Source organism: Microcaecilia unicolor, chromosome 4 (genome assembly GCF_901765095.1).
Source record: "Microcaecilia unicolor chromosome 4, aMicUni1.1, whole genome shotgun sequence".
Classification (NCBI taxonomy): domain Eukaryota; kingdom Metazoa; phylum Chordata; class Amphibia; order Gymnophiona; family Siphonopidae; genus Microcaecilia; species Microcaecilia unicolor.
Genome location: NC_044034.1, coordinates 46,358,002 through 46,502,180, shown reverse-complemented (window position 1 = coordinate 46,502,180; position 144,179 = coordinate 46,358,002). Strand labels below are relative to the sequence as shown.

The window sequence follows — 144,179 nt, the reverse complement described above, 5'->3', positions numbered from 1 at the left end:
GAGTCCCAAAAATGGCAAGATTCCATGTGGCTTAAACCCAAGCAGACATCTGGTGGTATTGTGGAACTAAAACCCTGTATCCCACTTTACCCTCTAACTGGTATGGACAGTGTGCTTTGGTTCAGCTAGTAGTCCCACTCACCATAGCATCTCGACATATTGATAAACCAGTCCCCTCTAGAAGGAAAAGGGATCTTAAAGGCTCCTTTGATGATAGGATTTACATAGATTCTATAGGTGTTCCTAGGGGGGTGCCAGATGAATTTAAAGCTCGCAGTCAAATTGCTGCAGGTTTTGAATCTTCATTATTCTGGTGGTCTACTATTAACAAGAACGTTGACTGGATTAACTATATTTATTATAACCAACATTGTTTCATTAATTATACTCAAGATGCAGTTAAAGGCATTGCTGCCCAATTGGATGGCTTGGGAAAACCGCTTAGTCCTTGATATGATATTGGCAAAAGAAAGAGGAGTTTGTATCATGCTAGGAGGACAATGTTGTACCTGTATTCCTAGAATAGATCGCTGGGTGTCCCCAAGTAGTATAACTAGACAAGCAGCTGTGAGAACTGTATGATTCATAGAAGGAAAAACGGCCTCAAAGAGCTCATGGATATAAATTATCTGCAGAGCTAAACCGGATCAAGTAGATCCTCTCCATCATCGGCACGTTAAAAAAACCTTCAAAGATGGAGTCTAAACCACGAAACTCTACATGTGGTTACAATATCAATTGCTGGTGCAGATTACATTAACTCAATCTGTAACTACGTTCTGAGCTACAAGCTAGATAGTACGTTGAATGTGCTACAGTACACAAAAAGCACTTATCTGTATGACTTGTGCCTACAGGCTACTCCTGTGCCTGTGTCCACTGCACGTATCTGTGTGCAACGAGTGCACTGTCTGCTGCTGCGGCAGTTCAACTGATCACGCCCCAAGCCTAGCCTTTTTCCTGTCCCACACAGACTGCTTGACTACTTTCGATATTTCTGGATCTAGACCAATTCTGTTATATACCTTAATGCAGTTGATACTTATAAACATCATGTAGTAAGTAAACCAATATTTGTGTAGCCTTTAGTTTGCTTTATGCGAGGCTTGCTTTGACTGAAGCCTCCCAACAATCCACCTGCAATGTTGAGGGACCTCAGTGATGGTGTTACTCAGTTGATGAAAGCTCCATTTTTTCATCTGAAATACTTCACTTTGAAAGTTTGAGGTTTTTTTTGTGGCAGTTACTTCAGCTCGAAGGGTAAGTGAGTTCCAGGCTGTAGTAACTGATCCACCTTAGTGGTTCTTTGCATCCATCCAAAGTTCTTTCCCAAGAGAATTTTGGAATTGTATCTTAACTAGTTAGTAGTCTTGCTAATATTTTTCCAGATCTCATGCCCACAAAGGTTGAAAGCAGAGTGCTAGTTTCTTATCCTTCTGTCTGGAGTGGACTAAAGCCTATATAAGTACATAAGTATTACCATTCTGGGACAGACCAAAGGTCCATCAAGCCCAGCATCCTGTTTCCAACAGTGGCCAATCCAGGTCACAAACACCCGGCAAGATCCCAAAAACGTACAAAACATTTTATACTGCTTATCCCAGAAATAGTGGATTTTCCCCAAGTCCATTTAATAATGGTCTATGGACTTTTCCTTTAGGAAGCCATCCAAACCTTTTATTAAACTCCGCTAAGCTAACCGCCTTTACCACATTATCAGGCAACAAATTCCATAGTTTAATTACATGTTGTATAAAGTCCACTCAGCTTTTTGTTGGCTTTGACCCTAACAATAAGGGGGTCAAATGCGCTCATTTTAATTAGCTAGCAGACTGCTTTTCTTTCACTTATGCCCAGGAAGGCCTATCCTTAAAGGGTCCTGCCACAGATTATATAATGTCAGAGCCATGTCAGTGTCAGTAACCCACCTGAGATTGCCCTCAAGAAGAGTTGTTTTTTTTTAAAGCTGCAACATTGGCATCTTATCCATGCATTCACATTGGAGTCTTGTTCTAGACAACACTGCAGTATGTTTGGCCAGACAGTCCTCCATAATCTATTTGGGGGTTAAAATCCAACTCCATCCCCCTGGGCCCATTTTGTTTAATCTCATGGTGTCTTTCGAAAAAAGGACACGGGTTTTTAGCCACCGAAAATCTTGGTGCCTGCCTGCACTGCCACTTGTTATGTTCTCTTTTTTTTTTCAGCTGAAGACGGCATATAGCTAGGGAGTTCCTTGTCATGAAGGTACCCTGCTTTGCCTTATTCTCTGAGAAAATAGTTACTTACCTACTTCAGGGGTTCTCCAAGCATAGCTGGACATACCGTATTTTTCGGACTATAAGACGCACCGGACCATAAGACGCACCTAGGTTTAGAGGAGGGAAATAGGAAAAAAAAAAATCCGGACTATGACGCACTTTTTCCCTCCTCTAAAACCTAGGTGCTCCGGTGCGTCTTGTCCGAATCCCTCCCTCCAAGTTTGGGATCGCCCTCCCTAGGGTTACCGCCCCTCCCCCCGGCCCTGTCACCACCTCTCCCCTTACTCACGCGATCTTCTCTGGTGGTCTAGTGACATTGGGGCAGGAAAGAGCCCCCTCTTTCCTGCCCAGCGTGCTGCTCTGCATCCTCCTGTATGCTGCCTGTGACGGTCTTGGCGAGATTCAAAATGGCCTCCGAGAATTGAAGTGGCCTCGCAAGACTTCAATTCTCGGCGACCATTTTGAATCTCGCCGAGACCGTCACAGGCAGCATACAGGAGGATGCAGAGCAGCGCGCTGGGCAGGAAAGAGGGGGCTCTTTTTCCTGCCCCGACGTCACTAGACCACCAGGGAAGATCGCGTGAGTAAGGGGAGAGGTGGTGACAGGGCAGGGGGGAGGGGAGGTAACCCTAGGGAGGGCGATCCCGAAAGCGGAGGACAGGCGGCCTGCTAAATCTCTACCAATGGACTATAAGACGCACCCCCCATTTTCCTCCCAACTTTTGGGGGGAAAAAGTGCGTCTTATAGTCCGAAAAATACGGTACATCCTCATTACCCACCCACCCCCCCTGGAATTGTACTTTTAAGCTAGTAAACGGATAGGTATGGTCCTGTACAACAGTGGTAGACAGGAAATGGAGCACATTAGCCCCATCCTTGGCCCATCCTTTAAATCTAGACTGAAAGCCCACCTCTTTAACATTGCTTTTGACTGGTAACCACTTGTAACCACTCGCCTCCACCTACCCTCCTCTCCTCCTCCTTCCTGTACACATTATTTGATTTGATTTGCTTACTTTATTTTTTGTCTATTAGATTGTAAGCTCTTTGAGCAGGGACTGTCTTTCTTCTATGTTTGTGCAGCGCTGCGTACGCCTTGTAGCACTATAGAAATGCTAAATAGTAGTAGTAGTAGTAGCAGTTGAACTGACTCAAAAGTTCTGAAAGTCAGCTCTGATGTAGAGTTCCTGCGCCAGGCTCAATTGGTTGATGTTGCCTGAGTTGTGAGGATTTGTATCCTGTTGTCCTTAGAGAACAGCTGCTGCAGGTAAGTAACTTTATATTCCTATGAAAATGTGTTATGGAGCAATGGATTACATATTTGAATTGGTTAACTTGGTACTGACGACAGAGAATGTTTCAGGAATTTGTGTGTGTATATGTATATAAATTTTGGATGGCCTCTTTCATTAGAGCTCAGAGTTCTTGTTTGCTTTTTTTAATTTAGTAACTCAATGAATCAGTCGGCAGATACCGGTGGAACTGATAATTTTGTCCTCATAAGCCAATTGAAAGAAGAAGTTATGTCACTGAAGCGTCTCTTGCAGCAAAGAGATCAAACCATCTTGGAAAAAGACAAAAAGGTAAGACACTGCAAACTGTATAAAATAAAAAAAAATCTTTAACATTTCTGGATTGTGTTCCTTAATCCATTGAAGCAGAGGATGTGCTGTACTTTTATTGATTTATTCAAACTCAATACAAACACATAGTGCAGATAATTCTATAACTGTGCTTATAAATAAGTGCCCAGAGCATGCTTCATAGGAGACTATTCTATAAAGGAGCATAGGTGCCTGCTTTCCTTTAATGGTATACTAACGTAACAGCAAAAATATGTGCCTCTAATTATTATTTTGTCTTTTTCCTTAAAAAAAAATGCTTTGTTATTATTATTATCACTCATTTAATAAAATTTTAAAAATGCTTTGTAGTTACTATTATCACTCATTTAATACAATTTTAGAAATGTAACACTTACCTTTACTATGAACCACTAACAGGACCCTAGCCAGAATGGGCCATTTTTTGCCAGTGCTGCATCAGGACTCAGTCCTAGCATTCTCTGTAGCTTATTCACTCCATATGGATCAAGCCCTATTTACAGAATTGTGTTTAGGTAGGATTTCGGCATTTTTTTGTTTGTACCCACATACACAAACAAACAAATGCCATTATTCTAATGATTTGCACAGATAGGATGTAGATGATGGCCCTAATTTTACAGAGTTATCCCGATATGACACAGCCACAAAACCAAAACTTTAGCACTGGGCAGTGCTTGATTCCTCATTTACTGGTCAGACAAATACCAGCATGTAGAGCTCACTAAAGTAATAAGAAGAACATGTTTAAAATGCAAGAGAAACAAACAAATGATGGTGTGGAACGAGTACTCAGACGTTTGTGTATTCTTTGTGATCAAAATAGTATACATTTGTGCTCTGTCCTTCATTTCTGTCTCTGATTTTTATGTTCTGTTGATATGCTTGTACACAGATGATTGAACCTGCAAGCGTCTGTCCATCTATGTTGTCCTGTGCTGCTGACAGTTTTAAATGCAAATGGTTACCACTTGTACCCTTACCAGATGAATATAGCGTTCCTTTAGTGCATTCTTTATCTTGTGTACAACACTTAATGGTTATGACTTCTGGTTTGGTACATGGCAGTTTATACATTAATATATATTAATGTTTTAAAACTGTTTTCCATGTACCATACTTTACATTCAATTTTTTTTTTCTTTATCCTTCTAGGGAAATAAAAGCTATTATGATAGTGCAGTGTGAAGAGATTAGTACTCAAATTTTGTAAATGTTCTCACTGTACCCACCATTATTCTCCTTAGTTAGGGACCTGGCCTGTGGAAGCAAGTGGCCCAGGGTGCCTACTGGAAGCTTAGACAGTGGATTCTAATCTTTATGGATGAGATCTGGAAGGAGGAGGATGCGGGCTCTCTGTGGGAAAGTACGCCTCAGCCAGGGGTGAGCTTTCTCAGAATGAAGATAATTTTACTAGTGGTGAGGCTGTTTAGGGAGGAAGAGTTGCTGTTTCTCGTTGATTAGGTCACCTTGGCTCTTCGCATTTCAACCATGGTCCAGGTGGAAGCCTTGGATGAGTATATATTAGAAGGACTGCAAGGAAACTCCATAAGTTTTTTAGATATTTCTGTACTGTTTGGAGGTGACAAACTCCTTCTAAATGTCCAGTTGGCTCTTTTGTTTCGTGGGCCATGTAAGGGGGGGCGGGGGTGCTTCTAAATTCTCTCTAACGAGCTGAACTAAAGTTGTGATAGAGACATCAACTTGAGGGTAGTTCATTAGGACTGTGATCATTCAACAAGAGTGCAGGCAACTCACTTGGTGCATCAATGTCAGGAGCAGAGGTAATAGCTGCTGAGAGACCAAATCACGCTGGGAGCAGTGAGGCGTCGAGTGGGTCTCCACCTGCCTCGAGGCCTCCTGTTATGCAGGCCCCCCGGGACCAACCGTCGGACCCGGCCCTGAGGAGACGTGAGGATTCCACGTCCTCATTGGTACCGAGGAGTCTCGATGGGCGTTGAGCAAAGGCAAAGAAGCACTGTCATCGTTCTCCCTCGACACATGGTGCCGGGAGCTCCGGGGCATCAAGGCAATCGGCACCCAAGAAGCGTCGGCGCCGAGAGGATCGCTTCCCCTCTATTCAGGAGGTGCTGATGCATCGGTATTCTGGCAGCCCGGTACCTGCTCCCGAGCCTCGACAGATTCTGCCATCGGCTCCTTTACTGACCCCGCAGCCTTCTCCGATGGCGGCTCTCGACGAGCGCATCAGGGCCCTGCTTCCAGAACTTCTGGAAGGATTGCTGCGCCAGTCTGCTTCGGTGTTGGGAGTGCTTGGACCTTCCATATCATCTGCTGCAGCAGCATCTGGTCCTTCGCCTGCGGCGTAGGTGGAGGAAGCTTCGCCGGAGTCCAGGCGAGCGTCGACTTCTCAGCACCGCCCTCGAGGACGTTGTTCCTCGGCGTCGAGTCAGGCTCTGTTTCGGACTGCTCTGAGGAATGTCTTGTCTGATACTGAAGATGAGCGTTCGTGGGAGGAAGAGGGGGATCCCAGGTACTTTTCTTCTGATGAGTCCTATGGGATTCCCTCTGAACTTCCCCTCCACTAGAAAGGAGACTTTCTCCACCGGAGAGTCTATCCTTTACCTCCTTTATCCAGGAAATGGCTGCGGCTATTCCCTTCCCTATGGAGGTTGAGGATGAGCCCAGGGCTGAGATGCTTGAGGTCATGAATTATCCTTCTCCGCCTAGAGAGGCTGCAATGGCTCCTTTGCATAATGTACTGAAGAAAGTCCTTATGCAAAACTGGTCGTTCCCTCTGTCTAATCCCGTGATCCTGAAAAAAAACAATCCCAATATCGGATCCACGGTGATCCTGGATTGATGAGGTCTCAGCTTCCTCACAATTCCATGGTGGTGGACTCCGCTCTCAAAAGAGCCAAGAGCACTAGGGGACTATGCCTTGGCTCCCCCAGGCAGAGAATCTAGGACCTTGGACTCTTTTGAGAGAAAGGCGTATCAGGCCGCTATGCTCGCTGCCAAAATCTAGACATAACCAGCTCTTCACGAGCATCCATTTGTGGAACTCGGTGAAGCAACTGTCTAGCTTGGTTGATGCACTCCCTCCAGAGCAGGCTGAACCTTTTCGCCAGGTGGTCAGGCAGCAGAAAGCGTGTCAAATTCCTGGCCAGGGGTACGTTCGACACTTTTTTGATGTAGCATCTAGGATCGCTACCCAAGGTATAGTGATGCGCAGACTCTCGTGGCTGCGTGTCTCTGACTTGGATCATTCTGTCCAGCAGTGGATGGCGGATGTTCCTTGCGGTGGGGATAACCTTTTTGGTGAGAAAGTAGAGGATCTAGTTGACCAGCTCAAGAAGCACAATGATGCTATGGATTCTCTCTCCTGCCGGGTGTCTTCTGCTACTACCTCCTCATCTAGGTTTTTTTGGAGGGAAGAGGAGTGCTCTCTATTCCTATGCTAGGCAAAGGTGCACTCCTGCTTCTCGGCAGCCTGCCCAGACTCAGTCCCAGCGCGCTCGTTCTTGTCAACAGCGTCCGCCTAAGGTCACTGCGACTCCCCAGCAAAAGCAAGGGACAGGCCTTTGACTGGCTGCAGTTCAGCATAGCCTCAGTAAACGTGTCCGTACCGGACAACTTCCTGGTTGGGGGGAGGTTAATGTTTTTTCATCAAAGGTGGCCTCTTATAACCTCCGACTGGTGGGTTCTTCAAATTGTCCGGTTAGGATACACTCTCAATCTGGACTCCAAGCCTCCAAATTGCCCACCGGGAGCTCAGTCCTACAGCTCCCAGCAGAAGCAGGTACTTGCAGAGGAACTCTCCGCCCTTCTACAGGCCCAAGCGGTCAAACCCGTTCCACCAGGGGAAGAAGGGCTAGGATTCTATTCCAGGTACTTCCTTGTGCAAAAGAAAACAGGGGGGATGCGTCCCATCCTAGACCTAAGGGCCCTGAACAGATTTCTTGTCCGACAAAAGTTCAGGATGGTTTCCCTAGGCACCCTTCTTCCCATGATTCAGGAAAACGATTGGCTATGCTCTCTGCACTCTGTTAGTTGTTTATGGTTTCAGGTTAATCTATGTTATGTCCTCGCCGTTGCGAGGCCCAATTGACCAATGTTCATTGTTTTGAGTGAGCCTGGTTGCTAGGGATACCCCACATATGAGAACAAGCAGCCTGCTTGTCCTTGGAGAAAATGAAAAGACATACCTGTAGCAGGTATTCTCCGAGGACAGCAGGCTGATTGTTCTCACAAACCCGCCCACCTCCCCTTTGGAGTTGATTTGTTTCTTTTTATGCTTTTGATTTAACTGAGGAACATGTTTGCGCAACGGGTGGGAAATCGGTCCGCGCATGCACGCGCTGGCAAAACTTTTTTATATTTTGCTTGCAAAATGCCGATTCCTGGGCTGACATGGACGTCGACCCACATGTGAGAACAATGAGCCTGCTGTCCTCGGAGAATACCTGCTATAGGTATGTATCTTCACTTTACTGAATCTTGGGGAAAAATCATAGAAAACTTCTTTAGACCAGTGGTTCTCAACCTAGTCGTTGGAATGCACTCAGCTAGTCAGATTTTCAGGAGAAATATAATGAACATGCATGAGATAAATTTGCATGCACCAATATCTTCATTGTATGCATGAGATAGATGTTCATACATTGTAGCTATTCTGAAAACTTGATTGGCTGACTGTGTCCCAAGGACTTGGTTGGGAACTCTTGCCTTAGACAATAAAGGTGGAAAATCTGGGTTGGCCTTGGTGCCTTACTTTTGCACAGTATGTTGTTATAGTGCTTTAGGAGAAATACACATACCTTTCTCTTGCCCCATCTCCTATATCCTTGGACTTTGAGGAAATGCTAATTTAATCAGTGGGCAATAAGTGTAGGGATGGGATGGAGTGGTAAAATAAAAGTAATAGGGCCTGGATGTTAGACTAGGTATAGAAAGTATGCTGTCTTTGTGTTGCCTTCTTTTTCTTTTCTTTATTTTTCCCCAACATGCTAATTTACCCAGAGCAGTAGAGAACCAAAGAGAGATCTTCAGGCAGTCAAACTTCAACAGCTGATGGATCTCATTAACTATGCCGTATAGTCCTTTTTTGTATAATGTGCATGGTTCAGCATAGTCCTGCAATCAGCCTGACCGTTTTTATTTTACCTAGTGCTTTGTAGCACCAAAGGATACTTTGGTTTTATAGGCAACAAAGAGTTTACTGGGCAAGGATAAGAGGCTGTGTTTACCTTGCCCTCCTGCAACATAGGTTTATTTATTTTATTTATTAGTTACATTTGTATCCCACATTTTCCCCCTATTTGCCCGCCTATTTGCATGCTCAATATGGCTTTCATAGTACCGTAAAGTTGTTCGCCAATTCCGGTATGAACAAATACAGTAATGTTGTGGTAGAATAAGGTTCGTGTGTACAGACATATTAGGGAATTGTAGAGAGGAAGAGTTGTTATATGTCCATTACGAGCTTTGGTTTTGTTGTGTTGCAGGGTACAAGCATTTAAGTTCGGTTGGTAGGTTATGCCTTTTTGAACAGGTTAGTTTTTAATGATTTCCTGAAGTTTAGGTGATCATAAGTTGTTTTCACGGCTTTTGGTAATGCGTTCCATACTTGTGTGCTTATGTAGGAAAAGCTGGATGCATAGGTTGATTTGTATTTGAGTCCTTTGCAGCTTGGGTAGTGGAGATTTAGATATGTTCGTGTTGATCCTGTTTTGTTTCTGGTTGGTAGGTCTGTCATGTATCCCGGGGCTTCGCCGTAGATAATTTTATGAACCAGGGTGCAGATTTTGAGAGCAATACATTCTTTGATTGGGAGCCAGTGCAGTTTTTCTTGGAGGGGTTTTGCGCTTTTGAATCGCATTTTTCCAAATATAAGCCTGGTTTTGAGCAGTCTGAAGTTTCTTTATAATTCTTTGCATCCCGCATAAATTCCGTTGCAGTAGTCTGCATGGCTTAGTACCATTGATTGTATCAAGTTTCAAAATGTTTCCCTCGAGAAGAATGGTTTCACGCGTGAGTTTCCACATTGAGTGGAACATTTTCTTTGTTGTAGATTTCACTTGGTTCTCTATTGTGAGGTTACAGTCGATTGTAACACCGAGAATTTTCAGGCTGTCTGAGATAGGTAGGGTATGATCTGGGGTGTTTGTTTGTGGGTTTGTTCGTATTGTATTGGGATGAGAGGATGAGACAGTGTACATAAGTAATGCCACACTGGGAAAAGACCAAGGGTCATCCTGTCCACGACAGCAGCCAATCCAGGCCAAGGGCACCTGGCAAGCTTCCCAAACGTACAAATATTCTATACATGTTATTCCTGTGTGTTTTTTCTGTGTTGAGTTTGTTTAAAAAAACCTACTTTTGTGTGTTTATGGTTCTGATTTTTATATACTCTGCTCAGTCTGTGTTGATGCTCCAGTCCTTCGTTTTATTTCATGTTTATTTCATTTGTCTTGTTTGGAAATAGACAACCTTGTCTTCCTTGCACATTACAAGCAGCTTCTCATTCTTCTCTTGTGATCTGAGCTGGGTCTGTGTCTAGCCGTTTTCCTGGATGGTCCAGTTGATACAGATCACTGGAGGCTTTTTCTGGACAACAAAAGAAAAATCCTCCTGTGATGTGCATCAACTGAACCATCTAGGAACATCAGACCAAGAAACTTAAAAGTGGAAACAGTAACTACAATCTGTAAGTTGATATTTTTATCTTTAACTACTTAGCAAGGGAGGACTTTAAGATTCTGATATACTTCTGAGATTAGGGTTCCTCAACCTCTGCTATATTATATCTTCGAGAGGAAAGTCACACATGAATAGTTATTTTGTTTATGATAAAGAAAATCTTTGATCTTGCAAAGCCTGGTTTAATTTAAAACACTTACTGAAAGGCTGTTGACCTACAGAGACTTTTAGTCCTACAGTGCCACCTGGTGAAATGTACTTAAGTAGCACCCACCACTACTGAAAAACAGTTTGCCTACAGAGAAACTTAGTCTTGCTGGACTTATTGAAAGTTGCCTAATAATATCTGAAACAAAATCAGGAAATTCTTTTTTGTGCAGAGGGTGGTCGATGCCTGTATTGTCCTCCTCTGGGAGATGGTAGAGACAAAAACAGTGATGGAATTAAAAAAGGCATGGGATGAACACAGAGGATCTCTAATTAGAAAATGGATGGTATTAAAAAAAACAAAACTTGAATGGGCTACATGTGTGTGGATGTGTCGAGTGTCACTTAGAAGTCGACTCAAACTGTGAAGAACTAAGCCCTGACCCAGGCACACTTATATAGTTTGTGTCCCATTTATGGCAATCCAGTTTAGGATGGGCTGGAGAGGGTTTAGGCAGCAATTTCCGTAGTTGGAATGTGAGGACTGTGCCAGGCAGGCTTTTTATGGTCTATGTCCTGCAAATGTCAAGACGGATTCAGGTAGACTGGCGTGGGCTTTGACGGCTACTCCAGTAGTTGAAATGTAAGGACAGTGCCAGGCGGACTTCTGTGGTCTACATCCCAGAAATGCAAAAGAGAGACCATAATCAAGTATTTTATATTGCATTCATTGTTGGTTTAATCATGAATTGATAGTGTGTGTGTTGGGCAGACTGGATGGACCGTCAGATCTTTATCGGCTATCATTTACTATGTTACTAGATAACTTCCATTGCTTTGTCAATTGATTTTCTCGAGGACAAGCAGGCCTATGATTCTCATTTGTGGGTAACACAATCCACGTTGCCCAGTCTAGAGCTTCTAACAACCTTTTACAGATCTCTTTGGAGCGCAAGTCGCACTGTACATGCGCAGGTGCCTTCCTACCAGCTGCGAGAGAGTAGGAATATCAATTCTGTTTATTTCCGGAGTAAGGAGTGGATGCGTTTTGCTGTTCTCTCCTCACAGCTGCAGGTTCAGTTTTCTAACAAGAGCCGCTTTTTGTGCCTTGTTTCTCTTTTAGTTTTATTTTGTACCTTGTTCTGGGTTGTCTTCCTCCTTTCCCTTACATTTTTAGTTTATTTTCCCCTTTTTTTTAAGGTTTCCTTTATTTTACCGTACTCAGTAGGGCCGCATTTAGGCCTGAGCTTTGGTCAAGTTCTTCCCTTCATTTTTCTCTGGTGCTTTGCCCCTTTTTTGGCACCATCAAATCTTTTGATTTAGCCATGGCTGTTTTTCCTTCCATATCATTGAAGGTTCCCAATGGCTTTAAGCGGTGCAATAGGACAATCTGTGGCAGAGACATCCTTTCTTAGTGTTTCCAGTGTGAGGCCTGAGCACTACCCATTCTGTCTTTTTTTGTCTTTGTATGAAGAAAAGACCACAGTTAGCCAGAGAGGCTCAAAGAGAAACTTTTTGGAGCCAGGTCTGAAACCTCAACGTCTGTATTTGTATCAGCATCAAGTGTGTCCGTATAACTACAAGACCCTTAGATACTGGAAGTGACTGCATGGAGTGAGCCTCTACCTGCTTTGACACCAGTCTCTATGCAGGCCTTCCGGGACCAATCAGCATTGGACCCGACCCCAAGATGACGCGAGGACTTGACATTGGCACTGAGGAGCGGCTGATGCCAAGCATCGCCACTGATCACCATCGACGCATGGTACTGGGAGCTCCAAGGCACCGAGGGATTACATAAGTAATGCCACACTGGGAAAAGACCAAGGGTCCATCGAGCCCAGCATCCTATCCACGACAGCGGCCAATCCAGGCCAAGGGATTCCCCAGCATCTGTCAAGCATCTGCACTGGTAAGACTGCTCCCACTCCATACAGGAGGTGCCAATGCATGGGTCTCCAGGCAGTCAGGACCAGACACCCACTTCAACCCCACAAGTTCAGCAGCCTGCTTCTACACCGACACCCTAGCTTTTCTCAATGTCTGCCCTCAATGAGTGCCTCAGGGCCTTTTCTCCTTAGCTTTTGGCGGGATTTATACAACAGAGTGCGTCGGTGTCTGGGGTGCTTGCGCTTGCCACGCCTTTTACAGCTGTTCCGCATGGCCGTCAGCCTGCGGTGAGGTCTATGCCAGCACTACTTGTGGCCTTGGCATCAACTGCCCCCTGTGTTAGCACCCCCTCATTGTCAGTGGAGGAAGCTTCGCAGGAGTTGAGGCTGGAGCTGACACCTCAGCATCCTTCTCAGGGACATAAGAACATAAGAGTATCCATACTGGGTCAGACCAGTGATCCATCTAGCCCAGTATCCTGTTTTCCAAACAGTGGCCAAGCCAGGTCTCAAGTACCTGGCTTAAACCCAAATTGTGGCAACACTCCATACTATAAATCCCAGGGCAAGCAGTTGCTTCCCATGTCTGTCTCAATAGCAGATTAGGGACTTTTCCTCCAGGAATTTGTCTAAACCTTTTTAAACCCAGATACACTAACCGTTGTTACCACATCCTCTGGCAAAGAGTTCCAGAGCTTAACTATTTGTTGAGTAAAAAAATATTTCCTCCTATTTGTTTTAAAAATATTTCCATGTAACTTCCTTGAGTGTCCCCTAGTCTTTGTATTTTGGAACGAGTAAAAAAAATCAATTTACTTCTTCTCGTTCTACACCACTCAGGATTTTGTAGACCTCAATCATATCTCCCCTCATCTGTCTCTTTTCCAAGCTGAAGAGCCCTAACCTCTTTAGCCTTTCCTCATATGAGAGGAGTTTCATCCCCTTTATCATTTTGGTCACTCTTTGAACCTTTTCTAATTCCGCTATATCTTTTTTGAGATATGACGACCAGAACTGAATGCAGTACCCAAGGTGCGGACACACCATGGAGTGATTAACAGCCATTATAGTATTTTCGGTCTTATTCACCATCCGTTTCCTAATAATTCCTATCATCCTGATTGCTTTTTTGGCCGCTGCTGCACACTGAGCAGAACATTTCAGCATATTATCTACGACACCCAGATCTTTTTCTTGAGTGCTGATGCCCAAGGTGGACCGTAGCATCGGGTAACTATAATTTGGATTATTCTTTCCAATTTGTATCAACTTGCATTTGTCCACATTTAAATTTCACCTGTCATTGGATGCCCAGCCTTCCAATTTCTTAAGGTCTTCTTTAAGTATTTCACAGTCCGCACATGTTTTAACAACCGTAATTAGTTTTGTATCACCTGCAAATTTGATCACCTCACTCATCGTCCCGATTTCCATATCCTTTATAAGTATGTTAAATAGTACCAATCCCAGTACAGATCCCTGCGGCACTTGACTGTTTACCCTCCTCCATTGAGAGAAATGACCATTTAACCCTACCGTCTGTTTTATGTCCAATAACCAATTCCTAATCCACACCAGAACCTTGCCTCCTATCCCATGACTCTTAAATTTTCTCATGAGTCTCTCATGAGGAACTTTCAAAAGCTTTCTAAAAATCTGGATACACTACAACAACCGGCTCACCTTTATCCACATGTTTATTCGTACCTTCAAAGAAATGAAGCAAATTGGTGAGGCAAGACTTCCCATGCTGACTCTGTCCCATTTAAATCATGTTTGTTTACGTGTTCTGTAATGTTATTCTTTATAATAGTTTCCACTATTTTGCCCAGCACCAACATTGGGCTTACCGATCTATAATTTTTGGCTCACCTTTAAGAACCCTTTTTAAAAATCAACGTCACATTGCCCACCCTCTAATCTTCAAGTACTATGGATGATTTTAACGACAGGTTACATATTACTAACAGCAGATCAGCAATTTCATGCTTGAGTTCTTTGAGTACCCTTGGATGTATGCCATCCGGTCCAGGCAATTTACTACTCTTTAATTTGTCAATTTGGCTCAGTACATCTTCAGGTTCACCGAGATTCCTTCTTTCAGTTCCTCTGCATCATCACCCTTGAAAACCATTTCCGGTTCAGGGAGATCTTACATCTTCTTCTGTAAAGACAGAAGTAGAGAATTCATTCAGTGTTTTTTTCATCAAGGCGGGCTCGGTCTCAGCCCTCCCAGGAGGAGTTCCTGGTTGACTCCAATGAGGAGCGCTCATGGCATCCTCTCTGATCCCTCCACAGGAAAGGAGAAAGTTTCCACCTGAGAACCTTTCCTCCCCATCTTTTGTTAAGGCAATGGTGAATGCCGTTCCAATTCTTTTGGAAGTGGAGGACAAGTTCAGGATGGTTTTCCTGGGCACCCTTCTCCCCATGATTCAGGAAAATGATTGGCTATGCTTTCTGGACTTAAAGATGTGTACACTTGCATCTAAGTACTTCTAGCTCACAGGAGGTATCTTCAATTCTGGTTGAGGACACATCACTTCCCAAACCGCATGTTGCCTCTTGGCTTCACATTGGCATCCCTGGTTTTCACCAAGTATCTTGCTGTAGTTGTAGTGTCGCTTCACAGACTGGGAGTCTGTGTTACCCTATCTCGACGATTGACTGGTGAAGAGCAAATGGAAGGACAGTGCTCGGGATTCCACGCATATGACTATTCAGGTGTTATATCTACTAGGGTTCATCTTAAACTACCCCAAGTCCCATCTGCTCCCTCTCCAGCAGTTGGAGTTCATAGGAGCACTGCTTAGACACTCAGCAGTCTCGGGCTTTCATCCATGTGGCATGGTCAGATGCTCTTGTCACCCTTGCCGCTCAAGTCTGAGCAGCTCAGCAGGTCACAGCTTGGCAGATGTTGAGGTTGTTGGGCCACATGGCCTTCATGGTTCATGTGTCACCCATGGCACGTCTTCACATGAGAACTGTCCAGTGGGCCCTAGCTTCCCAGTGGTGTCAGGCCATGGGGATTGTGGAAGATGTCAGCCGGGTTTCACCAGAGCTGGTTTAGTCTCTGCTTTGGTGGACAATTAAATCCAGTTTGACTCTGGACTCCCATTCCAAATTCCATAGCCCATGAAGGAGCTAAAAATAGATTCATCCCGTCTGGGGTGAGAAGTTCATGTAGATGGGCTTCACACTCAAGGTGCTTGGTCAGCCCAGGAGTCAGATCTTCACATCAATATTTAGCCTTTCAGAGATCAGCTGATCAACCATATTCTCATTCAAACTGACAATCAAGTTGCCATGTATTACATTAACAAGCAGGGGGGCACTGGATCATGCCTGTTGTCAGGAGGCCGTTGGGATGTGCCACTGGGCAGTCCAGCAGGGAATGCTCCTCAAGGCCACTTAACTGGCAGGCAAATTCAACAACCTAGCGAACAGACTGAGCAGGTTCTTGCAACCACCCAAGTGGTTACTCAACATGGGCGTTGCCTGTGAGGTCTTTTGAGTGTGGGGCACCCCCTTGGTGGATCTCTTTGCTGCTCAATCTAATCACAAAGACCCTCAGTTCTGTTCTAGGCTCAGAGCCCACTACACACTAGCGTCGGATGCCTTCCTCTTTATTGGGGGGTTAGGTCTTCTCTATGCGTATCCTCCCATACCTCTTGTAGGGAAGACTTGGCTGAAACTGAAGCAGGACCGTGGGACCATGATTTAGATCGCTTCTTATTGACCCTGATAGATCTGGTTTCCACTTCTTCTGGAGTTATCCTCCGAAGAACCATGGAGATTGGAGTATTTTCCAACCCTCATCACTGTTGTAATTGTTGCCTATGTTCATGTTATGCTATTTCAAAAGGTCTAATGGTTCCTAACTAGTACTTAAAATAAATTTTGAAATGTCTTTTGAAGTATGTTCTGCAAGTACTAGTTGGTTGCATTATTTATTTAGCACTTTTCCTCACCATATGACTGACTTCATATTTCTTTGCATAGTTCAGCTATTGTAAATAATATTACTTTCAGAAATTATAGTACTTACTCAGTACTTGTCTTTTTGCAGTTGACAGAATTGAAGGCAGACTTCCAGTACCAGGAATCTAATCTGAGAACAAAGATGAATGGGATGGAAAGAGGACACAAGGAAGTTGTTGAACAACTGCAGGTAAAATAATAATAATAATACTTTTCAAGTACACCTAATTATTTAATGGAATTTTCATCTAGAATTACAAGCAAAAAGGGCAGCATGTATAAAATAGTTATTTAAGGTATGGTTATACATATAATTTAATGGTGTGTGAGAGCTATTTTCTGAGGACAAGCAGGCTTTTATCTTACAGATGGGTGACGCCGATCTGAGTCGCCCGGTCTGGCATTTTGCCAAAGCTAAAAAGAGAGCTTTGTGGAGTGCGAGCCACCCTCCACCAGGCATGCCCGAATGCCTTCCTGCCCATTGCGCGAACACGGTCTCCTCAGTTCTCTCTTTTCCGTGTGAGGAGAAGGTGCTGGTTTTTTTGCCCTCTCCTCATTTGTCCAGTCTGAGAGCTTTTTTTTGTTTGTTTGTTTCTTCCGGCGGTATTTTTTCTTGTTTTTCTTTCTGGTTCCTCTTATAAGACCTCTTTTTTACATTCCTTTAGTTTCTTAAATTCATTTTGCCCAGTTTTAAGTTTACTTTTTTTTTCCTGCGTCATCAGGCCGTTTTTAGGCCCTGACTTCGGGTCTTTTTCTCTCCATGCCTTGCTCCTTTTTTCAGGCACCATTGAGTTGTTTGATTTAGCCGTCGAAGTTTCCCCGTCCATGTCCATGAAGACTCCCAGTGGTTTCAAGCTTTGTACCCTGTGCAGTCGGACTATCTCGGGAAAGGACACCCATTCTTGGTGTCTTGGGCCCGACCATAACCCTGCTAACTGTGTTCTCTGTCTTTGCATGAAGAAGAGGACCCAGGTTTTCTTGTTGGGGGAAGGCTAAAATTGTTTTCAGCAAAGGTGGCCTCTTATAACCTCAGACTGGTGGGTTCTTCAAATAGTCTGTCTCGTATGCGCCCTCAATTGGCATCAAAAACCTCTACATTGCCCACAGAGAGCTCGTTCATTCAGCTCTCAGCACAGGCAGGTACTGGCAGAGGAACTCTCCGCCCTTCTAAAGGACCATGCGTATGCCTTGTAGCGCTATAGAAATGCTAAATAGTAGTAGTAGTAGTAGTAGTAGCAGCAGTCAAACCCGTTCCACCAGGGGAAGAAGGGCAGGGATTCTATTCCAGGTACTTCCTTGTGAAGAAGGCGGGGGGATGTGTCCCATCCTAGACCTAAGGACCCTGAACAAATTTTTAGTCTAAGAAAAGTTCAGGATTGTTTCCACGGGCATTCTTCTCCCAATGATTCAGAAAAAATGATTGGCTATGCTCTCTGGACTTACAGGATGCATAGTCTCGCGTCCCGGTACTTCCAGCCCATCGAAAGTATCTTCAGTTTCGGCTGGGAACACATCACTTTCAGTATCATGTGTTGCCTTTTGGTCTCGCATCAGCTCCCAGGGTCTTCAAGTGTCTAGCAGTAATCTCGGCATCACTATGCAGACTTGGAGTCCATGTGTTCCCGTATCTCTACGATTGGCTGGTGAAGAGCACCTCAGAGGATGGTGCTCGAAGTCCATGTGGATGACTATTCGGATGCTAGAACTACTAGGGTTCATTTTAAACTACCCCAAATCCCATCTACATCCTGACCAGCGATGAGTTCATAGGAGCCCTGCTCGACACACAGAGGGTTGAAGCCTACCAACCGAGACGAGAGTGGACAATTTTGTCTCGCTGGCATCCAAGGTTCGTGCCTTTCAGCAGTTCACAACTCGGCAGGTGCTGAGATTGCTGGGCCACATGGCTTCCACAGTGTATGTTACACCCATGACTTCACATGAGCTCAGCTTAGTGGGATCCTGGCTTCTCAGTGGTGTCAAACCATGAGAAGTCTAAGATGTCATTCAAATGTCCCCAGAGCTGATATGCTGTCTTCAGTGGTGGACAATTTGATCCAATTTGACTCTGGGACTTCCATTCCAAATTCCTCAGCCACAAAAAGTGCTGACAACGGATGCATCTCTTCTGAGATGGGGAGCTGATGTAGATGGGCTTCCCACTCAAGGTGCTTGGTCCTCCCAGGAAACAAATCTTCAGATCAACTTCCTGGAGCTTTGGGCGATCTGGAATGCTCTAAAGGCTTTCAGAGATCGGCTATTGTACTGCTATGGATTTACAGCCTGCTTCACTGACACAGACTACTTAGTAATTACTGTGGATTCTTTTGGATTCGTATTAGGTAAATGAGACCTTTATTAGAGGTTCTAAAATCTACAATGATTAAGATATATACAATGATTAGCTACAGTGGTGGAAATAAGTATTTGATCCCTTGCTGATTTTGTAAGTTTGCCCACTGACAAAGACATGAGCAGCCCATAATTGAAGGGTAGGTTATTGGTAACAGTGAGAGATAGCACATCACAAATTAAATCCGGAAAATCACATTGTGGAAAGTATATGAATTTATTTGCATTCTGCAGAGGGAAATAAGTATTTGATCCCCCACCAACCAGTAAGAGATCTGGCCCCTACAGACCAGGTAGATGCTCCAAATCAACTCGTTACCTGCATGACAGACAGCTGTCGGCAATGGTCACCTGTATGAAAGACACCTGTCCACAGACTCAGTGAATCAGTCAGACTCTAACCTCTACAAAATGGCCAAGAGCAAGGAGCTGTCTAAGGATGTCAGGGACAAGATCATACACCTGCACAAGGCTGGAATGGGCTACAAAACCATCAGTAAGACGCTGGGCGAGAAGGAGACAACTGTTGGTGCCATAGTAAGAAAATGGAAGAAGTACAAAATGACTGTCAATCGACAAAGATCTGGGGCTCCACGCAAAATCTCACCTCGTGGGGTATCCTTGATCATGAGGAAGGTTAGAAATCAGCCTACAACTACAAGGGGGGAACTTGTCAATGATCTCAAGGCAGCTGGGACCACTGTCACCACGAAAACCATTGGTAACACATTACGACATAACGGATTGCAATCCTGCAGTGCCCGCAAGGTCCCCCTGCTCCGGAAGGCACATGTGACGGCCCGTCTGAAGTTTGCCAGTGAACACCTGGATGATGCCGAGAGTGATTGGGAGAAGGTGCTGTGGTCAGATGAGACAAAAATTGAGCTCTTTGGCATGAACTCAACTCGCCGTGTTTGGAGGAAGAGAAATGCTGCCTATGACCCAAAGAACACCGTCCCCACTGTCAAGCATGGAGGTGGAAATGTTATGTTTTGGGGGTGTTTCTCTGCTAAGGGCACAGGACTACTTCACCGCATCAATGGGAGAATGGATGGGGCCATGTACCGTACAATTCTGAGTGACAACCTCCTTCCCTCCGCCAGGGCCTTAAAAATGGGTCGTGGCTGGGTCTTCCAGCACGACAATGACCCAAAACATACAGCCAAGGCAACAAAGGAGTGGCTCAGGAAGAAGCACATTAGGGTCATGGAGTGGCCTAGCCAGTCACCAGACCTTAATCCCATTGAAAACTTATGGAGGGAGCTGAAGCTGCGAGTTGCCAAGCGACAGCCCAGAACTCTTAATGATTTAGAGATGATCTGCAAAGAGGAGTGGACCAAAATTCCTCCTGACATGTGTGCAAACCTCATCATCAACTACAGAAGACGTCTGACCGCTGTGCTTGCCAACAAGGGTTTTGCCACCAAGTATTAGGTCTTGTTTGCCAGAGGGATTAAATACTTATTTCCCTCTGCAGAATGCAAATAAATTCATATACTTTCCACAATGTGATTTTCCGGATTTAATTTGTGATGTGCTATCTCTCACTGTTACTAATAACCTACCCTTCAATTATGGGCTGCTCATGTCTTTGTCAGTGGGCAAACTTACAAAATCAGCAAGGGATCAAATACTTATTTCCACCACTGTATATAACTGAAAAGAAACAATACCTGTAATCATTCTATCTATAATTAAACAAAACTCTATAAACAATCATTACATCACTGGTCCCTACATCTAAACAATGCTAAGAGTTCCTAGACCAGGAAAAGAAGCATAATGGAGTGGAGGAGTGGCCTAGTGGTTAGGGTTAGGGTGGTGGACTTCGGTCCTGGGGAACTGAGGAACTGAGTTCGATCAACTCCCACTTCAGGCACAGGCAGCTCCTTGTGACTTTGGGCAAGTCACTTAACCCTCCATTGCCCCAAGTACAAATAAGTACCTGTATACAATATGTAAGCCGCATTGAGCCTGCCATGAGTGGGAAAGCATGGGGTACAAATGTGACAAAAAATAAAAAAAATAATGATCATCCCTGGTCCTTACATCATCTAGGCTCTTATCAGCTGGGGGTTCCTCTTCACAGCGAAAGCCAGGAGCTTTTTTGACCAGGAGTTTTGGTTCTACGCGGTGCGTCCACCCATAGTGAACTTCACTGCCAGAGGCCCCCCTTTTTTATTAGGTTTAGAACTCATATTCAGAGCTAAGGAAAATTTACAAAATGCTTGAGAGTTTCTCTGTTTAGCTAAACAAGCCATACTATGGGAATGTGGTCACATGTTTCATAGTCCATGTGTCCAGTCTGAACTCGAAAACAGGCTCCACCTTTCCTTTCCCTTCACATAACAAATTAATTAGAGCTGTGTCTTATCTTCTACATTCCAACTTATTTTCACACAATCAAAGGTAAACAATCATTTTTAAACAGAATTACTTCTAATCACAAATACAGACCCTGTGCACTTGTTGGTCAAGGCAGATAGAGTTGAAAAGCAGTCTCTAAAATACTTTTTATTACAGTTATCTCATCAAATTGTTCTCATTCAAACAGACAATCAGGTTGCAATATATTACACCAACAAGCAGGGGGGCCACCTGATCACGCCCTTTGTGTCAGGAGGCCATCTGGCAGTGGGCTCGCCAACATGGTATGTTCCTTCGAGCCACTTATCTGGTGGGCACAAACAAGCCACATTGAGCCTACAAATAGGTGGGAAAATGTGGGATACAAATGTAATAAATAAATGCCCTGGCCGACAGGCTGAGCAGGAAAATGCAACTGCATAAGTGGTCTCTCAATATGGGCATAACCCACAAGATCTTCCAAGTGTGGGGCACCCCCTCGGTGGATCTTTTTGCCACTCAGATAAACCACAAGGTCCCTCAGTTCTGTGCTAGGCTTGGATGCCTTCCTCCTCAGTTGGGGGACAGGTCTTCTGTATGTATATCCTCCGATACCTCTAGTGGGAAAATCTTTGAAACTCAAGCGAGACTGCTGAACCATGATTTTAATCGCTCCATACAGGCCGTGGCAGATATGGTTTCCTTTTGGAATTATCCTTAGAAGAACCGTGGAGATTGGAGTGTTTTCCGACCCTCATCACGCAGATCGAGGGGTCACTTTTTCATTCCAACCTCCAGTCTCTGGCTGTCATAGCTTGGATGTTGAGAGCCTAGAATTCGCTTCCTTGGGTCTTTTGGAGGGTGTCTCCCGAGTCTTGCTGGCTTCCAGGAGATTCCACTAAAAGGTGTTACTCTTCTAAATGGAGGAGGTTTGCCGTCTGGTGTGAGAGCAAGACCTTAGATCCCTTTACTTGCCCTACACAAACCCTGCTTGAATACCTTCTATACTTATCAGAATCTGGTCTAAAGACCAACTCCGTAAGGGTTGAATACCTTCTATACTTATCAGAATCTGGTCTAAAGACCAACTCCGTAAGGGTTCACCTTAGTGCAGTTAGTGTTTATCGTAACCATGTAGAATGTAAGCCCATCTCTCGACAGTCTCTAGTTCGATTTCATAAGAGGCTTGCTTCTGTCAAACCTCCAACAGTGTCATGAGATCTCAACGTTGTTCTCATCCAGCTGATGAAAACTCCTTTTGAGCCACTCAGTTTGTAGGGTCAGTGAGCTTCAGGCCTTAGTAGCGGATGCACATTATGTTAAGTTTCATCACAACAGAGTAGTACTCCGCACGCACCCTAAGTTCCTGCCGAAGGTGGTGTCTGTCAGTTGTCTTGCCAACATTCTTTCCCCGACTTCATGCCCATCCTGGTGAAAGCAGCTTGCACACCTTGGATAGCAAGGGAACACTGGCGTACTACATGGAGCGGACAAGGCCCTTCAGACAGTCTGCCCAGCTTTTTGTTTCTTTTGATCCCAATAGGATGGGGGTCGCCATTGGGAAACGCACCATTTCAATTTGGCTTGTAGATTGCATTTCCTTCACTTATGCCCAGGCTGGGCTGGCCTTAGAGGGTCATGTCACAGCTCATAATGTCGGAGCCACGGCTGCATTGGTATCTCACTTGAGGTCAGCCTCCATTGAAGAAATTTGCAAGACTGTGACGTGGTCTTCAGTCCACATATTCACATCACATGCCTTGAGCAGGATACCTGATGAAGACAGTTGGTTCAGGCAGACAGTGTTGCAGAATCTATTTAGGTAGGATCTAGGAACCAACTCTACCGTCCTAGGCCCGTTTATTCTATTCCAGGCTGCACTGTCATTCTGATTGTATATAGTTTCAGGTTAATCTGTGTTAAGTCCTTGCTGTTGTGATGCCCAATTGACCATGTTTCTTGTTTTGGGTGAGTCTGGATGCTAGGGATTCCCCACTTGTGAGAAGGTAGAAGCCTGCTTGTCCTCGAAGAAAGCGAAGATACTTACTTGTAGCAGGTATTCTCTGAAGACAGCAGGCTTCATAGTCTACAATCCCTCCCACCTCTCCTTGGAGTTGTCTCCTTGGTTATTTTTACTTTATATTTTGCTTTATTATTAAACTGAGGAGACCACGTTCGTGCATGCACGGTTAAGTTCAGCTCGTGATCCACAAAGCTCTCTTTTTAGCTTTGGCAAAATGCCAGACCAGGGAACGCAGATCGGTGTCACCTCCTTGTGAGAACATGAAGCCTGCTGTCCTCGGAGCATACCTGCTCTACAGGTAAGTATCTTCGCTATATTGTGTACTGCCATGTGGAAGGTCCCTCCAGTCATAAGAATATAAGCTAGCATTTTTCAACCAGTATGCCTCTGCAGGTCTGCCACTAGCGTTTAGGCAGCAATTTCATACAGCTTGCTAGTGCCATCCCCTGAGTCCTCTCTCTGACGTAATCTCCTGCTTTTCGCATAGGCGAAAAGCAAGAAGGCTTGGTTTGGTGTGAGCAGGCTGTCTGAACGCTGCCTCCTGCCACCAACCGCTGCAGAAGAAAACTGAAAATGCTGGGTTACTGGCTGGAGAGTGTGTAGCTTTGTTAGGTAATCGGCTCTTGCATGAGGGCTCTTTGTGTTGCAATACATTTAAGAAAATACAGGATTTGTGCTCTAAACAGCTTTAAACTCCCTGAATAACCAGGCAATGTAGTAAGGAAGGTATGTTAGTGTGTGTACTTATGTGTGATCAGTACACTGTATATACACATTTTTCTTTTTTTTCCATCTTCCTCTCCTCCTGGATAGGATTTTTGGTAGTAGTAATACTTTTGCTGTGTTATTCCTGTTAGTCACACCAAATGAGAAGATCTTGTCTCTGTCAACTCATAGTAACAGCTTCCATCATTTCTAATAAAGCCATGTTGCCTAGTAGTGAAGTCCACTTGGATTGGTTGAAAATAAAGGCCGACAAATATGTGGGTAATGGCAGCTAAAGTTAGTCCAATAAAAATTTACAAGTAGACTTTGATGCAAGGGGTCGACAGAACCAAGCTGAACACAGTATATATGGGCCCGGGCTGCTTTCTAAGGGAAAAGACACAGTGACAACATCCTTAACTTATTTTTAGGAAAGTGTGTGCTGGGGAGCTGGAGGAAGTGTCAGGAGTTACAGGTTCCTGCTAGCTTGGAAAAATGTGTGTGAGCAGAGGGGGCAAATGGAATATGGCACCCTGAAGTGTTGGGAGCAGTGTAGGGGGTTTTCTGTTGTTGTAATGGACAGGTGGGTGTGTTTGGAGCAGGGCTTCCTGTAGTATTGGGAAGAGGGATAAAATCAGAGAGAAGATGCTTTATCATTTATATTGGCTTCAGTGCAGTAGCAATTGTGTTTAAAATGCTTTCTGAGAGCTGGAGCATTTTAGGAAATACTTGTTTGATAAAATATATCTGTAAAAAAAACTGATGGTGTGCTTTGATAATTTTTGAGCCATGACAAAGGTTAAAAATCACCGACATAAGCTTTGCCCTACTGGGACACACCAAAGGTCCATCAAGCCCAGTATCCTGTTTCCAAAACAGATTTTATGCTGCTTATTCTAGAAATAAGTAGCAGATTATCTTAATAATGGTTTATGGACTTTAACATGGAGTGGAGGAGTGGCCTAGTGGTTAGGGTGGTGGACTTTGGTCCTGGGGAACTGAGGAAGTGAGTTCGATTCCCAGCACAGGCAGCTCCTTGTGACTCTGGGAAAGTCACTTAACCCTCCATTGCCTGCCGCATTGAGCCTGCCATGAGTGGGAAAGTGCGGGGTACAAATGTAACAAAAATTAAAATAAACAAAATTATCCAAACCTTTTTTTTAAACACTTCTAAGCTAACTGCTTTTACCACATTCTTTGGCAATGAATTCCAGAGCTTAATTACACATAGAGTGAAGAAATATTTTCTCTGGTTTGTTTTAAATGTACTACTTAATAGCCTCATTGCATGTCCCCTATTCCTTGTATTTTTGGAAAGAGTAAACAAGCGATTGATGTCTACCTGTTTCACTCCATTCAGTATTTTATGTTTAAATCATCTCGAGTCCTGCAGCATACAAAACTATAACAGCTCTCTTCAAGAAAACTTTGGAAACTCAGAAAACATTGTTCAGAACCCCCCTTTCTCCCCTTCCTTAACTGTATGCCACCCACGACCCACTTTCCCTGGCCGAATAAGCATTAATATTCAACAAAAAAAGCCTGCAGTTGGTCTCCAGTAAGGAAAAGAGACAACTCCACAGTTGATTGGCACACTAATTTGCTATAATCCACATCGGAAGTAATGCCCAACAACTGCCTATCTGTTCCACTCCATTCAGTATTTTATGTTTAAATCATCTTTATTTGAATCTCGCAGCTTACAAAACTATAACATCTCTCTCCAAGAAAACTTAGGAAACTCATCAAACATTGTTCAGAACACCCCTCCCCCTTTTTCCCCTTTTTGCTCTTCCCTTTGTCCCCTTCCTTAACTGTATACCACCCACGACCCACTTTCCCTGGCCGAATAAGCATTAATAGTCAACATAAAAGCCTGCAGTTGGTCTCTGGTAAGGAAAAGAGATCCACAGTTGATTGGCTATAATCCATATCGGAAGTAGTGCCCAACAACTTCCGGTGGTGAAATCGTAATGGGACTAAGAGTTGGGAGCCTAGTGTAAAGGTTTCTGGTAATATGTCTTGTACATACTCTGTGAGATCTATTCGGGTCACGGAGTGAACATAATGTTGTACTTGCAAATAGGCAAAAAGATCAGTGGCAAAAAGTCCAAATTCCTGTTGAAGCGTTGTGAAGGACTTCCAAGTAGCCCTCAAGATCAATGAGTTGTAGCAAATAATAAATGCTCCACTGTTTCCAGCACTCAAAAAGACTGCGTCCCTGCCCCGGTGGAAAGTCTGGGTTGTTGCAAATTGTCAAGTAAGGAGTGTAGTTTGTAGAAAACGCAGGGTGCCAGCAGATCCACTTCTAGACTTCTCTAGCAGATTTTAAAATATGATGCTGTTTGAAAATGCCCTTGGGCAAGGTAGGTAACCTGTTCAGAATACTACTGACGTGCACCCCTGGGATCAAATGGGTTTCCAGCTGCATAAAGGAAAAAAAGTTAGTACCTCTATACCAGTCGTTAATGTGGCACATGCCACTAGCCACAGCAAGGTATTTGACACTGAGAAGGCCCATCCTCCCGTGGCAACCGAGGCCTTTTCTCTTCCCATAGGTAATGTTGCAGAATCATATTTATCACTCGTTCATCACAACCCTTTAAAAATAATGGTAGCATTTGAAAGGTGTAGAGCCATTTAGGTTCTAAAATCATGTTGAACAGACAAATACGGCCACAGAGGGACAAAAGGGTAAGCGCCAAATAAATGCAGCCTCGATCTAGTGTCCTGTAGCAATGGCTGAACGTTGTGGACATACAGGGTGGAAAGGTCTGTCGGCAAGGAGAAACAGAGGTATCTAAGGGCTGTATCCTCCCATGTGAGAGGGAAAAAAAACCCTCCTAGTGAGCCTTTCCAGCTGGCAAGACCAGCAGGGCCTTGGATTTGTGGAGATCAAGAAAAAAACAGACAGCTCACCGTATCTATCAGTCAGATGAAGGAGAGTGGGCAGTGACCTCTGTGGGTCAGTCAACACGACTAGTAAGTCATCTGCAAACGCTAGCCCCTTCATCTGAGTATCTAACAGATGTACTCCTGGTATCTACGGATCCTGATTTTGGACACAGCAGAGGGTTCGAAAGATAATAATGGTGAAAGGGGGCACCACTGCCTCTTGCCCCTACAAATGGGAAAGAGAATAGAGCATCTCCCATTCACTAGGAGCTGCGTTTGTGGACCAGAATAAAGAGTGTGAATAGTCTGCATGATCCAACCATTAAAACCAAACGAAACCTATGAAGGGCATCAATAAGATATAGCCAGTGAACTTTATCAAACACCTTGGCGTCAAGACTGACAACCAGAGCTGGGGGTCTCAGTCAGACGACAATGAGTCATTGCCAGTAAGATCTTGCATACATTAAATGTTAAATAGTAGTAGTAATGAAGAACTGATTGCCGAGCTTTAACAAACCACACTTGGTTCTCTATCACTAAGGTAGGTAAAATCTTCCCCAGGCAAGTAGCCAAAATTTTTGAAGAGTTTTAAGTTGACTTTTAAAAGGGAGATGGGGGGGGGGGGTCACGTGATGACGTAGAGCTGAATGGACGTCCCTGAAACCGGCTCCGGCTCAACAGGCAAAAATCAGCAAAATAAACAGCGATTAACCTCGAGAGGCGATACCAAACCGGGCCCCTGCGCAAGGGGAAAGCAGGAGCAGTAGAACGAGCGTTCGCGGAACCGTTCCAGCTGAGTACCCGAAGGGTATGCCCGCAAAGACCTCGTGGGGGAAGAAAAATACTTGCATAGTGCGGTCCAAGATGGTGGAGGTGGCTCCGGAGACCCCGATGATCGGACCATTGCCGTCGGAGCTGGTGAGGGAACTAGCGCAACAAATCTCCACGATGCTGGAGGAAAAACTATCAAAACTCCAGTCGTCGGTGGATCAAATTCATGAAACGCTAGAGCGTCAGAGTGCCCGCTTGCAGCACATGGAAGAACGAGTGTCACAGTGCGAGGACGCGGCAGTAGGCACGAACGATCGGATTGTGACGCTTGAACGGAAATGTGAACAGTTAGTACAGAAAGCAGATGATCTTGAAAATCGCAGTCGGCGCAGCAATCTCCGGATTGTGGGAGTTCCAGAGACAGTAAAGGCAGCAGACCTCCGAAAGCTCGTGGAACAGTGGTTCCCCCAGGAGTTAGGCCTAGATCTTGGCGGGAAAGCCCTGCAGATCGAGAGAGTGCATAGAGTGGGAGCAATGCGGGCCAATGAAAACAGGCCGAGACAAGTGCTGGCAAAGGTGTTGAACCTACTCTGACAAAGAAGTAGTTTTGCAGGCGTACAGAGGTAAACAGTCTTACTTATGAAGGAGGGAAAATACTTCTTTTTCAAGATTACTCTACTATTGTGTCAGACCAGAGGAAGGTAATGGGTCGCCATTGTAAAAGACTATATGACAAGGGGATCCGATTCGCTCTGGTCTACCCAGCGAAAGTAAGAGTACTACATGAGAACAAGACCATATACTTCACTGAGGCGGCAGAGCTGGAAGCATTTGCAAATGGATTACAGTGATGCAGAAGTAAGGTACTGGAGCAATAAGGCTGGCAGCAACTGGTTTACCCAAGTGACTGGATATTAGAGTGGCGGAGCACCTGACCATTTGAGAGTCTCAGAGGAAGGCGAACATTATCTGCAATTGCTCCGAACACCTGAGGACTCTAAAGATTGGACGGCAAACAGTGAGAATGTTTAAATTGCTGAGGAGTTTGAGTCATGGAAAAGGTGTGATACCCTGATCAGCTTCGAGGTAACCAGCCAGCTATTGCAAGAGAACAGCCTCAAGTTGGAGAAAAGTTGGGGGCCCAGGTTATCAGACAGCAGGGTGCTCCTTGCGGGACTGGAAACCCAACCAGTTTTTTTCAGAAGTTTCAAAATGTTCTGTTATATTATGGTTCAAGGTGTTAGAAGCGGGGCCCGAGAGGGATTTGCTGAAGGGGAAGGAAAGGATAGTGTTCTAAGAGGGGAGACCGGGGGAGTTGGTGGTGCGTAAGGGAAGTATGAGTGTTGAGAACTGGCACGACCGGAGGGTGTGTGTGGAACGGGAAGAGGGGAGGGGGAGAGAGGGAGGAGATCACAAAGGTTGTGATTGCTTTTCATGAAGGTATGGGACCAGAGGGATAAAAGAGAGAAGCAGGACCCTAGGTGGCCACACAGACAAGGGAATAGGGACAGATCCTGGGTGCCCAGCTGGGAGGCACTCAGGATACATTATAAAAAAATTTTCGCTTAAATAACTGTTTGATATAATGCATGGCTAATCTCAAAATAGTGACATTAAACGTTGACGGAGTGCACTCCCCGGTGAAACGGGCGAAAATATTGCAAGCACTCAAACGCCAGAAAGCTGTTGTAGCTCTGATACAGGAGACCCACCTAAGCAGATTAGAACACCTCAAATTAAAAAGAGACTGGGTTGGAGAAATATTTTTTGCCTCCTATAATGGGAGGCAGCGAGGAGTAGCTATCTTGATAAGAAAAACATTAGCTTTTGACATGCACAAGCTATACCAAGACCCAGAAGGGAGATATCTAATAGTGGCGGGGACGTTGCAGGGTAAAAAGGTGGGGTTTTGCAATGTCTATGCGCCTAACATTTACTCCCATAAATTTTTTACAACATTAATAGCTAAATTGGTCACATTTGATAGCTATCAACTAATTGTTGGAGGGATTTTAATATCAGCAATCCCTCCATTGATTGCAAACCCCCCAGAAGAGCAGGAAAAGATCATGACGACAAGGGGGTGAACCTAATGATGAGGGAATTAGAGTTGATAGACATCTAGCGGCATCAGCACTTAGAAGAAACTGATTACACTTTCTTTTCGCATCCCCACGGAACTCATTCGCGACTTGATTACTTGCTGGTCTTCCACTCGATGAGCTCAGTGGCAATACAAACGGGAATCGGAGAGCCGGATGTGTCTGATCATGCCCCAGTGTGGGTTGAGTTGGGGGAGCAGAGAGGGATCGAAACGCTGGCTGATGAACCAGGCGTTATATCAGAGTAGGGAATTCCAAACTTACCTGAGAAAGAGTTGGACAGACTATATAATGGATAATGACGCACAGTCAGTGAGCCCAAGAATATTCTGGGAGGCCGCTAAGGCAGTATTAAGAGGAAAAATCATAGCACATGTCGCCTCCCAAAACAAGAGCCGAGGACAAAAGATAGACGCCTTTACAGTAAAATTAAGGGAGGCTCGCAGAGCCCTTATTGGGCACCCTTCTGAGTCCAACAAAAAAGCATATGCGCAGTGTAGAAAAGATACAGGGAATCTTGGATGAGAGTGCGATTTACAACATAAAGCTTTATAAATACAAGTTATATCAGTGGGGTAATAAAACTGGCAAGCTGCTGGCAACACTAGTAAGACAAAAGACAACACGAAAATGTATCAGTAAAATCAGAGCAAAGAATGGGAGAACCAGCACAACACTAAGAGATGTTCAGAGAGAGTTCGTGAATTATTATTCGTCATTGTACAGGGAGGGCCCATTCTCAGAGGAACAGTGTGCAGACTTCCTAGCAGGGGTGGAGCTCCCGTCCCTAACGGAGGAGCAGCAGCAAATGCTAAATATGCCAATACAGGGGAAGGAGGTCCAACAGGTCATTAAGAGATTGAAGCTGGCAAAGACACCAGGCCCTGATGGGTTGGGAGTGGAATATTATAAAATACTCCAGGATGTCATTGTATCGCCTTTTATTTCTGTGTGAGGACGTAAGAGAGACAGGGGCTTTGGGAACAGTGGCCTAGTGGTTAGGGTGGTGGACTTTGGTCCTGAGGAACTGGAGAACTGAGTTTGATTCCCGGCACAGGCAGCTCCTTGTGACTCTGGGCAAGTCACTTAACCCTCCATTGCCCCATGTAAGCCGCATTGAGCCTGCCATGAGTTGGAAAGCGCGGGGTACAAATGTAATAAAAATAAAAAAAAAATAATGATTCCCAAACCAGGAAAGGACGAAGAACTGGTAGGGTCCTACAGACCTATTTCCCTGCTAAACCAGGATGTAAAGATCCTGGCAGCAGTTCTGGCAGACCGCTTGGGGAAGGTAGTCCCCTGCCTGGTGCACCCTGACCAGGTAGGATTTGTTCAGGGGCGCTTCGCATCAGCTAACATCCTCAAAGTAAGCCGCATTTTGATGGAGAGAAGAGGGATAAAGGGAGATTCTATAGTGGCTAGCCTGGATGCCGAAAAAGCTTTTGATAAGGTGGTGTGGAAGTACATGTTTTGGATAATGAAACGGTTCGGCATCCGGGGGGAATTCTTGGAATGGGTTCAGGCGTTATACAGTGGACCAACGGCCCAAATTATAATTAACGACTCCTTGACTGAAGGATTCTCTCTGGGAGGAGGAACAAGGCAGGGATGTCCATTATCGCCCCTATTTATTTTGACGCTGGAGCCGCTAGCGGCAAGGATACGACAGGATACAAGGCTGAAAGGAATTAAAGTGAGAGAAGAGGAGTAAAGAATTAATTTATTCGCAGATGATATGCTGCTGCTGATGGATGAGGCATCCCGCACATTGCCGGTGGTGATGGATATCATCCAATCGTTTGGGGAGTTTGCGGGCCTGAGCATCAATTTTGAAAAGTCAGAGGCCCTTCCAGTTAGTAGCCCATGTAAGATTAAAGAATCGCAGAACTTTCCTCTGAGGTGGGCCCAGAATGGCATTAAGTATTTGGGGGTTTATCTTGGTGCAGAACAACTATGGATGTATAAAAAAAATGTGAAAGACAGAGTGGAAGAGGTAAAACGATTATGTCAACGGTGGAAAGACCTGCCATTAAATTTTTGGGGTAGAATAGCTCTAGTTAAGATGGTGATGCTACCCAAGTTAATATACCCATTGCAGATGCTCCCGCTATGGGTGAGAACCGTGGAGGATAAGCTGTATAGAAGTGTTATAGGCACGTTCATTTGGAACGCGAAGCGCCCCAGAATATCGTTTGCAAAACTGACCCGGGGTAAAGGGCAAGGGGGCCTTAGATTACCAGACTTGAGAGGGTATAATGTAGCAGCTTCATTACGCTGGATCCATGAGTTGATCTCGGGACAAGGGTTCTATGCCCCCCCCCCCCTGGATTTTGGGAGAGCTGGTGTGGTTTGAATGACCCTTTTACAGTACTGGAATCACGGGAAGTGCAGGGAGCAAAAAAAATAGTGGAAAACCCGTACGTGGCAGCCTTACAACTGGCTTGGAGATGGTGGAGAGAGAAAGGAGGAGCAGTGAAGGGAACCAGCCCCTTCTTGCCGCTGGTAGGGAATATGGCCTTCCCTGCAGAAATGGGAAGGTCACTGTTCCAGGGTTGGCGGGAGAAGGGTTGCAGATTTATAGGGCAGTTCAGGAAAGACGGAGAGGATGCCTTCCCCACTTTTGACATGGTCAGGCACGAACTGCAGATCCCTGGTTCCCAATTTTTTGCATATTTACAAGTGCGAGACTACATCCTGAGCATGGAGCGAAAGAGTAAAAGCCTTACCCGCTTTACACAACTAGACCACATATTCCTACAGATGACGCCACTTAGTAACAAAATGGCAGAGTGGTACCAGGTGATGAGGGAACACCAGAGAGCACCCCATTTAGTACAACTAGCGGAGGCGTGGAGTAGGGACATAGTAGAAGAAGTTACAGTGGAGCGATTGGGTGCTGTATATCGCAACCTGGGAAAAATCACCCCAAACGCAGCCTTACAAGATATACAATACCGGATTATAAACAGAGTACATATCACTAAGGTAAAGGGGAAGCAGCTGGGTACGTAGGAGGATGACCGGTGCAACAAATGCAAGAGCAGGGTAGGAACATTTTTGCACTCGTTTATGGAATGCCCATCACTACATGCATTATGGGTTGGAGCATTAGGGTTGGTGGAAAACATTTTACAACGCCAAGTGGAGTGGAAGTACTTGATCACTCTGCTAGGGTGTGGAGACTCACTTAGAGAGCAGAAGCTGGGAGTAGCCCAAGGTAAATTTGTGTTGTTAGCGATGATGTTGCTTAAGAAATGTGTGTTAAAAACATGGGTGGATGCTGAACCTCCACACCTAGATATGTGGAAAAACTGTATGGTTGAGATGGCCAATTGGGTGCGTCTTACCTTCAGATTTGCTGTTTCATGGAGGAACCGCCAGTACAGAGATATTTGGGGGAGAGCACTAGATTTGCTTTCGCCGAAGGGCCCAGTAAATGGTGATCAAACAGGAAACAGCATGGAATAGTGCAATAGCAGCCTTTGGGGGAGGGGGGAAGGGAGGTGGGGGGAGAGGGATTAAATGATAGAAAGCTATGAAGATTAGAATGAAAGAGAAATGGATATCTGTTCCTGTTTTTTTTTTTTTCATTACCCTTTTGTAAAGATGTTACCGCATTGAAATTGTAATGATCTGATCTTGTAATTACTATCTGTTACTGATTTCATTCAACAATAAAAATTATTTCAAAAAAATAAATAAAAATAAAAGGGAGATGGGCCTCTAAGAGGAGTTCTGGTGGTTTTGGAATAAGTGTAATCAATACCATGTTAGCGTGTAATTGAAGGTACCAGCCTCCACCACCATGGTAAAATATAACAAGGGCCTGATGAGATGAGTTGCAGTTGGAGAGTCTTGCAAAATTCACCCGAGAAGTGCCTGCAGGGCCTCCTCAGTCAAGGAGGGGAGAGAAACCTCCGTCAGAAAGTGTAAGAGGCATGTTCCCCCTCCCTGTACAAATATAAAAATGATCAGAGAATTATCTGAACAATGTGCTTCCAAGGACAGTAATCCCATGCACCCCCCCCCCCCCCCCTTCCCCAAAGTTTTTACCATGAGCTACCAGAAGTTGCCTGATTTATCATATTTGTAAAACTGAAACGTGTGATATGCTCCTCTGAGTGTTTTAAGCTCTGTTGGTTAAAGAGATTGTGCCTCTGGTGGTGGAAGTGGGAGCTTGAATGAGCTCCTTTTTAGCTTATGATAACTGGCGTTCCAACTGTATTATACTAGTGGCTAAATTAAAATTAAAGCTTCATTTTGATCAGCAAGATCATAATAGTGCACAGGAAGAAGCCCAAACATTCATGGCAACTCCATCGTTTACCATCTATATGGATGCCTCCGGGACCACCGGATGTTATGCTTGAGGCTTTCCAGCGGCTTGTCCTTCGGGATTTGGATACCTTGGAACAACAGTTACATTATACACCATCTAATTTGACAAGACCCCAGCTGGAAGCGATGCAAAGTTTAAAATCTGATGACAGAATCATTGTATTGCGAGCAAATAAAGGGGGTGCAGTGGTGGTCCTCAATAAGGAGGATTACCGCTCAGAGGCATTTCGACAACTGTCAGAAAATTTTATTTACCATTAGATCGAGATCCAGGACCTGATTGCCAACAGGAGGTTAACAACATTTTATTAACGGCTGCTCAAACAAGTGTTATCATTAATAGGGAATTTCGATACCTATTTAAGCAATACCGTCGTACACCTCACATATACTTTTTACCTAAAATACACAAAGGTTTAAGGCAACCCCCAGGACGACCTATAGTTTCCGGGAGTGGATCTCTCAATGAACCACTTTCCCAATATCTGGACTACCATTTGCAATCTAGGGTCTTTCAGACACCATCTTACCTGAGAGATTCAGCACATCTCATACAGATTTTGGAGAATATTGTGATACATGAAAATTCTGTACAATTGTTATCCTTGGATGTAGTATCATTATACACTAGCATTCCACATGATAATGTCTGTAATTTAGTGGATGACCATCTTCAACAGTTAGAGATATCAGAAAAAGTGGAACTTTTGAATTTAACGGGAATTGTAATCCGTAAAAACCATATCCGATTTGAAGAAAAACATTTTCTGCAGACTCATGGCATAGCAATGGGTGCCACAGTTGCACCTACCACTGCATGCCTATATATGGCAGACTTTGAGGAGAAATTCCTCTCTTCATCAAGATTCTTTGCATATGTCATCCTATGGAAATGTTTCATTGATGATGTGATCTTCATAAGGAAGGGTAATGATGAGCAGCTTCAACAGTTCTTCAATATCTAAATTCTATTGACAGACACATTAAATTTGAGTCTTTGGTGGGGGGGTCAATCCCTGAATTATTTGGATATCTCCATTTATTTACATGAGGGGGAATTTAACACAAAAATACATAGAAAATCTACAGACTCTAATACACTACTTCACTACCACAGTTTTCATCCGATGGCAGCCAAAACTGGCTTTCCAGTAGGTCAATTCTTACGACTCAAAAAATTGTCTGCCTCTGAGAGAGACTTCAAAGCATCGGCGGTAGACCTGTACAATAGGTTTAAATCTCGGCCATACCCCAATAAAGTCATCACTCAATAGAAACCGGAATTTGCTGTAAACCCAGGATATTTAAAGCTTATTAAATTTTAACTGCCAGACCCTTGATGTTCCTCTAACTTTTGGAGATACCTTCTCATCATTTCTACTCCCTCCAGGGTATCCACTCTTATTGGCTATCTTCTTGTCATTTGCAAAAAGGCAAACCTTTCCTCCCAACCCTTCAGCAATATCTCTCACAAATATATTAAACAAAATGGGCCCCAGCACCGACCCCTGTGTAACCCCACTTCTCACCATCCTTTCCTCCGAGCGGATTCCATTTACCACCACCCTCTGCCACCTGTTGGTCAACCAGTTTTCTATCCAGTTCACCACCTTTGGTCCTAGGACACAGGTTACCTCAGTTACCAATCAAACCAATTCTGAAAATGCCCAGCGTAGCTCACAACTCACAAGGTAAAAAGTTCTGTGTTTTTTTTTTCTCTAACCATACAGCTTTATACAAAATTGCCCCTCCTCCCAAGGTATGAGTCACTAGGTGCTATGTAACCAAATAGATTGAATTAGGTCTCTGGCACTGAAGATTCAAAACCCAATTCTAATAAACACAACTTGTAAGATAGACACCAGAACCAGAGTCACCAAACTTTGTGTAACCAAGTTGATTGGATTAAGTCACTTGGCACAGGTTCAAAACACAGTTCTAGAGAGCACATTTAAGACAATTGCAGCATAAAAAAAAATCACTGGCACACAAGTTCAAGCTACTTATAAATAGCTTATTGGATCAAGGTGGCTATTGAGGCAGCCTACATTTGTCATGGTAAGCAAGTCCCAGGGAACCTTGAGGGCCCATTATACCCAGGCACAGTTAACTCCCTGGGTAGAGGCTCATGTGATTTTGCAGGGCACGCTCCCTAGACTCCTATGGTGCGAGTCAGTGTAGGAGAATGACAGGGAGCAGGCAGAGCTGACACTCTGTTCCACTGTTAAGGGGCAGGGCTTTGAGAACGGGGATTACAGTGTGGTGTGAAGCATACAGGAATAAGAGGGTATTGATCCCACCCCTGCCCTATAGAGGGGGTCCAGGGCAACATCTGGTTTGGGCTGGTGGACCTTTTAACTTTTTCAGAGCACTGTAGTTATTTTCAGCACAACTGAGCACATTAAACTTTTTTCATGCAGTTGTATACTTTGCGGAAAAGTGCACTTCACAGTAGTAAACTTTCAGTAAAAAAATACCTGGAAATCTGCTAAAAAGTGTTACATCTGCCTTATAAAGAATTGCAGTGCTGGTGGCTGTGAAATCCCAGAACACTGTGAATGTTGCCTCAACCGTTAGTTATGTGGCCCAGTAAATGCCTTGATGTGATGTTAAGCCCGAGTTGAGCTTAGTTATAATCTCCAAAGTGTGATCTGAGAAGGGCTTCAAAATTTTTGGACTGAGAGCCAAAGGCAGGCAGCAAATGCTGAGCCTTAAGTGAATGTGCAATCTTTGCATGCCTCGGAGAACCTGGATGTGATGGGTTGATGTGCTTCAAAGCAGGCACACCAGAAAGTTGTGCTTCACATACCAAGATGCTAAGTCCTCTGTTTCTCCCTAGGGCCATCTGTGATGTGTGTGAGAGACATGGACATTTACTGTGCTCCTGAGCTATTGTCTAAGCTGACCATGCCCCTATCGAAGATAATGATTCAGGCCCAGGAAGCTGAACTATTTTCTTCCCCAACTTTCATCCTAAGAAGGTCTGACTAGGTTAGGTCCATTAGTGTTTCTGCTTCTAGGTTGATGCCATTTCAAGATTTCATAGTTTTTTTTACTATTTAGAAGAATTGATATGTGCATTTTTTTGAGGTCAACCAATGTTCTTGACAGATGATCTGAAGTATTGTGTTTTCTAGAAAGAACTTAGCCTCAAGCCCCTCAGCTTTTTGTTCCTTTAATCCAAACAGGTTGGGTGTGGCTGTATCTAAGCCTTGAAGAAATTTCCAAATGCTACAATGTGGAGTTTGGTCCACTCTGTTCATATTGTATTGTCTAGAACCTGGCTGCCATGCTGGATGCTAGGTTTAGGTTGTCCATATAATACAAGTCAAGTGGCTAGTTTAATAATTGAATAATTTAAAGGATCCGGGGGGGGGGGTGTCCCAGATAATAATAGCAGAGATGGGGCTAATGACAGCTTAGAGGGATTGTCCTTGCGACAGCTCGTCTTTGGGCGAAACATGCACATCGGACATTAAAACCCCTGGGTTTGACGCATAAACATTAATACAAATAAGTGAACAGTATTAATATATAAATGTTAATCGGGTGAGCCGATGGTCAGGTGGGTGCTGGTCACATTGCTATCTCCATGTATTAGCAATGAGCACTGCTGAGGTTACCAAAGAAATTTATATTGAACATTGAATAGTATAAATGATTGTAAACGTGCCTTTAAAAACTGATTTATTGGGTACCGTTAATATAGGTTTAGAATTGTCTTCATGATTACAGTAGCCTGCATTGTGCAGATCTAGTTGATAATGATAAAATCAGTCAACATTATTATCTATTTAGATTATGCTCACACCTTTTTCAGTAGTAGCTCAAGGTGAATTACATTCAGGTACACTGGGTAACATGCTTTGAACAGATATATGGTTGTGGTACTGAATTGACAGGTTGGGTATAAAATATGGGATACTGGTGAGCAAGTAGAGAATGTCTGTTGTCATGTACTCAAAGCAGTAGAAAATGAGAGGAAAACCAACTGAATGGGCTCGTTAGCCCTCTTTGACCATCACTTGCTTTGTTACCATGGTATAGAGATGGAGCTATTCAAGACTTTACTGGATTATATGAATATGGCACTGGTATTTAATGTAATAAATACAGATCCGTTAGGCCATTGATTCTCAAGCCTGGTCCTGAAGGTACCCCAGCCAGTCAGGTTTTCAAGACATCCACAGTGAATACCATGAGATTTGCATGCACTGCCCCATTACATGCAAATTTTTCTTATGAATATTCATTGTGGATATCCTGAAAACCTAACTGGTTGGGGTCCTGCCAGGATTTGGGAATCGCTCTATTGTACCATATAATGAGATAAAGAGCTTACTTTAACGAGTGTTTTTGTTTTCTGTTACAGGCTAAAAACCGAGAGCTTCTTAAACAAGTTGCAGCATTATCAAAGGGTAAAAAGTTTGATAAAAGTGGCAGTATACTAACATTTCCTTGAAGAAATGTTTGCTGGCTTTAGTGTTTTTACTTCATTTAAATATGGGTAATTCTGTGAAGCCCTTAAACTGTACATTGGGGAAAAATCCCATCCCACATCAGATTTGGTAAGCATGTTTCATATACCTTTTTATAATATGCAGCTTTCATTTATTGTGTTAAGTCACAGAATACAAAACTTCAGCTGGATTGAAGAAATTTTTTCTTTGGTTTGTGTATTTTGTTTTTGTGTTTTTTAACCTGCAATAGTTTTCAAACCATTGTGAAGAGTAAACACTGCAACAGTGTTTTTTGGCTTTTTAACACAAGATGCAATAAAGTAGTTTTTATGGAGTTTTAAAGCAACTGATAACTCCATTTACTGTGCTAACAGTTTTCAGTGATTTTTGTATTTTTTAGGATTTTTTTTTTTATGTGATCATAGCTTTTAGAAACTAATTTACTTGGTATTTGGTAAAGTCAGGAGGAAAATCATGGTGCTTTTTACTCAGTTCAAAAATGGAGTATAAATGCTACATTTTGAAGCTACATCATTTAGTGTTACCAGAGAGTTGGTCATTTTCATCATAAATAGTGAAAATTTTCTACACATATACATATTGTACAGTGCCTGAAAGTTAATGAGGTTTTTGTAAAAGCAACTGTACATTTTTACAAGCCACTGTACATTTTTACTTGCAAGTGCCTTTATCTCGATGTACCATTTATTTATGGAAACTTCAGTCTTTGTACATGACTTTTTACGTGTTAAAACTGCTGAACTCTGTTATGTATATATTAATGTATTTTAAACTATTTTCAAAATAAGCTGCTAGTATGAGTTAAGGCTAGATTCAAAATTAGCTCTCCTGAATGGATGTTTAGCTTCTCCTCTGGATACATGTGCTATAGTATGCTCAAGGATGCAGTGTAGTATCTAAATTGGATAATGGTTTTACATACATCTTGTACCTCTTGCTAAGTTGCATTTATGTCCAGATTTCATTGGCTTAGGCAGTCTCCATGGTCTCTGCAGCTGGCTCAGCCCTGTCTACTGCTTATTTGCCAAACCTTGCTCAATAGTAGGGTTCTGTCAGATGTATCATTTGAAAGCTATTGTTTGAATTTGATAGGAACTTAAATGCTTATATATATAAATGGTACAATCTGCATTGATTTAGTAGTTGAGAGCATGCCATTAACCTTCAGAGGACCAAGTCTTAAAGAATGCTATAATAGGCTTTGGTCCTCTTGAGGGTTAAACTGTTTCTAATTACCTTAAAATTGGTGGTTGCTATAATGTTGGTCATATTTCAGCCCTGTAGATGTATTCCTAGAAGGATTACTGAACGGTTAGAAATAATTTAGAAAATAGCTGGACTTGTCTGCATACATCTTGCCCTTGAGCAGATGTATTGAGGGGTAGCATGACATCTTTTCATTGGAGAGGGGGGGAGAGGGAGGGAGGATTGGCTGCCTAACTAATCTCTTCCCTGTTCCCAAAGCTCTCTAGATGATGCTATGTGGGGCAAAATTTTGGTCAGGTTATAGCCATAGTGGCCTACCCACTGCCAATGACATTTTGGATGCAAAAGTGATGTGATTTACAAGTCTGTTGCTGCTGTTCATCCTTGCCCATTTATTATGACTGCTTGATTGCGGAAGATCAGCTGTTCTGAAAATCTGGTCTGTGCAATATAAGACAGGATTAACTTGTATTTGCAGTATATGAATATCCGCAGGATGTTGCAAATTCCTAACACATTTTGGGATGTGGCATGGAGGGTAGTGGCATTTTATATTGTTTAGTATATTGTTTAGTAACTGCCTTTTTGCTTGTAAAGTACCCCATTTTTTAGGGTTTTGGACTAACTGCCACATTTTCACAGTATGTAAATTGCTCTTCCGTGTGTACTCACAGTTGCAGAACAGCCTCTTCTATCTTGCTTGGAGTTTGCAGCATTTAGCTCAAATTTGTACTTTTCACGATGGCTACAAAATAATGTATATAGAAGAAGGAATCTATGCCTGGTCAGAAGCAAATGAAATTAGACATGCAGTACCTACTTATTTTTTCATGTAAGAACGTAGAAGGGAGAGAGGATGAGATTGTGCTTTAAACATTTTTCTGCAAACATCAGCAATTTTAACGGTTGTGGTGGGGAGGAGCTCAAAAAGGGAATTTTCCTAATGAGTAAGTAGTAGGTGCCTTGTTAATGGACTAAATAAGAATTAATTTATCTGATTATATGAATTTATATAACTTTTTTTAATAATGCTGTAATATCCCAGACTATAAAATAGGGCTGTACCGAATATTCGTATTCGATTCAGCTCCAGATAGTGCTAAATCCTACTGTAATAAACACTTGATCTCTGATTTCACATTGCTTCTTTTAATATTTGTTATGCTAAAGCTCTCAATGCCCATTATTAATATTCGTTATTTGTATTTGGCTGAACAATATTTTTCATTATTTGTATTTGGCTGAATAGTAAAATATACTATTCGGTACAGCTCTAGCAGGGTGGAAGGAAACACTGTTTGTAAATTTCTTACAAATCCCAATCCAGATAGGTAGTACAGCTGTAGCATGCTAGGGATACTGTGCATTAAATTAGGATAAAACACCTTCCATTTCTAGATTTCTGCAGTGGAAGCTGACTTGGAAATACTTTACTAAAGATCTTTCAGGCCAGAGTAGCATATGTTGCTATAACAGTAGCATAATTGCAGGTATCTTTTTAATACCTGACATGCTTGCATGAAAATCTGAATGTGAAATTTTCTAGATGTTCAAAACTATGAATAACTTTAATAGTTTTGCTTGACTACCCGTATATAGTAGATGTCTTTGAAATCCAGCCAAGTTTGTTTTTTGTGGGTTTTTTTTTTATTTTTTTTTTAATTTTTGGTTTGTTTTTGGTATAACCAAAAATAACAAATTTATCCTCCCAGTAAATTGTAATTAGTATTGCTATCATACTAATCATTTGTGAGTTTAGTCATAAAATTGAGGGAAAACTATTTGAGGCTAACAATGAGGAGTTTTTTTTGTTTTGTTTTTGTTTTTAATTCACTGATCACTTGTCATTCAGCTTTGCTGTTGAATTTGATAGTCATGCTTTTCAATACAGCCTCATCTAATTGTTTTCCTCTGAGCTGCATAAGGAGTTTTAAGAGACATTAAATATTTCAGTTGATCAGTCCCAAAAATCATATAATTTAGGGGCTTCACAGTATTTGCTGATTAAATTCCTTTATTCCATAACAGATTCTGTCTCTCAAGGGTCCTTTTACTAAGGTGTGCACTAATGCCGTTCAGTCCATAGAAATGCAGTGGGCTGCTCAGCATTTAGTGCACGCTAAATCCATTAGCACACTTTAGTAAAAGGGCCCCTTAAAGTTGTAAACTGAGTCCCTGGCATGGTGTGCTGGAGCTTTAGTGTACTGACATAATAAACCGATATTCTCTTAATGTGGATTTGTAAGGACAGGTGTACTGTATTGTGCTTTGTAGCCCATTTTCAACTGTTAGTTCTCGCCGTTCAATGCTAATTATTTCAGCTTGCTTTTGTATTTTAAGCTTGTAAATATTGCAGTCTTTCCCTCGATAGTGTGTATATTTGTCTAGATATGCATTTTGCAGTGAAGCTATTCAGCTTGTCACATGTATAGACTATTGAAATACTGTACTTGCACATCTGACATTTTTGTACATTTTTTTCTAAAGCCGATATTTCATAATAAAATCTTATGAAATCCAGAAACAATTGCTGTTGGTCGTCCTTGGGCAGGCATTTGTGTGTGTTTATTGTACTGTGCTTTAAATTATTAGAGACGTGTATCACATAAGCTTTGAAAGTTGGCAGTGTGAACAAAGGAAAGTGATTGGCTAATGCTTTGATAACAATTTAAATAGTAACATAGTAGATGATGGCAGAAAAAGACCTGCACGGTCCACCCAGTCTGCCCAACAAGATAAACTCACGTGTCATTTTTTGTGTATACCTTACCTTGATTTGTACCTGTCTTTTTCAGGGCACAGACCGTATAAGTCTGCCCAGTACTATCCCCACCTCCCAACCACCTGCCCTGCCTCCCACCACCGGCTCTGGCACAGACCGTATAAATCTGCCCAGCACTATCCCCACCTCCCACCGCCGGCTAAGCTTCTGGGGATCCCTTCCTTCTGAGGATTAGTATGCTTAACTTCAGGAAAACATGTAGCATACTTCCTTCCATGTTTGAAAATTACAGTTGCATGTTGTGGATTAGGTCCTTGGTTTTTGGTAGCACTGTTTAGAGCTGAACACATTTGCATTAACCTGGGTATTTTTCTTATTTTATAGAAAACAAGCCATTTAGCCCATTAAAATGGGAGGCATTTTTTATTTGTGAAATGTAATTCCCTTATTGTTGTAATATTTTGTGTGTGTGTGAGAGAAAGAGACAGTGAGAGTGAGTTGAGAGAGAGTGTGAGTGTGTATGACCATCTCCTCCTGGCTCTCTTCTCTCCAGGTCCATTCCCCTCCATGGGCACCATTTCTCCCCTTCCTGATCAGTCTCCTCCTGTTTTCTCCTCTTTTCCCTTTACTTCCCCTCCATTGGCACCAGCTATCCCCTGCCCTCCATGGGCACCAGATCTCCCCTGCCCTCCATGACCACAGTCTCCCTTGGTTTTTTCATCCCCTATTCCCAGCATCTGTCCCTTTCAAACATCTCTCTCTCTCTCTCTCTCTCTGCCCTCCTTCTACCAGTAATTTTTCCTGCTCTCCTGAATCCCTTACCCCTCCCCGTGGTCCCCTTTCTCTCTCTCTGTTAACTCTCTCTCTGTGAACCTCCCCCCCCCCCCCCCCCCCACCAGTCCACGTTCTCTCTCTCTTCTTATACCTGCTCCTCTCAGCCCTCTGACTTCATCTTTAGTGCTGCAGGCAGAAATCGGAACGCTGACAGGAGCAAGTATAAGGAGAGAGAACCACTGCTGCTGCCTGCAGCCTCTCCGGGCACGCTGCAGTATGCGCACACCTCGTTACTCCTCCGCTTCCGCTTTGACATGGGTTCCCCTCGGCAGCCCCCCGCCTCCGGATGAGGGGAGGGGAAACAGCAGGAGCCGGGTTAAGAAGCGCTCTCGCAGCTCATCGGGGTAGCTCCTGTAAACGACGGACGCAGCACGTCAGTCACTCTTCATTTATATAGTAAGGTGGGATGTCATCCTGGCAGTTAATCACAGAAGGAGTGCTCAGATTCCAGGAGCTCTAGGATATGAGCAGATTGATTATCAATCATTAAATAAAGTAGACATTTGGAGGAGGAATAGTTGTCACCTTTGTAGAATCTGTAACTTATGAGTAACTAACTAGTAGACACTTACTTATTACAGTTGTTTTTAGCAACTGTTGGCTTGTTAAAACTGAATGATCTCATGTTTACAGCCTTAAGCCTTTAAAAATTGGAATCATAGGAGCTGCTTTGGCATTTGTATTTTTTTTTTTGCTTGGATGATCAGAATGAAGACTTAAAATATGCTAGGAGAGAATCTGAGGCTTGCCATTTGAAGATCAAGGTCCATATTTTTTGAAAATTTAATTAATGCTGGCACCTAGTAAATGCCTATGTTACAAACATTTTTACAGCTATGACATTAACATACAGTGGTTCATTTTATATCAAGCACCCTTTAAAAATACCCTCAATATACATAAGAGTCTTAAACTGTGGAGTCATTTTTTTTCTGAATAATTTTTATACATTGATCGTTCTTCCCTCTGTCTTCATTTATTAAGGGGTTGTTGGTTTCTCTGAGAATATGCTTTTCTTCTAAGTACATGCAGTGGATGGGCTTTGCCAGCATTAGTGCACAGCAGCTGTTAGTGTGTCTCAATAAACTGGGGTGGGGGGGGGGTGTGTAAGTGTATAAACCAGCACAAAGACAAAACATTTTAAAAACAGCCACTGACATACCATCGAAAATACCTATAATTAGAAATTTTAAAAGAAAAACTATGAACAACTCAAGACTGCTGTTTCCAAACCTTGCCCAAACTGTGGTGAAAAAAAAACATAACCCTTTTATGAAAGGAGAAAATGTAATACTCTTTGTGCCTCTTGGAGTGAACTGATCCATAATACTGGTTCTGTGAGTGAGAATGCCCTAGATCAATTATGGGCCAATTGTATTTCTCCGTGCAGAAGCTCATAATAGTCATTTATTCTACTTGGGAATATACCATTCTAATCTAATAGCTGGCCTCAAAATATGGAAAATGAGGTCCAGAAATTTGCAACTTAACAGGTGATCTTGAAAAGTATGCCAGTATTTTAAAGCATAACAATAATTGATGACTTAGGCTAAGGTGCGTGCTGATATAAAACAATTGTAATAGACTTTCTCCGAGGACAAGCAGGCTGCTTGTTCTCACGACTGGGTGACGTCCGCGGCAGCCCCCACCAACCGGAAAGAAGCTTCGCGGGACGGTCGGCACGCAGGGCACGCCCACCGCGCATGCGCGGCCGTCTTCCCGCCCGTGCGCGACCGCTCCCGCCAGTTCCTTTTTTTCCGCGCCTGGAGAGAGTCGTGTTTTGCGCTCTCTCTGTTCAGCCGCCGGATCGTTCGATCGCGTTTACGCTGATCGTGCTTTTTCTACCTTTGTTTTTCGGTTTTAGACCGCCCGGTTTCCTTTTAAAAAAAAAAAAAAAGAAACCCTGCGCGTGGGGGACACGCGCTCCCTTTTTTCCCTCGCTTCCAGCGGGGACGCCACATTGCGGCCTAGTGGCCGCTCGGTCGTTTGTTTTTCGTGGTGTGATTTTAGCCACCATTGACGACTTTGACTTCGCCGACGCGATTTTTCCGTCGATGTCCTCGAAGGTCCCGAGTGGATTTAAAAAGTGTGGTCGCTGCGGCCGGCCGATCTCGCAGACCGACACCCACGCTTGGTGCCTCCAGTGCCTCGGGCCGGAGCACAATCTCAAGTCGTGTTCTTTGTGTCTCGGTCTCCGGAAACGGACTCAGGTTGCGAGGCAAGTTCTGCGGGACCGTCTTTTTGGAACTTGCGCCGGCCCCTCGACGTCGACCTCGAAGGCATCGGTATTGACGCCCGGCCCTTCGGTACCGGTATCGATGCCCGAGACTTCGGCACCGATGGCAGCGACCCCAGGAGAACAGGTCCCGTCGGCCCGCCGGTCCTCCGGTGAGAGTGGGGAGAGGCCGCGTGGGCAGTCGGCCCCGGTCACGCCCTCAGCTCGTGGGCCGCGGGACCGAACCCTGTCTGACCCGGTACCTCGAGACCGAGGGGGATCGACCTCCTCCTCCTCCATGCCCTCCGGCGCCGGTGACGTGCATCGGAAGAAGGACAAGAAGCGTCGTCACCGGTCGCCTTCGGTGCATCCCGATGTCGGAGAGGGGACGCCGCCGAAGCGTCATCGTCGTGAGGAGAGGTCTCCGTCGGTTGTGGAGGTACCGACGCGTCGGGGTTCCGGCACCTCGGTGCCGTCTCCTGGCCCCCAGCAGCTTCCGGCACCGACACCCTTACCGGCCCCACCGCCTTTCCCGGCAGCGGGCCTGGACGAGTGCCTCAGAGCCATCCTTCCGGGGATCCTGGAAGGGCTGATGCGCCAGGCTGTGCCGGCGCCGGGGGTGCTTGCGCCCTCGGCGCCGATGACTGTGGCGCCGGCGAGCTCTAGCCCGGCGCCGGGGCTGTCGACACCGCCGCCGCTTGCGGTGCCGGTCTCGACCGCCACGCAGGTGGAGTCCCCGTCGACGTCGATGGAGGGAGCTCCGTCCCCGCCGGCGCGGGAGTCCACCGCTCGACGACACCGAGACCTCGGTGCCTCGACGTCGAGCCGGGCCCGGTACAGGACTGAGCTACATGAGCTAATGTCCGATACCGAGGATGAGGACTCGTGGGGGGAAGAGGAGGACCCTAGATATTTCTCCTCAGAGGAGTCTACGGGCCTTCCCTCGGACCCCACGCCTTCACCGGAGAGGAAGCTCTCACCTCCTGAGAGTCTCTCCTTTGCCTCCTTTGTGCGGGATATGTCTATCAGCATTCCCTTCCCCGTGGTCTCTGTGGAAGAGCCGAGGGCCGAGATGCTCGAGGTCCTCGACTATCCATCACCACCTAGAGAGTCCTCCACGGTGCCGCTGCACAATGTCCTGAAGGAGACGCTGCTCCGGAACTGGGTGCGACCATTAACTAACCCCACCATTCCCAAGAAAGCAGAGTCCCAGTACAGGATCCACTCTGACCCAGAGCTCATGCGGCCCCAATTGCCCCATGACTCAGCGGTCGTGGATTCTGCTCTCAAGAGGGCACGGAGTTCGAGGGATACCGCCTCGGCGCCCCCGGGGCGGGAGTCTCGCACTCTGGACTCGTTTGGGAGGAAGGCCTACCAATCCTCCATGCTCGTGACCCGCATCCAGTCATACCTGCTCTATATGAGCATCCACATGCGGACCTATGTGCAACAGCTGGCGGACCTGGTCGAGAAGCTCCCGCCGGAGCAGTCCAGGCCTTATCAGGAGGTGGTCAGGCAGCTGAAGGCGTGCAGAAAGTTCCTGTCCAGGGGTATTTTTGACACCTGTGACGTGGCATCTCGTGCTGCGGCCCAAGGTATAGTGATGCGCAGGCTCTCATGGCTGCGTGCCTCTGACCTGGACAACCGCACCCAGCAGAGACTGGCTGACGTCCCTTGCCGGGGGGATAACATTTTCGGTGAGAAGGTCGAGCAGATGGTGGACCAACTGCATCAGCGGGAAACCGCTCTCGACAAGCTCTCCCACCGGGCGCCTTCAGCATCCACCTCTACAGGTGGACGTTTTTCCCGGGCCCGGCAGGCTGCACCCTATTCTTTTGCGAAGCGTAGGTACAACCAGCCGGCCCGAAGGCCTCGTCAGGCACAGGGACAGCCCCAGCGCGCTCGTTCTCGTCAACAGCGTGCGCCTAAGCAGCCCCCTGCGCCTCCACAGCAAAAGCCGGGGACGGGCTTTTGACTGGATCCACGGGAACATAGCCGCCCTACAAGTGTCCGTACCGGACGATCTGCCGGTCGGAGGGAGGTTAAAATTCTTTCACCAAAGGTGGCCTCTCATAACCTCCGACCAGTGGGTTCTCCAAATAGTGCGGTGCGGATACGCCCTGAATTTGGCCTCCCTGCCTCCAAATTGTCCCCCGGGAGCTCAGTCTTTCAGCTCCCATCACAAGCAGGTACTTGCAGAGGAACTCTCCGCCCTTCTCAGCGCCAATGCGGTCGAGCCCGTACCACCCGGGCAGGAAGGGCAGGGATTCTATTCCAGGTACTTCCTTGTGGAAAAGAAAACAGGGGGGATGCGTCCCATCCTAGACCTGAGAGGCCTGAACAAATTCCTGGTCAAAGAAAAGTTCAGGATGCTTTCCTTGGGCACCCTTCTGCCAATGATTCAGAAAAACGATTGGCTATGTTCCCTGGATTTAAAGGACGCATATACTCACATACCGATACTGCCAGCTCACAGACAGTATCTCAGATTCCGCCTGGGCGCACGGCACTTTCAGTATTGTGTGCTGCCCTTTGGGCTCGCCTCTGCCCCACGAGTGTTTACCAAGTGCCTCGTGGTGGTAGCGGCCTACCTACGCAAGCTGGGAGTGCACGTGTTCCCATATCTCGACGATTGGCTGGTCAAGAACACCTCGGAGGCAGGAGCCCTCCGGTCCATGCAGTGCACTATTCAACTTCTGGAGCTGCTGGGGTTTGTGATAAATTACCCAAAGTCCCATCTCCAGCCAACTCAGTCTCTGGAATTCATAGGAGCGCTGCTGAATTCCCAGACGGCTCAGGCCTACCTTCCCGAAGCGAGGGCCACCACCCTCTTGGCCCTGGCTTCGCAGACCAGAGCGTCCCAGCAGATCACAGCTCGGCAGATGTTGAGACTTCTGGGTCATATGGCCTCCACAGTTCATGTGACTCCCATGGCTCGTCTTCACATGAGATCTGCTCAATGGACCCTAGCTTCCCAGTGGTTCCAAGCCACCGGGAATCTAGAAGATGTCATCCGCCTCTCCACCAGTTGCCGCACTTCACTGCTCTGGTGGACCATCCGGACCAATTTGACCCTGGGACGTCCATTCCAAATTCCGCAGCCCGGGAAAGTGCTGACGACGGATGCATCTCGCCTGGGGTGGGGAGCCCATGTCGATGGGCTTCACACCCAGGGTCTGTGGTCCCTCCAGGAAAAGGATCTGCAGATCAACCTCCTGGAGCTCCGAGCGATCTGGAACGCACTGAAGGCTTTCAGAGATCGGCTGTCCTGCCAAATTATCCAAATTCGGACAGACAATCAGGTTGCAATGTATTACGTCAACAAGCAGGGGGGCACCGGATCTCGCCCCCTGTGCCAGGAGGCCGTCGGGATGTGGCGTTGGGCGTGTCGGTTCGGCATGCTCCTCCAAGCCACGTACCTGGCAGGCGTAAACAACAGTCTGGCCGACAGACTGAGCAGAGTCATGCAACCGCACGAGTGGTCGCTCCATGCCAGAGTGGTACGCAAGGTCTTCCGAGCGTGGGGCACCCCCTCGGTGGACCTTTTCGCCTCTCAGACCAACCACAAGCTGCCTCTGTTCTGTTCCATACTTCAGGCACACGGCAGGCTAGCGTCGGATGCCTTTCTCCTCCATTGGGGGACCGACCTCCTGTATGCTTATCCTCCCATACCTTTGGTGGGGAAGACCTTACTGAAGCTCAAGCAAGACCGCGGCACCATGATTCTGATAGCGCCCTTTTGGCCCCGTCAGATCTGGTTCCCTCTTCTTCTGGAGTTGTCCTCAGAAGAACCGTGGAGATTGGAGTGTTTTCCGACTCTCATTTCCCAGAACGACGGAGCGTTACTGCACCCCAACCTTCAGTCTCTGGCTCTCACGGCCTGGATGTTGAGGGCGTAGACTTCACTGCGTTGGGTCTGTCTGAGGGTGTCTCCCGGGTCTTACTTGCCTCTAGGAAGGATTCCACTAAAAAGAGTTACTTTTTCAAGTGGAGGAGGTTTGTCGTGTGGTGTGAGAGCAAAGCCCTAGAACCTCGTTCTTGCCCTGCACAGAACCTGCTTGAATACCTTCTGCACTTATCAGAGTCTGGCCTCAAGACCAACTCAGTAAGGAATCACCTTAGTGCGATTAGTGCTTACCATTATCGTGTGGAAGGTAAAGCCATCTCTGGAGAGCCTTTAGTCGTTCGATTCATGAGAGGCTTGCTTTTGTCAAAGCCCCCTATCAAGCCTCCTACTGTGTCATGGGATCTCAACGTCGTCCTCACCCAGCTGATGAAACCTCCTTTTGAGCCACTGAATACCTGCCATCTGAAGTACTTGACCTGGAAGGTCATTTTCTTGGTGGCAGTTACTTCAGCTCGTAGGGTCAGTGAGCTTCAAGCCCTAGTAGCTCATGCTCCATATACCAAATTTCATCACAACAGAGTAGTGCTCCGCACTCACCCAAAGTTCCTGCCGAAGGTGGTGTCGGAGTTCCATCTTAACCAGTCAATTGTCTTGCCAACATTCTTCCCCAGGCCGCATACCCGCCCTGCTGAACGTCAGTTGCACACATTGGACTGCAAGAGAGCATTGGCCTTCTACTTGGAGCGGACACAGCCCCACAGACAGTCCGCCCAATTGTTTGTTTCTTTCGACCCTAACAGGCTAGGGGTCGCTGTCGGGAAACGCACCATCTCTAATTGGCTAGCAGATTGCATTTCCTTCACTTACGCCCAGGCTGGGCTGACTCTTGAGGGTCATGTCACGGCTCATAGTGTTAGAGCCATGGCAGCGTCAGTGGCCCACTTGAAGTCAGCCACTATTGAAGAGATTTGCAAGGCTGCGACGTGGTCATCTGTCCACACATTCACATCACATTACTGCCTCCAGCAGGATACCCGACGCGACAGTCGGTTCGGGCAGTCGGTGCTGCAGAATCTGTTTGGGGTGTAAATCCAACTCCACCCTCCAGGACCCGAATTTATTCTGGTCAGGCTGCACTCTCAGTTAGTTGTTCTTCGTAGGTCAATTTCTGTTGTTTCCTCGCCGTTGCGAGGTTCCATTGACCTGGGTTCTTGTTTTGAGTGAGCCTGAGAGCTAGGGATACCCCAGTCGTGAGAACAAGCAGCCTGCTTGTCCTCGGAGAAAGGGTATGATACATACCTGTAGCAGGTGTTCTCCGAGGACAGCAGGCTGATTGTTCTCACCTACCCTCCCTCCTACCCTTTGGAGTTGTGTGTTTCATCTTTTGCTAGTCATTCAACTGGCGGGAGCGGTCGCGCACGGGCGGGAAGACGGCCGCGCATGCGCGGTGGGCGTGCCCTGCGTGCCGACCGTCCCGCGAAGCTTCTTTCCGGTTGGTGGGGGCTGCCGCGGACGTCACCCAGTCGTGAGAACAATCAGCCTGCTGTCCTCGGAGAACACCTGCTACAGGTATGTATCATACCCTAACCATTCTGTTTAGCACAGGCCTGAGGTCTTCAGCCCCTGTCCTTGAGGGCTGCCAGCAGGTTAGGTTTTCAAGATACTCATAAGCATCAGAGAGACTTTCTTATGAATGTACACGAGAGAGATTTGAAAATCTACTACTTCTACTTTATTCAAATCTGTTATGAGCACTGTTAACAGATTTGAATAAAGTAGTAGTAGACTTGCAAATCTCTTTCGTGTATATTCATAAGAAAGATCCTGAAAACCTGACCTCAAGGACTGGGAATGAATAACACTAGCATTAGGCCCTTGAACCACCATGGAGGCATTAAGATTCCAAAGTGTTGGAGTTTCCAATATTCCTTATCTAACTTTTCTGTTGATTTACTGATTTCCACCATAATTATTTCCGATCTGACGAAGAAGGGCAACCTTCGAAAGCTAATCAAGAAATGTACTAAGTTATGTCCAATAAAAAAGGTATCTTATTTTCTTTTTCATGTTTTATTTTGTTTCTATTGATCACCATAATTCAGTATGTCAGGTAGGCAAAACCATTTACTCACCCTAAAATTGATTTTTAAGATATTAGGTCATCTAGACAAATACAGATAACAGGTACTTTATATTCCACCTGTACCTTTAAAAGATCTAGATTGATTACAGTATTGTAACTAGTCATACCTAGGATGCATACATAATATAAATATTTATCATAACGTTGCCATTCAAGGACTCAGGAAAAAACTGATCAAATCATTTGAGCAAGGGGATACATTAGAGAGTGAGGAACTCTGGGGAAAGCCAACATCTTAAACTCCTAAGATTAGGGGAGGCGCTAATTGCTCAGTTTTTAAATTCTTTCCGTAACAGAAAAGACTAAATCCAATCAGTGACTTCACCTGACAACTGTAGCTGTCAAGTAATAATGGCATAGTGGACTGAGTCAGAGGCACTTGAGAGGTCTAACAGTAGTTAGAGCAACGGGTCCTGATTCAGCTGACACAGGATATTTCTTGCCATGACCAGGATGGATGCTTTGCTGCAACCTTCATGTAATCCTGCTACAAATCCTCACTGCTTTTCAAAAAAGTGGCAGTCTGAAGGGGGATATCCACAATTGCTACAGAGAATTGGATCAAAGTATATATTTATGTAATAGATTTTTTTTTTCCAAACATGCTGGTAGGCAAAGGGAGCATCACCAGATCTTGGAGCTAGCACAGTACTTTATTAGGGCTTTCATTTTGTGTCTGAGGAAAGTGTTTGCAAAAGTCTTGTCTACAGTTCTGAATGTGTTAAAGTAACATTTTTTTTCACTTATGTACCCACCATACTATACACCTGCAATCCAAAATTGTTATAGCAATATTCAAAAAGTATAGTATGAGATACCAAAAAACCTTGATTGCCTAAGTCTTCACACCCCCTGACTTAGTGCTTTGTGGAAACCTCTTGTATAGTAGTAAGTTACAAGCAACTGACTTCACACAGTGTAGTGGTGCAGCTTTTGCCCATTTTTTTTTTTTTTTTTTTTTTTGCAGAGTATCTCAAGCTGTTAGGTTAGCTGGGAATTGTCCGTGGACTACAGTCTTCAAGTGCTTTTACAGATTTTTTTATGTTTCCTGCCGTTTAACTGTGCCACTCGATTTTTTTTTTTTTAATTCTTTATTTATAATTTTTAACAATCATAATACACATATGAATGATAATACACAAATCAGAAAAATCTACTATCAGAGAAAAAGAAAATTTACAGTCAATTATTCAAAATTTTCTACTATCAACCACCATATAGGTAATTGATCCAAGAAAAGAAATATCATACTTAATAATTAAGCAACAAAGAAATAATCAAAATCAAAAAGTAGCTTAATTCCCGAATGGTTCACTCAAGCCTGCCATACAGTGTTACATATGTGACTAAACCTGTACATTGACCTCTTCTCTGCTTATAAGAAAATCCTCTAACTGCTTAGGGTCAAAAAATTGATATTGTTTAGACTGAAATTTAATTCTACATATGCAGGGAAATCTCAACAGAAAATCAGCACCAATTGCCTGTGCCCTTGGTCGTAACAACAAGAACATCCTACATATCTTTTGAGTTTCCCTGGACAAGTCCGGAAAAACTCTAACTTTTGAACCTAAAAACAGAGAATCCAAATGTCCTAGGGAAAGTTTGAGTACTGCATCCCTATCTATTTCCAACGCAAAGGTTACCAGCAAAGTTGTTCTCTGTGTAATAACCTCAAGAGAAGACTCAAGGAATGAAGTGAGATTCATTGCTCCTTGTCCTTGTAAATTTTTTGATGGCGTACCACCAGCTTGAAGATAAGCTGCCACTCGAGGATTTTTACTAAGCCTCTCGGTACGTTTGCTTTGTGTTTTACACAAAAGTGGCTCTTCTCCCCTGTCCTGCCTCTGTGGTAAGGGAACATGTTTCTCTTGTTTTTAAACAAACCTGCCAGTCCCTGTTGCTGCAAAGCATTCTCATAATGTAATGCTTCCCTCCCCCCCCCCCCCCCCCCCAAAACAAGCTTTCTTTTCTGTAGGGGAAGTTAAGACTGCAGGTCTATTTTGGTGATCAAACGATAGTCTTATAACAATCCTTTTTGTAGTGGTCCTAAATCCAAATGGGTGCCATGGGAATTCTCGGTGCTTCACTTATTGCATTTCAGAAATTGGTTCTGAAAGATCTGAGACATGTTGAACATACGTTGGAAGCCACATTTTCTAATCTCACTAGATTTCAGAGGACTCTGTTGCAGGAGTTGGCATCAAACACCTCCCTTGTCATCCAGAGAGCTGACAAGGGGAGTGCAATAGCAGTGATGGATCGATCACAGTATCTGGTGGAAAGCAGAGCAGCAGTTAATGGACCCAGAGTTTTACAGGCCCTTGCCCTCTAATCCCATAGTTGAATTGCAAAATCGGATTACCTCATGTGTATCTCGGATGACCCAGGAAAGGGACTTTATCAAGTAAGGAATGTAAGTTGTTAAGTAGGGAGTTTCCCAAAATTCTGTACATATATTTCATGCCTAAAATACATAAGTCCCTCTTAATTCCTTTGGGTCGCCCAATTGTGTCTGGAAGGGGTTCGGTTTTGGAGCCCCTGTTACAGTATGAAGATATTTGAAACCTTTTTGTGACCAAAGCAAAATCTTACGTTTGGGATTCAGTGCATTTTATACAAATGCTAGAAGATTTGAAGCTCGCTGAACATGACGGTGTTAGATTGGTAACGCTGGGTGTAGTAGCTTTATATACTAATATATCCCAGGGGTAGGCTTTGGAGGTAGCTAATCGTTATTTAGCATTGGCTCCTATTTCTTCAGATAAAACTCAAGTGTTAAATCGGTTGTTGCGTTTTGTTATCTGTAATCATTGAGTTTGAAAAAAGTTTTTTTTATTCAAGTAAAGAGTAGCCATGGAGGCGACTGTAGTACCTTCTATAGCTTGCTTATTTATGCCACAATTTGAAGAGTCTGTAGTGTACAACTGAGTGTTTGAGGATCACATACTCATGTGGAAACGTTTCATAGATGGCATAATCATGATTTGGAAGGGTCCAGATGAAGTATTAAGCAAGTTTATTGAGTATGTTAAGCAAATCCACATATTACGTTTGCTAGAAATATAAGTACATCAGAAATTTAATTTTTAATCCTCCCTTAAGTCACAGAGCTTTGTTTGCCAAGTACTGGGACCTCCTCTCCCGTCTCATGGAGCCCCCCCCCTCCCCCCAGTTCTTTCAGGTTATCAGATGGTACTTGTCATGAGCTAAGTAAAACGTGCATAACCATAAGTCTACTTCAGTTTCTAAATTCCTTGTTTGTTTTGTTTTGGGGGGCAGATCTGTGCACAAAAGATGTGTGCCTCCCATATTCAGAGGCCCTCTTAAGGAAACAGTGTATAATAGAATGCTAGAGTGCCTAATTTGATTCTGCCCAGGAAAAATGAATGAAGAAAGCAAAAGCATCCTTGATCCCATGGTCCTCTTTCTTCCCTTTGTCTTGTTTGGATTTCTCTCAAAAAAAAAAAAGACATTTAACAAATACAACTTACACCTGGCTTTAGCCATATTTAATTTAGGTCCATTTGTCCCTGTAGCCTATCATGAGGAAGTGTTTACATCAACCTAAGGAATTTTGCAAAACGTATCTTCCCTTACCTTTTTTCAGGTTCCTTGGTGAGAAACTCCAGTCATTTCAGCAGTAGTACAGGCAGAAGGTGTTCAGGATTCCAGATGAGCTCCATTTTGCAAATCTGAAGAATCAGTGACAAGAAGAGTACAGATAATACAAAGTTACACAATCCAAGAGAGAAAAATGTAGAATATACGAATTCCTATGTACCTGCCATTTTGTCTCTGATTAGCAAAGGAACAGATTTCATTTTATAGAATTTCTACATAAGACTTCTCTGAGCTTTCTCTTCCCTTCAGCTCTGAGCAGGGAGACAATACAATTTTTCCATCACATATATCATTCCTGCCTACATATATTTTGACCTTGGCTAGGTAAGGCTACTTTAGCCAATACACATAATGTACAGAAAAATCCAGTTCTCATTTCTTTTATGTTTAATGCCTGAGTCAACTGAGTTATGAAATTCATATTCGCATTGTCCTAATATCCTGAAAATTGAATGGGATATCATGTTATCTATAGTGAATTTGCACATGAGCGTTTCATTAAGCGAAGACCTGGTATAGCCATATTTTTTGTGTGCATCAGTTTTTTGTTTTTTTTTTTATATATTGAAAAACTGGTCATGAGATCACTAAGGGGGTCCTCTTACAAAGACATGCTAAAAAAAAATGGTGTGAACTACTTTTAGCGTGTGATTTTCCCATGTGCTCAGGCCACCTCTTAGCATGTCTGCCAAAAAGCCAAATTTCTATTTTCAACAATAATGGTCAGGCGCCAAGTCCAAAATTAGCGCCTGGCCGTTTACCTTGTGAGCCCTTACTGCCTCCTGTTTACTTGGTGGTAAAAGGTTCACACACTAACCCCCACAGTAATCATGGCAATGTGGCTGTACTGCCAGTTACTGCCAGGAATTCCCCCCCCCCCCCCCCCCCCCCGGTAGAAAATAGAAAATTATTTTCTACCACAGGAAATTGCACTCTCCAACTTCAGAACTACTGCCGAGCTCCTGCGGTGCCCCAGCAGTAGGGCCAATTTGACGCACAGTAGCCCTACCACGGCTTTGTAAAAAGGCTCGTAAGGTAGGTAAAGCAATCACTGACGTGTACCTGTGTTTGGAATACTATTATAGCTCAGTGGTTCCCAAACATGGTCCTGTCTGGTTTTCAGGATCTCCACAATTAATATTTATGAGAGAGATTTGCGTGCAGTGAAGTATGTTCCTCCAGCATGAAATAAGAAATTGATAGAACTGTGAGAGCTCTTGTGTTCAGCTGGCTGCGGTGTTTAATAAGCTGGGTCCAGATTTTACATTTAGTATGTCCAACATTAATTTTCTTACAAGGACAATTAATAATGTAAACCACGTAAGCTGAGTCACATGTGGTATTGTACTGTAATTTATACTCTCTGGGGGTAATGAGGCATATCCATGTAGTACTTGTAAAAGATAAACAGCAATAATCACAATGTCCACAAAGTTGATGTTTGCCCTCCCTTTTCACAGTGTTCTGAGATGCAATTGATTTAACCACAGAATCCCTTATATTATGGGCTTGAGTGTAGGCGATGTATGCCTTTCTTGAAAAACTGAATATAGTGGAAGAAACATGTCAATATTGGTATCGGATATAAGCTATTTTGGGGGCAATGTGGAAAAACTTAGTGCAAACTTGTTTATCTGGTTGTGGCTGAAGGCCCTTTCCCAGCAATAGATTTTAATTAGCAATCTGGCTGTCAAATATACACACTTCACAACAGAATATGGGTATCCATGAGATTAAAAACTTCTTTAGTTCAACAACTTGATGTTCAAACTGAGTATGTTACAGTATAATACTACATTTAAAAAGGTGGAAGAAAAGCCACATGAGGTGAAATAGGCTATTGTATCCAAATGAATATATGTCAAAAAATGGGAAAGAAAGATAAGAAACAACCAAACCAAAAGTGGCGAGTTGGGTTCAAGCAAATTCAAAACCAGAAACACCCACTCAAAAATATAGCAACAACAAATACAACCAAAGCTTATCTTAATCAAATAAGTGCAGAACGTCTGATGAGGGCCAGCATTTCAAATGACTGCATCCAGGAAGTTGGTTAACCATATACTTAAAAAAATGACGCTAAGAAACTCTTACCTCTCACACCATTCAAAGGTCTTTACATGGGCCATACTTTGAACATTGTGAGAGTTAAGAGTTTCTTAGTATGCTAAGCACATCAGTGCATATTCTCTAACCTTGACATGTCTCCCCCCCATGCGTTCCTTGAGTGGGAGCCAGTGAAGTTTCTCTCTTAGGGGTTTTGCACTTTAATATTTAGCTTTTCCAAATATGAGTCTGGCTGCGGTATTCTGAGCTGTTTGGAGTTTTTTTGATAGTTCTTTGCAGCCTGCATACAGTGCGTTGCAGTAGTCCAGATGACTTATTACCATTGACTGTACCAGGGAATGGAAGATGTATATCGGGAAGAAAGGTTTTACTCTTTTGAGTTTCCACATGGAGTGGAACATTTTTTTCGTTGTATTCTTCACGTGGGTATCGAGTGTGAGGTTTCGATCAATGGTAACGCCAAGAATTTTCAGATTTTGTGAGATGGGGAGAGAACAGTATGGTGTAGTTATGGTGGAGTAATTGTTTGTGTTGTGTTGAGAAGTGAGTACAAGGCATTGTGGTTTTTTCTGCGTTGAGTTTTAGCTGGAATGCATCCTACTACTACTACTATTTAGCATTTCTATAGCGCTACAAGGCATACGCAGCGCTGCACAAACATAGAAGAAAGACAGTCCCTGCTCAAAGAGCTTACAATCTAATAGACAAAAAATAAAGTAATCAAATCAATTAATGTGAACAGGAAGGAAGAGAGGAGGGTAGGTGGAGGCGAGTGGTTACGAGTCAAAAACAATGTTAAAGAGGTGGGCTTTCAGTCTAGATTTAAAGGTGGCCAAGGATGGGGCAAGACGTAGGGGCTCAGGAAGTTTATTCCAGGCGTAGGGTGCAGTGAGACAGAAGGCGCGAAGTCTGGAGTTGGCAGTAGTGGAGAAGGGAACCCAGGAGTGCATGATTTGGAGGCTTTGGTTGATTTCGTTGGTGATTTCGTTTAGATCATGTTTGAACAGGATGTAGATCGTGACATCGTCTGCTTATATGTAGGGGTTGAGATTCTGATTGGCTCGAAGTCTGGCTAAAGGTATCATCATTAGGTTGAAGAGAGTTGGTGAGAGGGGGGGATCCTTGGGGAACTCCACATTCAGGTATCCATGGGGGTGATATGTCCGCGTTCGTTGTTACTTGGTATGATCTTGTGGTCAGGAATCCTTTGAGCCATTTGGGAACTGTACTTCCTACTCCGAAGTATTCTAGTATGTGTAATAGTATACCATGATTAACCACATCGAAGGCGCTGGACGTGTCGAATTGTAGGAAGAGTATGTTGTTGCCAGTTGCTATTGCTTGTTTGAATGCGTTCATCGCGGACACTAGTTCAGTTTCGGTGCTGTGATTTGACCGAAATCCAGATTGAGACTCATGCAGGATTGAGTGTTTGTTTAGGTATTCATTGAGTTTCATCACTATTTTCTCCATGAGTTTGGTTATGAGTGGAATAGATTCTACTGGGCGATAATTGGTTAGGTCCATTGTACTTTTCTTAGCATCTTTTGGTAGCAGAGTGAGTAGGATATTTCCTTTATCCGTGGGAAAGAGACCATTTTGAAGCCTGTGGTTTATATGCTTCATGAGGTCTTTTTTTAATTGTTTGGGGGCGGATCTTATTAGGCTAGTAGGGCAAATGTCTAGTTTGCATTGTGACTTAGAGTATTTTCCGAGCCATTGTGAGATTTCATCTAACGAAATCGTGTCAAAGTTGGTCCATGTTAGATCTGCTGGGCATTCCCCAGGTTTTTGGTCTAGACATTCAAGGATGCTTGTGTATTCGGTGATATTGGTAGGTATCATTCGTCGGAGCTTTATAATTTTTTTATTGAAGTAGTTCGCAAGATTGGTTGCGGATGAGATGTCTGTATTATTAGAGGTAACCGGTGTAGTATTTAGGAGTTTGTTTACGAGTGAGAAGAGTTTGTGTGTATCCTTGTAGTTTGGTCCTATTATGGTTTTGTAGTACGTTCTTTTCGTTTGTCTGATGGTGTATTTGTATTTTCTTTGTAGCTGTTTCCAGTCTTTGAGTGTGTGTTCATCTTTTTTCTTGCTCCATGCTCTTTCTAATCTTCTGACCTGTATTTTTAGTTCTTTCAATTCTTCATTAAACCATGGTATTGAGTTTTTTCTATGTGAGGTTCTGGTTTGAAGTGGAGCTACGTTGTCTAGTACTGTTCTGCCAGAATGTTAGTGGGTCTGTTTTGCCTCTTGTAGTATAGGTTTTTTGCTCTTGTTTCTGTTGTGCCTTTTTTGTTCTCCAATGGAGAACCAACGGAGCTTCTTGATGCCTTCCCTCCAATTCCTGTCCTGTCAAGAGTCATCAGGAAGGCCACTCAAGATTCAACAAATCTTATCCTTATTGCACCATGGTGGGGTTCTCACCTATCTCTTCTGACACAGCAAGAAGGTCGCCGCTTTCACCTAAATCTTGACAACCTTTCATTGACAGCTTGGCGAATTCATGTAACTCACAGTCGTCTTCACAATTAATGCTACAAGAAGTTCTCAAAGCAGCTCTTAAACTGTCTACACAAAAATCCTGTTTGTTACAATGGAAAACGTTCACTGTACGGTGTACAAAATATCAACAGGATCCACTAATCTGTTCCACCCAACACCTTCTACAATATCTACTTCTTTTATCCAATTCAGGGCTTCAATCATCATTCATCAGAGTTCATCCTGCAGCAATTTCATTTTACCATTCAAATCATTCATCTTTTTCCACTCACCTTTTAATACGCTGCTTATTCAAGGGCTTACTTCATTTATATACACCAATTCATCCTCCTCCTTCATGGGATTTAAATCTAGAGTTATCTCAACTTCTTCTCTAGCCCTTTGAGCCTCTGGCCTCTGCATCGCTTCACAACCTCACCTGGAAGACTTTATTTTTAGTAACACTTACCTTTGCAGGTCACATCAGCAAGAAACAGGCTTTGGTACATATCCTCCTTATTTGAAGTTGTTGTTTTTTTTTCCAACAAAAGTAGTTCTCCAAACCCATCCAAAATTTCACCACAAAGTGAAATCTGTGGAATCTACGCTCCATATTTTGGATTGCAGAAGAGCCCTCCTTTTCTACCTCAACAGGACAAAACAACATAGACAATCTTCACAGCTTTTCCTTTCTTTTCACCATAAAACGCTAGGTTAGTCTGTCTCCAAATCTACCCTATTGACATGGATTGCAAATTGCATCTTATTCTGTTACCAATAGGTTAATCTGATGCCTCCATCAAGACTAGAAGCTCATTCAGACAGTGCAGTTGCTACTTCCATGGCCCATCTCTGAGGGATAACACCCGTAAACATCTATAGGGTGGTAACATGGTCTACCCCTCATACTTTTTCCCCTCCACTACTGTATAGATACTGCAGCTAGAGCAGGTGCTAAGTTTAGACAAACTGTCCTCCAAAACTTGTTTTCTTCAGAGTGCTTCCTCCTCCCTTTTCATCTTTTCCATGGGTGTCAACAATAGACCCTTTCTTCATGCACCCATGAGCTTGGGAGTCACCATCTATGTCTTCATTATCCTATGACATGGAGAAAACATAGTTGCTTACCTGTAACAGGTTTTCTCTGTTATCAGGATAATGCAGACACAACTCCCACCCACCATCCCCTCAACAAAAAAAAACAAACAAAAAAAAAAGACACAAGGGGAGAAAGCACTCAAACACAGAATTTTTTCTTTTCATTCTCTAACACAAGTTTTTTGGAGATACGTTTTTACCTTTGCTATTTCATGAACTGAGGAGACTGACGTACTGCTGAGCGGGAACAAGCAAGGACATACTTGATTAGCTATTGCTATTCTGCAATCAAGCTAGGGAGAGCACGTCCAAATGTGCGGCTTGCAGAGAAGCCTAATCATCTGTGTCTGCATTATCCTGTTGACAACGGAGAACACTTGTTACAGGTAGGCAACTATGCTGTATTTTTAGATACATATTCTAGGAAACTGATTAAAAAACAAATAGCAAACATATGAAAAAACAGCAGAAAACAGATTCATCCTTTGCAAGGACATCCACAATAAAATAAACAGGAAAACAGTCTCGAAAGGTAACAGGAAAACATTTACTATTCATGAAAAAGATATTTGGGTTTATACTCGGGACAAAAGTAAAACCCACAAGACTAAACTTTAATTCATTAGCAGCCTAAAAGATATGGAATGTTCGCTAATGGACCCTCTAAAACATTTCAATCCTTAGGAAGACTGGAAGTTAATATGATCAAAAAGTTTTATCTAGTCTCCCTATAGTTTTAAAGTAAACTGAACACCTATATGTATTACCTAGATTTTTACACTGCTTTAGGTGGGTCTGTTTGGTTCCCAGGAATGTAGTTTATAAGTTACTGAATATATTATTTTGATAAGCACCTTGAAACTTTTTACAGCTAGCTAGACATGCCTGAACCATCAAGGAAGGCGTAAATACTTTTTCTTCATAAACGATGAGTCCTTTTAACAAAATAAAATCAGTCTTTGAACCTTTCTGTCTAGCTTAAGAATAAACATTTCAACCAAACAGCCTTCCCCAAAATCTTCTATTCAGATATGTTCATCTGCTGGATTATATCTAAGAACCTTCTGAGGTGGATGTTTCTGGTACTTCGTTCCTGAATTGAACATTTTACTTTTTTACTGGTAGATAATGCAGGTCATTTAGATGTATCTGCACATGGAAACAGTGGCATTTCCACATGTAGATTGCACACACTTACAAATATCTAATCAAGCAAGTTTATTCAATCAATTTTAGTCAATTCTACTTTTCATTCAACAAGGAGGAAAAGGTTCAGATGCTCTGCTGTTCTTTATGAATTTTTCAGTTTGCCGTGCGAACTTCCTCATTAGCCAAAAACCTCCTGTCTTACAAATGTTTCTTTTTTTTTCTTATTGTTTAAAAAACATTTAAAATTAATTTTACTCCTACATACAGTCCATTCTTGTATGTCTTTCTTATCAGACCACTAATTCATATCAAAAGGACACCAAAGTCACTTATCTTAATTTAAATGCTCTTAGGGTCGGTTTTCTCACCGTGGTTTATTGAAAATGGCTGCAGCGTTTTTTCATCTAAGCAATTGAGTAAGATCACATGATAGATGAGGCACCAATCAGAGGCAGGCTTCAGTCTAGCTCACGATTCAGTCTACCTGAAGTAACAGACTGTAATTTAAATATCCAAAATTGCACTCTATAATTGAATATAGAGAGCAATTTTGGATATTTAAATTAGTCTGTTACTCCAGGTGGACTGAAATGTGAGGTAGAATGGTAATTCTGGCAAAGTTCATAGTGTGAAAAGTACTTGCATACTTTCCACCCATGCAGGTAATTATAAAATTACTTCCAAGTAAAATTGTTTTGGAGCCTTTTACTAAGCTGCATTAAGCAACTAGTGGTGATGGGGGGGGGGGGGGGGTTTACTGCATAGAAGACAGTTGCTTGGGCACATGCTATAGTCTCTTACACTAAAAAGGCAGCCTTTGTGAGAAAAATCCTGTGTTAGTTGCCAAATATGGGAGTGGGCATGAGATGGGGATTACATGGGCAGGTGGTGGTGTGGCTGTAGTGACACCTTGCACACAGGTGGGTACCATGCACAAACTGTGATGGATGCTGATAGTACAGGTGAACTTAATGCCACCTCAAAACCATATCTCCTTTTACGGAAGGATGAACCATACCAATAGTACCGTGAGACTACTGCTAGGAGTCCTCAGCACCATTTTGGATTAAAGAGCCGATCTAGGCAGCAGCAAAGAAGGATTGCTGATACGCTCAACCACCAATGATGGATTCCCTGGTAAGTCCTGGGGGAGGGTAAGGCTTGGGGAAGGGTTTTCTATTGGGGATGGAGTGTCTTGAATTTTTGGCTCCAGACAGTTGGGATTTGTTATCAGGGGTTTGGATTGTGTCAGGAGTTCAGGATCTGTGTCAGGGGGTTGAGGTTCTGATTGGGGGGGGGGGGGGGGGTGGCAGTAGGTAGCGCTGCCTCAGTTACCTGTTAATCAGCCATGTTGTGTTTTTAACATACAGCCACAACATTAATGACAGGCCAATTGCGTGGAAGACCTGCACTATCGGCCCAGGCATATAGGGCTAGATGCTGTGTATGACACCGTAAAAATCAGTGCTGAAAAAAAAAATACGCCTAGATGCATTCTTTAAACTACACCTAAAGTTAGGTGTGGTTTATTGAATATGCCTAGGGCTCAGTTACGCCAAATAAAACTTGGTGTAAATGCTGGCAGCTAACTTAGGTGCAGAGCAGGTGTATTCTACAAGAGCACACACAATTTGTAGAAACACCCATGAACCGCCCATGGCCAAGACCCCTTTTTGGTTAATGCGCATTAGAATTTACATGCATCACTTTACAGAATACACTTAGCAAGTTGTGTGTGTAGCTATTAAAGCCAATTAGTGTCAATTGCTTGTTAAGTGGCAATTATCAGTGCTGATTGGCTTGTTAAGACAAGTTGTGAGTGCTAATGAGAATATGGCCTGATTTGCAAGCACAACTGAAATCACAATATATAAAATCTGGGAGATAATGCTATGGTTGTGTATTAACTGTATGCTGTATGTACTAAATGCAGGGCACACCCCCTGCATTTATCACACAGACTTTGCACACCCCCTGCATTTATCACACAGATTTTGCACTTACCACATGTTACTTTTTGTGTTAAATATATGGTAAGTGCAAAAATTACCACACTTTAGTAAAAGAGCCGCTTTGCATAGGTTGTGTAAGGGGGGAAACGGATATTTTAAGTCTTGTCATTTAAAACTACACAAATATTTTCTGAAAGACTTGGGGCCTCTTTTACTAAACTGCGCTAGTGATTCCCGGTGCGGCAAATGCACCACAGCCCATTCATTTTGAATGAGCTGCCACTCGTGAATTGCTAGTGCGGTTTATTAAAAGAGGCCCTTAGTAATTTAAGTTCTGCTAAAACTACTTACTAGTTGCCACTACTGTATATATAAGAGAGGCTAATTTTTAAATATAAATGCACAAAAAAAAGCAGTCACAGTGAAAATATACATGCGTAACCAGTACTATGTGTAATGCCATAATTTTATAAACAGGTTTATCGTATGTGTGTATGTGGCAAATGCAACAACATTCAAAATGATTGGTTGTGCCAAACACAAAACAACATTCTGATCAGCAACCAAGAGAAGAAAGAAGACATCTGGACCCAAAGCCTGACCACACCAATCACAGCGAGTTCACACTATTCCAATCAATATTTATCTTGATACACATTTTCCTTTCATAAGAACCCAAAGATGAATGTTATTGGATATGCAAGGTTCATTTTCCGTAAGTTATGTTTACTAACAAGGAAATGTATATTGCAATACTGGACATCGGAAGTTGCTCCGGAGTTTTGGCATTGGCGAAATCTTGTTCACCAGTTGATGATGTGGGAGGTGTTTGGGGAGCGTGCCAGGTGCCCTTGACCTGGATTGGCCACTGTCGGTGACAGGATGCTGGGCTAGATGGACCTTTGGTCTTTCCCAGTATGGCACTACTTATGTACTTATGTACTTATGAGGTGAGAGAATCTAAGACCTCTCAAAAACATAAAACTCAATTTTTAAGGGTTTAGGGGACATATATAGATATGCTATCTGCTAGAGGTAAGAGCTTGGTACTTAACGTATTGTGAATAACATGGTGGAGGGAGATATCGATTCACTCATTGGATTGACAGGAGTCTTTCTCGGGGGACTAAGGGGGGGAAGGGGTATTATTTGGAGGAGATGGTAAGGGGTGGGTAAGAGGGGGGATAGGGAGGAGGGAAGAGGATCAAGGGGGTAAATATTTTTGATAAGTAATAATCTATTGGATATTGCAAGCAGGAATTGATAGGGATGTGGTTGTTATATGTTGTAGGGTTGTGTTTGATGATAGCGACTACTGTGGGAGGGGGGAGTAGGGGGACACATCAAGGTACTACAAACAAATAATTGAAGGCAGAAAACTTGGATTGTCTATGCTGAATATGCTGACATATTTTACCTGGTGTATTTGTTGAACTGTCTTGCGTATTTCTTTGACCTGTTTTCAATAAAAACATTGAAATATAAGAACCCAAAGATGAATGCTGTAATGAATGTCTAGCCTGTAAATATCTGGAAATAAACTGCTCTGCATATACAGAATAAGAATCTAGTCCTTCCTTAACTTTTTGAGTATATTTTATTCTCAGATATTTGGCAATGCAGCTTAATGCTCTTCTTCAATACACACATTTATTTTAAATCCCTCTCGCACAAACAAAAATCCTTAATAAGGAGACTTCCAATAATTTGTGGATAATCAGAATGGTACCCATGATCACCGAGCTATATGTAATGCTGCATTGTGCCTGCTGATTTCTCTGCATTTGTTTTTGGACAATATATGGGATTAAAGGCATGAACGATTTGTGCTTTTCTATTCACATAAGCAAGCTGGATCTTCATCAGTAATCCATTTTAGGGAAATGTGGAGTACAAATAATACACACTGATAATAGCAATAGAAATGACACAAGAGTTTAAAGAAGTTTTATTAGACATCACTTTGTAATACATTTAAATAATTTTCAAATTTAGGCAAAGTATTTGACTACTGAGTTCATTTTAAAAGGACTGAAAATTTCTGTAAGCGTGTTATTGGAGACCATTTGTTTAGCTCTAGTTATAATTTGGTTCTAACAGCTTTTCCTTTTTGAATTAAATATCTTCACCTGGGTTTTACATATCTATCTTTTTGACCAATTATGTTGAAGACCTACTTAATAGTTTAGGTGGCCTTTTACTAAGCTGCGTAGGTGCCTACGTGCGTCAATTTGGAGCTACCGCGTGGCCTGTGCAGTAATTTCATTTTTGATGTGCGTCTACTACGCACACAAGAAAATGTATTTTATTTTGTGGTGTGCGGTGAAAATCCGAAGGTAACTCTAACTTGACGTGCGTAGGCAATCACTGCACGGTTAATGTGAGAGACATTACCACTAAGTAATGGCTGGCAGACCCAAAATGGATGCATGCCAATTTTTATTTTGCCGCATGTCCATTTTCACCAAAAATTTTTAAAAAGCCTTTTTTTTTTACAGGTGCGCTGAAAAATGGATATACATGCGTCCATAACACGCCTACACTACTGCAGCCCATTTTTCAGCGTACCTTAGTAAAAGGACCCCTTAATTATTTATATTCTGCTTAAATCTAAGCACAGCACAAATAACATACATAATAAAAACACAAACATAATAAAACAACATCTAACATAACCCCATTTAAAACAATAATGATCATATATATGATCCCCTACAAATTTAAAGCTGGAACTACTCACAATAACACATACATTACAATAAATTACTTTTGTTGTTTGTGTATAATTAACATCCTCCACTTAGCTTGTAAGAGAAATAATTTTCTTAAGTTTCAGCAGCTATTTTAATAAGCAGGCCTTAGTAATCCACTACTACTATTAAACATTTCTATAGTGCTACTAGACTTATGCAGCGCTGTACAAATTAACATGAAAAGACAGTCCCTGCTCAACAGAGCTTACAATCTAAATTGGACAGACGAACAGACAGCTAGGGGTGGGGAAATTGCAGTGGTAGGGGTGATAAGTGAGGGTGTTAAGTAAGAGAGTCATGGTTAGGAGTCGAAAGCAGTAGCAAAGAGGTGGGCTTTAAGCCTAGACTTGAAGACAGCCAGAGACTGAGCCTGACGTACTGGCTCAGGGAGTCTATTCCAGGCATAGGGAGCAGCAAGATAGAAGGAACGGAGCTGGGAGTTAGCAGTGGGGGAGAAGGGGGACGACAGGAGACATTTACCCAGCGAACGGAGTTCACGGGGAGGAGTGTAGGGAGAGATGAGAGCGGAAAGGTACTGAGGAGCTGCGGACTGGATGCACTTGTAGGTCAAAAGGAGAAGTTTGAACCGTATGTGGAAGCGGATAGGGAGCCAGTGAAGTGACTTGAGGAGAGGGCTAACGTGAGTATAGTGACTCTGGCGGAATATAAGATGCGCAGCAGAGTTTTGGACAGATTGAAGAGGAGATAGATGGCTGAGCGGGAGACCAGCGAGAAGCAAATTGCAGTAGTCTAGGCGAGAGGTGATAAGGGTGTGGGTAAGGGTTTTGGTAGCGTCCTCGGAGAGGAAAGGGCGAATTTTGTTAATATTATAGAGAAAGAAACGACAGGTTTTGGCAATCTGCTGAATATGAGCAGAGAAGGAGAGAGCGGAGTCAAAGATGACTCCAAGGTTGCGCCATGCAGAGCTAAGCTTTGACCTTTTACATACTTCTACCCTGCTATTTTGTTAAAAATGACAAGTTCTTCCTGCATCCCCACATTATAGAACAAACAGCTTGAGAACAGATTTTATACACCCTTCAAAACAAAAACAAAAAAACATAACATTTTATAAGGTCTAATTCATGTTTAAATGCTTGACTATACATACAGCCGGATTACAGCATTGGCAAATTAGGCTTTTAGAGGAAGCAAACTGAACGGCGGGCCACAGACTCCAGAGCTCTGAAATCATAAAGAGTTAGACGCACAAAAGAACAGGGAAGTGATCCTACAGAATGGAGGCCGCTCTTGGAAAAGAAAACCAGCCCATCCAAAAGAAGAGGGGTTGTAGTGCCAGGCAGCTGAGATGGGGTGCAGCAGAGATGGACAGCTCCAGCAGCAGTGCCAGCAAGTCTCCTCAGGCAGAGTTGGGGAAAGTCTAGTGGCAGTGGCCTAGGTGAGCGAGTGGAGCTGCAGAGCCAATAGCAGGGGAGGCAGGCAGCTCGGGTGAAGCTGGGAGGAGTCCAGTGGCAGTAGAAGGGGATGGCTCTAGGCAGTGCTGCAAGGCAAGGCAGCTCAGGTAGAGGAGCTGGGGGGTAGTCAAGCAGTGGAGGTGGACTGGTCCCGGGCAGCAGAGGTGGAGCTGAGAGCTGGACTGCCACAAGTAGCGCAGGCGGAACTGGGGATCCAACAACAGCAAAGGCAGATGACCCCAGGCTGGAGGCAAAGTTGTAGGAAACCACAGACCAAAAGAGGTGAAACCCTGGAGAGGCTGAGCTTGAGATCCTAAGACCACACACCTATGGACCCCTTCCAGATAAGACGCAACTGGACTCCTCCATAGCAGCCTCTGTTCAGTTACACTCCAGCTTATGGATGAGACTTGGGACATGGGAGGATCATTAGTGAAGGGGGCAGTGAGGTACAAATAAGACTTGCCCCTAAATTGTAGAGGTACTTTACCAGGAAAATGGACCTGCATGGTTAATCAGAGTTTTATAGAGTCTACTTTTTCAGAAATGCTTATTATTATGACTAATGGACCTGTTTCATAAAGTTTGATGCTTTCACTGTTGAACTAGCCTATTAAAGTGTATCGTTTGAATAAACATAAATTTTAGACTTGTTCATAATCCTGTTTGATTTTTCTTGGGGGAAGGAAGAGACATATCGCCTGCTAACGCCTTTCTTCCTCAGACGGATGCACCAGGCACCAAATAGTCAAGGGACTGATGGAGCCTGCCCAAAGGACACTCCTGGCAGGTCAGCTGCAGACCCGTGGATGTCCACAAGAGATGTTACATTTGGAAGATATGTCACCCCAGCACACAGTTTTTCTAAAACTTGAAATATGCTACTCTGTAAAACATTCTGATAAAAAAAAAATTCTGCTGTAAGGCTCAGCAAATGGCTGAAGCAGTACAAGTCCAACCCTATATAATAATTCTCACCTCCAACATTCTAGGCGTCTGCCTGCCTGTGTCCGTGGCTTTCTTCACAGTTGGTCTGCTAGGCTCTGAAGCCTTGGATGATGTCACTGTTGCGATGATGGCCACACCCCTGGGGGGCGGGGCTGACCAGGGAGTGGTCGGGGCGCATGACGTGGATGCGGATCACGTGCCAACGGGGATGTCGATGGTGAAACAGCAGGGCGGCCGGCAGCAGCCAGGCCGCCGTGAGCAGGAGCACCCCACTCGGCACATCAAACCACCCCTTGGTGCATCACCCAAGGCCCCCCCCCCCCGGCGCATCAAACCCCCCCCCCCCCCCCGGGGCACATCAACCCCCCCCCCCCCCCCCCGCACACACACACACACCCCCAGCACATCAAACCCCCTCACCACCCGCAGCTGCCTCTGGTACCTCTGTCCTGAACATCTCGCCCTTCTGCTGATGACATTTCCTGTTTACGCAGGGGTTGGGACATGCAGAGGAAAGACTCCAGGACTAGCTGCAGACAGCATGCGCCATCGCTGTCAGCAAGGATAAAGGTCAGAAGTGCCACAGGCATGAGACGAATAGGAAGAAAGGGGGGGCGGGGAAGTCAGGACAGCTGTCAATTCACAACAGGCTGCACATGAAAGGAGGGAGGGAGAGAGAACCACAGCATGAGGGAATGAAAGAAAAACGATGCGGGAGGGAGGGAGGGACGACCCTGGAACTGGGAGGGAAAGAGAGGGGGCGACCCTGGAACTGGGAGGGAAGGGAGGAGGGAACGACCCAGGAACTGGGAGGGAGGGGGGAAATGACCCAGGAACTGGGGGGGGGGGGGGGCCCTGGCACACACTGTCATGCTCCCACACACACACTCTCTCACAGACACACTCACACCCAGTCTCACTCTCTGACACACACACACACTCACACATTCACTCTCACAGAGTCACTCACACACACTCTCTCAAACATATACATTCCGAGGAAAACCTTGCTAGCGCCTGTTTCATTTGTGTCAGAAACGGGCCTTTTTTACTAGCATTCAATAATCCTCTACTTTTCCCTTGGTATACATTTTGGAAAGCAAATCATTCTGGGGAACTGGGTTCAATTCCCACTGCAGCTCCTTGTGACTCTGTGCAAGTCACTTAACCCTCCATTGCCCCATGTACAAGAAAACTTAGATTGTGAGCTCATTTGAGACAGAAAAGTACCTGCAAAAATAGTACATAAACCACTTTGACTCTATTTACAGAAAGGTGGTATATCAAGTGTGGAATAAACAAAGGAACATAGGATGAGTGTTCCAATGATTATACCTCCGATATACTACTACTCTATTAAGGCTTAGATGAAGCTGACTTATTCCAAATCATAAAATTTCTCATCCACAAACACGGGACAACATGAAGAACATCGCAAATCGGGAGACCAAAATCTTTTTATTCTGAACAAGGGGGATCTCACATAAAATGTGACTTCCCTTTTTCACACCTACTGTAAAAGTACGTACCAGCTTGCACTGCACATACTTTTAGGCATGATCCAATTTTATAAGAGCCCATTTGCACACCTAAAACTGCTTTTTAGGTGCAAAAATGGTTTATAAAATTACCATCATTACCTATAAATATCTTTGCACATATGAAATCAAAGCAAATGATTCTAAAAGATGGAGCTACTAGGTTATTCGCTTAAGAGGATCTTAGATTTCTGTTTGGTAGATAGGGTATGAGTAAGCTTGAGAGGTGAAGAGGCAGGCCTGAGTGATGTGTCTTATGCACTAAAGGAAGGATATTAAAGGTGATTCTATGTGAGACTGGTAGCCAGTGTTCTTGGAGTGGGGGGGGGGGGGGGGTAACATGGTCATATTTCTTAGATCCCATTATTAGTTTGACAGCCATTTTTGTACAATCTTAAAGGCAGCGGATATCTTTAATTCTGGACCCATAAAGTAGGGAGTTCCGATAATTTAATTTACTGACAACAACAGAGTGGATGAGTATTCGTAGTGCAGATTGATTAAACAAATAACAAATGGAATAGACTTGTTTAAATTTATAAAAGCAGTTTTTGACAATGGAGTGAATTTGCAGTTGAAAATTCATTGATTCATCTAGAGGGGCATAATCAAATACGAACGCCCATCTCCATGGGCGTCTATGTCCGAGAACGGGTACGTGAAGGGGTGGGACAGACCGTATTTTGAAAAAAAATGGCCGTCCATCTTTCGTTTCGAAAATACTGTTTGTACGGACCAAAATGCCATGGATTTAGTCGTTTCCGAGCTGGGCATTTGTTTTTTTTAGCAATAATGGAAACTAAAAACGCCCAGCTCAAAAACGTCCCAATCCAAGCCATTTAGTTGTGGGAGGGGCCAGGATTCGTAGTACACTCGCCCCCCTGACATGCCAGGACACCAACTGGACACCCTAGAGGTCAGTGCAGTGGACTTCAGACCGCTCCCACATGCATAGGTCCCTTACCACGGGTGCTGAGCCCCCAACCCCCCTCCCCCAAAACCCACTACCCACAAATGTACAACACTACCCTAGCTCTTAGGGGTGAAGGGGGCAACTACATGTGGGTACAGTGGGTTTTGGAGGCCTCCCATTTACCAGCACAAGTATTACAAGTAGGGGGGTTGGGCCTGGGACCGCCTGCCTGAAGTGCACTGCGGTACCCACTAAAAGTGCTCCAGGGACCTGCATACACGCAGGCCTCTAGGACTTGTTGCTGCTGTATAACCTTGGCACACCAGTTGACACCTGAAGACTAATGTCTCCGAAAACGTCCTTTATTGGAATAAGCACGTTTACTCACAGTTACCTGAAGATCAGAGGTTGTGCCCCACTGGCAAAGAGTCTCCCTGGTACTGAGATTAGCAGTAGGTCAGAGCTGGCAGAATGGTGTCCTCTTTCAGCAACATTCAAGGTAAGAACTAAGTGTTGTAACGTGAGTAACACATGAAAGGGATCTAAAAGTGGCTTACAAAAATGGCCACTACCTCATGGACTACCGGAAACAAAACAGGGCACACTCTGACCCAGTTAGCAGGGGGAAAAGCACCATGGGAGTAGAGCCTACCAACTACCAACATCATGAGCATTTAACACAAGCTAGTGGAATCATGGAGCCCAATACCCTACACCCACCACAATGCATTGCTGATGTGACTCTGCAGTGCGCATAACAGAAAAGGTGTCACACTCACCCGAGAGCCACATCAGAACCAGGGAAAGGTTGTCAGAGGATAGAACACATTCTGCTGTCATGGAGGTGGGTACGGCATTTGAGGCTGGGGTGGTCATCCCCGATTCCCTCCGGTGGTCATCTGGTCAGTTGTGGCACTTTTTTGGGACTTGGACCTGAAAAAAAATGGTCCAAATAGAGCAGACCAAATTCTCATCAAAAACGCCCTTGTTTCGATTATCAGCTAAAGACGCCCATCTCTCCTCGGCCGATAACCACGCCCCCGTCCCGCCTTCACCATGCCTCCGACACGCCCCCATCAACTTTGTTCGTTCCTGCGACGGAATGCAGTTGAAGACGACCAAAATTGGCTTTCGATTATACCGATTTGTTCGCCCATGGGAGAAAGACGCCCATCTCCCGATTTGGGTCGAAATATGGGCGTCTTTCTCTTTTGAAAATAAGCTTGCTAGTATAACACCTAGGATCCAAAGAGAAGGGATGAAGTTAATCTGCATTCCTAGCAAATAGGCTTATTTTCGAAAGAGAAGGGCGCCCATCTTTCGACACAAATCGGGAGAAGGGCGTCCTTCTTTCAGGGTCACCCAAATCGGCATAATCGAAAGCCGATTTTGGGCGTCCCCAACTGCTTCCCATCGCTGGAACGACCAAGGTTTCCGGGGGCGTGTCGGAGGTGTAGCGAAGGCGGGACTGGGGCGTGCCTAACAGATGGGCGTCCTCTACTACTACTACTATTTAGCATTTCTATAGAGCTACAAAGCGTACGCAGCGCTGCACAAACAGAAGAAAGACAGTCCCTGCTCAAAGAGCTTACAATCTAATAGACAAAAAATAAAGCGAGCGATAATGGAAAAAAGAAGGGCGTCCCTGACGAGCACTTGGCTGACTTTACTTGGTCTATTTTTTCTTACGACCAAGCCTCAAAAAGGTGCCGGAACTGGCCAGATGACCACTGGAGGGAATCGGGGATGACATCCCCTGACTCCCCCAGTGGTGACTAACCCCCTCCCACCCTGAAAAAAGCAACTTTTTAAACGTTTTTTGCCAGCCTCAAATATCATACTCATAGTCTTTTCTTGACTGCGCCTATGTACCTAATTCCATATCTGTCTATTCTCTCGTGCTGGTTCAGAATTACAATTCAATCATGAAACCGAAAGTCTAAATTATATTTAATTAAATTCAAGGATGGTAATTGGAAAACATATCTGATCATTTCTAATGAAGTGAACCACTGAAGTCTCAGATTTCAAATACATTTTTATCCGATTGATGTGACAGGTTAACCTTTATAGTTGGCTCATGCCCACCCACACAGCATTAATCATGTCATTAAGGGGATATTTCTACGTACACGTGACAACATTTATCCACTGGTAGCATTCTTTTGAAGATCTGCTTTCTAGCAGGATTTGCTTTGTTGCAAATGCTGAGCTGCAGGCTGTTTTAAGATCCACTGTTCAGTGAATATCTTGTAAATGCTTGTTTAAGCAGTTTTTTAATGAGTGATAAACCACAAAACTTAAGCCATCCACAGCTGCAGGAAAAATAAGTCTGCCATTTGTTTTAAACATGCATATGTCCTCTCTGCTGACTAAACCCATAAACTTTACTTCAGGGCTAGAAAAAGTTCAGACACCCAAAAGCTGGCACACTGGAGCTTAAAATGTAGGCCCTAGAGCCTGAGAGCTTAAAATTTAGGCCCTAGAGCCTGAGAGCTTAAAATGTAGGCCCTAGAGCCTGAGAGAAGAACTTCCAGTCAGCCTCCCCTGGGCAGGGAAGAAAGAGTTGCAGTGGGTAGCAGGGCCCAAGCCAGGGTGGAAGGGGAAAGAGAAAGAGTTGTGGCATCTGGGAGAACCTAGATTGGGGTTAGGGAGAGGTAGCTGAGGCAGTTGACTGAAATCAGGTTGAGAAGCAAAGTCCTGGTGGCAGATGTTGCTGGCAGGACTGAGTCATCATAGTAACATAGTAGATGATGGCAGATAAAGACCTGTATGGTCCATCCATTCTGCCCAACAAGATAAACTCATAAGGTATGATGTGATACATATGTATATACTTGATTTTGATTTGTCTTTGCCATTTTCAGGGCAAAAGCCATAGAAGTCTGCCTAGCATTGGCCTTGTTCTCCAGCTACTGAAGTTGTCATTGAAGCCCACTCCAGCCCGTCCAAATCTGTCCAGCCACAATCAGGACACAGACTATAGAAGTCTGCCCAGTACTGGCTTTGATTCCCAATCACTGGTGTTGCCATCTAATCACCACCAAGCTTGTTTGGTTCCATGCCTTCTATACAGGATTCCTTTTTGTTTATCCCACGCTTTTTTGAATTCTGTTACCATTTTCATCTCCTTCACCTCCCGTGGGAGCAGTGGCGTTCCTAGGGGGGCTGACACCCGGGGCGGATCGCCGATGAGCCCCGCCCCCGCCCCCCACCCCGGTGCAGCGCAACCCCCCCCTCCCGGCGAAAGGACACCCCCACCCCGGTGAAAGAACCCCCCCGGGTGCACGCCGCTGGGGGGGTGCCGCGCGCCGGTCAGCTTTCTTCATTTCCATGCTCCCTCTGCCCCGGAACAGGTTACTTGCTCCAGGAGCGAAGCCTGGAGTTAGCAGTGGAGGAGAAGGGGGACGACAAGAGAGATTTGTCCAGTGAGCGGAGTTCACGGGGAGGAATGTAGGGAGAGATGAGAGCGGAGAGGTAATGGGGGGACTGCAGAATGGATGCATTTAAAGGTCAGTACGAGAAGTTTAAACTGAATGCAGAAGCGGACAGGGAGCCAGTGAAATGACTTGAGGAGTGGGCTAGTGTGGGTATAATGATTCTGGCGGAAAACAAGTCGTGCCGCAGAATTTTGGACAGACTGGAGAGGAGAGAGATGGCTGAGCGGAAGACCAGTGAGAAGCAAATTCTGTCCCCACAACCAAATTCACTCTGTTTATACTGTTTTTGAGGTTGTTCCAGAGCAAAGGTTCTCAACGTTGTCCTTGGGACACATCAACCCACTCAGGTTTTCAGGATACTTACAGTGAATATGTATGAGATAGATTTGCATAGAATGGAGGCAGTGCATGCACATTTGTCTCATGTATATTCACTGTGGGTATCTTGACTCTATCTGGTTACTGGCACCTCACTTAACAGTGCTGTATATTAATGTAATTAAACATTTTTTATCCTCTCTTTTCATATTTTGAACAATTTTTCATATTTTGAAAAAATTTACGGAAAGAACCAAAACACATAAAGTCCATACTTATGTTCATTAATGCATCATACATCCACTTCTGAACTCTCATTCCCGTAATATCACATCACTCATACCTTTACTCACAGAAAGATATATACCATATGTCTTCATGCCTTATTATCGCCCTCTAAGCTCCCATTGTCTCCTTCCAACGTTTCAATGTTTGTGTTCCATTGTTACATTCCTTAACGACACCTCGATTGTCTCGCATAACTCTGCACAATGTAATCCATAACCAATCTGTAACAAATTGTATTTCCATCATTTAACTCATATTGTAAGCCACACTGAACCCGCAAAAAGGTGGGAAAATGTGGGATACAAATGCAATAAATAAATAAATATTGAACGATATCTGCAGTAAATATTCATGGATATATTTGCATGCCTTTTTTTTTTTTTTACTGAACTGAAAACGAGGACCAGCAGTTCCAGGTCAAGAAACACTGTTCTAGTACTTTCTATAGTCTCTCTCTCTGCCCCTAAGAACGCTCTGAAAGCACAAACTCTGTTATAGCTTCCCATGCTTTGTATTTTGCAGTCACAGAAATGTAATCGGACAGGGACCCACACATTCGTTTCTCCGTTAATATATACAGTTACCAGGTAGAAACCAGGTGATCCTCAGCCTTCTTTCTGCAAGATCAGAGGAAAATTCAGCTTGCGATATTTTCAGGCCCTGGAAGACTTTATTAACTTATTTTGCTTTCATCGTTTTGGTTATCTGAATTTAATTGTATGTCTCCCTAAATATTTTTATTTTTCTAACACTACAGCTGACAAGAAAATAATGGTGGGAGAATATAGGGAGAGAATCCAAGATGGCGACCGAGCAGGAAGCAGGAGTGGAACGCTCTGCTTGAGTTTCATTTCTTATTCTCTTTTTGATACTACGAGCATGCCAAAGAGAAAGGGTAAGCCGAAGGGACCGTCCCTCTCTAGGCTGGAGACCCCCTCTTTGGGCCAAACTTCTATCTCTGCTTTTTTGGTTTCTACGCCGACGGGCGTTTCTGCTGCCGGGGCAGGGAAGAGCCCCGGCCTGGAGAGCGAAACTTCGCTCAGCCCGCTAGGACCTATTGCTCCCCCACCGCCACAAGTAGACGGGGCTGGATTACCGAGTGAAGGGATAGATTCGAAGGGACGGCAGACCCCGTCGAAAAAGATGGCAGAAGACCTGACCTTGTTGGGGGACATCCAGATTTCGCCAGGATTGACGTTAGAAGAAACAACAATGAGGGGGACCCGGAACGGTAGTCTCGAGGAGGAAGCCTCGTTGTGCGCGATGGCGATTCAGCCCCTGGCGAAACCCCAGGAAATATCCCTGGACTCTGTTTGGACGGCTCTTGAAGCCCTACATAAGGCCTGTACTTCCTTTATTTCGGTTTCATTGAACAATTCTAGACAAGTAAAAGACCTTAAAGAAAAAGTTGAAGTGATTTCTGCTAAACAAGTTGCAATGGAAACTGATATAGTGAAAACTCAAGAACAGCAATCTCAAATAGCAGGAGACCGTTTGATTATTCATAGAAAACTTGAAAATCTAGAAAATTCCTCAAGAAATTTAAATTTACATTTATTAAATTTTCCTCAAACACAATATATGTCTGCTAGAGAGCTGTTTAACAAACTTTTGAAGGAGATTTTCAAATATCCAGAGGACTCTTTGCCTCCAGTGCAAAAAATATATTACCTTAAACTACAAGGGAAAAATTCTCAATCGTCCCCTATTGAGTTACAAGCATCTTCTGAATCTTTGGATGTATCCGGACTATTGGAGCAATCTCAGGAAGAAATTAAAACTCGTGCTACCTTAATAATATCCTTTGTCTTTATACAAGATAAAGAGGCTTTACTAAGATTGTATTTTAAGAATTTACAGCCTCAATTTATGGGAGATAAGATTCTGATGTTCCCAGATATTTCTAAATGGACTCAGCAAAGGAGAAAGAAATTTCTGGAATTGAAGCAGAAAGCTGTGGAAATAGAAGCTACCTTTCAATTAAGGTTTCCATGCAAATGTTTAATTTTTTTCAAGAATAATAGATATATATTTTATGAACCCGAACAATTGTCTAGATTTCTACTTATGCATGGGGAAAAGAACTGACCAAATAAATGTTGGAAATATAGTCAAGATGTAAATTTAGAAACCGCCTGCTCTAACTTAAATGTTAATTATTTCCACTTTAACCAACTTCCTTTGGTGATAATTTGGATTCTCTCTCATTTGTGGACTGCTGAAAATCAATGTTCATATAAATTCCTTTTGGAATTTAAAATTTGGAATAATTTACTTGAAAGTTGTTATTTAAAACATTGATGTATCATTCAAAGTGTGTTATCTTTGTTTAAAGCAAAATTAATAAAGAATTAAAATTAAAAAAAAAAAAAATAAATAATGGTGAAACAGCTGTGTTTGAATCCAAACAACTGAAAACAAAAGAAAACTTCCTCCCTCCAGTGTGAATTGTGCTATAAGTGCTCAACTTGAAGTGCAAACATACCAAACTCATATCTAAGCTGGCTACACTTCAAATAGTCACTAAGCCAGCTGGAAAGCTCAACTAAATGAAGCAGAGAATGACGACATAAAAAAGTGGAAATCTAATAACCAGTGGTGTAGCTACGTGGGGCCAGGGGGGGCCTGGGCCCCTGTAGATTTGGCCCTGGACCCCCCTGCCGACGACCCTCTCGATCCCCCCCTTCGCCAACCCTCCCCCGCCGTGGGCTACCTTTGCTGGCGGGGGACCCCAATCCCCAGGTCCTCTTCTTCCCGCAAAGGCTTCGTTCTGTTTTTGACGTCCTGCACGTTGTACATGCAGAACGTCAGACTCACAGAAACAGAATGAAGCCTTGCAGATCAGCTGATCTGCAAGGCTTCGTTCTGTTCTGTGAGTCTGACATCCTGCACGTTCAGAAACAGAACGAAGCCTTGCACGGGAAGAAGAGGACCTCAGCTGGCGGGGATTGGGGTCCCCTGCCAGCAAAGGTAGACGGCGGCGGCGGGGGAGGGTTGGCGGCGGGAGGGGGGTCGTCAAAGTTGGTGGTGGCGGCAGCGGTGGGGGGGCAGCAATGGTGGGGGGGTCTGCGGCACTGGGGGGGGCTAAAATGTGCCCCCTCACCTCGGGCTCTGGACCCCCCTCCCGCCGAAGTCTGGCTACGCCCCAATAACATATATAATAAGCTGTAAACCTATCTTGTGAGCCCAGCGTAGAAGAACACTGTTCTGTTTAATTCTAAGGTGGACTTCTGCTTCTGTGGTGAATTTTTCATTTATTTTTATTTATTTATTTGTAGCATTTGTATCCCAAATTTTCCCACCTATTTGCAGGCTCAATGTGGCTTACATTTGCCGTAGTGGCGATTCAACTGCTGCAGAAAGACTGCTCTCTCCTAAATGACCCCTGACTCTGCGGGTTTCACATCTTTCCTCAGGGACTTGGTTTTAGGCTAGCTGTGTCTCCTGAATTCTCGCCAGCTTTACAGCAGCCATGCTTAAGGGTAGTATATGCATGCCCAGTAATTCAAGAAAGTGCAGGTGGAATAACCAGTAAGAGGATGGGGCTTTCTTCAGTCCTGCATAGGCACTGATGGAGACAGCAGACCTGTGCTGACTAACCAGCAAGAGTTTTTTATTTATTGGGATTTATTAACCACCTTTATGAAGAGATTCACCCAAGGCAGTGCACAGCAGGTACAGTTTAACATGAAACTTACAATTTTGTTAACAGCATAATAATAGTAAAATAAATAAGAATAAAAGTAAATACAGTAAATGAGGTAAACTTGAAAACAGTAAATTGAAACCGCATCTCAAGAAAGATATAGGTCGCCGCATCTCAAGAAAGATATAGTAGAATTGGAAAAGGTGCAGCGAAGGGCGACTAAAATGATAGCAGGGATGGGACGACTTCCCTATGAAGAAAGACTAAGGAGGCTAGGGCTATACAGCTTGGAGAAGAGACGGCTGAGGGGAGACATGATAGAGGTATATAAAATAATGAGTGGAGTGGAACAGGTGGATGTGAAGCGTCTGTTCACGCTTTCCAAAAATACTAGGACTAGGGGGCATGCGATGAAACTACAGTATAGTAAATTTAAAACAAATCGGAGAAAATTTTTCTTCACCCAACGTGTAATTAAACTCTGGAATTCGTTGCCGGAGAAAGTGGTGAAGGCGGTTAGCTTAGCAGAGTTTAAAAAGGGGTTGGACGGATTCCTAAAGGACAAGTCCATAAACTGCTACTAAACGGACTTGGAAAAATCCAAAATTCCAGGAATAACATGTATAGAATGTTTGTACGTTTGGGAAGCTTGCCAGGTGCCCTTGGCCTGGATTGGCCGCTGTCGTGGACAGGATGCTGGGCTCGATGGACCCTTGGTCTTTTCCCAGTATGGCATTACTTACAGTGGTGGAAATAAGTATTTGATCCCTTGCTGATTTTGTAAGTTTGCCCACTGACAAAGACATGAGCAGCCCATAATTGAAGGGTAGGTTATTGGTAACAGTGAGAGATAGCACATCACAAATTAAATCCGGAAAATCACATTGTGGAAAGTATATGAATTTATTTGCATTCTGCAGAGGGAAATAAGTATTTAATCCCTCTGGCAAACAAGACCTAATACTTGGTGGCAAAACCCTTGTTGGCAAGCACAGCGGTCAGACGTCTTCTGTAGTTGATGATGAGGTTTGCACACATGTCAGGAGGAATTTTGGTCCACTCCTCTTTGCAGATCATCTCTAAATCATTAAGAGTTCTGGGCTGTCGCTTGGCAACTCGCAGCTTCAGCTCCCTCCATAAGTTTTCAATGGGATTAAGGTCTGGTGACTGGCTAGGCCACTCCATGACCCTAATGTGCTTCTTCCTGAGCCACTCCTTTGTTGCCTTGGCTGTATGTTTTGGGTCATTGTCGTGCTGGAAGACCCAGCCACGACCCATTTTTAAGGCCCTGGCGGAGGGAAGGAGGTTGTCACTCAGAATTGTACGGTACATGGCCCCATCCATTCTCCCATTGATGCGGTGAAGTAGTCCTGTGCCCTTAGCAGAGAAACACCCCCAAAACATAACATTTCCACCTCCATGCTTGACAGTGGGGACGGTGTTCTTTGGGTCATAGGCAGCATTTCTCTTCCTCCAAACACGGCGAGTTGAGTTCATGCCAAAGAGCTCAATTTTTGTCTCATCTGACCACAGCACCTTCTCCCAATCACTCTCGGCATCATCCAGGTGTTCACTGGCAAACTTCAGACGGGCCGTCACATGTGCCTTCCGGAGCAGGGGGACCTTGCGGGCACTGCAGGATTGCAATCCGTTATGTCGTAATGTGTTACCAATGGTTTTCGTGGTGACAGTGGTCCCAGCTGCCTTGAGATCATTGACAAGTTCCCCCCTTGTAGTTGTAGGCTGATTTCTAACCTTCCTCATGATCAAGGATACCCGAGGTGAGATTTTGCGTGGAGCCCCAGATCTTTGTCGATTGACAGTCATTTTGTACTTCTTCCATTTTCTTACTATGGCACCAACAGTTGTCTCCTTCTCGCCCAGCGTCTTACTGATGGTTTTGTAGCCCATTCCAGCCTTGTGCAGGTGTATGATCTTGTCCCTGACATCCTTAGACAGCTCCTTGCTCTTGGCCATTTTGTAGAGGTTAGAGTCTGACTGATTCACTGAGTCTGTGGACAGGTGTCTTTCATACAGGTGACCATTGCCGACAGCTGTCTGTCATGCAGGTAACGAGTTGATTTGGAGCATCTACCTGGTCTGTAGGGGCCAGATCTCTTACTGGTTGGTGGGGGATCAAATACTTATTTCCCTCTGCAGAATGCAAATAAATTCATATACTTTCCACAATGTGATTTTCCGGATTTAATTTGTGATGTGCTATCTCTCACTGTTACCAATAACCTACCCTTCAATTATGGGCTGCTCATGTCTTTGTCAGTGGGCAAACTTACAAAATCAGCAAGGGATCAAATACTTATTTCCACCACTGTATGTACTTATGTAATAGAACTACTGTGAAATCAAAAATATACACATTTAACAGCACTGGAATTCAAATACCAGAGATATAATAAAATGTTAGCATAATACTAATGATATACCTACTAAGCATGCATTAGAACATTCAACGTACATAGATATGATGCTAAATATTTCTACAATAAGGCTTACCATATAGCTGAGGAACCAAGAGCAGATATATGATGGGAACAAGATGTGTGGTACAGAGTCAGTTGGGATCATTTGATGGTTAGCTAAACTCAAGGCAAATTCTTTGTATAGTTAAGCAAGAGATAAGGAACTGATCTAAGTTACAGTACATGTAGCAAGCTAGTCGAGGTGCAGAATGGATATAAGACTAACATTAGTGAAATCTGAGTGAGTTGAAAGACTCAAGTTCTCCTTTTAGTCTTGTGATAAATGATTATTAAGAAAGTACCAGTTTTAATTTTGGATACTATAGCACTGCTGATGTAAACTTATATAATTTATGTAGGGTGTTTTACATTGGTAACACAAAACAATGGGAAAAAACTCCGCTAAATTTAGAAAACTACAGCCAAAACTAGCGGATCAATTTGTATGATTTGCAAAATAGTGAATCAATAATGGAAGAGTGAAAGGACCTCAGACTGGTGACATCTTAATCAATAAGACTGCATAGATATAGTCACCGTGATTTAATCATAGGTCCTTCACCAACCTCCTCCTTTGGTGTTCACTCATATATTTTTAGTACATATATTCAATACACAAAACTGCCATAATCCAAAACAAAAACATTTTTTTAAAACAAAGCTACTTAGCTTGTTGCAGCTTGAAACAAGGGCCTCCCCAACGGTCCCATTTTGCCAGATGGGGCTTCATCAGGGGAAGAAAGCCCAGCAACAATGAGCTGTTCAAATAAGGAATGGCAAAGTCCCAGCTTGCTTGAACAAAAAACGTCCTGCTGTGCTCACGGCAAGCTGGGACTTTGCCATTCCTTATTTGAACAGCTCTTTGTTGCTGGGCTTTCTTCCCCTGATGAAGCCCCATCTGGCGAAATGGGACCGTTGGGGAGGCCCTTGTTTCAAGCTGCAAGAAGTGCACACCCAAGGAGGAGGTTGGTGAAGGACCTATGATTAAATCACTTATTAAGATCTTATTAAGATGTCACCAGTCTGAGGTCCTTTCCCTCTTCCATTATTGATTCACTATTTGGCGGGTGTTTTACATTGCAATAGTAGGGAAATTCAAGTCCCATAATGTAAATTTAGGGATCCTTTTACCTAAAGTGTGGTAACATTTTGCACTTAGTGCACATTAGATGTACAATATAGCGAGTAGTAATTGTAAAGCCTGTGCAGTAGATGCAGCAGCCATGCGGTAAAATCCCACTTTAAGCCAGATTAGCTAAACATTTTACCACAGTTTAGTAAAAGGGCCCCTATATTTATTTAATAAAGTAATATCTAAATATAACCAGTCAATGTAATCCCGCGCATTAGCTGGTTTATAGATTTACATGCTAGTCTCTGGGGCTAAACAGGTAACAAGCAGAGTCATTCTTTATGAAAGAACTAGTAAAACATGCCCGTTTCTTGCGCAAATGAGACGGGCGCTAGCACGGTTTCCTTCCGAACCTCCCCCCCTCCATACTCCTTCGGCGTTCTGAAGGCACTGACCGCCATTGTTGCAGACCTCGGCACGCCACCTTCAATCTGCTGAGTCGTTGGTTGTGAAGCCACTGACGCCATTGCTCCGCCCTCGATGTCATCACGTTTGAAGCGAGGGCGGGGCCTCAACACAGTGTTTTCGGTGGCTTCACCACCACGAAGGCTTCGAACCGGAAGGAAGTGCCCGGAGGACCTGACAGTGACGTCAGTGTCCTCAGAACGTTGAGGGTGAGTTTTATTATATAGGATGTGCATTATAACTCTGATTTTTAGCTTTAAAGTTTTGGGAAAGTTTTATTGAAAGCATAATTACCTGTAAAACTACAACCACCCACTTCCTGTACATTCCTTCTCATTATCTGAATTGCTTTTTTGCTAACCCAGTTAGTGGGGGAAGCAAGACTTCTTTTCATTTTTTATCCAAGGCACTTTGCAATGTTAAAATGTAAGCCTGTTTGTAAAGGGAAAATAAGAGACAGTAAATGATAGATCCATTATGAACCAAGCTCCTGTATTCTGAAGCGACTACAAGGGGCTTGGGGCCTTACTCATCAAAGATGGTATTTTCTTAGGCACAGAATGGGAAATAATCTTTATGGAATAAGAACCACAAAGCATAGGAAACAGAACCTGCTGGAGAAGAGAGCTACTGAAATTCAGGTAGGAAATATTTAAAATGATATTCACATTTGGCCATAGTAAGGATAGTGAGATATAGAAATGGGGAGCGATACCTAGATTCTTGGCAGAAGTGCGTTAATTGTAGATGTGTTAAAAACGCTAACGTGCCTTAGTAAACAGGGACCTGTATTTATAACATTACAACAATACAGGAGCAAGATGGCAGCTGCTGTGAAGTAGGCAGAGTGAACTTCAACTCCGATTTCTCTTACCTCTTGCTTTTACCTGCTGCTGCAATAGGGGAAAAGCGTAAGGTTTCTTCCTGTGATGTTACCTGACATCTCACATCTGTTGTGAGGGGGCCGATAGATTAATTTGTGAGCCGAGGTCAAGACCCATTTGGAACCTCAGTGGAGCCGCTGCTTGGAGAACTTCCAGTAACTGGAGAACTGGTGTCCTGTTTAGCCTGCAAGATTCTTTTGCCTCCCGAGGAACGCAGAGCTCTCAAGCAGCCGGGAGCTTTTTTTGTAGACCTCAGTGGACTGTAAACCAAGGAACACAGAGTTAAATAATAGAGTTACAGCAGGATTTGAACCTGTACCCCTTGGTATACAGTCCACTACAGTAATCACTAGGCTACTCCTCTGTTCTGCATAGATGCCTGAGTGGCCAGTTTCATAAGAATGCTGCCAGACAGACGTCCCACGCCTTGTTTTCACCTGTTTATAATTTAAACATTTCAGTTTGTAAAATGGTTGTTCAGGGTGGACATCTCCAGCATAAGGACCTCAATCTCATGTATTTTCGAACAAGAAACCTGGACATCTTTCCTGTTCAAAAATTGCTGTGAGATGGAAAATATTTTTTGGATGTCATGAGCAAGATGTTCCAATTCTGACTCGGACGTTCATTCAAAAATGCCCCTCCACTTGCAAGAAACGGTGAGACCTACCCTTGTCGATATTGGGTGAATAAACTGAAACAACTTCACAGAGCTATTTTGAAATTTGTTCTTGAATTTTAATCTTATTCTCTCCCTGCAGGTGTTCAGGAGATGCAGGTCACTTCCTGTTGTTGAAAGACCCTAGAATGCACCTCATCAAGGTTCCATATATTATTTTACAGTACATTAGCATCATAGTCTGCTTTCTGTCTAGTCTGAACTGTAAAATGTTGGTATACTCTGCTGAATGCTAAGTTGCCAATGTTTCTGCTGACAAACATATACTACACTGCCGAGCTTGGCACTGTCCTTGTGAAATTGCTTTAATAACTTCCACACCGTCAAGTTACATGAAGCAGCTCAACAGAATGTTTTTAATAACTATATTTTAACATTTAATGGAGTGTGAGTAAAGAGATTTAAAAGGCATGTTAAGATTCTAGTACACGTGTTAACTGAAGAATCTTGTGTTAACACAACAAAGTATACACTGTCCAACGGTTCAACATTTAATGGCAAACTGATGACATTAAATTTTGTTGAAAGATGTCAATAAATCAAAATTATCCTCCTTTAAACTACCAATATATGGACAATTATTTGTTCATAGTGAACCAGAGTATGATAATATATATGTATAGACTGTGGAACTGAAGCAGTATCGAACCAATTATTGAGAAGGGAAATGGGACTTTGATATACCACCTTTCTGAGGTTTTTGCAACTACATTCAAAGCGGTTTACATATATACAGGTACTTATTTTGTACCTGGGGCAGTGGAGGGTTAAGTGACTTGCCCAGAGTCACAAGGAGCTGCAGTGGGACTCAAACTCAGTTCCCCAGGATCAAAGTCCACTGCACTAACCACTAGGCTACTCCTCCGCTCAAAGTATAATAGTTAATTGACCTATGCTTTAAGTCGTGACACATGAAAACTCCCATGGCCACTGAGTCTCTTGGTCTTCACTCCTAGTCCTAGAGGACCGTCAACAGGTCAGGTTTTGAGGATACCCCTAATTAATATGCAAGAGAGAGTTTTGCATACAGTGGCAATGGTAGGCATGCAAATCTGCCTCTGCATATCATGGCGATCAGCCACCAGGCACAGTTCAAGAAGCCAGAATGGCCATCTCACTCTGCTATGGGTGCTTTCTCCCCTGTTTATGTTTATTATAAAAATTTAGGATACCGCCTGACTCACACAGATCACAGTGGTTTGACAATACAGTTAGCATCATGGACCAGCAAATCCCTGGGTGTTGAGAAAACCTAAGTAAAATTGCATCCATCTATAGCATACTTTCTATTTACACACAGCTTGTGTCTAAGTAAAGCGGCTTCAGATTCCAGGGGCTGCTCTCTTTACTTATGAACTGCTCCCTCCCGCTATATCGCTAAGTTACTACCTCTACAATCCTTAGCAAGCTAGCTCTTCCAGTAAAGTGGAGATGGTAAATGTGATAAGGTAATAAAAGAACAAAAGAAGAATTGTAAGAGTGGCCTAGTGGTTAGAGTGGTGGGGAAGTGGGTTCAATTCCCGCTGCAGGCACAGGCAGCTCCTTGTGACTCTGGGCAAGTCACTTAACCCTCCATTGCCCCAGGTACAAATAAGTACCTGTATATACTATGTAAACCCCACAGAAAGGCAGTATATCAAGTCCCAGTTCCCTTTCCCTATTTCAGATTCTACATGGAATGTTGCTACTATTGGAGATTCTAGATGGAATGTTGCTACTATTTGAGGTTCTACATGGAATGTTAATGTTGCTATTCCACTAGCAACATTCCATGTAGAAGCCTGCCCTTGCAGCCGCGCAGGCTTCTGTTTCTGTGAGTCTGACGTGCAGGACGTCAGACTCACAGAAGCAGAAGCCTGCGCGGCCACATTGGTGATCTGCAAGGGCTGACTTCTACATGGAATGTTGCTAGTGGAATCTCAAATAGTAGCAACAGTGGAGGAGTGGCCTAGTGGTTAAGGTGGTGGACTTTGGTCCTGAGGAACTGAGTTTGATTCCCACTTCAGGTACAGGCAGCTCCTTGTGACTCTGGGCAAGTCGCTTAACCCTCCATTGCCCCAGGTACAAATAAGTACCTAAGCTGCATTGAGCCTGCCATGAGTGGGAAAGTGCAGGGTACAAAAAAAAATCACACTGTTTGATTTAGATTGATCTATGTTTTGTTTCAGGGCAAGATTATTAACGGTGTAGCTCCTTAAGAAGCCAAAGCGAAACAACGGCAGCTCGCCGTACAGTGAACCGAAAGATTCAATGGCCCACATATAAAAAAGAGATTTAAAGAAAAAGAAAATAAGTAACATATGTGATATTAAGAGAAACAAGAGATTATAAATATAGTAAAAAGGAAAGTGTCTAATGAGGATTCCCGCATAATTTCGCTGATTGTAGAGGTAATAACTTAGCGATATAGCGGGAGGGAGCAGTTCATAAGTAAAGAGAGCAGCCCCTGGAATCTGAAGCCGCTTTACTTAGACATAAGCTGTGTGTTAATAGAAAGTATGCTATAGATGAACTACAGTTGTGAAAGTATATAGCACTACATCAAGAGTTTGAATTGTCAACATCCAGTTCAGCATGTAAGAAGTCAAATTCCCAGCACGGCTATGGCCACTTTAAATGTTATCGTTTTCTCTTAGCATAGAACCCAGAACTTACAGCCGTGCCAATATGCCTCCTTGTGGCTTTATTAACTGCAGTCTACAATCTCCTTTCATGCCAGGTTTTAAGTATGACACAAGACTACTAGCATTCTTATTTAAAACAGTTTGCTATCTTGGGCATTTAACTTTAGTTCTTAGCAGTAAAAGAAACTGATTTTCCAGCCACTATTGGTTAAGGAAAAGAACATAAACACAGGTCTGTTATGTAGGTACAACAAACAATTCCCTTTTCTTCTGTTTCAGCTCAGCACAGGGGAATTAAGTTTAAGCAGTACCACTATGCTGAACAAGCAAGACAACAGTAGAACTTGCCTGTGCAAGTATAAACTTGACAGCTAACCATTTATGCTAACCTGTACCTTGTTCAATAAATTCCATTTCATTAGTGCTCATGTCAACATAACTAAGAGTCGGAGTATCTCTTTTGCTTTGCTGAACCTCTGGTTCTCTTTGCCAGAACAGAACTTCATTCATTCATTTATTTAAGTATTTCTATATCGCTTAGACCTAACCGTTTTACAGGTACATTTGGAGGTACTGGGTCTGTCCCTAGTGAGCTTACGGTCTAAGTAGTACATTGTACTACTGCTGTACCTGGGGCAAAGGTGAAGATGCTTCTGTTATCCCAAATAGGGTGCCCAGAAAAAAAACACGTTTCAGTGGAATGTATTATACCTGTATTATTGAAACTGTTTTGGTGGCCTGGTTGGAAATGGATGAGAGAATGGATAATGCAGTGATTTCACAAGTCAGATGTACTTTAACCTCTTTGATGTGACTCCAGTGCTTAGCTCTGTTTGTGTAATTACTAATTAATGGGGACAGGCAGTAATAAACAGCATCATGATTCATACACTAACATTTGTTTACAAGGTAACATTAGCAAGAGGGCAGATCTTGCCTAGAATCAGGAGGTGCTGGTTAAAGTTCTAACAGGGAAGATTTCATTGGTGATACTGTTTTTGCTGAAGGTATTCGCTTGGTGAATGATGACAGAACAAAAAGACCAATTTGTCCATCCAGTATTCTCAGTTATTCATGTGCATATAGTAGAGGATATATCCCAGCTGACAGGATATCACTATCCAACAGAGTTTTTGGCATCTTCCTCCACTGTAGTTCACCCTTCCAGGGCCGCCAAGAGACTGGACTGGGCCTGGGGCTCTGCCCCGACCCCTGAGGTCGCCGCCGCTGCAGCCCCTCCCCCCCTGAGGCCGCCGCGCCGCAGTCCTCAGTCTCCACCCGCCCACCCCCTGCCCCGTCAACAGCCCCCCTCCGTCCGCCACTGGGCCGGGCCCCCTGCATTCAAATCATAGCACCTCACCTCCGTGTGAAAGCGCAGCAGCGGCAGATTGCCTCCCTTCGGGCCTTCCCTCCCTGTGTCCCGTCCTCGTGGAAGTTCCACAGAGCCGAAGGCGGGCGGGTGAGACTGGGGACTGCGGCGTCTGGGGAATTTTGTCCCCCCTGCCCCCCCCTTTCAGCGGCCCTGCACCCTTCTAGGTAACCAAGTATGCAAACTCCTCTTTTTTACATTATTTTATTTACTTATTAGGATTTATTTACCGCCTTTTCGAAGGAATTCACTCAAGGTGGTGTATAGTACACATTATACCTAGCACTCCTCATCCCCCAGCTTCCATGTGCAACAGCAAGGTCCCACAGTAATCCAAACAGCCAAACAAGTTTCTGCTAGAACTTCTAGTTACTGGTACCGTTCTTGGAACCTGCCAGACAGACTCAGCCAAATCTTGGGGAGTTCAACAAATGCTCTGAAGAAGTGTAGCCATGAAAAGAAGTTTAAATGTCGAGTCATTCTGTGTGTCTTGGGCAAAGGCCCCTGGTTTCCAGCACTGGTGTCCTTCATTCCTGTATGTTCTAGCACAAGGCAAACGAAACAGCAGAGATGACAAAACTGTGCGTAAAAGGTGTTTGATAATCCCTTTATTGCGATATTCGCTGACTCGACATGAGCTGACTTTTGGCTAGAGTGCCTGCATCAGGAGTCTGAAGGTTCATCAGAACGGATTCCAGTTAAGGGTAACAATGCACCTGAAGAACACTATTCACAGTCTGATCTCCCGTAGCAAATTGCCCACTCGAAAACCGCAACTGAGGGGCCGGAAAGAACCGCTTGACATTTCCACTTTGGTAAAAATTACCGAAGTGGAAATAGCAAGCGATTCTCAAAAGAAATCGCATGCAAATGAGCTGCAGGGACTTTTAACGTGCAGCTCGGTAGGGAAAATGCCAGGGCATGCGCATAGCAGTCAGTCGGTAAGCGTGGCCGCTATGCGCATGCCCCAGAATGCTTCCACAGCGTTTCATGGATTTTATAAACGCATACAAGCTGCACGTATGAAAGCCATGAATACATTTTTTTTTGTTTTTGGTTCATGATTTTTCAAAGTGATGCTCTGGCACACTTTTCTGTTCCAGGCCACCATAGCTCCTCACCCGCCCCGAGACAACCACCCTTTGCAATCTAGCTCATGCATGCCCCTGCTACTGCTTCATGGCTCTTCTCCCCACCAATGCTGCTGCAAAGACAACGTTAACAGTCTTCGGCTGCTTTCCTCTACCACTTTTGCTTGCCCTTAGCTGTCAGCTCTGCTCCTGCACACTCCCCAAGCTCAGGCGGGGGAGGGCAGGTTTTCAGGTGCAGATGGGGCAGAAGGAAGGAGTGGGTTCTGGGGAGCTGCTGTCAGCAGCCCCGTGTGGTGCTGCAACTGTGCCAGGAGAGACCAGTCCAAGGGATCGGAGCACCAGAAGGCACCGGAGTCCACAGACGCCCGAGGAGGGAGAGCTGCATGTGGTGGTGCTCGGATTGCATTAGAGTCGAGCTGATTTTATTCTCCTATCATGGGGACCTGCCACAGCTGCTCCAGATCTCCTGTAAAATTTCCCCAAGTAAAGGTAGGTAGGCCTTTCTGTGCATCCCTCAGAATGCACATTTGAATATAGATACGCTGATTTAAATAAATTTGCATGCTATTACCGTAAACGTTAAAAAGCCCACGGAACCCCTTTGTGCATCTCCCGCTGAATAACATCAAAAAAGCACATTGCTAGCCCGGTAAGTTTAACTTCTTTTCTACTACTGCAAAAAATAATTAAAAAAAAAAAAAAAAAGAACCATTCTCTCTGTTTCAGATTGTTGGACTAGAATAGGAAAATAAAATTTTGACGTTCTAGTGCATGTTTTGACAAGAAAAACATCAACAACAAAAAAACCTTCTATGTTCCTTTTAGTCTCTTAGGGGTTAAATACAAATCTATCTTAGAAGCTTCTTTTATTTATCAAGCTGCTAAATGGTGGAACAAAGGACCAAATGTCATCAGCCATCAATTTAACTATGTTGTTTTTTTGGAAAGTTTTGAAAACTTGGCTATTTCCAAAGTTGACACTAACTTGACATTTGTATGTATTATGTGTATTTTAACTAAAGAAAATAGTTTCCTGTTACAAAACTACACATCCAAAATCATCCATTAGACTTCCAAAGTAAGTAACTATTCTGTTCTCATTGAGACCACTCACATCTCACTTCTGTGTTTCACACATCTGAAAAGAGACAAATGAAGCCAGGTGTTGACTTATTTCTAAGTCAGATAAGGCTTCTTTTACAAAGCTGTGCTAGCGATTCCCGTGCGGCAAATGAGAGGAAGCCCATAGGATTTGAATCAGCTTCCTCTTATTTGCCATCCTGAGAATCGGTAGCATGGCTTTGTAAAGAGGCCCATAGTTACTTTCCAACCAATAATCCAGAGTAGGGGTGGACAACCACAGTCCTGTAGGGCCACAACCCAGTTAGGTTTTTAAGGGAAATGGGACTTGATATACTGCCTTTCTGAGGTTTTTGCAACTACATTCAAAGCGGTTTACATATATTCAGGTACTTATTTTGTACCAAGGGCAATGGAGGGTTAAGTGACTTGCCCAGAGTCACAAGGAGCTGCAGTGAGAATTGAACTCAGTTCCCCAGGATCAAAGTCCACTGCCCTAACCACTAGGCTACTCCTCCATTAGCAACATTCCATGTAGAAGTCGGCCCTTGCAGATCAGCAATGCGGCCGCGCAGGCTTCTGTTTCTGTGAGTCTGACGTCCTGCACGTATGTGCAGGACGTCAGACTCACAGAAACAGAAGCCTGCGCAGCCGCGTTGCTGATCTGCAAGGGCAGGCTTCTATATGGAATGTTGCTAGTGGAATAGCAACATTAACATTCCATGTAGAATCTCAAATAGTAGCAACAGAATCTCAATAGTAGCAACATTCCATCTAGAATCTCCAGTAGTAGCAACATTCCATGTAGAATCTCAAATAGGGAAAGGGAAATGGGGCTTGATATACTGCCTTTCTGAGGTTTTTACAACTACATTCAAAGTGGTTTACATATATTCAGGTACTTATTTTGTACCAGGGGCAATGGAGGGTTAAATGACTTGCCCTGGGTCACAAGGAGCTGCAGTGGGAATTGAACTCAGTTCTCCAGGATCAAAGTCTACAGCACTGACCACTAGGCTACTCCTCCACTCCCTTTAATATTTCCACAATGAATATGCATGAGATCTATTTGCATACAAAGGAAGCAGTACATGCATATTCATAGAGGATATCTTGAAAACCCGACTGGGTTGTGGCTCTCAAGGACCAAGGTAGCCCACTCCTGATCTAGAGGAAGAGAATTCCAATGTGGGTGCAAAACAGCTGAAAACTCACTGGTGTGAGTCAAATAGGGGCTAGTAACGACTGTTAGAAAGATTGAAAATTCCTACCTGTTTACTAACTTTATAATAAGTCGCTCAGATATACAGGAACTGATTGGTATTGGCATTTATAAACCAAATACTGAATTTTAAATTTTGTCATATACCATAGGGGTAATCCAGGGGTGGACTGACCATTGGAACAATAGGGCAGTGCCCAAGAACCCACAGTTGTGGGGGGCCCACTCTCCCCTAGCTTCCATCTAATTTAATCACTTTTAATAGGTGGTTAGGGGCCCATGGCCCTTATTGCCCAAGGGCCCAGAACACTGTCAGTCCACCCCTGGGGTAATCAGTGCAGGTCCATCAAAATAGGCATGAGCCCCATTTCTAGCTGTGTAGCTGATCCGTGGTGGCTAGTATAATCTTCAGTGTTCCAATATATGAGCATATCGCACCTCATTTGTAATGCTTACACTGGCTACCAGTGGAGAAGTGTGTGAAATATAGGATAATAATGTTTGTATTTCCGGCCTTTTGGAGCTCCTCACCAGCTTACTTTCAAAAGGTGCTGCAGAATTAATCTATCAGATTTTATGATCTCAAGCCGGAAGCTCCAAGGGTTAAGATGTTTAGTAAGGCAGAGATTCATATGAGGTGTTAGAGACTAATTGAGTGTTATGAATAATGAGCCAATTGAAAAACTGGGCACCATAATGTAGGTGCCATGATGCTGCACACTGAACACTAATTCTAGAACAATATGCAATGCCAAGATGCCATTTTATTTATTTAGATTTTGCTCACACCTTTTTCAGTAGTAGCTCAAGGTGAGTTACATTCAGGTACACTGGATATTTCTCTGTCCCAGGAGGGCTCACAATCTAAGTTTGTACCTGAGGCAATGGAGGGTTAAGTGACTTGCCCAAGATCACAAGGAGCAGCAGTGAGATTTGAATTGACCACCTCTGGATGTTAAGACCAGTGCTCTAACCACTAGGCCACTCCTCCACCCCGTTATAGAATAGTAGCATAAGTTGGCATCAACACGCCTACATTTTGACATGCCCACTTATGCCCACATATTGTATTCTATAGGGTACTCATATAAGTTAAATACATGATAGAGGTATATAAAACAATGAGTGGAGTGGAACAGATGGATGTGAAGCGTCTGTTCACGCTTTCCAAAAATACTAGGACTAGGGGGCATGCAATGAAACTACAGTGTAGTAAATTTAAAACAAATCGGAGAAAATTTTTCTTCACCCAACGCATAATTAAACTCTGGAATTCATTGCCGGAGAACATGGCGAAGGCGGTTAGCTTGGCAGAGTTTAAAAAGGGGTTAGACGGTTTCCTAAAGGACGAGTCCATAAACCACTACTAAATGGACTTGGGGAAAATCCACAATTCCAGGAATAACATGTATAGAATGTTTGTACGTTTGGGAAGCTTGCCAGGTGCCCTTGGCCTGGATTGGCCGCTGTCGTGGACAGGATGCTGGGCTCAATGGACCCTTGGTCTTTTCCCAGTGTGGCATTACTTATGTACTATATATATGTACTTATGCCCATGCCTCACTCACATGTATGCCTCCTTTGCATTTATACACTAAAGGGCCCTTTTACCAAGTTGTGGTAAAAGGGGGCCCACGGTGGCATCGGTGTGTGGGTCTGCCGCACGCCAAGGCCTTCTTTTACCACACGGGGTAAAAGGGTTTTTTTTCAAAGGGGAAGTAAATTGCCATGCGCTAAATCGGCACATTGGCGCTTGACCATTTACTTTCGAAGCCCCTTACTGCCTCCTATTTAGGAGGCAGTGAGGGATCCCCCGCTAACCCAGGGGTAACTGGGCGGCGCACGGCACTACTCGATTACTGCCGGGTAAGCCTCCAGTGCTAGAAAAAATGTTTCTAGCGCTGGAAATGGCGTGCAGCGGAAGCTGGAACTACCACTGGGCTCCTCAGTGAGCCCAGCCATAGAGCCGATTTGGTGTGTGCCATTGCCGTGATAGACCCTACCGCATATTGATAAAAAGGCCCCTAAGCAAGTTGCATGTCTACATTATAGAATGATGCTGATTGCACGGCTGCTAATTATGCGCATAAGAGTACACATCCACATAAATGACAATCCTATATAATAATTCTCACCATCAACGTTCTAAAGTAGCTGCCTGTGTCCATGGCTCCTGAGCTAGGCTCTGTAGCCAGGCTGACATCACTCACAGCTGATTCCCAGGCAGGGGGAAGAGTACGTGTTTCCCTACTCCTCCCCCTACCTGGGAATCAGCTGTGAGTGCGCCAATCCCTACAACACGACAAGCGTGGCACCGCAGACAACCCCCCCTCGGTGCATCAACCCCCCCCCAGGCACATCACCCAAGCCCCTCCCCCCGGCACATCACCCAAGCACCTCCCCCCAAACACATCAACACCCCCTCCGGGCACCACCCAAGCCCCCTCCAAGCACATCAACACCCCCCCAGGCACATCAACCCCCTCGCCACCCACAGCTGCCAGTTCAAGACCCCAACTCCCTCCCTCCCTCTTATTTGCAAAGACCCCCTCCCTCCGATTTACAGACCTCCCTGCCGCGACCCTCTCGAGCCCCCCTTCCCGCCGCCAACCCTTGCATACTTGTGCTGGCGGGGGACCCAACCCCCGCCAGCCGAAGTCCTCTTCTCGGCCGCGTGGCGTGGACGAATGACGTGATCAAGTTGGAATCTGTGTGCGTGCGTCTGACGTCAGACACACAAACAAACTGATTCAAACTTAATCACATCATTCGTCCACGCCGCATGGCTGAGAAGAGGACTTCGGCTGGCGGGGGTTGGGTCCCCCGCCAGCACAAGTATGCAAGGGTTGGCGGCGGGAAGGGGGGCTCAAGAGGGTCGCGGCAGGGAGGTCTGTAAATCAGAGGGAGGGGGTCTGCAAATCGGAGGAAGGAAGGCAGGGAGGTGGGGTCTGGAACTCAGAGAGCAGGAGGGAGGGGTCTGGAACTCGGAGGGGGGTCTGGAACTGGGGGAGAGGGGAGGAATGCACCACCCGTACAAAAACTAAAACAAAAAAATGGGGGGACGACCCTGGAACTTGGAGGAACGGAGGGAGGGAGGGACACTGGAACTGGGTGGGAGGGAGGGGCCCCAGGCACACACACTCTCTCTCTCACAGACACACACTCGCACACAGTCTCACTCACTCTGTCACGCACACACACTCGCAAATTCACTCTCACACAGTCACTCTCACACACACTCTCTCAAACATGTGACTCTGGGCAAGTCACTTAACCCTCCACTGCCCCAGGTACAAATAAGTACCTGTATATAATATGTAAGCCGCATTGAGCCTGCCATGAGTGGGAAAGAGCGGGGTACAAAAAAAAAACATACACACTCCGAGGAAAACCTTGCTAGCGCCCATTTCATTTGTGTCTGAAACGGGCCTTTTCTACAAATGTAGGCAGACAAATGGCATCTACATTTAAGCAACCAGTTATAGAGTGAGAGGGAATGAGCTTAAGATTTTTAGTTTTTTTTACATAGGATGAATAAGTGTTGTGCATCTGTGTGATTATATGAATTCTATGAAAAATTTTAGTGTAATGCATATTGTTTGTAATGTTAGCGTTTTGTGGCTGTAAACTGCAGAAAAATTATGATCAGGGGTATAAAAGCATTTCTAAATTAATTACTTTAATTGGCTTTTAAGAGAGCCAAAACCTCCCTCTTGAGATTAGGGCATAGTTGCCTAACCTGAGAAAAATACAAACACAATGGCTTAACTATTGCCGAGATCTGGTTATCCCTTACATGACATCTGTCCAAAAGGAGCCTACCCTGCTATTAATTCACGACAGCAGCTGTGCTTTATTTATTTATTTATTTGCTGCATATGTATCCCACATTTTCCCACCTATTTGCAGGCTCAATGTGGCTTACAATGTACTTCTATCCCTCTGCCTGTCGGCGTACCTCAGGGTTCTGTTCTTGGTCCCCTCCTCTTTTCTATCTACACTTCTTCCCTTGGTTCATTAATCTCATCCTATGGCTTTTCCTACCATCTCTATGCTGATGACTCCCAAATCTACCTTTCTACCCCTGATATCTCACCTTGCATCCAAACCAAAGTTTCAGCGTGCTTGTCTGACATTGCTGTCTGGATGTCTCAATGCCACCTGAAATTAAATATGACCAAAACCGAGATTCTCATTTTCCCCCACAAACCCACCTCCCCGCTCCCCCCGTTTTCTATTTCTGTTGATGGCTCTCTCATTCTCCCTGTCTCCTCAGCTCGAAACCTTGGGGTCATCTTTGACTCTTCTCTCTCCTTCTCTGCTCATATCCAGCAGACCGCCAAGACCTGTCGTTTCTTTCTTTACAACATCCGTAAAATCCGCCCCTTTCTTTCCGAGCACTCTACCAAAACCCTCATCCACACCCTTGTCACCTCTCGTTTAGACTACTGCAATTTGCTTCTTGCTGGCCTCCCACTTAGTCACCTCTCCCCTCTCCAGTCGGTTCAAAACTCTGCTGCCCGTCTCATCTTCCGCCAGGGTCGCTTTACTCATACTACCCCTCTCCTCAAGACCCTTCACTGGCTCCCTATCCGTTTTCGCATCCTGTTCAAACTTCTTCTACTAACCTATAAATGTATTCACTCTGCTGCTCCCCAGTATCTCTCCACACTCGTCCTTCCGTACACCCCTTCCCGTGCACTCCGCTCCATGGATAAATCCTTCTTATCTGTTCCCTTCTCCACTACTGCCAACTCCAGACTTCGCGCCTTCTGTCTCGCTGCACCCTACGCCTGGAATAAACTTCCTGAGCCCCTACGTCTTGCCCCATCCTTGGCCACCTTTAAATCTAGACTGAAAGCCCACCTCTTTAACATTGCTTTTGACTCGTAACCACTTGTAACCACTCGCCTCCACCTACCCTCCTCTCTTCCTTCCCGTTCACATTAATTGATTTGATTTGCTTACTTTATTTATTTTTTTGTCTATTAGATTGTAAGCTCTTTGAGCAGGGACTGTCTTTCTTCTATGTTTGTGCAGCGCTGCATATGCCTTGTAGCGCTGTAGAAATGCTAAATAGTAGTAGTAGTAGTAGTTCCTTCATGGCATTTGCCACTCCAGAGTAAAAAGGTACAGTTGATAATAGAGAACATGGATGATGTAATAGATTATGTGAATAACATAATGGATTGCCATTACAGAGTAAAAGAGACAATTGGCCTTATCTAAAGAATATTGATGACCTGGTAGATTAAACAGATAGATTAATAGAACATCGTTGTTGTTTTTTTTTACATTTGTACCCCGTGCTTTCCCACTCATGGCAGGCTCAATGTGGCTTACATGGGGCAATGGAGGGTTAAGTGACTTGCCCAGAGTCACAAGGAGCTGCCTGTGCCTGCAGTGGGAATTGAACTCAGTTCCTCAGGACCAAAGTCCACCACCCTAACCACTAGGCCACTCCTCCACTGTTGCTACTATTGGAGATTCTACATGGAATGTTGCAGATAACCAATGTGGCCGCGCAGGACGTCAGACTCACAGAAACAGAAGCCTGCGCAGCCTTCTACATGGAATGTTGCTAGTGGAATAGCAACATTCCATGTAGAATCTCCAATAGTATCTATTTTATTTTTGTTACATTTGTACCCTGCGCTTTCCCACTCATGGCAGGCTCAATGTGGCTTACATGGGGCAATGGAGGGTTAAGTGACTTGCCCAGAGTCACAAGGAGCTGCCTGTGCCTGCAGTGGGAATTGAACTCAGTTCCTTAGGACCAAAGTCCACCACCCTAACCACTAGGCCACTCAGAGTACAGATGCAATTTGTATACTACAGAGAATATAAATGATCTACAAGAGCTAAGCAAGCAAGGCAAACTAGGAAAGCTTCCAGGTGGTTAATAAAGGCAAACTGCCAGGGAGGTCACCAGGTACGGAAACTGCTTAGTTCCAAAAAGTCTCAAGACCACCTGGCAGGCTAGAAAATCCGGACCGGACCGGACCGGCATGACTTCTGGAACCGGGAAAACCACAAACAGACAGTCCATTGCGACCACCAGGTCTGACCACCAGGGGGTGAGATGAATGAGAGCATGACCCAGGGGCACAGTCATAACACAAATCAAGGTAAGGTATACACAAAAAGTAGCATATATGAGTTTATCTTGTTGGGCAGACTGGATGGACCGTGCAGGTCTTTTTCTGCTGTCATCTACTATGTATGTTACTATGAGGGGAATAATCAAACGTCGCCGGCGAAATAGGTCGCCGGCGATCTATTTTGGCGGCGATGCAACAGCCGGCCGGAACCATATTTTCAAAAAAGATGGCCGGCCATCTTTTTTTTCGATAATACGGTGTGGGCCGGCAAAATGCCTTGGATTTCGCCGGGTTTGAGATCGCCACTCTTGTTTTTCCACGATAATGGAAAAAACTGCCGGCGATCTCAAACCCGGCGAAATCCAAGGCATTTGGCCGTGGGAGGAGTCAGCATTTGTAGTGCAATGGTCCCCCTCACATGCCAGGACACCAACCGGGCACCCTAGGGGGCACTTCAAACATCTTTTATAAACAACCAAATTAGCTTCCAGGTGCATAGCACCCTTCCCTTGTGTGCTGAGTCCCCTAAATCCCCTCCAAAACCCACTGCCCACAAGTGTGCACCATTACCCTAGCCCTAAGGGCTGAAGGGGGGCACCTACATGTGGGTACAGTGGGTTTTGGGGGGTTTGGGAGGGCTCAACATTACCCACCACAAGTGCAACAGGTAGGGGGGGGGGGGGGATGGCCTGGCTCTGCCTTTCTGCAGTCCACTGCAACCAACAACAACTGTTCCAGGGACCTGCATACTGCTGTCAGGGTGCTGGGTATGACATTTGAGGCTGGCATACAGGCTGGCAAAAAAGGTTTGTATTTTAATAATTTTAGTGTGGGAGGGGGTTGGCTACCACTGGGGGAGTAAGGGGAGGTCATCCCCCATTCTCTCCGGTGGTCATCTGGTCAATTGGGGCACCTTTTTGAGGCTTGGTCGTGAAAATAAAAGGACCAAGTAAACCCGGCAAAATACTGCTTATCGCCGGGATTTATTTTTCCATTATCTGCGAAAGCTGGCCATCTGGTAGCCACGCCCAAGCCTGCCCATGTCCCACCTTCGCTTCGCCGCCAACACGCCCCTTTGTACTTTCGCCGGCGCAGCGAAGGGAAAGCGGCAAAGCTATCACAAATGTAGCTTTCGATTATACGCTTTTCGCCGCTTTTGCGAAATCGCCGGCCATATCCCAATTTGTGTCGGGAAATAGCCGGCGATTACTTTCGATTATAAGCTGGTATGTTACATAGGGAGAAAACATTTTGGATATCAAGTAAGAGGTGATGTATTACAGTTCCTATTATGGGTCATTGTAGTATGCCTTGTTGAAGAGATAGGTCTTCAGTGATTTGCGAAAGTTAATTAGATTGTAGATTATTTTCAGGTCCATTGGCAATGCATTCCACAGCTGCATGCTCATATAGGAGAAGCTAGATGCATGTGTTAGTTTGTATTTTAGTCCTCTACAACTGGGGAAGTGAAGATTTAGGAATGTGCGTGCTGATCTTTTAGCATTTCTGAATGGCAAGTCAATGATTAAGGCAAAACTTATGATTCTCTAACCAATAAACTGTTGGATTAAGACACGATCATAACCTGGAGACTATGGTGGCTTCATCTGTCCCAAATTTTACACAAAGTTGGATGCCAACTGCAAACAAATGACATTCAGTACTGAAAGGCTGAATCAAATCAGCAATGGGAGGTAACTAAATATTTAAGAGAATTGGTGACAATATTTATCCATTTGGTATTTCACAAAAAAATTTCTTTAGTTGTGAATATCTGTTTGACCATAAGTCAGATTCGGTTCTGTCAGTCAAAAAGAAGAGGCAAACTACATAGAGATCCTTTCTTCAACGTCAATGCCCCATAGACATTTTAACAAAATACCCTGGATGATAGTGTTGAATGTGATGGATAGATCTAATACAAACAAAAGAGAATCCTGTTCCCCCCTCCCCCATCTGATTGACATACAACCGTACATTATCAACTAGAACCACCAAGACAGATTCCTTGTTGAAGCTGGACTGGTGAAGAAGGAGGATCTGAGTTTCCTCCAAAAAGTCTAAAAGTTGACTGTAAATACATTTTTCCCACTAATCTATCCAAGAAAAGGAGATTTGAAATTGGGTGATAATAGTTCACCATTCTAGGATCAGCTCCCTGCTTTTTCAAATTTGGCCTAACTATTGTCTCATTTTAAGAAGATACAAAGCATCCATGGGACAAAATAAGATTAGCCAAAGATGGAACACAGGGAACAACTCATATCTTAAATCTCAGATATAGATATACGGTTAGGAGGTAAAGAATCAAGAGAACATATACCGGTCAAATTAAACCAGTGATGGTCAATGTTTTTTTTTTAACACTGACCACTGCAGACAAAATTAGGCCTGGATATTTCATACTGGGCCATGTCAGGATGTGCTGGCCACCGGAGTTTGAGTTCTAGCTGTTATTCAGCTGAGGCCTGTTTAAGACGCTTATACTGGTCCCGGCTGAATATTGGCTGGAACCTGCTTAAGAAGTTTTCAGGTTCTTCCACCCCCATTGCCTGATCCTCCCTCTTGGACCCCATTGCTGCCACAATAGAAGCCCTCCCTCCAACTGCCAGCGCCCAATCCCCCCTCTTAGACCCTACCACTGCCACAATAGAAGACCCCCCCCCCTTCCAAGACTACCTTAACATAATTGGTAACCCAGTGAGTAAACAGAGCAGATGCAGAGCCCACTCATTCCTTCCCTAGTGGCTGTGGCTTATAAATGGTAGGCGCAGCCTCTAGAGATAGTCTTGCACTATGTGACTTTATAAAATAAGCATAAGAACGAGCCCCAACAGCATGGAAATTTTCATGTATAAATTTATATCTGCTCTGAAGAAGGTGTAAATGTGTCTATGTGGTAAATAAAATATAGGTTGCTGAGCTAGTATTCTATAACTGCAGAGCTGCAGGCCAGATTTTAAACTATTCAGTCCTAGAGGTGCACAGTGTAAAGGGAAGATAGATTAGTGTTAATAATAATATTCTCTCTCAAAAACAAACAAAAAAAAAGTACATGTCCGGCCAGCGGTTGTGCCTACATTCCACCTCAGGTGCAACGGAGAAAAGGAATCAAGTTTCAAATGGTTCAAGGTCAGCGACCTGACAAAAATGTACCACCCAGACAGATCATTTGTTGGGGACAATCTGCAGAAAAAGATTTATTGTTTATGAAATAACAGAGTCACACCTAGGGTCTGGCAAAGTGACAGGTAATTTCTCATTCCTGTGTACAAGTTTCAAGTCCAAATATTTTGGAAACAGAAGTATAAATAAATGCACATGCAGCTTAAATGTGCTAGAATAATGAAGGAAAGATTTTTTTTTAAATCAATAAAACTGAGTTTGAAATGACAGACAGTGCAATTAATCAACACAACAGTTATGTTCCACTTATGCAAACAATTCAGTACAAGGCAGATTACAAATAAAAAAATGACATCATTACAACAACATATAATGTACAAAGTGTCATACAGTCAATACATAGAAAAACAGCCCCAACCACCCAACCACTCTGCCATATTAGAAACCATTGCCTTCCTATAAGCTCTGCCCCTCTTCACCATCATCATCACTCAAGATGCATACACTTTTGGATCTCATTCAGTGACCTTTATGATGAGAGCAACAGGAGTAGTGTCCTCCCTCTCCCCATTTCCCTTTCCCTGCCTCCTCATCCAGTCTCTAATTCTTAGCCTTTCTCTTGGACCTTATCATTCCCCCCCCCCCCCCCCCCCCACCTTCCCGAGTCCTTGCTGGCTGCTGCCACCTGTTTATTTATTTATTTTCAGCACATGGAACCTCTCCCTACTTTTCTTTCTTTCCTCTGTGGCAGCTTTCCAACTTCTCTCTCTCCTAACCCCCTCCCCCCCCCCCCCCCCAAAAAACAACTTTGTACGACCTGGCTAATCTGCCTCTTACTCATCAACCCCCATGTGACTCTTTCTCAGCTCCTCTCCTACCTTCCACCTATGACCCTTTCCTGGGTCATCTCCTTTTTACCCTACCCTCCATGACAACTTCCTAGGTCTTCCCAGGTAATGTCCTCAGTTTCCAGCCCTCACATAGCTTCTCGGCTCTTCACTCTCCTACACTCCTGCCACGGCCCTTTCCTGGGTTCTCTCCCCCATTCTACTCCCATGGCTCCTTCCTTTTCTGTTTCTCCTATGCTTGTACGGCCCCGTCCCACACCATTGGCTTTCTTCCCTCCTACCCCCACCGCTTGTCTCTGTATTTTCCCTCCTTCTGCACATGTTTTTTAATCAGCTACTTCCCTCCTACCCAAGATCCCTCTCTGCTCCCCCCCCCCCCCCTGACACCTCAATGGCCCTTTTCTGATCCTCTCCCTCCTTTCCTATTTCTATTATATCTTACTGGCTTCTCTCCTCCAACCCCTCATAACCATTTCCCAGTTCATCCTCCTCCTTCTCTCACCTCTGCATAGCTTCTTGCCAGCCCCTCTCCCTCTATGGTCTCTTACTGGGTCCTCTCCTTCCTACTCTACCATGGTTCTGTTCCAACTTCTCCCCATTCTACTCTTTTTGACCCATGACCAGCTTCCGTCCCTTTTAATCCCTGTGGCTATTATCTAGTTCATCTCCCACCTACTTCCATGGCCCTTTCACTGCTATTCTTTCTCCTATTCCCTCACTCCCATATATCATCTTTCCTATATCCACTTTTATGGCCCCCTCATGGGTCCTGTCCCTCCAACCTCCCACATGATCCCATCCCAGCAACTCTTCCTGATAACCCCAATGGCCCCTTTCTAGATCATCTTTCTCTTATCTCGCCAGAGCCCATTTCTCAGATCCTCTTTGTCCTATCCTCCCATGGCTCCTTCTCAGGTTCTCACCTCATCTCCAGCCCTTTTTTAATTGGTGCTTAGCCCGGTATAAGAGGCTTGGGGAGGCTAAGCCTCCCCTGCTGCAGCAGGATGGATCAGCTGTGGAGTCCCACTGCTCTGGGGGGGTTTAAATTATTGATGTACCTCCATCCTCACAGCAGAAGCTGCAGTGAAAGCCTTGTGTAACCAGTTGTAGAAATTGGTTTATGGTTTAATTTGTTTACCTTACTGCTGGGAGAGCGGGGGGGGGAGGGGTTGGCTGGAGGTGTCCTGGGTTGCCATGGAGATATTTATCGAGGATGACTTCCTGACCTGCACATGAGAGTTCATACCAAAGAGACTTGCACTGACACCTGAGGACAGATAGCAGCAGAATCGGATACTGGACCAGCATGATCAGAAAAAGTCACCAGACAACAAAGGTAGAAAAGATCATTTTATTTTCATTATAGTGTTTGGAATATGTCCACTTTGAGAATCAGGTGCTCAACATTAAAAGTTTATATTTATTTATTTATTTATTTACTTATTTATGGCATTTTATCCCACATTAAACATGAATTAGGGTGTTTTGTGGCTCTACATGAGAATTGTGATGATATGATCCCTTGTTTCATATTGTTGACGGTCTGCATTTTCCGTATGGGTGGTATATTGGTGTATTAAGGTCTGCTCAGTGTAATATTTATGGTACAGTAAGGTTTTGAGTGTGTTTTTGCACAAAGTTGTGCATAGTGTTTTGCAGTTGAGCGATTGTGGTTAGAATATGCTTTGAGCAACCACTTTATTCTTTGACATATGATACATATCTAATATCTAAATTTAATAAAAGGTATTAATTGTGACTTTTATTTTTATTTATTTATTTTTTTCTGTGTGTTATCAGACAATTATGGATTTAAGCTCTACCCCTGGCCCCACCCCTGACCCCGCCCCCTTTAGTCTCCCCAAACAGTTGGGCCACCGACCGCCTATGCCTGGCACAAACCTTTATACCTAGACACTCTCCAGGTTTCATCCATTGATTCCAGGATTTCAATGAAATTTCTGGCTGTCAAGTTCCCTCCACTTGTGCTTCCTGCAGGCTGTCTGGGAGAGGGAAGAAAAAACAGGAGGGTGGGTTGGGCAGTAAACTAATTCTTCTTTGCTGTTTGAGAGAAAGGGCTAGATAGGGAGTAGATTAATTCTTATTTTCTATGCCTTTTCTATGTTTGAGGGGAAAAGTTTGATAGACAGTAGATTAATTCTGCTTTGCTCTGTTCTTTTCATGACAATGTCAGCTCCTCCCTTCCTGTTCCTTGCATACTGCCTAAGAAAGGAGTTGCTGGAGCAGGAAACAGATGGTTGTATTTTGCTGTTAGATGGAAAGTACTAGCTAATAGTAAGGGCAAGAGCTCTATGTACTCATGCCTACACTAGTGTTAAAGGGAAATGTGGAGAATGCTGGGATTGGGCCTGAGAGAAGTAGGAGAGCTTTGGACTATGGTTGGTGGCAGGGGGAAAGTGCCGGGTCATCCCTGGAAAGGAATGTGTGTCTATGGGGGGTTTGGAGGGGTGCATAGAAGAAAGTCGATACACACCCCTTTCCGCTTCACCCTGCTAAGTCACACCAGACCAGATCACAATAGTTTCCAATATGGAGATGTTTAAGCAGTAGCAATAGGAGGACAATTCAACACATGGTCTGTGAACTAAAATGCCCCTTACAGGCTTTGCTTAGTAACAGGAAAACTGCATGAAGAATGTGTAGGCTACTGCAGGGCCTGTGAGTCTGCACTGATTTTGTTTTTGTTTCCCATTGCCACTGCCTGAAAATCTGTGCCAGTGGAAGGCCAACCCAGGATCAGGATGTACTAGTTTCACCTCCAGGCAAACTTGCAGGCATCGCTGCCACCTTGATCAGATCATTTTTTTATTTTGCCGTATTGCATACATGGACTAGCTCTGATTTCCCATTGGTTTTCCTAAGAAAATTAGAACTACAAATCCATGGAAGCAATGGGGCATATCGAGACTAGGTGAACCTCTTTAGTTGATGTAGAGATGGCTCTTATGGTATAGGATAGGAGCTCCAGGCCTCCAGGCAAGTGCCCAGATCTCAGCTCAGGACACACCTCCCTCACCTCCCAAACAGTGGCGTAGCCAAGGGTGGGCCCGAGCCCACCCACCTTGGGCTCAGGCCCACCCAGTAGCAGTACACCTATGATGTGGCTGGCAGGGATCCCCAAGCCCCACCAGCCGAAAACTCCCAACAACTGTCCCTCCTACGTACCTTGTAAATAGCAGATCTTCGCCTGCAGTGAGCAGTGACTGATACATACTGCTCACACTGGCCCCACAGCCTTCCCTCTGATGTGTTCCCACTTATGCGGAAACAGGAAGTTGCATCAGAGGGAAGACTGTGGGGCCAACATGAGCAGTGTGTATTAGTTGATGCTTCCTGCTAGTGAAAATCTGCTATTTAAAAGGTATACTAGGGAGGGAGGATGTTTGAGAGACCATATGGCATGCAGGCGAGAGAGGGAGAGACCAAATCACTTATGGGACAAGGCGGAGTTCTTCTGCCCACCCATCTTGGGCCTAGGGCTGCCGAGAGGGGGGGGGACAGGGGGGACAAAATTCCCCGGGCCCGGGCCTCGGGGGGGGGGGGGCCTGGTGCCGCCGCCGCAGTCCAACCCGCCCGCCCTCCGTCGCTCCCTGGCATTGAATTTAAGCGCCTCACCTTCGAAAGCGCAGCAAGCAGCGGCAGACCACTCCTTCCTTCCGTGTCCCGCCTTCGCCTGATGTAACTTCCGCGAGGGCAGGACACAGAAGGAAGGAGTGGTCTGCCGCTGCTTGCTGTGCTTTCGAAGGTGAGGCGCTTAAGGTCAGTGCAGAGGGCCTGGGGGTGGAGAGAGGGCCCGGTGGTGGATGGAGGGGGGGCCCGGCGACCTCGGGTGGGGTGGGGGCCCCGGGGGTGGCCTGGCCCAGTCTCTCGGCGGCCCTGCTTGGGCCCAGGCCCACCCAAAATTGGGTGTCTGGCTACGCCCCTGCTCCTAAACGCTTAGGGGCCCTTTTACTAAAGGGCTGGCACACGGCAACAGGTGTATGCCATTTACAGTGCTACAAAAATAAGCACCATCAGTGCTTATCTGATGGTAATTGTGCTGTCTGGTTGCCACCAGGTTAGCGTGGAAGCCCTTACTGTTACCTGAATGGGTGGCAATAAGTGCTCCCCCCTAAAAATGGCCTGCAGCAAGTGGTTCACTTACTGTGCGGCCATTTCTTTTTTAGAACAAAAGACAGCCTTTTACCTGCTATGGTAGGGGTTACCATATGGCTCCAGAAAAAGGAGGACGGATTGAGCCAGCCGGGTTTTACTTCCATTGCTTGAAAGCAATGGAAGTAAAACCCGGCTGGCTCAATCCGTCCTCCTTTTTCTGGAGCCATATGGTAACCCTAAAACGTGCATCAAAAACACGCGCTGATGCTAGCGCAGGCCCCCTTTTACTGCATCTTAGTAAAAGGACCCCTTAGGTTCTTGGCCTCAGCTTGTTGCTATTTTGTCATTTGCAAAAATGTTACATCTTACTGGGTTTGGTTTGCTTCTTAGAATGACACCAGAAAGTGATTGTACCCTGCCGAGAATTTTAGATCGTGGGGGATATAAACCGTTTAAATAAATAAATACAGCTGACCTGCAAGCAAGCAGAAGAGTGTGGGGCACAATAAATCTGAAGATTCAGCATTTTCTATAGGAAGCTCTTTGATTTTTCTCATTTTTGAAGTCCCGTTGTTAAAATGTGTATTTGAAGCAGTGCCAGGCATCTCAGCTTCCTGGAGTTGAAGCTAAACTGCAGGAAATGTCCCTCTCAAGTGGGAGAGAAGGGAGGGAGGTCTTTCTTTTTTTTTTTTTTAGTAACCAATGTTACAAACTCTGTATATAAAACATGTAAGCAGCTGAAAGAGAACAGAGCCAGTGCTGTTTCTTCAACTTTATCCTGCTTGTGCACATAAACGTTGCCTTTTCTCTCTCTGTCTCCATCACAGTCACCAGGGGGTGGGGGTAATTTTATAAAGAAGTTTTAGCACATAAAGGCCTTTTTACTATGCCAAGAAAGTGTGTGCTTTTGCATGATATGCATGTAGACATGTTCTGGGGTGGAGTCATAATTTACATGTGTTCTTTATAAAATACGTGCATACTTTATGTGCTAGAGGGCAATTTGGTTTTCATTTGAGAAAGAATGAGATTTTATGGGTGGGCAGGGACTCGTACCCTGGTGGATCAGGAGACATGCAGATTGGTTCAGTAAGGGTGCTGCTGCTGACTACTGTTCAGAGTAACTGAACTCCCCTATGCTGCGGAAAAAACCTCAATTGTGCCATGGCGGAAAGTACTTTTTACAAGCTCTTGTTCGTCAGAAAGTTGCAGTTTTTGTTATCTCTGCAGAATTTTCACACAGTTATGCAATCACTAGTATTAAATGGCCTAGATTATTGCAATGCTTTCTACTTGGATTTGCCATCTTCAGTTTTGTATGCTTTACAACTTCCACATAATTGCTGTACTACTCAGTGGCGTAGCCATGGGTGGGGCAGGGCCCACCCTATTTGGACTCAGGCCCACCCAGAATTGTGGTACTGTTGCTATGGCTGGCAGAGATCCTTAAACCCCGCCAGCTGAAGATTTCCTCCTCCTCAGGCGGCCAGTGCTTTTCTAAATGGCAGCTGGCAGCACTTGCGTCGAGCTGAAACCAACCAACACCAGCCCTTCTGCGCATGCTTAATTTTCATGCATGCACAGCCTGCTGGCTGTGGCATCAGTTCGAGGAAAGTGCTCCTGGCTGCTGTTTGGAAGTGTGTTGACTGCCTGAGCAAGAGGAAATCTTCAGCTGGTGGGGTTTGTAGATCCCCTCCTGCTCAGGTATTTAATATTTTGGACTTGCAGGTGGAGCAGTGAGCGAAGCAAAGCAGAGCAGAAGGGGGCTAGGGACAGGGAGGGCATGAATTCAATGCCCACCCACCTTGCACTCAGGCCCACCCAAAATTGTCTGTCTGGCTACGCCCCTGGTACTACTACTGCTACTACTAATCATTTCTATAGCACTACCAGACATACGCAGCCCTGTACACGTTATATGCAGGTACTTTCTCTGTCCCTAAAAGGCTCACAATCTAGGTTTTTTTGTACCTGGAGCAATGGAGGATTAGGTGAATTGCCCAAGGCCACAAGGAGCTGAAGTGTGAATCAAAACTCAGGTTGCCAGGATCAAAACCCGCTGCTCTAACCTTTAGGCTGCTCCTCCACTCTGTAGCCTGGCTATTTACTGCAAGCTGAAGTGACTGTCACCAAAAATACGACTTTCCAGGTCAAATATTTCAGATAACAGGAGCTCTCATCAGCTGGATTTGAAAGATGTGGAGATCCCATGACATAGTAGAAGGTTTGACTGGGGGCTTTGACAACATCAAAACTCTAATGAATCGAAGGCCTAGAGGCTGTACAGAGATGGGCTTAACCCCTACACAAAACTGGAAGGCACTGATTGCACTGAGATGTACCCTTTCAGTGTTGGTTTTTAAACCAGACTCAGACAGGTGCATATGGACCTGTTGAAGCAGAGGGAGAATTGTAGGTGGGTTGGGGGAAGGAAGGAGAGATGCTGCAGGAGGAATGAGGGGCATGGGTTGGAGGGAGAGGAAGGGAGATATACAGCAAAGGGGTTAAATCTTGTATATGGGGGGGGGGTCGAAGGGAGGGGGAGATGCTGCATGGAGAAGGAGAAATGCTGGATTTAGATGTGATGGGAGAGATGATGCACATGATATGTGGTGGGGATAGAGACCTGTGGGGGTGGGGGGGGGGGGTGCTGCAAAATATTGCTCAGACACTAAGGGTGCCATGAACCAAAAAAGTTTGGGAACCACTGAACAATGCTATTTAGTGGAATTAGAAAAGGTACAGAGAAGGGCAATGAAAATGATAAAGGGGATGGGATGACTTCCCAATGAGGAAAGGCTGAAGTGTCTAGGGCTCTTCAGCTTGGAGAAAAGATGGCTTGTAACAAGGGGAGATATGATAGCGGTCTATAAAATAATGAGTGGAGTAGAACGGGTAGACGTGAATCATTTGTTTGCTTTTTCCAAAAATACTAGGACTAGGGGGGCATGCGATTAAGCTACAAAGTAGTAAATTTAATATGAATCTAAGAAAGCTTTTCTTCACTCAACGTGTAAATAAACTCTAGAATTTGTTGCCAGATAATGTGGTAAAGGCGGTTAGCTTAGCAGGGTTTAAAAAGGGTCTGGATGGCTTCCTAAAGGAAAAGTCCATAGACCATTATTAAATTGACTTAGGAAAATTCACTGCTTATTTCTGGGATAAGCATCATAAAATGTATTGAGCTATTCTGGGATCTTGCCAGGTATTTGTGACCTGGATTGGCCACTGTTGGAAACAGGATACTGGGCTTGATGGACCTTTGGTCTGTCCCCGTGTGGCAATACTTACGTACTTATGGAGGTATTCAAATAGTTTATTTACGCTTGCTATACTGCCCAAGCTAACTTGCAGATCTGTGCGGTTTACAAAACTAAAAAAAAACCAAATTAAATTTCAGAAAGGAACTACAATATATTGATAGAAAAGGCAAAATCATTCAGCAGTAACAAACACTCAGGAAAAACAGTTTTTGTGTAGGGCAAGAGAGAGAATCTAGGGTCTTGCTGTCACACCAGGCAACAAACCTTTTCCATTTAAAAAAATTAAAACCTCTTGGTGGAATTTTTCCTGGAAGCAAGCAAGATTATGGAGACACCCTCAGCCAGATGCAAGGACTGAAATTCTACGCTCTCAACCTCCATGCTGTGAGGGCCAGGGACTGGAGGTTGGGATGCAGAATGGACCCCTTGTTATGTGTTATAAGGGTCTGAAAACATTCTAATCTCCATGGCTCCTTGGAGGACAACTCCAGAAGGAGAGGGAACCAGATAAGTCTTGGCCAGAATGGAGCAATCAGGATCATTCCCTGATTTTGCCTGAGTTTCAGCAAAGTCTTCTTTGTGAGAGGTATTGGAGGATACGCATACAGAAGACCTTTCCCCCAATGAAGGAAAAAGGCATCTGACGCTAGTCTGTCATGTAATCTGAGCCTGGAGCAGAACTGAGGAACCTTGTTGTTGAGATGAGTGGTGAAAAGATTTATCAAAGGGGGTGCCCCACTCTTGGAAGATCCTGCGGGTTATGCCTATACTGAGAGACCACGCGTGAGGCTGCATTACTCTGCTCAGTCTGTCCGCCAGTCTGTTGTACTTGCCAGCCAGATACATTGCTCATAGTACCACGGTGTGAAGGAGGGCCCACTGCCACATTTGTATCACATCCTGACACAAAGGGTTAGATCGCATAATGCATTGCAACCTGATTATTGGTTTGGATGAGAACAATTTGGTTCTGTAGCCAATCTCTGAAAGCCTTTACAGCATTCCACTAGCTCTTAGCTCCAGAAGATTAATTTGAAGATCTCCTGAGCAGACCACATTCCCTTGATGTTAAGCCCATCCACATGAGACCCCATCCCAAGTTGGAAATATCCATTGTCAACACCTTTTTAGGAGGTAGAATTTGGAATGGGAGTCCCACAGTCAAATTGGGCTGAATTGTCCACCAGAGGAGGGATTGAACAAGCTCTGGAAAAACTCAGATGACATCCACTAGGTTGCCTGCTGCTCCAGACCTGCGAAGACAACGCTATCAAGGTATCTGCTTTCATCAGGGGTAGAAAGGCTTGAGTTTGCATCATATCTAGCAGAGCTCCTATATATTACAATCGATGAGTTGGGAGAAAATGGGACTTGGGGACTTGCATAGACTCTTACACTCCTTCCTGCAATGTGCTCTTGACCAGCCAATCATCCGGGTAGGGAAATACGTAAACTCCCAGTCTGCATAGTGATGCTGGCACTACTGCTAGACTTTTGGTGAAGACCCTGAGAGCTGACTTGAGGCCAAAAGGTAGAACACAATACTAATAGTGGTGTTTCCCTTCTCAAAGTCTGAGATACTTCTTGTGACTAGGAAGCATCAAAATGTGGGTAAAGGCATCCTTCAAGTCCAGAGGACATAGCCAATCTTTTTCCTGAATCATGGGGAGAAGAGTGCCTAGGGATATCATTGTGAACTTTTCTTTGACCAGGAATTTGTTCAGGGTCTTTAGGTCTAGGATGGGACAAAATCCTACCGTCTTCTTGGGCACAAGGAAGTACCAGGAATAGAATCATTTCCCTTCTTTCCCAGGTGGCATGGGCTCGACTGCATTGGCCTATAGAAGTGCAGAGATTTCCTCTACAAGTACCTGCTTGTGCTGAGAGATGATGTAAGATGGTCTCGGTGGGCAATTTGGTGGTTTTTGATGCCAGTTAAATGTGTAACTGAGGTGGACTATTTGAAGAACCCACTAGTCGGTGGTTGTAAGGGGCCACCTTTGGTGGTAAAAATTCAGTCTCCTACCTACCAGTAGGCCATCCACTTGGATAGCAGCTATGCTCTCCTGGAGTCAGTCAAAAGCTTGTCCCTTGCTTTAACAGGGGAGCCGGCTGGGCTTTCTAGGATCGGGACTGACATGGCTGGGAGCATTTGGGCTGGGGCTGCTGGGTAGAGCAGGAAGGCGGTGGAAACCTATGCTTTTGAGAGTAATACGTTTGCCACCTAGGCCCAGGTGAAAACCTCCTAGTAGAGTTGAATGAAGCTGGAAGCTGCCAAGATAGGGACTGAATGGTGTCAGTTTGTTTCTGGATGAGGTCTGCGACTTCCTCCACCTTGTCCCCAAAAAGATTATCTCCTCGGCACCGCTAATCTCTCCTGAACTACAGGTTCCAGGTCAAAGACACACAGCCACGAGAGTCTGCACACCCCCACATGCATAGCAGAGAGTATGGATGCAATATCAAAGGTATTATAGGCACCCCAGCCAGATATTTCCTGCACTCCAGCTGTTTGTTGGCCAACTTGCAAAGTTCTGCAGCCTGCTCCTGAGGGACCAAGTCCATGAGACTGCGCACTAGAGATTTCAAGTATATGCTCATGTAAGGGCTGGTAGGACTGGATGTGGTTAAAGAGCATCAAGGCCTGATGAAAGTTTCTCCCACATGAATCCACAGCCAAGGCCTCTCTACTTGGGGGAGCTGAGGCATGAGTCCTGGAACTTCTGGCTCGTTTAAAAGCGGTTTCAACCACCAGAGAGTGGTGAGGCAATTGCGCCCTCTTTTATTGGGGAGCCTTCTGGATACGATACTAAGAATCCACATTCTTTGGTACAACATGCACTAAGAGTGGAGGAGCAGCCTAGTGGTTAGTGCAGTGGACTTTGATCCTGGGGAACTGAGTTTGATTCCCACTGCAGCTCCTTGTGACTCTGGGCAAGTCACTTAACCCTCCATTGCCCCTGGTACCTGAATATATGTAAACCGCTTTGAATGTAGTTGCAAAAACCTCAGAAAGGCAGTATATCATGTCCCATTTCCCTTTCCCTAAGAGGGGAGATTCCCAGCTCTTTGTCAGTTCATCTTTAAGGATAGGGTGCAACGGAAATGTAACCCCTTTCTTAGGAAGCAACTCATAATCCAGGACAGACAGCATCTCTGCCCTGGGTTCCTCCTCTGTCTCCAACTTAAATGGGATGGTCGAAGCCATCTCCTTCACAAAACCTGTGAATAAGAGTCTCTCAGGTAGAGATTTATGCCTCTCTTGAGGTGGGGAGGGGTCAGGAGGGACTCCATATGACTCCTTCTCTGAGAAGTAATGTGTACCTTCATCTGACTCCAAGTACTCCAAGTCCAACTCCTCATATTACTCCTGAAAGATAGAGTAAGCCTGTGCCTGCCCCAGCTCAATGGAACCATGCCCACACCCCAAAAGGCACTGAAATGCAGTCCTACTCTCAGATTCCAGGGAAGCTTTCTCCCCCAATGTAGAGAATGGTACCACATGGGTCGATGTCGAAGCCCATCGAGGCATCAATGTTGAAAATCGCATCACAGGCAGATTAAGAGTTGAGGCTGAGCTGCAGCTGGCGCAAGCACCCTCAATGCCTGAGTGGCTTGCAGCTGAAACATCTGTGCCAGCTCCTCTCCGAGCATGGTCCGGTACTGCTCATTGAGGGTAGGCATCTGCAAAGGTACCCTGAGGATGGGCATCTCTGGCCAGGAACCCCTGACACAGGGAGACCTTCTAACCAGATAGCATCCAAATACCTGCCCCCCCCCCCCCCCTACACTGGTTCAGGAATACTTACATTAACCCAGGGAACTATCCCCCTTGATTCCCTTTCATCCGCTGCCATCTTGGAGAATGTCATCATTTTAGCTATGTCAATAACAACAAATGATGCAGGTTCAGCCAACATCATTGACTGCCAAACTCCTGTTATTTTCCAAGATGGTAGCAGAAGAATAGGAGCCTAAGAATATGTTTGCCTGCCTGGGCAAGGTAAATATTCCTAGACCACTGGGGAAGAGGGTGAGAAAGCAAGTATGTTGAAGCTCTCTGTGGTCCAATGTTTAAAGGGAGCCTTGGTCAGGAATGCCTTGGCAGGGGTGTCTTGGACCTGCTTGCCAGGACAAGGGGTACCATCCCATCTCCAGGGGTCCCCAACTTGGAGATCCATACAGACTGAATGTTTAGAGTCCCGTTAACTTCCATTGAATTCAATAAGAAGCTAAAAGTTTATTTTACCTGTGGAAGTGAAGCAGGTTTTCAGAGCTAATTGGCTAGTTAAAAAACTATGCTGATGTTTAGGTCAGTTTGTTGAGGAGAGCATGAATAAAGAGACAGGACATTTTTGGCTCGGTAAGCAGCAGAGGCTATCAGAGACCCAGTAACCAGGTTCCTGAGAGAGTCCAGCTGCAAAACTTTTCAGTGTCTTGCAGGAGGTGATTGGGAGTCCAGTTCTGATTGTGAGAGACTGGTATCCCTGGTGCATCCTAAGCACTCAGATTGTATAGAAGGAATTTCTGAATTTTCTACTGGGGAGGAGAGAAATTTGTTCCTATTCTTTATCTCCCTATATGCAATATTTAGTTTTTTATTTTTATTACATTTGTACCCCGTGCTTTCCCACTCATGGCAGGCTCAATGCGGCTTACGTGGAGCAATGGAGGGTTAAGTGACTTGCCCAGAGTCACAAGGAGCTGCCTGTGCCTGAAGTGAGAATTGAACTCAGTTCCCCAGGACCAAAGTCCACCACCCTAACCACTAGGCCACTCCTCCACTCCATACCAGAAAGGCAAAGTTTCATTCCTATCAACTGATTTTTAAGTGGATACTTTTATTGCAGACTCTAGTATTCAAGTTCCCTAAATTAGATAGTATTTTTTTTCTTCTCTGTTTAAAATATGACCAAATCAAAATTGCTCCCATTCCCTACTTATTGGTTCATGCCCTGCTCTAAGATGAGTCAAAATTTACAAAATGCAGAACGACAAAAATGGTTTTTGTGTTAAACTGCGTAGGTGGTTGGAGCTGAATCACCATCATTCACTGTTGTATGCACATTTCTGCATCAGTGAGGGGGAGGGAGGCTGGATCTCACCAGTGGAATGCATTTCTGAAATCATCTGTAAGCTTCTGTGCAATTACAGATGGTGTTAGTATCACATAATATGACAGAGCAGCCCTCCAAAACAACACCTTCTACTAACCAGCTACAGTAAACTTGACAACAAATGGAATCATTGGCACGGAGCCAACATGTAGTAATAATATAAAGTATATTTTCAGCATAGCACATTGAAGCTAAGGCATCCATCTGTCATTATTGCTTATAAGGTGAGAACACAAACTACTTATACACTTACAGGGGACATAGAGAACCTTTTACTAAGCTGCGTTCGGGTTAGTTGCTAATGCGCACCTAATACAGCAACATAAAATGGAGTACTGCAGGATGTGCTACAGCAGATGGTAATTTGAGATTCTGATGTGCTAACCGTGCGCTAAATAATTTTTTGTATTTTTTATGAGGGGGTGTTTCAGGGGTGAAGAGTGGGTGTTCTTGAGCTAGCCAATTAACGCACAAATAACACAGGAGCCCTTACTGCCTACAAAATAAGTGTCGGTAAGTACTCCCGAGGTAATTTTAAAAAATGGCCATGCACTAATGGCAGCATTAGTGCATGGCCATTACTGGAGAAAATAGAAAAATAAGCCATTTTTACAGCCACGGTAAAAATGGCCTTAGCGTGCATGTCATGTAAGAAATGGAATCTACCTAAAAATGCACTTACATTTAATTTCACAGACACTGATATACAGATTTTTAGTACCCAAAGAAAGCCCCTAACTGGCTTGAAAATAAACACATAGGGATTCTTTTACTAAACTCCCGCCCCCCCCCCCCCCCCGTTCATTAAGCCGCACTAGCGGCTGGCGGTGCGGTATTGCGACACAGCCCATTCATTTTGAATGGGCTGTGTCGGCACTGCTGCACGGCAGCCACTAGCGCAGCTTTGTAAACAGGGGGGAAAGTGTGGTAAGGTTTTGAACTTACCACAAGTTCACAACAAAAAATAACATGGGGTAAGTGCAGTGCAAAACCTGTACAGTAATTGAAGGGGGCATAACTAGCATCTACTGCACAGAGCAGACACTTATCTATTACTACTAAAGCGAATGCTACATACCTGTAGAAGGTATTCTCCGAGGACAGCAGGCTGATTGTTCTCACTGATGGGTGACGTCCACGGCAGCCCCTCCAATCGGAATCTTCACTAGCAAAGTCCTTTGCTAGCCCTCGCGCGCCCGCGCGCACCGCGCATGCGCGGCCGTCTTCCCGCCCGAAACCGGCTCGAGCCGGCCAGTCCAGTATGTAGCAAGACAATACTCTTAAGGGAAGACACAACTCCAAAGGGGAGGCGGGCGGGTTTGTGAGAACAATCAGCCTGCTGTCCTCGGAGAATACCTTCTACAGGTATGTAGCATTCGCTTTCTCCGAGGACAAGCAGGCTGCTTGTTCTCACTGATGGGGTATCCCTAGCCCCCAGGCTCACTCAAAACAACAACCATGGTCAATTGGGCCTCGCAACGGCGAGGACATAACAGAAATTGACCTAAAAAAATTTACCAACTAACTGAGAGTGTAGCCTGGAACAGAACAAACAGGGCCCTCGGGGGGTGGAGTTGGATCCTAAAGCCCAAACAGGTTCTGAAGAACTGACTGCCCGAACCGACTGTCGCGTCGGGTATCCTGCTGCAGGCAGTAATGGGATGTGAATGTGTGGACAGAAGCCCACGTCGCAGCTTTGCAAATTTCTTCAATGGAGGCTGACTTCAAGTGGGCTACCGACGCAGCCATGGCTCTAACATTATGAGCCGTGACATGACCCTCAAGAGCCAGCCCCGCCTGGGCGTAAGTGAAGGAAATGCAATCTGCTAGCCAATTGGATATGGTGCGTTTCCCTACAGCCACTCCCCTCCTATTGGGATCAAAAGAAACAAACAATTGGGCGGACTGTCTGTGGGGCTGTGTCCGCTCCAGGTAGAAGGCCAATGCTCTCTTGCAGTCCAATGTGTGCAGCTGACGTTCAGCAGGGCAGGAATGAGGACGGGGAAAGAATGTTGGCAAGACAATAGACTGGTTCAGATGGAACTCCGACACGACCTTTGGCAAGAACTTAGGGTGAGTGCGGAGGACTACTCTGTTATGATGAAATTTAGTGTAAGGGGCCTGGGCTACCAGGGCCTGAAGCTCACTGACTCTACGAGCTGAAGTAACTGCCACCAAGAAAATGACCTTCCAGGTCAAGTACTTCAGATGGCAGGAATTCAGTGGCTCAAAAGGAGGTTTCATCAGCTGGGTGAGAACGACGTTGAGATCCCATGACACTGTAGGAGGCTTGACAGGGGGCTTTGACAAAAGCAAACCTCTCATGAAGCGAACAACTAAAGGCTGTCCTGAGATCGGCTTACCTTCCACATGGTAATGGTATGCACTGATTGCACTAAGATGAACCCTTACGGAGTTGGTCTTAAGACCAGACTCAGACAAGTGCAGAAGGTATTCAAGCAGGGTCTGTGTAGGACAAGAGCGAGGATCTAGGGCCTTGCTGTCACACCAGACGGCAAACCTCCTCCAATGAAAGAAGTAACTTCTCTTAGTGGAGTCTTTCCTGGAAGCAAGCAAGATACGGGAGACACCCTCTGGCAGACCCAAAGAGGCAAAATCTACGCCCTCAACATCCAGGCCGTGAGAGCCAGGGACCGGAGGTTGGGATGCAGAAGAGCCCCTTCGTCCTGCGTGATGAGGGTCGGAAAACACTCCAATCTCCACGGTTCTTCGGAGGATAACTCCAGAAGAAGAGGGAACCAGATCTGACGCGGCCAAAAAGGAGCAATCAGGATCATGGTGCCTCGGTCTTGCTTGAGTTTCAACAAAGTCTTCCCCACCAGAGGAATGGGAGGATAAGCATACAGCAGACCCTCCCCCCAGTCCAGGAGGAAGGCATCCGATGCCAGTCTGCCGTGGGCCTGAAGCCTGGAACAGAACTGAGGGACTTTGTGGTTCACTCGAGATGCGAAGAGATCCACCAAGGGGGTGCCCCACGCTTGGAAGATCTGGCGCACCACTGTGGAATTGAGCGACCACTCGTGAGGTTGCATAATCCTGCTCAGTCTGTCGGCCAGACTGTTGTTTACGCCTGCCAGATATGTGGCTTGGAGCACCATGCCGTTCCGGCGAGCCCAGGTCCACATGCTGACGGCTTCCTGACACAGGGGGCGAGATCCGGTGCCCCCCTGCTTGTTTACATAATACATGGCAACCTGGTTGTCTGTCTGAATTTGGATAATTTGGTGGGACAGCCGATCTCTGAAAGCCTTCAGAGCGTTCCAGATCGCTCGTAACTCCAGAAGATTGATCTGTAGATCGCGTTCTTGGAGGGACCAGCTTCCTTGGGTGTGAAGCCCATCGACATGAGCTCCCCATCCCAGGAGAGACGCATCCGTGGTCAGCACTTTTTGTGGCTGAGGAATTTGGAAGGGACGTCCCAAAGTCAAATTGGTCCAAATCGTCCACCAATACAGGGATTCGAGAAAACTCGTGGACAGGTGGATCACGTCCTCTAGTCCCCCAGCGGCCTGATACCACTGGGAGGCTAGGGTCCATTGAGCAGATCTCATGTGAAGGCGGGCCATGGGAGTCACATGAACTGTGGAGGCCATGTGGCCCAGCAATCTCAACATCTGCCGAGCCGTGATCTGCTGGGACGCCCGCACCCGGGAGACGAGGGACAACAAGTTGTTGGCTCTCGTCTCTGGGAGATAGGCGCGAGCCGTCCGAGAATCCAGCAGGGCTCCTATGAATTCGAGGTTCTGCACTGGAAGAAGATGGGACTTTGGGTAATTTATCACAAACCCCAGTAGCTCCAGAAGGCGAATAGTCATCTGCATGGACTGCAGGGCTCCTGCCTCGGATGTGTTCTTCACCAGCCAATCGTCGAGATATGGGAACACGTGCACTCCCAGCCTGCGAAGTGCCGCTGCTACCACAGCTAGGCACTTTGTGAACACCCTGGGCGCAGAGGCGAGCCCAAAGGGTAGCACACAGTACTGGAAGTGGCGGGTGCCCAACTGAAATCGCAGATACTGTCTGTGAGCTGGCAGTATCGGGATGTGTGTATAGGCATCCTTCAAGTCCAGAGAGCATAGCCAATCGTTTTGCTGAATCATGGGGAGAAGGGTGCCCAGGGAAAGCATCCTGAACTTTTCTTTTACGAGATATTTGTTCAGGGCCCTTAGGTCTAGGATGGGACGCATCCCCCCTGTTTTCTTTTCCACAAGGAAGTACCTGGAATAGAATCCCAGCCCTTCTTGCCCGGATGGCACGGGCTCGACCGCATTGGCGCTGAGAAGGGCGGAGAGTTCCTCTGCAAGTACCCTCTTGTGCTGGAAGCTGTAAGACTGAGCTCCCGGTGGACAATTTGGAGGGTTTGATGCCAAATTGAGGGTGTATCCTTGCCGGACTATTTGCAGAACCCACTGATCGGAGGTTATGAGAGGCCACCTTTGGTGAAAAGCTTTCAACCTCCCTCCGACTGGCAGGTCGCCCGGCACGGACACTTGGATGTCGGCTATGCTCTGCTGGAGCCAGTCAAAAGCTCGCCCCTTGCTTTTGCTGGGGAGCCGCGGGGCCTTGCTGAGTCGCACGCTGCTGACGAGAGCGAGCGCGCTGGGGCTTAGCCTGGGCCGCAGGCTGTCGGGAAGGAGGATTGTACCTACGCCTGCCAGAAGAGTAGGGAACAGTCTTCCTTCCCCCGAAAAATCGTCTACCTGTAGAGGTAGAAGCTGAAGGCTGCCGGCGGGCGAATTTGTCGAATGCGGTGTCCCGCTGGTGGAGAGACTCTACCACCTGTTCGACTTTTTCGCCAAAAATGTTGTCCGCACGGCAAGGCGAGTCCGCAATCCGCTGCTGGATTCTATTCTCCAGGTCGGCGGCGCGCAGCCATGAGAGCCTGCGCATCACCACACCTTGAGCAGCGGCCCTGGACGCAACATCAAAAGTGTCATAAACTCCTCTGGCCAGGAATTTTCTGCACGCCTTCAGCTGCCTGACCACCTCCTGAAAAGGCTTGGCTTGCTCAGGGGGAAGAGCATCAACCAAGCCCGCCAACTGCCGCACATTGTTCCGCATGTGCATGCTCGTGTAGAGCTGGTAAGACTGGATCTTGGACACGAGCATAGAGGAATGGTAGGCCTTCCTCCCAAAGGAGTCTAAGGTTCTAGCGTCCTTGCCCGGGGGCGCCGAAGCATGTTCCCTAGAACTCTTAGCCTTCTTTAGGGCCAAATCCACAACTCCAGAGTCGTGAGGCAACTGAGTGCGCATCAGCTCTGGGTCCCCATGGATCCGGTACTGGGACTCGATCTTCTTGGGAATGTGGGGATTACTTAATGGCTTGGTCCAGTTCGCAAGCAATGTCTTTTTCAGGACATGGTGCAAGGGAACAGTGGACGCTTCCTTAGGTGGAGAAGGATAGTCCAGGAGCTCAAACATTTCAGCCCTGGGCTCGTCCTCCACAACCACCGGGAAGGGGATGGCCGTAGACATCTCCCGGACAAAGGAAGCAAAAGACAGACTCTCGGGAGGAGAAAGCTGTCTTTCAGGAGAGGGAGTGGGATCAGAAGGAAGACCCTCAGACTCCTCGTCAGAGAAATATCGAGGATCTTCCTCTTCCTCCCACGAGGCCTCACCCTCGGTGTCAGACACAAGTTCACGAACCTGTGTCTGCAACCTCGCCCTGCTCGACTCAGTGGAGCCACGTCCACGATGGGGGCGTCGAGAGGTAGACTCCCTCGCCCGCATCGGCGAAGCTCCCTCCGCCGACGTAGTCGGGGAGCCTTCCTGGGAGGTGGCCGCGGTCGGTACCGCACGCGGTACCGACGTCGGGGACCTCAACCTGGGCGATGGGCCAGCCGGCGCCACGCTCGACGGTACCGTAGGCGCAAGCACCGCCGGTACCGGAGGGGTAGGGCGCAACAGCTCTCCCAGAATCTCTGGGAGAACGGCCCGGAGGCTCTCGTTTAGAGCGGCTGTAGAGAAAGGCTGTGAGGTCGATGCAGGCGTCGACGTCAGGACCTGTTCCGGGCGTGGAGGCTGTACCGGGCTGTCCAGAGCGGAGCGCATCGACACCTCCTGAACAGAGGGTGAGCGGTCCTCTCGGTGCCGATGCCTGCTGGGTGCCGAATCCCTCGGCGACCCAGAGCTCTCGGTGCCGACATGGGGAGGAGACCGGTGTCGATGCTTCTTCGATTTCTTCCGAAGCATGTCACCGGAGCTCCCCGGCACCGACGAGGAGGACGTCGAATCCATCCGTCGCTTCCTCGGGGCCGAGACTGAAGAAGGTCGATCTCGGGGGGGCTGTACCGCAGGAGCCCTCAGGGTAGGAGGAGACCCACCCGAGGGCTCACCGCCACCAGCAGGGGAATGGACAGCCCTCACCTGCACTCCACCCGATGCACCACCGTCCGACGACATCAGCAGACGAGGTCCTGGTACCACCGACGTCGATGCAGCTATCCGATGTCTCGGCGCCGATGCAGAGGCCCGATGCCTCGATGCACTCGATGCAGGGGCGGCCGAGGAAGATGGTCTGGACGCTGACGACGTCGATGCACTCGAAGATCCCGGTGCCGATGCCGACGAAGAGCCCGAGAACAACACGTTCCACTGGGCTAGTCTCGCTACCTGAGTCCGCCTTTGAAGAAGGGAACACAGACTACAGTTCTGAGGGCGGTGCTCGGCCCCCAGACACTGAAGACACGACGAGTGTCGATCAGTGAGCGAGATAACCCGGGCGCACTGGGTGCACTTCTTGAAGCCGCTGGAAGGCTTCGATGTCATGGGCGGAAAAATCACGCCGGCGAAATCAAAAGCCGAAATGGCGAAAATTGAAGCACCAAAAATTTAGAGGGAGAAAAAATCTCGACCGAGGCCGAAAAGAGGCCTACCCCGACGACGAAAGAAAACTTACCGGGGCAAAAAGCTGGAAGTACGGGGAGGATTGACACGAAACCCGGTCGAAGGGTTTCCGGAGCACTTCCCGACTAATAAAGCTTTCCCGAAGGAAAAAAACACGCTCAAACAGAATTTGGACGCGCGAGGTCGACTTTCCGGGGCTCGACACGGCGAAAACACGACCGTACCGAGTGCGGACAAAAGAAGACTGGCCGGCTCGAGCCGGTTTCGGGCGGGAAGACGGCCGCGCATGCGCGGTGCGCGCGGGCGCGCGAGGGCTAGCAAAGGACTTTGCTAGTGAAGATTCCGATTGGAGGGGCTGCCGTGGACGTCACCCATCAGTGAGAACAAGCAGCCTGCTTGTCCTCGGAGAATCATTTCTATAGCACTACTAGATGTACGCAGTGCTGTACACATTATAAGCAGGTACTCTCTCTGTCCCTAGAGGGCGCACAATCTAAGTTTTTGTACATGGGGCAATAGAGGGTTAAGGGGCCCTTTTACTAAGTTGTGGTAGGCTGTATGCACGTGCAATGCGCACCCAAATGAGACTACTGCCAGACCAGCGCACCCTCCTGGTGGTAATTTCAGATTTGGCGCATGCCCATAATGCCTGGATGAATTATTTATTTCCTCCTACGCGCGCCAGTTCCGGCGCTAATCGGCACTTGACGCGTGCTGATCAGTCACCGCGTGTGTAGCGTGTGAGCCTTTACCGCTAGATCAATGGGTGGCGTTAAGGGCTCAGGCCAGTTTTGGGCACACGTTGGTTTCATTTTTACCACAGGCCCTTTTCCCTTCCCATTAAAAAAAAATGCCCTTTTCTGTAGATGTGGCAAAAATTGGCCGGGCGCGTGCCCAATACATGTGCCTACACTACCGCAAGCCATTTTTTACTGCTGCTTAGTGAAAGGGCCCCTAATTGACTTGCCCAAATTCACAAGGACCTGCAGTGGGAACTGAACCCAGGATGTGAGGATCAAAGCCTGTGCACTAACCATTAGGCCACTCCTGCACTCAAACATAGCACACCATTACATGCAGTGCTAGTAGCACGGATGGCTGCCCTATCTGCCACTGTAGGTTAACTTGATGCCAGCCCAAGCAGATATAAATAAATAATGGTGCGCTCTCCTCATATATCCGTCCCTCTCCACATCTGATCTCCTCTCTCGGCCCCAACATCCAATTCCTCAACCCTCTACCTGCTGTCACCCCGCAATCCCCCAACACCCTTGATCACAACCTTGAACCCCCTGACACCCCTGATCACAGGGACTCCTGCACCGACATGCGAAGCTATTGCCCTGCCCTCTGTGGATAATAAGCTGCATTAAAGTCATCTTGGACGCTTGGTTTCTCTGCCAGGCAGGGCCGCCAAGGGAGGAGGGGCAGGGGGGACAAAATTCCCCAGGCCCGGACCTCCAAGGGGGGCCCGGCGCCGCAGTCCCCGATCTCACCTGCCTGCCCTCAGCTCCGTTGACCATCCGCCACCGGGCCGGGCCTCCTGCTGTCAAATCACAGTGCCTCACCTCCATGTGAAAGCGCAGCAATGGCAGATTGCCTCCCTTCGGGCCTTCCCTCCCTGTGTCCTGCCCTCGTCTGATGTAACTTCTGTGAGGGTGGGACACAGGGAGGGAAGGCCCGAAGAGAGGAGATCTGCCGCTGCTGCGCTTTCACACGGAGGTGAGGCGCTGTGATTTGAATGCAGGGGGCCCAGCCCAGTGGCGGACGGAGGGGAGCCGGTGGCAGACGGAGAGTAGCTGTCGACAGGGCCTGGGAACTGCGGCGCGGTGGCCTCGGGGAGGGGGTCCCGGGGGCAGCCTTGCCCCAGGTTGCAGCCTATTTGGCGAAATGTGGCCACTCGGGATTTGTTTGAATAAAGACTCTTTTGGACTTCACAGTGTCTGCTTTGGTGTTGCTCTGTTCTATTGCTTCAAGACACTTAAGTGCCTCTTTTTCGGTTTGCATAACAGGCAGATATACATCTAGGAAGTTTTCAGTACATCCTCTTTCAAAAATTGTTTTGTGTATTTTTGAATATCACAAAATGTTTATTTATTTCTTCCATTATGGATATGTTTTTTAAAAGGTTTTCTGATAAACGTTTATTTTGCCATGTGGACATCATATCGAAAATGCCCCTACTATTAACACACAAGGAAGGGAATGCAAATTACACCACATTTTTTAAAATTGTATATTTAAATCTTTTTATTGGAAAGCAACGAGCGGGGAGGAGAATCCTCGCGCAAAACGAAAACAATAAAAACAAAAGAGTGAGGAAAAATATGGAGGAAATCCAAGAACCTTTATTGGTAATCAACTAACGACCCGACACAGCCGTGTTTCGGCATCAAAGCCTGCATCAGGGGTCAAACAAATCTTCTATGGTTGTCACTCGATTAAAAACCAAAAGAAAAGATGGTTATCGGACTTCCTTAAAATGAAGAAGTTGAGAAATCAGCTATAAAGCGCCTCGACGGCAATACACAGAAATGACATCTTTTGGTTTTTAAGAGACTGTTTACCCTGAGGCAGATACCGAAACATAGCTGTGTTGACAATTGATCCTCCATAGCTCTACAGATTACAAAGTTATAATTATTTCAAGATACGTTTACTATCAAAAATAATTATTGAGAAACAAGAAACGAAGAAAGAAAAGGACCGATGACAATGCTGAATTGGCTATGGTCTCTTTTGTAAGGGAAACTGATGTGAAGCCAGACACTAAGGGGTCTTTTTACAAAGGTGCGCTGAAAAATGGCTCGGATTTTGGGGGTTTGGGCGCGTGCCGATCCATTTTTCAGCATGCCTGTAAAAAAGGCCTTCTAAACATTTTTGCCGAAAATAGATGTGTGGGAAAATCAAAATTGCAGCGCGTCCATTTTGGGCCTGCGACCTTACCGCCAACCATTGACCTAGCGGTAAAGTCTGGCGTGGTAACCGGGCGGTAATGACCTACGCGCAACAAATGCTTCTTTTACTTTTAATTTTTACAACACCTTTTACAGTTTTATTCCAGTTTAGTCTAGGGCACCGTATTAATACTGGTGTATGAGAGAGTTTCCATAATTTTTCATGTGTTAAATAGAACTTGTGGAGCAGTAAAGTTTAAAAGGACTTTTGGTTAATTAGGGGTCCTTTTACAAAGCCACGGTAAAAAGTGGCCTGCGACAGTGTAGGCACGTCATTTAGGAGCGTGCTGGGAAAAAGGCTATTTTTTAATGGGCCAGGAAATGGGCCTGCACTAATATTAAAACTAGCGCATGCCTATTTACGGTCTGAGCCCTTATCACTACCCACTGGCCTAGCAGTAAGGGCTCATGTGCTACCCACGCGGTAACCACGCAGCGCACACCAACGTGATGGTTATCTTTATCAAAGACTTTGGGGAGGTTTAGTATATATTTTCCACTGCTGGTTACCACGGCATTATTTTTTACCGCGGGATTTGGCGCATGCCGAACTTGGAATTACCGCTGGGCGCACATGCTACCCCAGAGGCAGTACCGATAGGATGCACGCTACCTGCGCATTAGCCCTCCCGTGCCTTTGTGAAAAGGGCCCCTTAATAACATAAGAAATTAACTTTAATCCCATAAATTAAAGGTCTGCCTACACAACCATGTCCGAAGTCTTTAATAAAGCAAGATCAGCTTTATTAGAGACATCAGACGCAGTTAGCTGTTCCAGCTACTCTATTAATGACTCTGGCTTTGGAAATAGAAAGCTTTTCAGTTCTAAGGGGTCCTTTTACTAAGCCACACTAAAAAGTGGCCTGCAGTAGTTTTAGTACGTGGGTTTCCCGCGTGCTCCGGTCACGTTTTAGCGCAGTTCTAAAATGGACTTAATTCTATTTCCTCCATCAGTGGCCACAGGATAATGTCCAAATTAGCGCATGGCCCTTACTGCCTGAGCATTTACCGCCTCCTATTTAGTAGGCGGTAAGGACTCATGCGCTACTCGTGTGGTAATCGTGCAGCACATGGCAATGTGCCCACACACTGCTCGATTACTGCTGGGAACGCCTACTCCCCACACCCGTGCTAGAAAATAAACATTCTTTCCTAGCGTGGGAAATGGCACGCAGCAAATGCAGAATTTTCACAGACTGGGCACGCCCAGCGGTAATGCTGTTCTGCTGCTTGCTACCCATACGGAAGCCCTAACACGCTTTCATAAAAGGGCCCCTCCCCTGATTCTGGATTTTGGTTCATATTGATACCTTTAAAATATTGATAGTGGGATGGATGTTTTGTTGATTTTTGAATTAACACTACCCCAGAAAAAAATTCTAGTGGTGCCTGAGGTGGTCTTTCAAAAGCTTTTTTTTTTTTTTTTGTTACATTTGTACCCCGCACTTTCCCACTCATGGCAGGCTCAATGCGGCTTACAAGGTGCAATGGAGGGTTAAGTGACTTGCCCAGAGTCACACCAATGTGGCCGCGCAGGCTTCTGCTTCTGTGAGTCTGACGTCCTGCACGTGCAGGACGTCAGACTCACAGAAACAGAAGCCTGCGCAGCCTTCTACATGGAATGTTGCTAGTGGAATAGCAACATTCCATGTAGAATCTCCAATAGTAGCAACAGAATCTCAACATTCCATGTAGAATCTCAAACAGTAGCAACATTCCATGTAGAATCTCCAATAGTATCTATTTTATTTTTGTTACATTTGTACCCCGCGCTTTCCCACTCATGGCAGGCTCAATGCGGCTTACAAGGTGCAATGGAGGGTTAAGTGACTTGCCCAGAGTCACAAGGAGCTGCCTGTGCCGGGAATGTATAGGAGCATACATTTTTTCACTGAAATAGATTGCAAACCTTCTGAGGCCAGGGAAATATCTACTGTAAATGGCTACAATTCACCTTGCGCTACCAAGTGAGCTAAAATCCAAATACATTTGCCTCCTGAGCTTGGCTTCTATGATGAGGTAACAGTTTTTTTGTCGGGTGTATTCCTGTATAAACTGCCCACGAGAGGCCTGTTATGCCGTATCTATTGACAGAGAAATTTTCAAAACAACCATGCAGTTGCAAATTACATGAACACTTTTCATGTGCCTATTTTCTCAAAATACACTGTTAAAAAATAAATAAATAAATAAAAAATAAAGATTGTTCTTGACTTAAAGGTGATTGAAAGGAAGCCCTCATACTACAGTACATGTTTATAACGAATGTGCAATAAGATCCAGGTAGTATTGGCAGTGGGAAGCATTAAATTTGTAAATGTAGTTGCCATGGAGTTTGTTAAAAGTTAGGTTTTCGTGATTAGAAAAATATAAGATTTAGCCACAAAAAGCACAGATTAGGCCCTCTGATCATCAGCCTGGTAATAGCAGCCCACGGAGCTAAAAATACAGAGGAAAACAATGATCTCAGCAAAGCAGTTGCTAATGACTTAGCAAGCAAAGCAGCCAGAATACAAATGTCAATGTTTCACTTTTGTCAGAGCTCATGTTATCTGCAATAAAGGTGATCAAGGTTTGCTCGGTGGCAGTGCTCTATGCTACTATGCAGAGAGACCAGAGATGCCAAGGGTGAACCATCCCAAAGAATGAGAATTACCACCTGAAAGAGTTAGGTTTATTCAGAGGATGTGTCCGGAATATAAATCCAGAGTGGACAGTGGTTAGAGCACCAGTCTTGACATCCAGAGGTGCCAAATTCAAAGCCCACTGCTGCTTCTTGTGATCGTGGGCAAGTCATTTAACCCAGGGCTGGTCTTAGTAATTGCAGGGCCCTGTGCAGACCAGTTCAGTGGGCCCCCCTGCCCACACCCACCACTATAAGCCATAATTTATCAGAGTTTAAAAGGATGTTTACAGCTCTAGGAACCCCACCTCACCCCAGACCATGATATGCATCCACCACGTTTCAGTAGAGAGCGGCAGATAGTGGCAACAGTTTTCATATCCTGTCAGCTGCAGAGCCCAGAGCCTCCTCACTGCTGCATCCTGCCCTTGTGGAAGCAGGAAGTGACATCAAAAGGGGGCGGGACAGAGCAGCAAGGAGGCTCTGGGCTCGGCAGCCAGTGTTGCCAGGTGGGCGGTTTTCCGCGCCCCGCCGCGGGAAATTTTTGCCCGCGGCGGGTTGCGGTTTTTTGGGCGGTTTTTTAGGCTTCCGGGCGGCTTTTTGATTTTTTTCGGCCGCGGGGGGCGGGGTTAGTGACGTTTTTGGGCGGGGTTAGTGACGTTTTGGGCGGGGCCAATGACGTGGGAGGCGGGGCCGATGACGTGGGAGGCGGGGCCGATGACGGGGAGGCGGGGCTGATGACGGGGAGGCGGGCCCGATGACGTGGGAGGCGGGGCTGATGACGGGGAGGCGGGCCCGATGATGTGGGAGGCGGGGCCGGTGACGGCGGGGGCGGGGCCGGTGACGCGGGGGTGGGGGTGTCAGGGGCGGGGTTTGTGTTTGGGCGGGTTTTGGGCTGGTTTCTGGCCCGGATTGGGCTGGAAAAAAAATTTCTACCTGGCAACCCTGTCGGCAGCTGACAGGATATGAAAATCGCTCCTGATGCTCTCTACTGAAAATGTGGATGCATTAAGGTACGAAGCAGGGATGTGTTCCGAGACAGGAGAACAGATGTACCAGAGATGCGGGGCCCCTAGAAGTGCGAGGCCCTGTGTGACTGGCCCTGTTGCCCCTGCCTAAGACTGGCCCTGACTTAACCCTCCATTGCCTCAGGTACAAACTTAGATTGTCAGCCCTCCAGGGACATACCCAGTGTACCTGAATGTAACTCACCTTGAGCTACTACTGAAGGTGTGAGCAAAATCTAAATAAATAAATCTAGAAAGATTTAAGTGTCATATTGCTTTGCAAATTAAAAAAAAAAAACAGCTTTGCTGCCTCTGAAAGGATACACAGGCAGAGAGGAGGCAATGCACAACAGTTGTCAAATAAATTTGCCCAGATAACTAAGCAATTACCTGCCTAAATTTTCTGGACTAAAAAGTGTTCCACTCAGTGGTTAAAAGTAGGGTTACCATTTGTCCGGATTTCCCGGGACATGTCCTCTTTTTGAGGGCACCGTCGGGAGTCCGGGTGGATTTCTCAATTTGCCGGATATGTCCGGGTTTCTCCGAGTCCTGACTTCTCTCGTCCGTCGTCCCCTTGCCCTATGGTATGCACGCACGCGATGTGCAGCGTCCATGCGTGTGCCAGCCAGCCAGCCAGCCCCAGTCAGCTGATGTTGATTGATGATCCTCCGTCCGTCCTTCCTCCTGCACGCAGGCGCAGTGCAGCGCTTTTCGGTGCTACTGCCTGCCGCCTGTAGCCGCCGCCATATAACCTAACCTAACCCACGACGACGACGTCACTCGACTCACGAGTCCGATGGGGACGGGGTTAATATTTTTCTCAGTGCCGGCTGTTGTTGGAGCTGGTAGGCTTGTAGCTGCTGCCAAATAATTGGCAGATTGGAAACCCGAAGCGGAGATGTACTGAAGTTGAACAGAAGACCTGCAGGCTGCAGCCAGCTCAGCTGTTTAACTCCTCCGTCCTGGGACTGGGGTGAGGAGCGTTTGTATTAGCCTGCCTGCGTAGCCTGCTTGCTGATCAGCTGATGAGGTAAGAAGAATAACTACATCTACATGAGTGACCTTTAAAATTCGGAGAGGAGGGAGGGAGGAGGGGAGGGGAGGGAGGAGGGGGGACCCTGGAAGGGAGGGGGAGAGGGACCCTGGAACTCGAAGGGAGGGGGGAGGTCGGAGGACCCTGGAAGGGAGGGAGAGGGGAAATGCATCACCTGTAAAAAAAAATTTCAGCACCCCCAATGCTGCTTATTATCCTGGAAATAAGAAGTGGATTTTCCCAAGTCTATGCTAAGAATGGCTTATGGACTTTTCTTTTAGGAAATTATTGAAACCTTTTTAAAACTCTGCAAGCTAACTGTTTTACCACACACTCTCTGGCAACAAATTCCAGATTTTAATTACACATTGAGTGAAGAAATATTTTCTCCAGTTTGTTTTAAATTTAGTACTCAGTAGTTTTGTTGTATATGATCCCCTAGGCCTTGTATTTTTGGAAACAGTAAACAAGCAATTCATGTCTACTCATTCCACTCCACTCTATTTCATAGACCTCTATCATACCTCCCCCTCAGCTGTCTCTTTTCCAAGGTGAAGAGCCCTAGCCTCTTTATCCTTTCTTCATAGGGAAGTCATCCTGTTTGCCATTTTCGTCACTCTTCTCTTTACCTTTTCTACTTCCGTTATATAGTTTTTGAGGTATGGTGACCAGAATTGCACTCAGTATTCAAGGTGCAGTCGCACCATAGAGTGATACAAAAGCCATCATAATATTCTCATTTTTGTTTTCCATTCCTAAATTAGCTTAATAGACAATGGGGGGGGGGGGGGGGGGGGGGGGAAGAAACTGGAAGACGTGGCTCTCCCTGGTAGGGTTACCGTGAGGCTCATTTTCAAAGCAGATAGACTTACAAAGTTATGTATGTTACTATGGAATTTTGTAAGTCTATGTGCTTTGAAAATGAGCACCCATACCTCTTGTTGAGAACACGGCCAGGCATCCGGGTGGGTTTTGCCAGCCTGCCCGTTTGCCAGATTTGCGGATGAACGGGCATGCTGGAGGGCAGACAGCTGGGCGGTCCTCAGGGTGTCCTATCCTCCCCTCCTCTACCTTACTGTGGTGCCCTGGTGGTCTAGTGACCTCTTCAGGGCAGAGAAGAGACCCCTCTTTCCTGCCCGGCACACCTACAGACTGTCTTGCTCCCTGTGCTGCTTCAAAATTGCTGCTAACAGTTCAAGCGGCAGCCTCGCGAGACATCCATTGAAGTCTTGCATAGGGGGGCAGGGCGGGGGCGGGCTGTGACAGGGGGCAGGGTATGTGTCCTCTTTTTTCTTAGGGCAAATATGGTAACCCTAGTTAAAAGTATGTGCATAGATTTCAGATAACAAGGGATATGGCATGGGGAGGCAAAGCAGGGCCGCCGAGAGGGGAGGGGCAAGATTCCCTAGGGCCTGACCTCCAAGGGGGGCCCGGCGCCGGGGTCTGTCTCTCTACTGCTCCTGCCGGAACCTGGGTGAGAGAGAAAACTCCGGCGCCGGGCCCCCCTTAGAGGTTGAGGAGGAGCAGACACAGGGCTTCGGGGCCTCTGGTTTGGCTGGTGGGTGTCCCAAAGCCCCACCAGCAGAAGCCTTTCTCCAGCGCTGTTCTCCGCCACATTGCCTGCCCTGCAGCTGCTTTTCCACTCATGTCGTGCATGTTCGTTTTGATGAAATTGAGCATGCGGAGTTGTGGTGGGGGCAGGGAGGTAGGGAAAAATGTGCCCTCCCACTTTGGGCTCTGCCCCCCCCCCAATTTTTGTGGTCTGGCTACAGGGTGGTCCGGGGGGGGGGGGAGGCGGCAGCTGCAGTCCTGGGGGGGCCGGCAGCTGCGGCAGCCCTGCCCTGGGCTTGGCTCAGTCTCTCGGTGACCCTGAGGCAATTATGCAAGTCTACTCAGATTTTTTTTCTCACTGGTTGGCCACTTGGCTTTTCTTCTCTGAGACTTGCCTGGCATGAAAGTAGTGATCAAAATAAGTGCACTGACACTGTGGATCCAATGAGTGAGAAAAGGGGCTCAAAGAGTGTGAGAGTGAGTCTTCAAATGAGCGATAGACAATCATAACAAGTGAGACTTGGTGGGGCATAATCGAGTTTTCATGAGGGCGTCCTCGCAGGACGGCCCCGTAAAGCGGTAGGGAAACCCGTATTATCGAAATAAGATGGGCGTCCATCTTTCGTTTCGATAATACGGTCAGGGACGCCCAAATCTCAACATTTAGGTCGACCTTAGAGATGGTCAACCTAAATGTTGAGATGGTCGTCCCCGGTTTTCAGCCATAATGGAAACCGAGGATGCCCATCTCAAAAATGACCAAATCCAAGCCTTTGGTTGTGGGAGGAGCCAGAATTCATAGTGCACTGGTCCCCCTCACATGCCAGGACACCAACCGGGCACCCTAGGGGGCACTGCAGTGTACTTCAGAAATTGCTCCCAGGTGCATAGCTTCCTTACCTTGGGTGCTGAGCCCCCCCAATCCCCCCCCCAAAACCCACTACCCACAACTGTACACCACTACCATAACCCTAAGGGGTGAAGGGGGGCACCTACATGTGGGTACCGTGGGGTTCGGATGGGTTTTGGAGGGCTCACATTTACCACAAGTGTAACAGGTGGGGGGATGGGCCTGGGTCCGCCTGGCTGAAGTGCACTGCACCCACTAAAACTGCTCCAGGGACCTGCATACTGCTGTCATGGAGCTGGGTATGACATTTGAGGCTGGCAAAAGATATTTTTAAAGTTTTTTTTTTAGGGTGGGAGGGGGTTTGTGACCACTGGGTGAGTAAGGGGAGGTCATCCCCGATTCCCTCCGGTGGTCATCTGGTCAGTTTGACACCCAACAAACAGGACTTAATAAGGATCTGGGTTTTCTAACCCATTATAAACCATAAAGCTGTATTTCTCTGTTTATTTCTGTTTATTACCCTCCTCTCACCTACCAACACCCATCCTGTTAGAATATCAATGAAATGCTTTGATGTCCCCACGCATATCCCCACTCTCCCACTGTCAGACTGTCAAAGTAATGCTTTGATGTTTCTCTTATATATACTATCTGCTAACACATTTGCTTATTTCCGATCTGACGAAGAAGGGCAACCTTCGAAAGCTAATCAAGAAATGTATTAAGTTATGTCCAATAAAAAAGGTATCATCGTATTTTCTTTTCCATGTTTTATTTTGTTTGATTTCTATTGATAACCTGAAAATGTCATAGAAATTTGGAGATAAATGCTTCAGCCAATCGAAAGTACACTATGCAAAAAATGCAATGGCGGTACTGGTCCCCGCATCAAGTTTTCCTCCATGTGCAAAACGTACATACGTGCAAAACGTAACCCTGCACGTGGAGGAATGTTCCTCAGTGCGCCCAGCTATGTCACTGCACAGGGAGCCCAATTTCTCCATGCAGGAGTCAGAGCTCCTGATCTTCCTGTGCTTCAGGCACAGGAGACAAGTCATGAATCACCACCACCACCTGCCCCCACACAAGGTCTCCATGAGGGCAGGGAGATCTATAAAGAGCAGCTTGGAAAGGTGAGTGTGAAGCATTGCCCCCTACCCCCCCTCCCAGGATCATAGCACCACTCATGTGCAAACACCATACATAGGCAGGGTCAAATGCACTGAGGTCCCTTTCTCGTCGCAATACATGTTATTGTTTTTTTCATAAGAAAGAAAAAAAAAACATTGCTGAGAATGTACAATGCTAAATGAGTGGATGCATATATCTGGACCCCCCCCCCCCCCCCCCCCCCCCGCCTGCATCCTGGCCCACACCTGCATACTGATGTGAACATTGGCAGCAGTTCACTAAAGTACATTGAGCCACCCAAAGGCACACCTGTTTTATCCCATTGCCCATCCCCACCTCCCAGCAACAGTGCGAGTGCTCCACAGAAAAGCCACCGTGCTACCCTCTGTCCCCATGGCCACCTCAGCTCACACAGCACCTCTGCCTGTGTAATACATACCCACCCTCTCAGCCCTCCCCCTTCCCCCAATCTGCCTGATGCCATTGCACAACATATTGTCCAAAATAATAATGAATGTGATGCCAAGAAGATCCATCACCTGAACCCTGTCTCCACCAACTTGTATTCTGCAGATGCTTCAGAATACACTTGGACCTTGAGTCACTCCGGCGCTGGTACAGGCGTGTCCGGCATGAAGACCCTGCCCTAATCTGGCACATGCGGGAGCGCCTCAGGGCCTGATGTAAGTACCACAGACATAGCACCCCTATAACAGCTCTGTCCCCGATCAAGGCTCGAGTACGCATCTACTGTCCTTACAGTGTGCCCACAACATCGGTATCTACTAGAATGTGTTGCAGCCAACTCCCAACCTATGAGATGATATGGAAAGGAAGGGGGGGGGGGGAAGCCTTTTTGTCAGCATCCTCCAGCGACCAATGTAAAAGTGCCCAGCGTGTCACACACACCTACCTAGCACATTGCAGCTGCTATGGCAGGGGAAATAAAACAGTAATCCCAAAGACTCACAGTGGGAATCAAGCCCTAACCCCTACACCAAACACACATCTGACAAAGGAGCGTTCAAGGACAGTACAGTGATCACAAAGGGCTGTCACAGCATCAGTTGCCCCCCCAAACGGATGGTCTCATGCTTCCTAACCCACACTCATTGGATATACAATTGTCTGCTTCAAAGGTCGGTATGCTGCCCTTTGAGACATCCCTCAAGGCCCAAGCTGGGGGCCCTTGAAATCTCCAGATTATAATGGGCCCCCAACCCCCGCTATAGAAACTCCCACCTATGTGTACACCTCTCTTCCCCCGGTCACCCACAACAGTGTATGGGGTGATGTGCAGCCACCGCCATCAGTGAAGGCCCTAAAACAGTTAGCATCAGTACCCCACAGATAGATGCCCCCAAACCTAGGTTTCCCACCTTGACGTTTGAAAACTGCCTTTCTCCTAGGTGGCCAGAAGGATTGACAACTCTGCCAGGGTCCCCTGGCATTTCCCACTCTGCTGTAGGACACATAGGCATGGGGATGCACACACACCCACATCCCTAACAAAAACAGTAACAATGGCTCCATTCATGCAACAGCCAGTGCTTGCTCAGCCAGGGCCCTCAAACAGACCCAGAATATAGTAACATAGTAGATGACGGCAGAGAAAGACCTGTATGGTCCATCCAGTCTGCCCAGCAAGATAAACTCATATGTGCTACTTTATAGGTATACCTGACCTTGATTTGTATCTGCCATTTTCAGGGCACAGACCATAGAAGTCTGCCCAGCACTAGCCCCGCCTCTCAACCACTAGCCCTGCTTCCCAACCACTGGTGCTGCCACCCAATCTCTGCTAAGCTTCTAAGGATCCATTTCTTCTGAACAGGATTCCTTTATGTTTATCCCATGCATTTTTGAATTCCGTTACCGTTTTCATCTCTACCATCTCTCGTGGGAGGGCATTCCACATATCCACCACTCTCTCCGTGACAAAATACTTCCTGACATTTTTCTTGAGTCTGCCCCCTTATCCTGCGTGCTCATAGCCAAACCACCCTCTCACGAGGACAAACCCCTCTGATATCATTGCCTCCGCAGTTCCCTGCTATGTCATCTCCTTGTAATACACTTCAGACACGTCTCCAAGGTAATAACAACTGCCCCTAATTGTCCCTGAGAGTCAACTGCACCACTATGCAAGTCATGTAGGATATGCTGATCTCAACGCAAACCTTTTACACACACTGGGAACCCTCCATCTGCAGAACAGCCTACCCAGGAACAGTCCACCCCAGAACAGCCCGCCCCTGAGACAGCATGGGAGGAGGCTGAAATGCACCCTGGGGATTGGGAGGTAACACTTCCCCCACAACCTGTGGAGGTCAAGGTGGGGGAGGATCCCTGGAGGGACCCAGACACCCAAGTCCAGGCACTTGCAGCAGGAGCTGGTGGCCCAACATCACCTGCTGGCTCAGACTGTGGCCGAACTGAGGACGCTCTGTCAGGAGTGGCAGCAGCCTCAATAACCAGCATGTATATAGTTCTTAGTGTTTATTTGTTAGAAATACAATACTTACAGTTTTTGGCATAGAAAGGTCTGTCTCCACTCTGTAAAAAAAAGTGTGTTGATTTCCTGATATGCAAGGCTGACAGGTACTATGGTGCCAACACTACCAGGCAAGCCTTGGGAAAGGGAGAATGCAGAAATGCTGGGGGGGGGGGGGGGGGGGGTGAGGAATACACAGGACTGCAGTCTCCCTTTCCAATCCCTTCTTCCAGATTATGGCTGTAGGAAATCTGGGAGGGGGGCCATTCCCGAGCTGCCTCATGAGGCCAGTTATTGCCCTGCCAGGGCCTGGGGTCAGGCCAGTCCCTTACTTGGAGAGAAGATAGTCTACATAAATGTCTGAGAGACATGTGCAGGGAATGTGGCCTGTGCATGCACATGTCTGACAGATTCCTGGGCCAGCTGCTCAACAACTGAGGGGCCAGCCTGCCCCCAAGACCTGGCAGAGCAATATCTGGCTTCTGGACTCAGCTCGGGAAGGGCCCCACTTCCAGATGCCCTACAGCCATAAGTTCAGCCAGTGTCCCTCTGGGGATTAGGGGACGGTTTGGAAAGAGAAATGAACAAAGAAGATTATCCCCTAATGTAGCTACACTTACTAGACATGAGAATACAAAGCAGGTCACAGTATGTGGAAGACTGCCCACCTACATCACCATTGCACTTTGTAGCCATCTGTCCCCTGCAGGTTCACACTCTGCCCAGTGTCCTATACCGATGCTGCCAACAGATATCTGGTCTGAGGGAAAGCACGGGTTGAAGCTGCTGCATGGTCTGTGATATTAACATTGGTGCAAACCTAACATGCTGTTTTCCTAGTCTAGCTCCATGCTGGAGGCTGGAACCAAGTTCCAATCACAGATGTCCCTTGCCAAACTTCCTAGGTAGACATTTGCACTGCTGGCCCCAGGTAGGGAGCCATATCTACTGATATCGGCCACAGTTCCCTTACTGTAAGCATTTCCATGTCTGTTCCTGACAGCTTGCAGCAGACAACCAGCCCTATAACCTCCCTTCATCCTACAGTCCCACACCCTTTTGGTAGACTGCATACAGTGACTCAAATTTAAGGTGTGTTGTCTCATACTAGACATCCAGCTGGTACCAACCAGCAGGTGTACATAGGCAGTGGCTAGACTATAATTTACTCTCTGTTCTGCATGCTTCCTTGCCCACAACTGACAAGGTTGAGGGTTTTGGAAGATGAGCAAACTGCTACTTCATATCTATATATTGACATATTTACAGCAACAGTGGTTATTGGAGAGGAGGAAAGTGAAAAAATTAGATACAACTATGGGGAATATATCTATGAGGAAGGAAAGAAACAGTTATACACATTTCTGCTCTCTCACAATAGTAACCAGTCAGGTAGTAAGCAGCAGGTGTTCTTAGCCACCATAGCAGAGACTAGAGTTTGCTCTGTGTTCAGCAGGCCAGAGGGCAGGGGATTAGGGTAGGCATCAACAAGGAGCCACCTGCTGGGGAGGAAGAGCACGAACAGTTACTGGATGGACCCCCCCCCCCCCCCCCCCCCCCCCCGTGGATTTTGCAGATGGAAGAACAGGGATAATGTTAAAAGAAGCTGGAATTCTGATACTTGTTGGGGGTGGGGTGAATGAACATTTTAGGCAATTACGAATGGGTGGTCACATGGGAAAAGCTGAATGGGGTTTACCACACAAATGAAGATGTGGAGGACTGGCAGAAAACAATAGGAGCCAGCTGCAGAGAGACATGAATTGCAAGGCTAGAGAGAAGCTACCAGATGTGGACCCCATGAATCTCAGGCCTGTGGAGAACATGGTGCACACACCCATTACCAGGGCATCCTCCCCCCCCCCCCCCCCCCCCCACCAGTATCCCCACAGTCCCACAGCATCAGTTTCCAAACAATATATATAGGTAAATAGCATGAAAGCAGTTTGTATCACAGTCCACTGCTGTTCCTTGGGCTCCTGCTGACCAGTGCCTGTGCTATCCAGCAGCCAGGTTCTGCAAAAAACAAGGAGTCCTTCTTAGCAGAGATATAAGGCAGATCATGTCTCAGGTCATCTCCCTAGCAGAAAGGGAAGGATAGGATCGGAGGTCTCTGCTTACCTGTATTGACTGCTAGCATTGACTGGAAGGTTCCGCTGACCAGAAAGATGAGGGAGGCAGTGACCTTCAGGTAGACTAGCACAGGATTATTCCCGCATGTCCTGGGCTGGAGGAGAGGTTGTAGCTGGTCACAGAGGTGCTGTATGGCAGCCCTGTCAAAGCAGAACTTAGTAGGGCATTCCTAATCAGTGAGGTTCAGGAAGCGGATGTGGGGCCTGAAGCTCTCGGTTAGGGATATCTCCTCCAGGGCCCCCCCTGCAAACTCTCATCCACCTCCAGCAAGGCGTGAGCCACCAAATCATTCAGCGCATCTATGATTGCCATGCAGGGGTTCCACCACCACAGGTGCAACCCACTAACCCCAAGAACACCACTGTGCAGACCACCTATTGAACCCTGTGAGACCCAGCAGCAGCATACAGTCATGAGACACACACCAACTGCTCAAAACATTCATTCTCCCACCACCAACAAACCATCAAGACACACACAGCTACAGCACTAAGCAATCACTCTCCCAGCACCAGCAAACAGTCCTGACACACAAAGCAGTAGCACAAAGCACTCACTTTCCCAGGAACAGTACACAGCCCCACACAAACAGCAGCAGCACAGAGCACAGCAACAAACTGGGAGTGGACAATGAGACAGTGGCGTTCCTAGGGGCGCTGACACCCAGGGCAGATCGCCAATACACCCCGGCCCCCCGGGTACAGCGCCCCCCCCCCCCCCCCGTGCAGCGCGACCCCCACCCCGGCAAAAGGACACCCCCCCACCCCGGTGAAAGAACCCCCTCACCCCCGAGTGCACGCCGCTGGGGGGGGGTGCCACGCGCCGGTCAGTGTTCGTTTCCATGCTCCCTCTGCCCCGGAACAGAGGGAGCATGGAAACGAACGACGCTGACCGGAGCACGTAGGGATGTAGAATGGGAGGAGTGGGGGTTTAGGGACAGTGAGGGTTTGGTGGGGGGAGGGGGCAAGATACAGAGGAAGCGATGGGTGTGGCTGGGGGGGGGGCTACCAGGTGTGGGCAAGGAGTTGAGCAGAAGAGACACAAAGGAGGCAAGTCAGGAAATGTAAGGGTCAAAAGGTTTAGACTGGGGCAAATACACAAAGGTAACAAAGCACTTAGCAACTCTACACTATTTCTCACAAATGATCAGTTCCATCATTCCACTCTCCAACTCAGCACAATCACAAATGGGTCTAAAGACAGGTTTAGCCTTACCCTAGACCCCTGATGGCGAACCTATGACACGCGTGTCAGTACTGACACGCGTAGCCATTTTCAGTGACACGCGGCCGCATGTGGCCGCATACAGAGAAGCAGCGGAGTTCCTTGCTGACACCCGGGGCGGATCGCCGATGCGCCCCCCCTCCCCCCCCCCCCGGCGAAATCACCCGGTGCATGTTTACCCGCTGGGGGTGTGCCGTGTGCGCTCCTATTGGCTCCCTCCCTGCTGCTCCCTCTGCCCCGGCTCCTCACTTCCGGCCGGCGGAGCAGAGAGCAGCGGAATGCCGTGGGGGACGCATCTCTGAGGGCCCTGTGATCACCATTACCAGCAACCATCATCCAATCTACTGTTCTGGGGTGTCGTGGATTTGTAATTGACCACCATTACTGAGATAGGTGAGGGGGAGGCTGGGAGAGGCGAGGGCATGTGCTATGGGTGCCGTTTCCCACCATTAGAAATAGCGGCAGCCATCTTAATTTACATAAGGTGGTCAGTTAGGCTAGTTAGGGCTAACAGGCTATCTATAATTCTATCTTCTGTCTCTGCCCCCCTGATGGAGAACTCAAAAAATAAAAAACCAAGGTTAAGTAAAGGAAGTGGTAGTAGCAGTAGCCGACCCTTTCAAGAGACATGGACCGAGATGTATGGCATTATAGAAAAAAATGGCAAATCATTTTGCGTTCTATGTACTGAAACGGTAGTAAGCAGAACGTGGAATATAAATAGACATTTTGAAACTAATCATTCCCAGCTCTTGAAAAAAAGTGAGGATGAACGGAAGGAATACATTTCCAGGCAGCTACACTTTTATAAGAGCCAATCTAAGTCCATCCTTAAATTTGTAAAAGGTTCTACAAATTTAACATCTGCAAGTTTGAGCATTGCTCACTCCATAGCTCAGCATGGAAAAGCACTCAGTGAGGGAGAATTTATTAAAGAAACTCTCCTAAGATGTGCACCAGTTCTATTTCACGATATGCAGAATAAAGATGCAATTATTAAGAGAATATCTGAGTTACCAGGAAATTTGGAGTGCCTGGATCCGATTACCAGACACTTTTAGCACCCTGAAAAATATAGCAATGGCTTTACTCACAATTTTTCCCTCTACGTACTTTTGTGAAACCTTATTCTCAGCGTTAAATAATATCAAAACCAACAAAAGAAACAGATTGACAGATGAAGTTAGTAGCGCTTGCTTGGGCTTGAAGTGTACAAAATACCAACCTTCAACTGAAGATTTAGCCAATGAAATTCAGCAACAAAAAAGTCACTAATAGGCAGATTAGTTAAAGAATTCCCCCTCCCCCTCACTTATCTTAGTTCACGGCACCCCACACAAGTTAAATAATATCAAGACCAACAAAAGAAACCGACTGACAGATGAACAAAGAAGTCACTAAGTAGGTAAGTTAAATAATTAGTTTTTGGTTTATTAAATACAGTTTTATATTACAATTATACATTTTTGTTATTTAAACTATAAATATCGCGAAATTATGGTTTTTTTCTCGAAGTGACACACCACCCGAGCTATGCTCGTTTTTTTGGCGAATTTTGACACACCAAGCTCAAAAGGTTGCCCATCACTGCCCTAGACACTTTTAAAGCAAGTCTAATTCCAGGTATTTTTCTTTCTGTCCCCAGGAAGTAATTTTCCTATCCCTTATCAGCAATAAACGTTCATCACGTTAACATCTCCCATGTCACACCCACAAAATTCCCCCTCTGGAAACGTCTTACGTTCCGCAGCTAGTGGACTTGGGCAGTTTTTTGTGTTGGTTTGATTATATGCTTTTAATGTTTTTCTGTGAGAAATATGTTTGTCTGTTATGCCATTTTTGGACATTTTTCCATTTAAAAAATGAGCCCCTCTATCTCCAGAAAGTAGAATATAATGTTTTGTAGTCCAATATAAAACCTGCTATCATTTTTTGGCAACATACATGCTTCAGAAAGCTGTAGTTTCAGCAAAACAGACGCTGGGAACGGGCTGGCATCCATGTTTGCCACAGTTCTCAAAGTGCTGTGACCCTGTGAAGGCTTCAAATGAGATGAGCAACAATTGGGTGAGATGCTACAGGAGTCTGAAGAAATGCGATTTAGCACAAAGTACTTCTCCTTAAAACTCCAGGGCATTTAGTAAAATATACCTGACGAATTGGTATAATGTTGGGTGTTCTGTAAGCTCTTTCTGAGCATTTTGAAACAATCTGAAGCAGGCAACAATTCTGTTGAAGATCTGGACACTGAAAAACCCCATTTCTATGTTTCTTTATTTGCTAAACTTTACTTCTTTTCACTAGAAAGCCATCTTTTCAGAGTAAAAGAGACTGCTGATTAAAGAGTGAGGGAAAAGAGAATAAAACTTCAACATTGAAGAATGATTTAAAGTCAAACCTTAGTAATGACTTCTGAAAATTGTACTTGTTTCTGTAGAATGAAGATAAATAGTAAGATCCAAGAGGGAGTCTGGTTCTACTATATACACAAAGACACTTCAGGCAGGAGGCAAAACTGAGCAAATACAAGCTCCAAAAATGATTAAAGCCACCAAAGATAAGCAAACTATCAACAGAAAAAATACCAGGGGAAAGGTTAGCTTTCCTTTAAAGCAGCAGTACCAGCTTGACTGCTCGAATAGCAAGATGCATAGTTCTTGCTTCTGCTGCTTACATCTTCGGTTTCATTCCTTTCTTCCTTCCTTCTTTTTTTAAAATAAGTTTTATTTCCAATATTTTACATCTTTTTTTTGGATTGTTAATGGTACACCCCCTTTTAAACAAACTATTCCTTCCTTGTATATACTCACGTGCGACTCAAAGTGGGGTGCCATAAAGAGAAGTGATCCTCAAAGTATAAACAATAAGACCTGTGGCCTGCAGTCAGGGCCTTGAAGGGATTCACCCCTTAGCCCTGTGGTGACACATTTATTTTTAGCAATATTTGCAGTATGAGATGTCTTATGGTTAAGGAGAGCAGGTATTGGAAAAGGCACAAAACAGCTCCCCTTGGCCTACATGCAATCTCAGCACTGCTTCTGCACTTGTTAGTGGCACAGCATATTCGAGTCACATAGAGGCCAAGTTCCAGACAGTTCCAGACAGGCCAAGTTACATGCATGTACTGTCCTTCTCCAACTCACATGCCAGAGCGCCATTTGCTACAGCATTGGCTCCTCTCCTGCCTCACCCCCTCCCCCCTAAATTCAGCATCTCTATCCTGCTTCCCTCCTTCCTTGCCCCCTCCCCCAGTTCAGCAACTGTCCCTCGCTCCCCTGCCCCCTGGGGTCCTTTAAACTTACCCTTGAGTCTCACTTGCAGCTGCAGTATTGAAAACAGGCTGCCTTCCCTCAGCTGGTCCTGCTTCCTCTGATTCTACTTCCTGTTTCTGAAGGGGTGGTGGGACTGGGACAGCAGAGGGAAGGCCCTTGAGGCCTGCACACAGACAGCTTGTTTTCAGGTGCTGGACAGGTGAGAGGAGAGGGGGGAATAGGGGCACAGAAGGGTGATATGAAACAGGCTGCTCAACATGGTAGGAAAATAGGAGCGCAGGGGAAATACTGGACAGGGCAGATATCAACACAGGCAGAATTGGTGGACATGGAGAAAGAAGAAATGCTAAATGGACAAAGAGAGCCTGGCTAGAGAGTTAAGAGAAAAAAAAATTTGACCAGACAATAAAAGTAGAAAAAGGAATTCTCAGTTTTTGGAATGGTTATAGACATGGCTGAGGCCCACGAGAAAAACTTTCAGCAGAGTGGTGGTAAATCTCCAGCTTTGGGATGGGCCACCCTTGGCATCTCTACTGTTTTCCTCAGATTATTGTGCCGTGACACTGGAGCCAAATTGAGAGACCTGAGCTGAGTGCTATAGCTGCCCCAGTCTGAAGTTCATCTTCTGTGTCTTCCTGTGATTGCCAGTGCTCACTCTTGTCTATCAGCTTCCACGGACAAATGTGTTTGTGTATGTGTTGCTTTCTGGTAAAAATCAGGCCAGGCCAGCCATGCTGGGCCATTAAAAAAGAAACCGAAAAATCTTCAACATCATGGTGGCAGGAGGAGAAGGGACCTGTTATTAAGTCATGATTTTTCTTTTGGCCTGGTCAGTTGAGATGAAGAAGAGGATTGGGAAAAAGAGAATGGGTGGGCAGTGGGACACAAAGAGATAAGTGTGGGGGGTGGGGTGGGTCTCATAATGATGAGAATAAATGGGGGAAGAGAGAGGGTGTGAGGGGATGGAGGGAGAGTATGGGGTGGAAGGAGGGGAACAGAGAATGGATCAAGGTACAGTCAAGGTAAGTGGGGTATTTCCAAGGAAGGGAAAAGTGAGGGGTGGAGGGAGTCAGATAAAATATAAATATATAAATCTCAATCTGTAACAAATCTTTAAAAATCAAGCACTCCTCCCTATAAATAAAACCAAAGAAACATCATAGGGGGTAGTTCCTAATGTGTGTTAATGAACTAATGCACAATTTTTGCCCCTTAACACCCATTAAATAGCAAAATTGTGTGTTTTGCCATATTAATGTGTAAATAAATGATTGCTTTAGGGGCTCATTTTCAAAAAAGAAAAACGTCTAAAAAAAAACGGCATAAAGTGGCATTTGGACGTTTTTTTGGAACTCAGGTTTGAGACCTTTTTCTCTGCAATGCATCCAAATCACAAGGGGGTATGTTGGAGGTGTTTGGGGGCAGCATTTGAGGGTTCCCACATCTTGGACATATTTCTGCCATAATGGAACAAAGCTAAAATGCCCAGGGCTAAAAGTTAAGATGTTTTGGTCTAGACCTGTTTCAATCATGCCTCACAAAAAGGTGCCCTAAATCAGTGTTTCCCAAGTCCAGACCTGGAGTACCCCTGCCAGTCAGGTTTTCAGGATATCCACAATGAATATGCATGAACTTGATTTATGTACACTGCCTTCATTATATGCAAATCTCTTTCATGGATATTCATTATGCCCTAAATGATGGGATGACCACTAAAGGGGTTAAGGCATGACCCCCCCTTACTCCCTCAGTGGTCATTGACCCCTTCCCACTCACCAAAGCTATGAAAGAAACAGTATATACCAGTCTCTATGATAGCTTCAGATGTTATGGCCAGTCCTATTAGAGCAGCAGGTCCTTGGCATAGACTACTGGTAAGTACAGTGGACTGTAGAGAAGAGGACCCAGGCCCACTCTAACTGGTACACTTGTGGTGGAAAGTGTGAGACCTCAAAACCCACCAAAAATCTACATTTAGGTGACACCTGCAGGCATAAAGGCTACTGTAGTGATGTACAGTTGGGTACACTAGGTTTTTGGTGGGCTCACCATACACTATAAGGGGGTAACAGTGAGATGTGTACCTGGGAACTTTTATGCGAAGTCCACTGCAGTGCCCCACTTCACACAGTGGTGTTTGCAGCTACGAGTTAAACCTGAATTCATCTTGGTAAGATTAACTCGTTTCTTAATGGGCACAAATTTATTGAACAAGTAACTGGTAATGAGAATAACTTCACTTGTAAAGGTTGGTCTGGAGATCATCTAGGTGTAAACCGAGTTGAATGTAGTTGCAAAAACCACAGAAAGGCAGTATATCAAGTCCTATTCCCTTTTCTATTTT

The 144,179-nt window shown here is 45.5% G+C and overlaps 1 protein-coding gene and 1 long non-coding RNA gene across 2 annotated transcripts in view; one reads left to right on the top strand and one right to left on the bottom strand.

The window, feature by feature from the left end:
- Positions 1 to 39,775, top strand: part of LOC115469587 (protein FAM76B-like) — a 62,259-nt gene extending 22,484 nt beyond the window's left edge. Inside the window, 3 exon segments of the mRNA XM_030202383.1 lie at positions 3,710 to 3,845; positions 16,629 to 16,730; positions 38,448 to 39,775. Of these exon segments, the coding sequence (XP_030058243.1) occupies positions 3,710 to 3,845; positions 16,629 to 16,730; positions 38,448 to 38,537 (328 nt within the window). The 3' untranslated portion in view covers positions 38,538 to 39,775.
- Positions 39,776 to 53,509: 13,734 nt separating this feature from the next.
- Positions 53,510 to 137,417, bottom strand: LOC115467860. The gene is made up of 3 exons (XR_003941774.1): positions 137,328 to 137,417; positions 55,124 to 55,218; positions 53,510 to 53,798 (listed from the first exon to the last, which is right to left on the bottom strand). It is a non-coding gene; the product is annotated as an uncharacterized LOC115467860 (long non-coding RNA).
- Positions 137,418 to 144,179: the final 6,762 nt, after the last annotated feature.